Source organism: the organism of the source record quoted next, unplaced genomic scaffold, assembly GCF_019419815.1.
Source record: "Pyrus x bretschneideri cultivar Hongxiangsu unplaced genomic scaffold, Pyrus_bretschneideri_v1 Contig63, whole genome shotgun sequence".
Lineage (NCBI taxonomy): Eukaryota > Viridiplantae > Streptophyta > Magnoliopsida > Rosales > Rosaceae > Pyrus > Pyrus x bretschneideri.
Window position 1 is genome coordinate 799,966 of NW_025999802.1, and position 142,819 is coordinate 942,784.

Here is a 142,819-nt window from a genome sequence, read left to right on the forward strand (position 1 = left end):
TGAAACATATGCAACAGCATCAGCATGACAGTGGAATCCCCATAGGGACTCTGTGTGTGTGTGTGTGTGTGTGTGTGTATTACATATATAGCTCATTTCACATTCCTACTAAGGAACATTCTCACGCTCACTGACAGAAAGTGGCTCTTGATTCACATACACAGATCAATATTATTTATTTTCTATATATATATATATACACACATTTTTTTAATATATATCGCCGATCTTAGATAGAACTTGTCTGTAGAACGTGGATCCTACCCCTTCTGAGTCTCTGACCAAAAGTCAAATCAATCTCTCACCACATTCTCCTCAATCTCTCTCTCTACAGTTGATGCATTCTCCTCAATCTCTCTCTCTCTCTACAGTCGATGGTACCCAAGAACCGTATAAGTATAAACCCACCACCAACCTCAATCCAACTCCCTTCTTTTCTTATTCCTTTCCACTTTCCATTCTTTCCATTTTATTAAACACAGAATAAAGCAACTCCTTTTCCTAAAGCTCCCTCCTTTCCTTTCCCACCAACATTTTCCCATCATACTCACTCACTCACACCCCTCTCTCACTCTACACATTGCACTCTTTCTCACTCCTCTCTCTCTCTCTCTCTCTCTCTCTCTTCCAAATTGTCTTCCGGAGAAATGAAACTTGTTTCATCAATGGAGAACTTCAATCCAGTTCAGTTTCTTCTTCATCTTTCTGCAGTACTTGTATTGGTAGGACTTCACCTTGTTTCTGTTTCCACAGCTGACCAACAGGTCACTGCATCGATCAAAACCGACGCAGTTTCTCTTCTCAACTTCAAAAAGATGATTGACAAGGACCCGAATGGTGTGTTGTCCGGTTGGAAGCTCGGCACCAGTCCATGCAGCTGGTATGGAGTTACATGCTCCATGAACCGGGCAACTCAGCTCGATCTTACCAGTTGTTCTCTTGTTGGTACAATCTCTTTTGAACCCTTGGCCTCTCTAGACATGCTTTCTGTCTTAAATCTGCCTTCCAATAAATTCAGTGTAAACGCTACCTCTTTGCTTCAACTCCCATCTGCCTTGAAACAACTCGATTTATCGTTCAACGCACTTTTCGGTGTTCTTCCTGAGGGTGTTTCCTCAAAATGTCCAAATCTTGTCTCTGTGAATCTTGCTTTTAACAACTTAACCGGCCCTCCACCCAATGATCTCTTACTGCATTCCGACAAACTTCAAACTCTCGACATCTCTTACAACAATCTAACCGGGTCAATTTCTGGTCTGATAATTGAGAAATATTCTTGTCCTTCTTTGTTGCAGCTTGATTTGTCAGGAAACCGTATAACGGGTTCCATTCCCATGTCCTTGGCAAACTGCACCAGTCTCAAAACTATGAGTTTATCGACCAACAATGTGACAGGCGAAATCCCAAGATCGTTCGGGCAACTCCGCAGTCTACAGAGATTGGATCTTTCTCACAATCAGATAACCGGTTGGATACCTCCTGAATTAGGAAATGCATGCGGTTCGCTTGTCGAACTTAAGCTTTCCTTTAACAACATTACCGGCCCAATTCCAGCCTCTTTCTCCTCGTGTTCTTTGCTGGAGGCTCTCGATCTCTCCAACAACAACTTAACAGGCCCCCTGCCAGATTCTATCTTTCAGAACCTCACCTCCTTACAGAGCTTGGTGTTGAGGAATAACATCATCACTGGATCGCTTCCGGGCTCCATATCAGCTTGCAAGAGCCTACAGGTTATAGACTTGAGCTCTAATAAAATATCTGGCGTCATCCCACCAGATATATGTCCCGGGGCCTCCTCACTTGAGGAGCTGAGAATGCCGGACAACCTCATTGTAGGCGAAATTCCTGCTCAACTATCACAATGTTCTCAGCTGAAGACGATCGATTTTAGTTTGAACTATCTCAACGGCTCAATTCCAGCTGAGCTCGGGAAGCTGGAGAATTTGCAGCAGCTAATAGCATGGTACAATGGCTTAGAGGGGAAAATCCCACCAGACTTGGGAAAGTGCAAGAATCTCAAGGATATTATTCTCAACAATAACCATCTGAGTGGTGAAATCCCAGTTGAATTGTTCAGCTGCAGCAATCTTGAATGGATATCACTCACAAGCAATAAACTCAGTGGTGAAGTCCCAAAGGAATTTGGCCTTTTGACACGACTGGCGGTTCTACAACTTGGGAACAATAGCTTGAGTGGCAAGATACCAGGAGAGCTTGGAAATTGCAGCAGCTTGGTTTGGTTGGATTTGAACAGCAACAAACTCACCGGAGAAATCCCGCCTCGACTTGGGAGGCAGATCGGGGCCAAGGCACTGAGTGGAATTCTCTCCGGCAATACTTTGGTGTTTGTACGGAATGTGGGGAACTCTTGTAAAGGAGTGGGAGGCTTATTAGAGTTTGCGGGAATCCGACCTGAAAGGCTTCAACAGGACCCAACATTGAGGACTTGTGATTTCGCCAGATTGTACTCTGGCCCTGTCCTGAGTCTCTTTACAAAATACCAAACACTGGAGTATCTTGATCTATCTTACAATCAGCTTCGCGGGAAAATCCCGGAAGAAATGGGGGACATGATTGCATTGCAAGTTCTTGAGTTATCCCACAACCAGTTATCAGGTGAGATTCCTGCATCACTTGGCCAGCTCAAAGATTTAGGGGTGTTTGATGCATCACACAACAGACTGCAGGGTCACATCCCTGATTCATTGGAGAACCTATCTTTCTTGGTGCAAATTGATTTGTCCAACAATGAATTAACTGGCGAAATTCCCTCGAGGGGTCAGCTGAGTACGCTTCCTGCTACCCAGTATGCTAACAACCCTGGACTCTGTGGAGTCCCATTGCCTGATTGCCAGAGCAGCAGTGACCAACCAGACACCACTCCAAGCGATCAGGATGAAGGCAAACGAAGCCGAAGGCCATCGGTTGCATCATGGGCTAACAGCATTGTTGTGGGGGTTCTGATTTCTCTTGCTTCTGTCTGTGTTCTGGTTGTGTGGGCAATTGCAATGCGGACAAGGCGAAAGGAAGCGAAGGAGGTGAAGATGCTTAATCGCTTGCAAGCATCCCATGCGGCATGGAAGATTGACAAAGAGAAAGAACCCTTGAGCATTAATGTTGCCACTTTCCAAAGACAGTTGAGGAAGCTCAAGTTCTCCCAACTCATTGAGGCAACCAATGGCTTCTCGGCAGATAGTCTTATAGGGTGTGGAGGTTTTGGGGAAGTGTTCAAGGCAACGCTGAAAGATGGATCAAGTGTTGCAATCAAGAAACTTATACGGCTGAGCTGCCAAGGTGACCGTGAATTCATGGCCGAGATGGAAACTCTGGGGAAGATCAAGCATAGGAATCTCGTGCCTTTATTGGGTTATTGTAAAATTGGTGAAGAGAGGCTGCTAGTATATGAATTCATGGAGCACGGAAGCCTCGAAGAAATGCTCCATGGAAGAACAAAGACACGTGACAGGCGGATGCTAACATGGGAGGAAAGAAAAAAGATTGCAAGAGGTGCGGCGAAAGGACTGTGTTTCCTCCACCACAATTGCATCCCTCACATCATACACAGAGACATGAAGTCAAGCAATGTATTGTTGGACAGTGAATTGGAAGCAAGGGTTTCTGATTTCGGAATGGCAAGGCTCATAAGTGCTCTTGACACACACTTGAGTGTAAGCACTCTTGCAGGCACTCCTGGTTATGTTCCGCCTGAATACTACCAGAGTTTCCGCTGCACTGCCAAGGGTGACGTCTACTCATTTGGGGTTGTCCTCTTGGAGCTTGTGACTGGAAAACGCCCAACAGACAAGGATGATTTCGGGGACACTAACTTGGTCGGATGGGCGAAGATGAAGGTGAGAGAAGGGAAACAGATGGAAGTGATAGACCAAGAGTTACTCTCGGTAACTAAAGGAACTGATGAAGCAGAAGCAGAAGAAGTGAAAGAGATGGTGAGGTATTTAGAGGTGACACTTCAATGTGTTGACGACTTCCCATCAAAGAGGCCTAACATGTTGCAGGTGGTGGCCATGCTGAGAGAGCTGATATCTGGATCAGCAAGTGGAAGTAGTAATAGCGCTTGAAATTTTGAAACATGCCCGTGTTTCTTGTATGTTTATCGATCAATATCATCATCGTTAAATCGTTGTAAGAATATTATAACGTTTGTAAGAATTTGCTGATCAAAATCGATATCAAAAAAATTTCTTGTACGTAGTTTGCAAATATTTATCTTCTTTTAAAGCATTAGAAATTGCAAAAGTTTGGAAAGGAATAAATTTGCACTATGAAGAAAGAGGGTTCTTACTTGCAGGTTCAGTTCGTAAACAGCTTGAGTTGTGCGTGGCGTTTGGCAAACATTGGACACTGTCGGACAATCGGACTTGCTTGTTTGGTAGGCAAACGTTGGATTTGAGTTTTTGACCCAGAGATTCGGTCTGGTTGGATTTTTTTGGGCTATTCATTTGATTGGTCAACAAATTAAGTCGGGTCAGATGTTCGTCCATTCCATGGGGACCAATTAGCCTTTTACCAAACTCAAATATTGTGTTTGGGGCCAGTCGTTCGTTCCAAATCTTGGGCTTTGGTTAGGCTTTATTTGACATATTAGAAACTTGGGTTGGGTCTAAATTGATATGGAATCCGGCCCACTTGCAACTTGGGTTTGTAAAATAAACAACAAAAAATGTAGGTGTCTGGCTTCAATACTACGACTCAGTACCCCGGATACTTAAGCCATTAGATTTTATGTTTATAATAATTTACATCTTTTACTTTTAATCTCAGTCATTCATTTTCCGTATTATTCAACGAATGAATTGATCATTATTGTCACGCAACTTTATAAAGCAGGCGTATTGCTTTTCCATCTTATTACCCAACTCGATATCGCATTCCATGTTGGAAATTATTTCCTATATCTATACTACCTATTATTAAAATACTCATTATCAACCAAAAGCTAAAGAAAATGTTATTACACCATTCAATGCATAATTGGAAAAATACTACCTATTAACAGAAAACTTTTACCAACCAAAAGTCAATGAAAAGATCATTACACTTTTCTATACATAATCGAAAGAAAATATCAAAAATAAAATCATGGACATTAAAGTAATTTCATAAAAAAATTGATGTTTTCTTTTTCTTTTCTCACCCACATGACATCAAAACACGTATCTAAGTTAAAAAGAATTAAAAGACAAAAAAACAAAAAAAACCCTCCCACTCCAACGTTCTTTTTTTCCCTCTCACATTTCTCTCCAACTTCTCTCTCTTTCCTCCATATTTTTTAAAAATTTGTATTTACACACGAAGTGTGTAAGCTTCGTCTATGCAAATATATGCTAGAGAATATACATTTATGACTTATTCGTTCTACATTACATTATATGTTTTGGGTGGGCAAACGAACAGTGACTTTATCTCCCTCTCTACCTCTTCTTTTCCTTTGGCAATGACCTTTTCTTCTTTTCTTTTTTAATGTCTGACTTGCTGTGAGGTGAAACGGAAAGTTCCTTGCGGTTGATGTTGGAAAAAGCTTTTGTCTCCATTTATATTTTGTTTGTCATTGTATTTAGAGTAATGTTAGGTAAACTAAATTTAGAAACTAAATGAGTAAATGATGTGTTACTAATAAAAAAAAAGCACGTTAATCAACATTTAAGTAATTTTTTAATCATCAAATTCCATATCATTTAATTTACAAAATTTAATCTATATATTTAGTCTCTCCATCATTACTTTTATATTTAATTAAACAGCTTAAAATGAAGTCTGTAGATCATCTTAAATAATTAAATATATGTCTACACTGAATATTTATAAATAGAGAAAAGAAACTGTTGGTACTAGGGTTCCAATATCTCGACTGAATATAGATATCCACGTTTTCACTCTGTGCAACGCGAAAAGGAGTGAACCGGGAAAGGAAAAAGTAACTTTAAAGTAAAAAGAGTGTTCGTAACACGCAAGGGGTATTTTGAAAAGAAACCCTACTGAGGGATGCACGTGAGAATACGAGGACAAAGTTCTTTATCGGTTAAGGATGAAATTATACAAAAGTTTATAAAAGGTTGAATTATTTTTAATATTAGTTATTTATTTTATGGTAGAATTTCAATTTTTTTATGGTATTAAAGCAAGTTAGCATACGTGCAAAGCAGAATAGCTACACGTACGTGCTTCACATCATGTGTTGTCAACGTGATATACTTAAAAATTTATCATACATAAGAAGATGCGTGAGAATGTAAGGACGAAGTCATTACATTACCGGTTAATTTCATGATATAACCTCAACTTGTTCAATCTGCCACGCTACATAGCCAATCCACTAGACAAAAAGGGAAGCCAACCATTAAAAGGTGGGAAAGGGGTGAACGTGGTCCTCACTCTCTCTCTCTCTCTCTCTGCAAAGATAGAGAGAGAAGGAAAGAAAAAAAGAAAGAAAGACAAAGAAAAGCTCAAAAGCAAAGAAAGTTAGAAATGGTGATGAAATGGGAACCTCTTTTGAATTTTTCTTCAGCATTAAATTGTGTTTCATTTGTTTCAGAAATTAATGAAAAGGCACTGAGTGATCTGCTGCAGGACGACCCCTCCTTGTTTGAATCGCTGATAAAGTAGTATGTATGTGGGAGTCCAGGTGAGTGAGTGACCGAGCGAGCGAGTGAGGTCGTGTGTGTTCTGTATTGTTTAAGTTGACAGGGACGAGTAACTGAGCCTAACCATTCCAGCAGTGGCACTGAAAAACATGGTGGTCTTTTTCTTACAATTTCTTATAGCATTTAAAAGGATTACAAATGCAGTGAAAACGACCACCCATCTTTCTCTCCTCTCTCTTTTCTCTCTCATTAAATTCAATTTGGTTTCAAGTGTATGTACGTAGGTCAGCTTCTCTGAAAGGTGCTTTCCTTCATTTACTAAAATGGTCCCAAAACATAATTCCTCTCTCTCTTTTTTTAAGTAAAAGGCTCCAGAATAGTTCGCTTTGGGTTCAGTGCATGGCTTCGTTCCTCTCTCTCTTTTAAGTGATGGTGTATTCTACATGCGCTAATCTACTAAGAATAAGCAGTATTATCCTAACTTGTGAGTAATAGATAAAAGATTTGAATTAATTTGGGTGCAAAGGAGTGGGCGTATTACTTTGACATTAGCCAAATTTAAAACTACCAAAAAAAGGTGATTTTATTTACATATTTGCTGCCACATTTTCTAATAATAGTGAAAATAAAATGAATCACTTGTATAAAAGCGTGTGATCTAAATAATCTTATTGATAAGAAATATAGTTCACCAAGAATGATTTTTCACACACCTTTTTTTGGCTAACCATATATTTGAGTTTGATCTGTTTCGGAATGTTGAATGAATTGAGTATGTAAAGTCTTTTTTCTTCTTGAAACTAAAGTATACATGTACGTATGTATTAATTCACCATTGATTTGAAAGTAAAGCAAATCCACAAGTCATCAGTTTACTCTCTTTTTTTTCTTTTTTTCTTTTTTTTCTTATATATATATCCTTTTTGTAACAAATGAAGGTATAATATAATTATTGAAATATAAATACAAGGACCCAATGACAACACTTCCAACCAATATCCCAAACAATGGTTAGAAATAAAGTGAAGGTCTGTGAGAGGCCTTCAAATAAGCGTTGCATGTGAACGAAAACAAGAAAAACAAAGCAAATACAAAATATTAGGTCATTAATGATAATTATTATGTGGTGTGATCATGATCTCCTTCTCCTTCGGTTGTGGCGGAGGACATGTAACTCATAGCTAGGGATGTCTCATCAGAGGGTCCCACTCCTCCCAGTACTCCTCCTGCGGCGGCGGAAGCAGCAGAGGCAATGTGAAAATGTTGCTTGCAAGCTTGACAAGTGATTTGCAAAATGGCGGAGCTGATTCTCTTAGTTGCCTGCTCTTTGAGCAACTGAGCCTTCTCCACCTCAGCCTGTGCTTGCTGCCTGATCCTCTTGGCGTTCGCGAACTCGATCTCCGCCATCTCTATCTGCCGTTTGGCTTCTCGCCGGGCGTCTTCCGCGTAAGACTTTTCAGCCACGGCCAACTTCAGCTCCTCACTTGCAAACTCTTTCAACCTGGCCACATCCGATGCGGGCCCAACTCCTCCAAGAGCCGATTCATTCTCATCACCTGGAGAGCTTCTTCTTCTTATTATGTGTGATGAATTATACTTGCTTGATTCATTCTTTTCGTTGTCAAGCTGATCACTGGACGGGGACCCAATCGAGAGCTTCAGATTAGTTGCGTAACCTTTGTCTAAATTTGGCGGGGAAGAAGTATGCGCGTTTGACGACGGAAGGAGCTGAAGTTCCAATATATTTTTATGCACTTGTTGTTGCTGCTGCTGCTGGCGGTTGCAAGAAATATAAGTATTCATACCGTCACGCTGATCGTGATGGTCAGTTGGGTTTGGTCGCACCGGGAGTCCAGCCAATACTACTGGAGCTGCCACATTGTTACTAATGCTGAAATTGGTGTCACTGGAGGGGCTTGTACTCGATGCGGTTCGCGACGAGCAGGCCGCCGGCTGTAATGCTGCCTGTAACTCTGGCAGGACCACGTGTCGGACTGTGCAAGTGTCTTGGTGCTCTATGAAACTTTCCACTCTGAAATCGATCACGACATAGAATTTAGAATGATTCAAACTAAAACTATATTGCTATCATGATTAAAAACATGGTTTTTTCTCGGCGTCTTTAACAATTAACAACAACAACAACAAAAATTAGCCATAAGCGGATAAGCCGTTCGTATATGACATATGTAGGGTTACCAATAAACAATTAATCAATTAGAATATATCATCAGTTAATATATATATATATAGCTAGGTAAGCAAAACAAATAAAATGGGGTAGCCCTATATATTTATTTAATTAATTAATTAAAATATAATGATGACGAGTTTAGTGTGTCCAAAAATAGGTAAATTATATATAATTAATTATTTTTTTGAAAACTTATAAACCGGAAACTGCAGTTTTTGGAAACTGGGGAGCTTCAGCGGCCATGAAAGATAGGATGAGGTCATTTGCCACTGCAGGAATCTGATACCGTCCACCATTTGAATTTCAAAGAGAAGAGAACAATAAAATTCATTAATGTTTGAAGAGAGAAAAAGGTAGAGGTTGCTTATAGGATTTCAAGTTTGTTCTTATCTGTAACAGCTGCTTTTTTTGGCAGTGCTTTTAGGGTTTGGATGAACCTATGAAAGAGAGGAGACGATAGCAGCTTATAGCTATGTCCGTTGCAATAAATGATTTGGGATTAGAAAATCCTGTTTTCAGATTTCAGATAATAATTTTGGCCTAGTAGCTAGCCAATTTTATCAACAAATATATCCTTTTTTTCAGAAATAATTAAAATAGAAGATTTGGCGATATTAGTTCTCAGTAGATAACAAATTTCTAATATTTTAATTTAATTTAATTTACCTTGAAAAGACCCGGCCGCAGTCACAGGAATGTCCTCTGGTGCCGCAGGTTTTGAGATGTGCTTTGTAATCGGACTGAACGGCGTAGCCTTTGGAGCACTTGTCGCAGACCCACTGCTTGTGGTTGCTGTGCTTTCTTCTGAAGTGTTTTTTGATTCCGACGAGATCGCCGAGGGCGTGGGAGGGGTCGTGGTGGAGGCAGCTGGGCTCCGGGCACACGAACACCCGCTTCTTGATCACCTGATCTTCCGCTAGCTCTCGCTTCAGCAGCTTCCACGGCACCTTGTGTCGCCTCCTGTGCATCTGCAGATTCTGGTCTCTCTGAAATCCCTGGTTGCAGATCTCGCACACGTACCGGTCCGATTCAAGTAGGGTCTTGGGGGACAGAGACACCACTTCTGCATCCGGATCTATAATATAACCAAAATTAATTAAACCATCAATAATTAAGAATTTTAAAGAAAAGGGCTTTGATTAATTAACTGAATTATATTATTTTTACCTGGTGTGCCTGCGGGTCTTCTTTTTCGTTTGTGGGTGGCTCCTCCATTTTCATGGGAGGAAGAAGACGGAGGAGCGGAAGAAAAGGCGGCGGTGTTGTTGTTGTTGGTGTTATCGAACATGGGTGGATTTTTGTGAGGATGTTATGGAGGAGTTTAAGTAAGAGAAGAAGATGACTAAGAATCAATCAATCCCTACATACACACATGTCTGCAGGTGAAGTTGGACTCAGTGGGTTTCAGCTTTACTTTCTTTCATCTCTCTCACCGTCACATATGAGAGAGAGAAAGAGAGAGGAAGAGGAAAAGCTCTTCAATCCACTTTTTCCAAAAGCTTTAAGCAGCTTTTAAACGCTTTTTAGCTAGGCTAGCTTTTCTTCCATAGACCCTCCACCTTGAGCAGGTAAGGTTGTGGCAAGTCTGTCCTGTTTATAAAAGCTCGCCCCTTTCTTTCTTTCTTTTTTCTGTACAAGAAGGAAAGAGATCTAGAGAGTAAAATTAAGAGAGAGAGAGAGAGAGAGAGAGAGAGAGAGAGAGGAGGTTGGGGCTGGCTGGCTGGGTCTGGGTGAGGGTGACCCAATCACACGATTCAGTGCAGCTTAAAACTGAGAGCCCCCACACACATCTCGGAATTAGACAGAAACAAAAAAACATCCTTCCCGTAAGAAAACGAACAGTCATTATTCGTCACGCTGTAATTTTTTTTTTTTTTTTTGAATCGTCACACTGTAATTGCATGAGGTAATGCATACCCTCGCAGATTACCCTCTTCCACGTGAGCTCTCATCCTCCCCTCGCGTGACCCTCTCTCTCTCTCTCTCCCACTACAGAAACAAAAAACAAAAAACAAAAAAAAACAAGAGGTAAAGTCTGGGATAAAAAAGAAAAAGAAATAAGAAGTTACTAATTAACTGTTCATATGCTCTGGTTAAAAAAAAAAAAAAGAAAAAAGAAAAAATTAGAATACTCTACATCTTTTCTATAGTTGTTAGATTAAACATTCATTCTTTTTAAGGATTTGATTAATGTGTTTTGATCAATTGTCACCTCCACAATTTTCTATTTATTTAATTTCCATGTCATTAATTTAAATGCATTTATATAGAGGCATAAGGTAGCTTAACAGCTAATTGCCTACAATATAGGAATTTAATTTCGTCAATCCCCATTAAATGACTTCTTTTTTTTAATAAAATAAAATAAAAAATTAATTAACTAATTCCTTATTACCTTATTATCATTATTAAAAAAAAATTCTCTTTCTATTAAAACTGTCTCAATAAAAAGTCTTCAATACATATTTTTTCACGTATAGATATATAAAAAAATATACTTAAAATTTATGATACATTTGAAAACAAAAATATCAGCTTTTGGTACGTTTAGATTTCAAATGTACCGAGAAACCAAATGTACTAAAAATTCAAATGTACCATAAAACCAAATGTACCCATTGTTATGTAACCCTTTTGGTACGTTTAGATTTCAAATGTACAGAGAAACCAAATGTACCAAAATTTCAAATGTACCATAAAACCAAAGTGCCCATTGTCAGGTAACCCTTTTGGTACGTTTAGATTCAAATGTACCAAATGACCAAATGGACAAAAAATCACAAATGTACCACACAACCAAATGTCTCTATCTGATAACCCTTTTGGTACATTTACATTCCAAATGTACTGAGAAATACAAAAAATCAAATCCACTATAAAACTAAATGTGTCCATATTATAGGTAACTAGACATAGCTATATAATCAAACAAATCTTTATTATGTGTTGGGTATTCTAAATAATAACATTTGACAATTTTTTTATAAATATTCTACTATATTCACAAAAATAAAAAAGTAAAATTATAACAAACAATAAAAAAATGCATAGAGATGGATAATAAATATAGGGATAAGAGGACAAAAAAAAAACAAAATGTCTAGGAAAAGTCGTGAAAAACTAAAATTTTAAACAAAATTAAACTTATGTAAAACTGAAATTAATAATCAAAATTTTAGGAAAATGTTTGATTAAATTTTCAGAAGAATGTATGTTTAGTCTAAAATATTAAAAAGCGAGGCCTCCTATATCAAAATGCCCCTTTAAAAAATCATGATGCCTAAGCTAATCCGGATTAACATGTTTCTTGAAGCAGCTTTTGGAAAGGTAAAAAGTAGTAGCACGATTAGGGATTAGTCATTTTCAAGAGGGCTGCCAACTGCCATAATCATTTCTCTAAGTTGTATTTAATTTCGAATTTTCCATCTTATGTAAATAATTATATATGTAAATTGTAATGGATTAGCATAATTAACAATATTTCTTTCATGTATTCATTATTCACTTTTTGAAAAATGCTCAGAAAACACATGTCAAATTAAAGTTTTCACCAGAGAAAGATGGGGGTTTTGATGAGTGAATAATATATGATGAAGGTGCAGTGCCGGGGTTTTAAGAACGAATAATTAGCAAAAGGAGAAGATGCTTTATTTACTTGTTGGGTTGGAAAGGATGGGGAGAAGGATTCTCATTACATGCTGGCATGCATTGCTGCGTCAAAAAAAAAAAAAAAGCAATCATCCCTCCCAAGTGTTTGTGATTCCAAATCTAATCAACTTTTCTTAAACTAATCCGTTTCCCACGCTGCAAAACAAAGCTTTAAAACTTTCTGTTGACTTAGCCCTAAAGTCCGATTAACTAATTAATTAATTATCATAAACTTAATTCTTAAGATTTAATTCATTTTAATTTGATTAACATATGGAGATCGACCACCACTCCCATATCTCCTTGTAATAGATTTGAAATTTCTTGTTTATTGTGTCACCATGAATTGAACTATTTCAATTGAATTGAACTTATGCTCTATTTACTATTTGGTGAACGTATAAATATTGGGACTAAATTATTGTATTGGACAACACTCCAGCATATTTTGTCATGTCCAATCCTTATCCCGTCACATCGACTAAACATTTTCCTAGTTCTTCGTTGGGAAGTGCTCGAAAACTCCGAATTGAAAAGCAATGCACGATCAAATCCAACAAATATCTGAGATTATATTAGCAATAGTACGGAGATGTGTTGGTTTTGTTCAATAATTTCATGATGGGTAGGGGCAAATAATCGTATGCTAAATTGTACTCAGCACGGCATACCACGAGGCCGAGGGCCTGAGGGATTTTGTCTGGTTTACTTTTGTTTGTATTCGAAGAACTGAACCAAAGTTGGCATCGATTCCATTCTTTACTGCTGCACTGAAAACAGAAACGGAGAAAACAACAAATTAAAAATAGTATTCATTTTAAAAGGGACAGGTTCGAGGGTGCATTTTTGTTCACCACCTTCAAGTGGTGCTAAAGTTTTCTACTTTATTTATTATTATATGAGTTCAAACTTGAAGATTTGTGTCTATTTACTATACTAATATTAAAATTTAAACTTATTTAATAGTAATTAAAAAAAAAAAAAAAAAAAATAGAACATTACAGTTTATGAGTTCGAAGTTCGAAACCACAGTCACAGTGCTAAACTATCATTGACATGCCCATCTACATATACATCATTTCTTTCCATTCAAGCCACAAAAACCGCATTGAATTGAAATGACATATTTGTTTGTTTTCTTTTTTCCACCTTCCAAGAACCTTCATCTTTTATTTCTTGCATTAATCTGCGTGTTTTGTTTTACAAGGCTACAGAGAGTATATAATACACCTTCATATCCCTCTGCTAATTTTCTGTAACTGTTTTTTTTCTTCTTTTCTTAACGTTGATGAATTATACGATGATGTTAGAGAAATACTATAATGCTTATATAACTGTTTTCAAAAATGTAAATTATCATGGTACAACTATCAGCTAATCCATCTTCAAAACAAAAAAGCTAAAAAAATTGGTGGTGTAGAGCTCTCCTATACTTTTATCTAAATTTTTGCTAAATGATATAAGTCAATGAAAAGTTGTTGCCGTTTCAAAGAAAATGATCCTTGTAAACGAAGGGAATGTTTCCCTTTTTAGGCGAGTATGCAACACGCCAATTACAACCAACCACAAACATAAATTTGGTCCGAGATCATTTTCAACAAGTTTCTACTTTATAATATATATATATATATATTTTAATTAAAACCGTTGCTTCTGCTTTATAATAAGCTCCTAATTTAGCGCTAAAGTCTAACTTAGCGATTTCGATATATAAACCAAACTCAATAATTAAGGCTTAATTAGTTGAACAATCACACATTTTTACTACTCTATTCTACATTAGCGGAAAAAAAAAGAGTTTGAACTCGTAACACAATAAAATGAATAAAAGATCTTGTTCACCAAAGCAATCCACCGTCTGATTCGAACAATCACATTTGAGTTTACTAATTCAGGAATAATTCAGTAAGAATAGAGCCCATAAGTTTGTCATCAAGATCGAACTCTCTTGTTTGGCTAGGGCCCAAGGCCCAAAACAAAAGAAAAAATCTTAACTAATTAGTAAGAATTCAGTACGGGCATTAACTCGTCCGTCTTCACACCTAAACAGGTCAAACCGCCCGATAAAATTACATCACCACAAATTGAAGAAGATGATACTACGGAGAAGGCAAAAGTATGATTTCTCGTTCACATCGGTTGCACAGAAATATATGAGGAACTTGTTCGCTGTTCAAAGCGTATGCTGCCGAACTTCACAGATGTCACACGACACCATTCTTTCCCCGTCGTCTTCCTTTGCTCCACAGGGACAGTGCACGAGATAGTTGATTGCTCCACATTCAAACATCTCACTAACTCCACACATCTCTTTGCTACACCTACCCTCAAGCACAATATTTTGACCCACCTCAACCATGCCAAATGCCAAATCTGTCCCCTTCGCATTGTTCAGGTGTGCAACTGAATCCACCACGAATCCCCTCAGCCCCCAGTAGATCTCCTTGAAATTCCTCTCCACTTCTTGCTTCAAATCATCAATTGTAGCACTGTTTTTCAAGGTCACGCACTCGTACGGTTGCAATATTATTGCATTGTTGTTTATAACATTCTTATGGTTATCGTCTTCTTCTTCGGAATTGTTTCTTAGCATTACTGTGCAGTAGATGTTTGATTTTCCCTCCATGCCTTTCAAAGGCACCACCTCGGTGCAGTAATCCTTCACAAGGTACTTGGAATCGAGAATGATCCGTACAGCCATTGGAATCGCTGAAAAGATACCTGCATTACTCATCTTTTGGTCCTTGAGGACGTACTTGTACAAGTAGAAAATGTCCTTCATTAACTGAAACTTCGAAATCTTGTTCCACGCAGCCTTTGCCTTCGGATTGTTCATGAGCAAACCGTCCTGATGGTTAGGGGAAGCATGATTTGAGATATCTTCTAAGCAGTACTCGAGAACTTTAGTCGCCAGATTCAACATGCGACAAACCAAGTAATTTCCTACAATGTGGTTTCCTAGTAACTTCAACACAAAATCTAGCAACCCTATGTCGCCTATATAGGCACGGGCGGCATCCCTAACTTCTTGTCTAGATACCCACCTAAACTGAGCCCTCAACAATCACTCGAGTCGCCATCCCAACTCTTTTTGGAGACCATCTACAATTAGTTTCCGCCAACACTCCCGTATTATAGATTGAATCAATACATGGATTTTGATGATTTGTGGGTGGCAACCGCGACTTGAGCTTTAGCATGAAGTGGAAAAGGTCACCGATTGTGACCAAAGAATTGTCGGACAATGTGCTATACCTTGAGAAGATGAGAGGGATTTCATGGTTGGACGTGACGAGATGGTTAATGAGCAAGCATAAGGGCATGCCTTGTAGAGCTTCAATGGCTTTTTGGTACATTTGTTGAGTGACACAAGAAGTCCCGCGATCAAATTTGTAACCCCAACGACCAAACCATGGCTCGCTGTATGTTACTCCGTGGATTAGCCTCAACTCCATCCCTCTTTTATGTGAATTGTCGTTCAAGCTCACTTTCCTACCAAATATGCAACAAACTGCTTCATGCAGGATATTTAACTACAACTTTTTTGTAATGTGAAAATACATTAATCACAAATTTCCTTAGTAAATTATGAGCACATAGTGGATTATTTGATATTACCTTGCATGCAATCCAGTGCATAAGCGGTCCCAAAAGTCGAGGATCAGGCGGCCAGCCAAGTCGAAACCGGTTTCCATCCCATTGACGCACAGCAAATGCCCGAACCGTTAGAGTGAAAGACACCATGCATCATATGACCCTCTAAATTATTCGACGACTTACGCTCGTTAGGATTATTTGTTGTCGTCGGGTTCGGCAGTAGCAGGCCACCATCGGAGGCGTTGCCACCTTTGCCATTCCAGCAAGCTGCCACCATTGTGTCCGAGGAGGCAACACAAAATGGTACTTCTTATTGCATACCATATGCTGCCCCCAGCCTGAGCTATATACATATAATTTTAGTCATCATTTTGCATGGCCTTTATTAGCACACAAAAGCCGCCTCATGTTTCAGTAAGTGCGGTTCAAATAGCAGTATGCATTTTCAAATTAGAAATGTAAATAAATTAGATGGAGGGACGTAATTGAAACTTTACCGACGTCTTGACATTCCTTGCAATGTCGATTCAGTGATGCCTCGATAGGTTCTTCGACGACAAGGAGCACGACATGGGCAGGAGCATGGCTATGAACTTGTAGCTGAAACGACCAGCAGTGCATGCCATGGCCAGCTAGGTTACCCTCAACCTGCCCATATTCAAGGAGAGCCTTCACATTTTCCCTAAACGACGATCCAACTAACCCTACCGGATACTCGTTTTCGCCGAAACTCCTAAACCTAAACACCATCTCTTCCTCTTCTTGCACCCACTTAAGTCCAAATGGGACGCCATTGATGTGCTAATCAGGATTAGGCAACAAACGAAGTTTATATAGGCATATGTATATATGAAAACGAAGAAGAAGCATTACAGAGCAATCTCATTAACATATTATTATAGGAGGTCCTTGATCGTTTAAGGAAGTAATTAAACTAGTTTAGATGTACTGCAACTAGATCATGCACGAGATTTGTGCCTGGAAATAAAATTGGGGAATGGAGCAACCCAAAAGAGCCCTTTCATCAGCTCATCTGCATGATATATTTTCGAAATTAGGGTTGCCAATTCCGTCGCGGCGACATTTGCAATAAATTAAAGGAAGCATGCTTTCGACAACGCAAAGCGTTTCACCATTGGTGTATGACTTCCGCCAATTTCTATGCTCACCTGGGATTTATGCATGTGATTGTTATATATTAACTAGGGATCGGGACGAACGCAAAAGTTCTTTCCTAACTACCCTAACAATTATAATTCATAAATTAATTTGTTGGCTTGGTAATTTTTTTGTGTACTTAAAACTCAATCGAGTGATATTGTTTCAGTCAAATTATCACCTACAATTATTATAACAAATAATGATACATTACGTGACTTATGTTCTCAGTACCTGAAACAATTAATAGCAAGAGAGATGCCTAGGTGGGCAACATTTGACAAGGCATGCCCGTTAGTACTACAGTAACAAATATGCTATCAAGGTGTGAGTTGCTGTCATTTTTTAAGAGCTTTCGCTACACTGGGCCCCTCCCTCGTCGTCTTCAGCTTAATGGTCTTCACTCTTCCGGGCTGCTAAGGCCCAATTATGTTCTGAGTTTGGTCTTGTGTGGTTTTGGGCTTCATTTTTGCCTATTTTTAAGCCCAATATTATCTATATTGTTTATGGCAATGTTGTTATATATAAAATATTACATGCGTATTCGGTTCAAAATCTAATTAAATTTTTTCATACAATATATGAAAAGAAATGACTTGATTAGTTAACACATTTGAGTTCCTTTACTTACTAATAATGAGTATGTTGTGAATTGGTATCAGTTTTTTTTTTTTCGATGTCATTGCTAAGTTGCTAACACATCGAAAAAAAAGTATCTCTCACATTAATCAATAATCTTATTCCTTTTTCTTCAAACAATATTATACTTGGTAGCTCGATATTAGACAAACCAAGTATTTTTCTAATTCATGACTTCTTTTATTTTAAATAAATCTATCACTAGAGTAGGTAATTAGTTTCCACCAAACTTTTTCCATATGTATGTCAACATTCCAAAGCTGTGGATATACCAAAAGAAAAGTTTGATTTTTTAAAAAAATATATCTTTGAAAACTTTCAAAATTTTTTGCTAAATTCAACATATTAGTTAACTTCCTGTATCAAATAGGTCTGTAAATTTATAGCACAACTCAAACTTTTTATACAATTAATTGCTTTAATTTCCCCGCTTAGTTACAAGTCCACCTCCTAAACTCGATAAAATATTTGTTTAAACAAAGCGAAAATAAGTAGAGAGAGGATAAGATTTGGGGCTGTTCAATTCAACATAAGATATAATATACATCATATTTATTATTTTTGACCGAACATAAAAAAGCATAAGTTATATCAAATTTAATTAATTTATTTATTCATGAGGCCTTTATATATTTCCTTATTTTAAAGTGACAGCTATAAGTTTGATGGATACCCCATTTCTAGGTTTTCTTTCTGTCTCTCTCTCCCCTCTCTCCTCTCTCCTCTCCTCTTTCCTCTTTCCTCTCTCTATCTCATAAGTTTCTCTCTCTCTCTCTCTCTCTCTCTCAGGTTTCTCTCTCCTCTCTCCTCTCTCTCTCTCTCTCTCTCTCTCTCTCTCTCCAGAAGGGCAAAACCCTAAAGAGCCGTTTACACCCACCTAAGTAAGTTTTCTCTCTCCTCTCTCCTCTCTCCTCTCTCACTGTCTCTCTTTCTCTATCTAAAATTTGAATATATGGGTCCTTGTACTATTATCCTGCCATTTACATTCTTGTGCATGTTTGTATATTTAAAAGCTTCAAACTTTATTATGAATTTGTTATTTTTCTCCTTGTAATACCCAAATCTCAGATCCCAACTTCTCAGATTACGAAACCCTAATTTGTTGTATTTGATTTTGGATGGAAATTCAGATCTGGGTGTTGGTCTGTTTACTTGGGTTCTGTTTGGTTGCTGAGAAACTGTAGGAAATGCACAGAATTTTTTATCCTGGGATTCGCATGTTTATTGATTCGGATTGGAAGGATGTTTCAAATCTTTAGAACTAACCCATTGGATGAGAATATGTGCATACTAGTTACCAATTGCATGTTTGCATCTTAAATTTTTGATCTTTTAGATCTGAGAGTATGGGGATTAGGAAGGATCGATAAGATTTGTGAATTTGTAATTTCCTTCTTGTTCTCAGCTGTCAAACAATTGCTTGATCTTTGATTTAATGTGAAGATCCAATATTTTGCAGATGATATTGTTTACAATTTTGCCTCATAGGCCCTCATTTGTGATTATCTTGAGCTATGCTTTGTTTCTCCCTTTGTATCTGTTTTGTTTTTATTGCTATCCTTTTGTTTTCGATTTCTATGGCCTCGGAGGGCTATCCGATGGTAAGATTTATTGCTGTTCATGGAGTTTCATTAGAAGGCCTAAACGATGTTTGTTTGTCTGCTGATTCTGTAGCTCTCATGGATGATGATGCATTGAACATGCGCAACTGGGGCTACTATGAGCCATCTTTTAAGGGTCATCTTAGCTTGCAGCTCATGTCAAGCATGGCAGAGCGCGACACTAAACCATTTGTCCCTGGGCGTGACCCTACAGTCATGGTTAGCGCCAATGGAGCCTATCACCCTCGGGATTGTGTTGTATCAGATGCTCAGCTTCCAATGAGCTATATGAGGGAGAGTTGGGTAAACCAGAGAGATAAGTTTCTCAATATGATGCCTGCCAATCCTAACTATGCTGCTGTTCTTCCAGAAACTTCAGGAGCCCATTCCTTGCAGATCTTACAGCCGCCGGAACCATCAAGGGATGAAAGGGTGGGTAGGATTGAAGAGCCAGTTGTCCCTAAGGAAGTTGGCACATCCAAAAAAAGACAGGGTGGGGGTGCACCAAAAGCCCCAAAAGTGAAAAAGCCCAGGAAGGCAAAGGATAATACCAATCCTTCAGTTCCTCGTGTGAAGCCAGCAAAGAAGAGTTTGGATGTTGTGATTAACGGGATTAATATGGATATCTCTGGTATTCCAATTCCCATCTGCTCATGCACTGGAGCTCCACAACAGTGTTATAGGTGGGGGTGTGGTGGTTGGCAATCTGCTTGTTGCACCACAAATGTATCTATGTATCCTCTGCCAATGAGTACTAAGCGACGCGGGGCAAGAATAGCTGGAAGAAAAATGAGTCAGGGTGCTTTCAAGAAGGTGTTGGAGAAGCTTGCAGCTGAAGGTTATAATTTTACTAACCCAATTGATCTAAGGTCTCATTGGGCAAAACATGGTACCAACAAGTTCGTCACTCTCAGGTAGAGTTACTGTGTTGGTGTGACTTCCATTGCATTTGGTCTATTTCAGCTGTATATATTTATGTGGCCTCTTGTAGAGATCTTTCAGATAATTTGTAGTCATTCAATTTTCAGTCAGGACGGATGATACTTGTTTTTAAAATCTGGACTTGTTCTTTTTGTTAATTTTTTTTCCTTTCGGCTTCTGTTTAAGGGCCGACTTTTCTGGCCACCAGGATTATGTGGATGAGTTGTTATTTATTGAATTGTTGTTGGATAGCATTCAATCTCCGTTTAATCTAATGCTCGCAATATTTTGCACTGAATGCTTGTTTTTTGTATTCCTCTGTTGTATTCAAAAGTAGTATGTTCAATGTGCATTGCTTCTCTGGCTTATAACGACCGAGTTCTATATCGTGTAGCATGCTACTTACTAGTTATGGATATATAGAAAGATCGTGGCACCTTTTGATGCATATATGTATCTATGCTGTGAAAGTCATGCTTGTTCCGTTTTTTTGTTTATAATCTTGGGTTTGCCTTGTTTGAGAAGCTGCAGTACTTGTGTTTTCAAGTGTTGTACTCGTAGATTTGGTATGTTTTCGCTCCGAGAGGAACATGCTTGATACAGGTTTTGTATGAAAGAAATAGTCATTAGAGAAATGACTAGATTTAGCATGGGGATTTAAGAATCTACATAGTTGCAGCATTTGTGTTTTCAAGTGTTGTACTCGTACATCCTGTATGTTTTCGCTTCGAGAGGAAAATGTTTGATATAGTTTTGTACGAGAGAAATAGTCATTAGAGAAGTGACGGTTGCTTAGGAAACGGATTTAGAGTCTAATACGGGAGGAATAATCATTAGAGAATTGACAGAAGCTAGGTGTCGAAAATCTTCGGAATGTTCTAAATTAATTTGTGTCGAAAATGTCTGGAGTGTCTTAAAATCAATCTTAGGAAACATGTGATGGGACGAGGATGACTCGAATTTTGGCTTGTAATGAATCTTGTATAAATTCTCTTCAATTGGAAAATGTGGGCTATAACTTATAATTTATGTGCAAAAGTTGAAAATTTTAGTTTCAGCAATATTTGCGGAGTTAAGGAAAATGTAGCAAGACCTTTGAATGTGATCATACCATGTATTAGTCCCTAAATTATTTTAATTAATTTCCAAATCTGAAAAAATAGAAAAAAAATAATGTAAACTAATAGTGGGCCTCCAAAGAGATTTGTAGGTATCGAAAATCTTTAGAATGTCTTAAATTAAATTAGAAAACATGTGGTGCGATTAAAATAAATCGAATTTTGGCTTATTATGAATCTTGTTAAAATTCTCAAAATTGATTGCAAAACATGGGTTATAACTCATAAATTTTGTGAAAAATTTGAAACTTTCAGTTTTAGGAAATATTTTGTGAGGTGTAAAGGAAAATGTTTCACAACCTTTGGACGTGATCTTACAATTTATTAGGTCCCAAAATTATTTTTTATTGATTTTTAAAGTTGAAAAAATAATTAAAAAATAAACTAATAGGGGTCTCCCAAATATAATTTTATGTGTCCAAAATCTTCGGAATGCTAAATTAATTTTAAGAAACATGTGTTGTGATGAGAATGACTCAAAGTTTGGCTTAAAATAAATCTTGTATAAATTCTCAAAATCAATTGGAAACGTTGGTTATAATTCATAGTTTTTGTGAAACAAATTGAAACTTTTAGTTTTAAAAAATATTTTGGCAGTGAAAAGTTTTAGGTTTGAATCTCGTGGATGACGAATTCGATACCTAATTAGGTTGTCTATTATGTGGCTTAGCCGAACTTCCCCCTCCCCTTAGTGTAAAATATATCATTGTACTAAAAAAAAGTAAAATGTTACAAGACCTTTAGATGTGATCATACCATTTATTAGGTGGGGAACTATTTTTTGTTGATTTTTAACATTGACAAATAGATAAAAATAATATGAACTAATAGCGGGGCGCCCAAAGAGATTTGTAGGTGTCGAAAATCTTCAGAATATCCTAAATTAATTTTGGAAAACATGTGGTGCGATTAGAATTGTAACATCCCACATCGCTTAGAGGAGTGAATCTTCTATGCCTTATATGTATATTCCCTTCTCTACCTAGCACGAGGCCTTTCGAGAGCTCACTGGCTTGGGGTTCCGTCGGAACTCCGAAGTTAAGCGAGTAGCGCGCGAGAGCAATCTCATGATGGGTGACCCATTGGGAAGTTCTCATGTGAGTTCCCAGAAAACAAAACCGTGAGGGCATGGTCGGGGCCCAAAGCGGACAATATCGTGCTATGGTGGAGTCGAGTCCAGGATGTGGTGGGGGCTCGGGCCGGGATGTGACAATTTGGTATCAGAGCCAATCCATGGTCGGATGTGTGCCGACGAGGACGTCGGGCCCCTAAGGGGGGTGAATTGTAACATCCCACATCGCCCAGGGGAGTAGATCCTCTATGCCTTATATGTATATTCCCTTCTCTACCTAGCAAGAGGCCTTTTGGGAGCTCACTGCGGGTTCCATCAAAACTCCAAAGTTAAGCGAGTAGCGCGCGAGAGCAATCCCATGATGGGTGACCCACTGGGAAGTTCTCGTGTGAGTTCTCAGAAACAAAACCGTGAAGGCGTGGTCGGGGCCCAAAACGGACAATATCATGCTATGATGGAGTCGAGTTCGGGATGTGGTGAGGGCTCGGGCCAGGATGTGACAAGAATGACTCAAATTTTGGCTTATCATAAATCTTGTTAAAATTCTCACAATCGATTGGAAACGTAGGTTATATATATATAACTCACAGTTTTTGTGTAAAAATTACAAATTTTTAGTTTTAGGAAATATTTGCGTGGGCATGAAGGAAAACTTTGCAAGACATGTGGATGTGATCCTAACATTAATTAGGTCTCGAAATTATTTTTTATTGAATTTTAAAGTTGATTTTTTTTAAAATAATATAAACTAATAGGGGGTCTCCCAAGTATAATCTTATGACACGAAAAATATTCGGAATGGTCTAAATTAATTTTAGGAAACATGTGATGCGACGATCGAATGACTCAAATTTTGCTTATAATGAATCTTGTATAAATTCTCAAAATCGAATGGAAAACCGTGATCCACAGTTTTTGTGAAAAAAAATTGAAATTTTTAGTTTTAGGAAATATTTTGTGTGGAAGTTAAGAAAAATGTTACAAGAGCTTTGGATGTGATCCTACCATTTATTATATCCTAATTATTTTTTAAAACATGTGGTGCGATTAGAATGACTCAAAATTTTGCTTATGATAAATCTTGTAAAAATTCTCAAAATAGATGGGAAACGTATAACTCACAGTTTTTGTGAAAAAATTCAAATTTTTAGTTTTAGGAAATATTTTGTGTGGGTGTGAAGGAAAACGTTGCAAGATGTGTGGATGTGATCCTACCATTAATTAGGTCCCGAAATTATCTTTTATTGATTTTTAAATTTGAAAAAAAAAAATATAAACTAATAAGGGGTCTCCCAAATATATTTTATATGTTGAAAAATTTTAGAATGTCCTGAATTAATTTTAGGAAACATGTGTTACGATTAGAATGACTCAAATTTTGACTTCTAATGAATCTTGCAAAAATTCTTAAAATCAATTAGAAATTTTAAGTGTAGCAAATATGTCGCATCTTGGCCCAGGCCCCCACCACATTCCGTGCTCGACTCCACCGTAACACGATATTGTCTGCTTTGGGTCCCAACCACACCCTCACGATTTTGTTTCTAGGAACTCACACTAGAACTTCCCAATGGGTCACCCATTCTGGGATTGCTCTCATATGAACTCGCTTAACTTCAGAATTCTTACGGAACCCGAAGCCAGTGAGCTCCCAAAATGCCTCGTGCTATATGGAGGTGGGCATGTACATATAAGGCACATCACCCCCTCTCCGTTGGTCGATGTGGGATGTTACAATCCACCCTCCTTAGGGGCCCGACGTCCTCGTCGACACACTCGCACTACACGGCAAAGTGGCTCTGATACCAAATTGTCACATCTCGGCCTGAACCCCCACCACATCTCGAGCTCGACTCTACCGTAGCACGATATTATTCGCTTTGGGCCCCGAACACACCCTTACAATTTTGTTTCTAGGAACTTACATGAGAACTTCCCAATGGATCACCCATCCAAGGATTGTTTTCGTGCAAACTTGCTTAACTTCGGAGTTCCTACGGAACCCGAAGCCAGTGAGCTCCCAAAAGACCTCGTGCTATATGGAGGTGGGCATGTACATATAAGGCACATCACCCCCTCTCCGTTGGTCGATATGGGATGTTACAAAATATTTTGCATGGAAGTTAAAGAAAATATTGCAAGACATTTGGATGTGATCTTACCATTTATTAGGTCTCGAAATTGTTTTTTTATTGATTTTTAACATTGAAAAATAGAAGAAATAATGTGAACTAATAGAGGACACTCATAATATAATTTTTGTGTTGAAAATATTCGGAATGTCATAAAATTAATCTTAGGGTGTGACAAGAATGACTCGAATTTCTGATTAAAATGAATCTTCCATAAATTTCGAAACTGATTGAAAATGTGGGTTAAAATCACATTTGTTGTGAAAAGAATTAAAACTTTTAGTTTTACAAAATATTTTGCGTGGAAGTTAAGGAAAATGTTGCAAGACCTTTGGGTGTGATCTTACAATTTATTAGGTCCCAAAATTAAACTATTTTGCTCGCAATACTCCTCCGGGTGATCATCTCCTATACGGGAAATTATTACACTAATCACTAAACTAATAATAATTAGTGCACCAAAACTTAGTTTCCCCGAGTTTGCACAAGAATTGGATTTTTGTCAGAAAATTTTAAAATAACACAACTGAGTCATTTCTCAACCATTTTACGCACAAGAGGTATCAACACGAAGCTTGGGACGAGGAGAGCATTTTTATACCTCTTGGGGAACAAAACTAAAGTTAAAATATAAATATAAATAAATATATATATATATATAAACTAATAAAGGGGGTCAATTACAACCTCATACAAATTTTTTATAACATTTCAATATCATACATTTATTTCTATTTTTTTTTCAATTTCATACCTTTGTTAAAGTACAGCACTAAGTTTTCTAAAGTTCGGAAAGTGAATTTCAATGACCCAAATTTGGTCAACAAAACCAAATCGAGATCAAATATTGCCAATTTCTTCAGGTTCTTTTTTTTTTTTTTTTTCCCTGTTGCAGATTGTTTTTTGAAAGGGTAAAACCATTGCACTCAAAAATCTCTCGCCCGGTCCTTCACACATTTTTTTTTTTTTATCAATAATAGAAGCACAACAAAATAAAAGAAAGAAACACAAGAAAAAATTGAAATTTGTATTTTCATAAATTCCGGCAAATGTCTGAATATAATAAAAACAACTCAGGAAGAAATTAGTGTAATATAGGATATATTCCAGCTAACAATTCACAGTTGGCATACTTGCACATACGTACTAGTAATTGATCAAATTAATATGATGATTAACAAGTAAAACAAAAAAGAATGACGAAGAAATCAGGCTCAAAAAATTAATCTAAAATGAATATCAGTAAGGCCCAAGGGGGAAGAATATAAGATCCACAAAAATTGGGAGAATATGATGATGAATTAAGCTGCGCTGGGGAGCAAGGGAATTAATCAAACGCTGTCCGACATTTTTTTATTCCAACAAAAACATCAAAAACAATAGTTATCGTCAGAAACTAATCAAATCTGGAAGAACTTGGTGGTTATATGCAGTAGGTACAGGATGATGATACGGTATTATATTTTTTGACGACGGCGCAAAAGGGTTTCTATATTGTCCTTGTCCCCCGACACCGATAGCACTACTGCTCGTAGTATTGTAGCTGTATCCGCTCACATCGGAGAATCCAGATGTATCTGCGCTCACCCAGCTGATCAAATCCTCTTCAAACACCTCCCATTTGTCCGTAATTATCGTCTTGGATTTCTTCGTCGGTTTCTGCATGGCACGATCGCTTTGTCCTCCTCCATCTGCGCCGCCGCCATCCGGTCGCATTCCACGAAGCTTTCCTTCCTTTTCGACGCTTGGTTGATTATCCGTTCGAGGTCTCTGATATCCTCTTCCGGGATCTGTTCGACTTTAGGACAATCCGCCGCGCTGAGGATCCCCATATCCATGCAGTATTCGAGGTACAATGAGAGCTCCTCCCCTTGAACCCCCGCCTTCTGAACCACCCCGAGCGCCATCTGCGCCTCCTGCTTGCCTGGGGCCGTGTAAATCCTCAGCAGCGCGCCGGCAATCGCTTTGCAGACTCTGCTGTACACGTCAAAGATCTCCGTCAGCAAACATATCATTGCTTCGGAAATAAGATAAACCTTGTTGTTATTGTATGTGTGATTATTAGTGCGATGCGGACTAATCGCTTCCGGCTTGATCTCGAGAAGCATGTCGAGCAACGACTGCCACTTTTGCAGTCGCCCGAGCTCCTCCAGCAGCGGCGGCTCCTCCTGGTCGGACTTGCTGTTGTTCTTCTTCACCAACGTGCTTAAAAATGCGGATCTCTGATCCAAGTACGTAAAATAAGCGCGGACAAACGCGTCGTACGCCCACGTCTTGCTGGGCTTAGAATGTTTGTCGCAGAAGTTGGAAAGGTCGAACGGCAGCCGGCCGATCTTTTGGACGGAGAGGATTTTGCAGCAGAAAATGCCGTGCATGAGCATTAGGCCTTTGAGAGCGACGACCCAAGAGTGAGTTTTCTCCATGCGCCTGGAGAGCGCGTAAAGGAGGGGCTTGAGGTAGAGCGGAGACGTGCGGACCCATTGGTACACCCTGTGGAAATTCTTGTAATCGACGGTGGCCTCGTCGTGGCTGGTGGCTTTGATGATGATGGCCTCCAAATCGGGGTTGCGGAACGACGTCCGCCGTGAGATGGTGGCCACCCAGATGCTGTTCCGGTCTTTGATTAGCCCGGCAGCCTTTTTCCACAGTTTCATTTCCCTCCTCTCTCTCTCTCTCTCTCTAATTCTAACTTGTCACCAGCACTTTCTCATGCAAACCCTCCTTTCCCTTATTTTAGCTCTCTAATTACATTGTTTTTGTTTGTTTTTCCAATTGGACAGACAGCCTGTGGCTATATTTGGGAGGTGAATAAATTGGGAATAAAATATTTTTTGAGTGATTTTCCAAATAAAACGAGTGATGGAATCTCAACGAACAGAAGAGCAGCATTGGCTGGCTGTTATTTTTTTCAACATGAATAAGAAAGATAAATACATCTAGATGTATTTGCTTTTGTTGGACTTGTTCCAAAGGTTTGTTATGCTTGTCACAAGTTAATTAACGCGTTTCTATTTTTAGGAGATATACTATATACACCAATATGCCAGAAAGGATCCATTAAGAGAGTTGTGTTCATATACTCAAACACCGAAAATTTTTAGAATGGCCAGCTCAATAACGGGAGTCAAGTATTCAATAATTAAAGATTTAACGGTCACATATGTTGGTCTATATTGCGTCCATGCTAAACAAACTCACTTATAAACGATAATGTTGCTTATACATACCAAATTGACCACATCTCTCATATAGGTTAAGACAATGATTGTAGTTAGAGAGAGGAGGTTTCTAATATAATCAGTTTTGTTTGTCTACATGTTTTTTATAAGCTGCTTCATCATAAAAATTCAATAATACTTGTTGAAATCGACAAATTGTAAGATCTAAAAAAATTGAAAAATTAAATTTCTTTCAAGAACTGTAAGCAATATGACTTACAATTTTAGTTTGGCACGCATGTTGAAACAAGTCGTCAAAGCAATAATAACAACTTTTAAGCATATTTTGACAAACTATATATGATATATGATTAAGACTACTAGATGAGACAACAAAATCTTCTAATGATCAGGTTGTAGATACGCTGTGTCTTGTGGAGAACAAATAGTAATTTTTTGGTAACTTTAGAAAACTACGGAGCATAATGCTGATTGCTTTTGTGTAGGGTACTGCATAAAGTATTATGTATTGCAATTTGCGTTGAATGAACAAATTAAGCACCTACAAAAATAAAGTGTCTTAAAATTTGGGTCAGTGTGAACGTGTTTGGGTGAGTATGAGCCTGCATTCTTAGCTTTCATTCCTCCTACTATTCTATAGCCACATCTCTCTCTCTCTCTCTCTCCTCTCTCTCTCACTCTCTCTCTCATGCATTTGCTGGCTAGCTGCTTAAGTTCTGCAAACCAATGAAAAGCAGAAAGTAAGGTCATATTTTTAATCAAGCAAGCTGCATAGAGTTACTACAGTAGAAAATGTCCCTAAAAGCAACAAAGTGAAAGGAAGAAAAAAAGAGAAAGATAGCTGCAATTAAGGGCAGGTCCCAAACCCAATAAAGAAAAGAAAAAAGGGTTCAACTAAAGTAGCTCAGTAAATCCAAAAAGACGAAAATGGTGGGAATCTTCATTCCACTGTGCAAAATCATCCCATACCGCCACCTCTCTCTCTTTTACTCCTCCTTTTCATGCGCCTCAGCTTTCTCTTTCCTATATTTTCCTCTCTCTCTCTCTCTCTCTCTCTCTCTCTAAAATTTTCTCAGCTTCTGGCATGCAACAACACTACTATGAACTACATCTCTATGGGATTTTCATGTGAGGATGATTTTGTAAGTCCTCTCTTTCTCTCGCCACACATACACTTTTCCATGGGTAATGGTTTCGATCCGCACTCATTTTCTCCTCCTGCCCAGACTTGTTTAGTGTGCAGAAATCACTTCCCTTTTCTATCTTTTCCTTGAGTAGTACTCATTAACATGAATGTTTAATTAGGACGGAAAGGAAGGCGAAGCTCCACTTTTATATGAAACGAGGGAGAATCAACACAGAAGCAGCAGGTGCATGAATGTTCATAATCCTGACCATCATATGCAGGTTGAAGTCGACGTCGAGTTTTGGCCGGTGGAACATCCTCTTGAGCCACCTGATGAGGATCGCCCTGTCAAATGCCCGATGCCCGACTCTTCTGTCATTAATGTGAGCAAGTAATCTGATAGATGTTTCATTCCTTCTTACAAGACATTTTCACCTTATATATGCCTTTTCTGCTTTTGTCTGTAAAATTTCGCAATGAACACGTCCTCATCTCAGTCAGTAGCATTACAATCTGGTAACATTTCTCCTCACTTGTAAGTGAGAGACGGTCCAAGCTAAAACGTTTCTTCCTCCAGTCATTGCCTTTTCATATATATATATATATATATATGTGTGTGTGTGTGTGTAGATCTTGATGTTATTTTGTTGCTCGAATACATGGACTGAATGGAATTTCAATACAATTAGTAGTAAAAACTTGAGGCGTATATTTAACCTCTGGCAGTGTTATATATGCAGATTGATTTTGTCTCACGTAAAATGCATTTACAGGGAGGAGGGAGGAAGGAAAAAAGGCTTTCAGAGAGCAATAGCATGCGTAAGAGGACAGAAGCATCATCTGCGCCTGGAGCAGCTTATAGCAATCAAGGATTAATGAATCAGACGGTAGCGGCAGTGGCAACGCCACCTCCTGTTCGAGCAGTGCGTAAAAGGCACCACCACACACTCACCCGCGGCGACCATATGATATCACCTCTGAGAAGGATGCCACCTCTTCCTTCTCTCCCAACGCAGAGCATCACCGTCTTTCAAATGCTCCAGCAGTTCGACAAGTTCGACTCTTGAACGAAATTAAACCCAGCTTTCGTTTTTATTCAGTGATGAGAAGATCCTCTTGATATCACATATGTTGTAGCTTCTAGTTAGCCCAAGCTTGGACTATTTATGATTTCATTGACACGTTCATAGAATCGTCTAGTTTTTCTCACTTATTTTAGGAAAAGTGATTTTCGCACACTTGCTCACCTCTCTGAGAGACTCTTTTAACTTTCTCCATTGATTTTCTTTGGTTTTATTCAATCCGAGGACCAAACAAAACAGAAGGTGTGCAGGAGGAGAAAAGGGATTGCAGAAATCAGTTTCCTATTTTAAAGGAAGGGGCATAGCATATGATAACTTCTTCTCTTTCATTGCAAAAATCACGTCCTATATATAGTATCTGAAAGGAAAAGGACATGAAGAAACTGTAATCTCCTAAACAGGGGAGTAAAAAAGAGCAAGTTCACCGTCTTCCTTGGAGAGTTGTCCGCTATGGTATCACCCTTGAGAGTTTCCAGAATAATACCGCGGCAAGGTTAACCACCTTCATCTTCTCTGTCTTCCCGTCCCTTATCCACATTCACCGCACAATTATCAGCTGTAAAACCCTGATGCCTGTGCAGTACATTTGGATAGTCGTGCTCCGGTTTCTAAACAAAGTTTCATTCAAAAAGTGATATACATAGGGCAACTCCCATGCCAAGTATCAATGCAGTTAACTGTAAAGCCGTGCTTTTCAATGATGAGCCGCCATTGTTGTTCGCTTCAGCAAGCACTCCAGCAACAGCAATGTATATAAATCCACCAGCTGTAAAACCCTGAAAATAGATTCAACAAAGTATAAAGATAACTACTTGGATCACGAAAGCCAAATATGAACCGAATATTTAACCAGAACATTCCCAGGCTACATTATTGTCACCTCAATCAAAGATGACTGTCCTGCATTCTGTCCCAAAATAAGAGCCTGCATCAATAGCAATGGATTACTCTCATTTCAATTATCGAAGATACTAACTAAAATGGAATAACCCTACAACAAAGACAATACTTTACCACTGCGGTTCCAAGTAGTGCCACAAGTGCTGAGAGAAAGTTGAAGAACAGAGCTTTAGATACGCTGAAACCAGACCTTACAAGAATACCAAAATCACCGACCTGAAACAAAGGTAAAACAAGCTATAAAGTTATATACCTCCAAGAACTAAGACAACAAGACTCAGATTGGATGTGACTGTTTAGCCAGCCCGCCTATCTAGACTACCTCATTACATATTAACGAACAACAGAGAGGACTCAAACCTCTTGAGGAATCTCATGTGCGAGCAAGAACAGAGTTCTAGACCACCCACCAACAGATCCATGAAGCAGGAATGCACTTCCTAAAGCCATCCCATCCGTAAAATTGTGCTGCAGTGGCAATACAAATATTTCTGTAAATAATATCTATCATGAACCACATTTTGGTTAAAGATATACAAGCTTGAAAGCAAGCAATAAGTCACATACAACACCATCCGAGAAGAGATTGAGATAGCCGAACACAAGATTTGAGGGTGATTGAGTAGTTTTCCCTTTTGTGGACTTGGCCTCAGAAGTGGAATCATTTGTGGCATGTATATGTTGTTTATCATCGCTCCCACCAGTCCTAGTGTTTCTCTGCATGATGGAAATATGACCATACTTAAATTGCAGTCCAGTATTAAAAGTTGATTAACAAAATTAGATTGGCCACAAAAATCAGATAATAGTAAGATTCATGCAAGATTAATATAACCATATAAGCCAGCAGATGTCAAGCCTGTGCCGACATTAAACAAAGATGAACACAAACTCTCTGAAAAACCAACAAGCCAACTAAACTGCTTGCCTTATGAATATGAGAGTCCTGTTGAGTACTTTCAATCAAAGAATCATTTAAATCATCAGCTAGTAACTTCTCCGTCAGATGACTTCTTCAGTTTCCTTCCATCGTTTCCATTAGAAGATTCTGACTGCAAGTCATCATGAGAATCATTATCATCCTTCAATTTCTTGCTGTTCTTATGATGATGATGATGATGACCATGACTCCATGCATTAGTTCCTCCAGAGTTTTCCTCAACATACCTCACTGTCTTTTCTACCAGAAGAAATAATACAATTCCCGCTGCAACAACCAATACAGTACTATTAAAATTCAACTAAAACCAATCAGGAAGAACCTTACAATAATCGGGTACAATAACAAGCTCAAGGAAACCAAAAACACTAGGAAACAAAAGAAGGGGTTACAGCCTATGGAGTCGTATGGAAGAAGTGATGTGCACATAGAACATTCATGCACACAGAAACATACATCACATGCACCTGCTCTCGGACAACCACACAAACACAAATTCATGCAGACACGAAGCATGGTTAAGACAGCATGCAGAACACAGATTAGAACTAACCCAGGACAGATAATCCTACTGAAAGATCTCCAAAGAATGCGAATGTGAATGCTCATGCAAATGGGAATGGGAATGGCCTTCATGGTGGTCATGCGAGTCGGAGTGCCCTCCTCCTGCAATTAATATAAGATTCTGGGTGAACTGCTGATAAATGTAAAAGACAAGCATCTTACACATTATCATTTATTAAGAAATTATACATTTTTAATTAAGGAAATTGAAGAGTTCACTTACACATTGTCATAATTTAAAACTACTTTTTTAAAGATGGATCGTTATATGCTCTTCGCAAATTAAGATATAAGAACTTAAGAAATAATTAAATACTTGAAACATCAGATTATATCAGGTGTAGAAGATTATATGGTATAGATTTGTACAGTGTAAGGATGAACTGAAAGATGCAAATCAACGCAGGCTTCATAAACTAGTTCCAGATTATTGTCATACCAAAAGCATGTGGTAATTGATGAAGAAAAGCATCCCCCAACATTGCTCCAGCCTGCAAATGAAGTACAAATTAGATTGTCAAATTCCCATTCCCATCCACATGCTCCAACAATCTACTCCAATGGTCAAAGTTCTGTAAACTTATAGAGGCATAATTCCTAAAGCCTAAATTGGGTATTTGAATTGATGATGATCTTAACACGGATACAAGAAAACTGAAGAGTATACATATCAAATTGGTACTAAAGAGATGCAAACCATATACAATTGGATTAGATTTTAAAACTAGATAAACAGGTCTGCAGAATCTGACCCCAAATAAAGCCAATGAATCAACAACTGCCTTGGATGGCTTCCCCTGCACTGCAATAAAGCAGTAAATTCAGTCCTGGTTATCGGCATAGGCTTCTTGAAGCAAAAGTCATCGGCAGCGTCAATAAAAAGACAATGTAAGTAACAATTGAATCACTTACCAAATATCACTGGCAAGATAATCAGGCAAATGAGGGAGGCCATGCTCACCAAAAGCGAGCACCCCAAGGAATGAATCCAGAGACCTATAAAAGATAAATAAGAATGCGGTTACAGACTCACACATTCGAGATCAGCTTATTTTGTATGACACAAACTTTAGGTGCAGCGAAGAAGAAACACACAATCGGATTTGGAGCAAAATAAAACAAAGGATTTTTAAAAGGACTGAATCTTGTGTTATGGCTAATTCAGCAACACAGATTTCGCACTTTCGACGGTCAAATCAGATTACAAACCAAATAAGCATTGTGCTTTTCGCCAATTCTATCAATACCAAAACGAAAATTTCCCAGCTTTTGTTCTCTCCAATTGGCCTCTTCAAAAATTTCAATTCGTTCAGTCCACATTCGAAGCAATCAAGCAGTATAACGAAAATTAAACCAATAAAGTGCCTCACACATTATACACAATTTCGAAGAAATACCAAGAACCGAGAGCTGCGGAGCACCAAAATGCTCGTGATCGTGACGTGATCGTGCTGATGAAATTCAAATCCGTACAACTTCATGTCCTCCTCCTCCGCCAATTCCTCGGGAAGCTTCGATGTCGCTAACAATCTGTCCTCTTGGTGGCCGTGGCTGTGGCTGTGGCTGTGGCCGCTGCTGTGACCGTGACCGTGGTCGTGGTGGTGCGCATTGCTGCAGCCGTGGTGGTGAGTGTGACGCTCGTGAGCGGCAGATGCAGAGAACCCAGAAGCAAAACTCAGATCCGAACAGCGCCCAACAACCAAAGCAACAGCAACCAAGACGAAACCTTTCTTACAAAGCGCCATTTTCTGAGAAACCCCAGTTGTGTGTTAAGGTCGGGTTTTATTGTAATTATCGAATTTAAGGTCGGTGTTGGTGGAGGAGTTGAAGTCTGTTTTGTCGGGAGGGAGGGCTTAAGAAGGACGGCGCTTGCAAGTGCCTTCGATGGTCATGACAACAACAGCAACAAAAAAGAGGACGATTATGCCGATTATAATGCCGAATGTCACCACATCCATCCCCGCCTCTCTCTCTCTCCCTCTCCTTTTTCGGGCTTTTTTTTTTTATCCTCTTATTTTGTTCTCGGAATGCCCGAAAAGAAACTCTGACAGCCCGGTCGCTTTTCTCTCACTCCACACTCTTTGCTTCTCCCGCAAGTCCACAGTCGAGAGACTCGCCTTTCTGGATTGGATTGGCCGCTCAACAAATCCACTACTTTCTGTCATATCATCCAACAAGTCCAAAACTTTGCGTCGTATCATATTTGAGTTTTTTTGTCTGTTGGCATTCGAATCCAGAATCTTGTTGGATTCTCTTTGGGAAGATTTCCGAAGATTTGTAAATCGTGTTCGTTCATTATACATCGTGTGATCAGAGATTATTATAAATATTTTTATTTAAAATTAAACACAAACAGTACTTGACAAAAACTAATCGCACGATGCATGATAAACGACATGATTCACGAATCTCCAGGATCATCTCCGTCACTAAAAGGATCCGAAGAGGATCATGTTGGCATTGCACGTGACTTTTTTGTCAATAAAAAAAAAATATTTGAACAAAAATGCTCACATATTTTTATTTTATTGGCACCAATATCATCATAATGGAATACTCATATTATATAAATCAGTCGGAAATTGTTTGAGACTACTTACTAGAAGTGTTCCCATCCCTTAAATACTCCTATTGGTAATTTGGTATTGGATTCCAACACAAGAAATCTTCAAGTTTGTCAACCAGATGTAAATTGAAAGATTTACCAGCACAAGAATTGCATCCAAAGTGGTTTTGCATCTTGTTTGCACAAAGAAACGAAGAAAGCTTTCAATGAAATCGTACTTAACGTACCACACCATATTAGCTGCTCTGTTCAGAAGTCCTATCTAGCGAGAAGCGTCGAAAACGTGCTTAAGAATGCCTGTGACAGTATCAAGAATAAACTCTTCATCGCATCCTGTTACAAACTTAACTGCAATTAAGAGGAATAAACTGAATTAGTACCAGTGCTTTCTTTCAATTAACTGAGATGCTGCAATAGCGGTGTAACAACGCGAAATGGTGAATAAACAAAACCTCCACAAAGCACATCACGAAAGAAAAGAGCGTAAGGAAACTAGAAATCTTACCCCAAGGAAGAACAGGAAATTCCAACATCTGTTTAGGTACCTGTGATGATATATGAAGCAACCTGCAAAACAACATAGAAACAGAATTAGAGAACAACAAACCAAAGTTAGCAACATTTACTAGTTCTAAGATTCTGTTTTGTAAACATGCCAAGACTGATGCAGCGAGAGAGCGAGGATTGGTGTAGAGCATCGATGTCTCCTCCTTTTCGTAAAGAAGATCCATGATGTCCATGCCTGCTTCAAAGTTCACAAGTTCCCCAACTTTTGCCACCCCCCTGAACTCAAAACCCCACAAAAGATGTATCGAAATGAGGCTAGTAATCCTCGAAAACAAGCAGATCATGAAAGGAAGAAGCTAACACTAATAGTACAATGAAAGTAACGAAAACTTACTTAAATTGGAGCAGAAGCTCTTCGAAGTGTACAAAAGCAATATTGTTGATGCCAATCTCAAAATTCACTTCCTTTGATAAAGAACATAGACAACTCTCAGCCGACTAGCACAATACGAAGCAAACAAAAGAAAGAACAGAAGAGAAATTTCAGAGCTTTAGAGTTTACCTGCATTAAAACCACCTCCTGTGACATGATAAGCCAAAATGTAACGCACCCGATAAGAAAAAAAAGATCAAATTTTTATGTGGAATATAGCACTACATATTTATGGCTTACCGCTTCCAAGTAATCTCGAACGGTGTAGTGTTGCTCCTTGATGATGCTGTCCCCCAAAGACTTGAATATCTTCACAGACAAATGCAGAGAAGTGTGTATCTAGCGATAAAGCATCAAATGGACATAGATTAGGATGAAAAGTCCAAGAAAATTTGCAGAGAAAAAAGATCGAAAACCTACTTTCGTTGAAATCCACAGCGAAACAAGCGCAAACAGCTGCAAATTGCTTTCTCTCAAGGGATACAAAAGCCAGTTTGCCACATCATTTGCCCGTTCCTCCAACCTTCAAATGTACATCCAAGTCAAGTGAAGCCCTAATTTTACTTGAAGAAAAAACAGAAATTGAAAAGATTATATCGTATTACTTACCGGGATAAACATCGAGGGTAGAATCGATGAGCGAAGAGGGACAGTGCGGTGTATTTCACTATCGGAGCGAGTTGGAGTTGCTAAATTTTACATTCCGGTGTGAGAATTTAAGGAAATTGAGAATAAAATCGATTAAATTCACAGCGATAAAGAATTCGAAACCGGCGTACTTGAGCAGATTCGATGAGAAAGTGAAGGAGGCGCGCTCGCAGAGGCAGCGCCGCCGCAGCGAACTCCCTCTGCATCTCTCTATGCCGCCTTGGAGTATCCAGTTTTAGGGCGCGCGTTTTTGAAACTGGACAGTTTTGCTTACTTCCGGAAGCTAACGACGGCGTTTTCGACATACGATTATTTGGGCCTCGTACACTAATTCCGCCCCGTTTCAGTTGGGTCTCAAGGCCCACGTTTTCTTGCTCTCTTGCTGGGCTTCGGCCCTCCATGTTCTCCCCCTTTTTTTTTTTTTTTGAGTCAAGTTATCCCAATTAGTTTTGCTAATAATTGTGATCTTACGTCGGAATGGGAGGTGATGAGGAGAATGCTGCAGCGAATGGTTGACAAATATGAGCGTGCGTCTTGGTTTGTGTATAGGGGTGCAGGTTGGAATAATTCCGATTCTGAAAGTAAGGGTTTATCGTTAACATTTTGCAAAACAGTTTTTAATATTCTGAAAATTCCGAATTCGCTTCTGAAATTTTAGAATGAAAATTAAAAACGTTGTTTCTGCTCTGATCTATTCAAAAAGCACCCGTATTTAGATCTAAAAACTCTATCTGGTGTGGTAGATATACTTTGACCCTTTCAGGTACTAAAGAAAACCATTGTTATATCATTGTTTAATTTGTTTTCTTTAATTTGATATTGTGAGTATGCCCTAACGCTGATGGTGAGAGTAGCTAATCTCCTACTAAACTTTTTTTTTAATCTAAAAGAAAAACGAATGAATTATGGTCGTGATTGGGGAACCATGATCCATGACAATTAAATACAACTTGCTAGTCCATGTATGGCTTTTCTTTTCAAATTTATCTCCTTCAAATGAATTGCATTATTTGTTTCAATTGAGACGTTGGATGCAGTCCCTAACTATAAATATTCTTTGATTGAAATCTTGTTGGTTTTCAATTTTTTATCGAAGTCCTTGAAATTAATGTGATAATTTATTTCTATGTATGTTACTATATTTTTTAAATTAAAAATTGAAATTTATAGTTGTTTGTATTAATGAGATTTTAAATAAAAAACCATAATTTGTGGGATTAAAAATATTAAATTATAAATATACTATTGTGTGTGTATAAACATGGGTACATTCATCAAAATTAACCAAACAATTATTGTACCAAAACATGGGTACATTCTTCAAAATCACAAAAAAAAAAAAAAAAAAAAAAAAAAAAAAAAAAAGATATTAGGCTTAATAACATTAGTAAATTTCTTTGATTAAACTTGATAGAGATACATTATCAAATCAAAGAAAAAAGAATGTACCCATATAAGTTTAAAAGTGGATTAGAAAAAAAACTGAATAGATTTTATGTCACATCCCGGCCCAGGCCCCCACCACATCCCTGGTTCGACTCCACCATAGCATGATATTGTCCGCTTTGGACCCCAACCATGCCCTCACAGTTTTGTTTCTGGGATCTCACACGGGAACTTCCCAGTGGGTCACCCATTATAGGATTGCTCTCATGCGAACTTGCTTAACTTCGGAGTTCCGATGGAACCCGAAGCCAGTGAGCTCCCAAAAGGTCTCGTGCTAGGTAGAGATGAGAATATACATATACGGCTTACATGATCCACTTTTCTGGGCGATGTGGGATGTTACATTTTATATATAAAAAAAGGTACATTTTAAGATTAAAAATTTGAAAAGATTATATGAATGGGTACATATAAGATTAAAAATTTGAAAACATTTTTTAAAAAAGCTAATGGATACAAACTTATTCTAATTTATTTATTTATTTTGGAAATGTTTTGAATTGAAAATTAGTTAATAGTTTAATAAAGGTGTGAATATTAAAAGGGGCTTTTAAATCCAAGTAAAAAACATAGATGGTTTTCAGGAGTGAGTCCAATTACCTAATTATATGTATTTATTTTTTTAATGCTCATTTTATATGTTCTAAAATATTAAAAATCAATTAAAATCTTCTAATATTATGAATTTTCAACCCCAAAAAATATAATTAATATCTTATAACAAAAAAAATAATATATTGACATAAATCTATCTGCAAATCATTCTACCCTAACTCAAGTAACAAATATATGAATGTATATCATACCTATAAGTAAGATATGAAACTTAACTAAAAGGTAGAAAAAACATAATATATCTACAAGCAAGACAAATGAATCGTACTTGATTATAAAAAAGAATATGTCATATAGGTAGATAAATATAATTAACCTATGATATAGGTTGATTATAAAAATAAAAACTAAAATCTATAAATGGGGTTTAAAACAGGATAAAGAACAAGAAAGAACAAAATAAATAAATAATCAAATAGATAATTAGGAAGAAATTTTATTTTTATAATAAATCTGATCATTTAAGAGATAATTATTGATAATAAAATAATAAGATTTAAGAAATTGGACTTATTTTAATAAATTGGACTATTCCTACTATTGACTCAAAAAATTAGACCTATATCAAGTTTCCCCATATTAAAATTCTAAATCAATTATTAATTTTTATTTAAAAAAATTATATAACTAACATGTAAATTCATTATTATATTAATGCTAGGGACTTGGATCAAAATCTGAAAACTAATAAAATTTCAGTCAATGAACATTAGTAACTAGGAACCGAATACTAATTTTTCCTTGTTTCAAATTTATCTCCTTCAAATGAACTGCATTATTTGTGTTCCAAATTGATTCTCACGTGAGGAGTGGGTGTAGGCCACAAGGACAAGCAACCTGTAATAGTATTTTCTTTGAACAAGTTGTAGTTTTTCTTATCGATCATATCTTTGGTATCTGGTATATATTCTTGTTTATTAAAAATGAAGATCAGATATGGATGATGGATCTTCCACTTAGCCATGCTCAAAGATATGCTGTTTTCACTACAAGGCATATTTCCAAACTTCCCAATCATATATATCATCATGTGTTCCATTTCCATCACTCCTTTCATTTTATCTTTTTCAATAATAAAATTGAATTTCCCGACAAATGATCATCTTTCAGTGCATTCATTTTAGAGAAACGTTAAGTGATTATCTCAAAGTGAGATTCTCTGCCACCTTACAATTTAATGACAATTTTCGTGCTAACATTATAAAATATTGTGCAAAATGTAACATCCCACATCGCCCAGGGGAGTGGATATTGTAAGTCTTATATGTATATTCCCATCTCTACCTGGCACGAAACCTTTTGGGAGCTCACTGGCTTCGGAGTTCATCGGAACTCCAAAGTTAAGCGACTAGCGCGCGAGAGCAATTCCATGATGGGTGACCCATTGGGAAGTTCTCGCGTGAGTTCCTAGAAACAAAATCATGAGGGCGTGGTCGGTGCCCAAAGCGGACAATATTGTGCTATGGTGGAGTTGAGCCCGGGATGTGGTGGGGGCCCGGGCCGAGATGTGACACAAAAAATATGAGGTCACGAATAGTGAAGGAGTCGGGATTTTAGCTTAAGAGGGGCTCAAAAGTCTCAATCCAAAACACTTTCTTAATCTCACAAAAATTACTTTGATGTATGGTGAGCAACCAACTATCCTCATTTGGGTCTGGTATGATATCATTCTCATCATATATCCTCTTCCTTAAACCTAAACCTGAAGCCTCTCTGACTTTCTTCCTCTCTCCCTCCACTAATCTCCAGACCAAAGTTCACCTCAAGGCTCAACAATAGATTGTCTGAACTCCATAGGAGCTACCAACCTCAAATTAAACCCGATAAAAAAATTAAAATAAAAACATCTGATTAGGGCTCCGAACCTACGGAAAAACCTTGAAAATTATAAACATAACACTAAACATTTATGCATGAGAAAAATGTCATGATGGGCTTGGGACCATCGATCTTAATCCCTTCATGGCTCCGCCTTTGGTAGCATAAAGTTCATGGAGAGTCCCACTTTTAAGAGTCTCCTTAGCATTTATCTTCATTTAATTTGTAAGAGACATTTTTATAGATATCTGAAACACAATTCATGCGATGTATTATTCACGTGTTATAATGAGAATGGACAATAACTTTATACGTCTCGATTTTAGAACAACGTTACATGACTATATTTCAAATACAACGAAAAAAATTGCTCAATTCTTAAGCTACACTGATCATTAGTAAGTTCGATTAAAATATCTGCCACGAGATGTATATGGGTGCATGATGGTTAGCACACAAGACCCTGGTCCCCGGTTGGGAGCATAACACACACACACACACACACACACACACACACACACACACGTATGTATATGTATATATGTAATTAAATTTGTATTATATATAATGATTGGACCAAAACAAAAACCTTCAATTTTATAATATTCGACCTAAATAGAAAGCGTGCTTCTTCACACCAACTTTTACTGTACATTCATCAGCCGAGTTATGTAAGCACAACTATATATTTATTATAATTATTACAAGCTTCTTAAGTAAACTAACATTTTTATGCTCAAAGTTTCAAGCTTGTTGATCTCCCTTTCCATACAAAATTATGGGTGGAGGATACTTGAAACTTGCTTGATACTCTGTCTAACTTGTCTGATAGAAAAAAACTATGATATCCTCTCAATGTTCTTAAAACCCCAACTTCGGCTGTAAATATTGCATTCACAGGTCTGTGATCAGACAATTTTGATTCACCTCTACTGTATACATGTTGCTTCAACCCTTCTCCGTGCCAAATTATCCGATCACACCTAAAAAAACCAATAATTAAAGACAATTAATTTTATATCACTTGTTATGATAACATCACGTGTCGATATACATGTTGCATATTACATGTAATAGTTAAGCGAAACTTACCAGGCAGGAGCACGCCTCTTTTCACCTTTCTTTCCCGGAGGACATCCATAATATACATCAGAATTTGGACAATATTTGTAAGTGGGAGCAAATTCAACAGCTCCTTCATTCCAACCTTCGAGTACTTGTCCCTCTTTGAGCTGCATCATCAGCTAATCCCAATGAAATTTGATGTCAAATTTTGAGTGAAAGAAATTAAATTCAAGTTTTTTAAATAAATATTTATATAAAGGGTACAGTACTAACGATTAAGTGGTCTACCTGATCATGTTTTAGTAAGATATTCCATGCTCTTATATCCACTAACGAACGCGTTGTTGCTTCCGGAAGGGAAATTCTATAATTCAAGTCTCCGAGGAAAATTACTCGACTGCAATATTTTTGAACCAAGCAATTAGTCGCCGCTGTTGAGGTATTTAATTTACAGTAGTACTTCAAAACATATTATGTATATCTGTAATTAATTAGCTAGCCTTTATATGATATTAACTTTTGACTATATATATATATATATGACAAATGCTAATTAGGAGACTCTCAAAAGTGAGTTTCTTTATGGACTTTCTGCCACCTCATGTTTTTTTGGCACAATATTTTACAATGTTGACACGGTAATTAACGTTAAAATGTGAGGTGACAGAAAATTCATGAAGAATCTCACTTTTAAAAGAATCTCCTTAACTCTCATATATACATATATGAAGTCAATGTTTTAAAAACCCCATAGTTTGAATGACATGATCATATGACTAATAGACCATTTACTGTTTACTGGTATAGAGAAGTCAAGCTTTTCATGTGGTTTACATAATTAGTCCAACATGGCCATATAAAATTTGGTTAACAGCTACTTAATTGTAAATAATATTATATAGAACAAGACAAGTAGTAATAAAGATCAACAACACTACAGGTTTGTCGGCTCTATTAATTAGTTATTTGTCACGACAATTAAAAGAAGAAAAATAAACAATAATGGTGCTTAAGCCTTAATTAAATATATATTAATTGTAGTTGTAGAATTGTGTTATTTTCATGCTACGTACATATATAGTGAAAAATAGATTGATTGATTAATGAGATTAATTATATATTATGTATAATAAACTAATGCAATAACGAATTGGTTTGGGCGGTTTCAAAGTTTAGTTAACATACTCATGATCTAAAATCCTTTGTGGCAAATCAAGCAAAGGGCCTCTGGGAAAACTTGTTCTGGAAAATATATCGGATATGTTAGAATTCCTCAGTTTCTTATCTCCTTCTCTACCCCCTGAAGCTAGATGAGTGCACACGAAGCAAAAGCTTGTTTCATGTAATCGAAATCTAACAGAAACCGAACCCTGCATGCATACCATGATTTTAATTAAGATAAAAAAGTAATGTTCCTTTGATCATTATTATTATTTAGATCATGTATAATCTCAGGCTCTGGAATATCGATCATGAGGCTACAATATTACAAAATATCAATATTCTGCCACTTAAGAGTCTTTAAATTCAATTCAGCAGTTGTCTCTGTGTATTGTAAATTTTTTCAAAGCATAAAGTATGTAATAATATTAAGTCCACGTACCTTATTTCCTAGGCATCCCATGATCCCACAGCCAACACAGGAGACACTTGGATTCCGAATAAATGGACGAAGATTACTTCGAATCCAAACTGATATTAGTATCCCCACCATTTGCTTACTTACAATACAGTGGAAGTCTGGTGGATTATTAATATTGTTGTGTCTTTTCTTGTTTAAAGCTTCTCTGATCAAGGAATTCCATTTCATGCAGATCTTACTATTCTCAGATCCTAGAACATTGGAGGCTTTCAGAGGAACGATTTCTTGAAACCTGAACAACGTGAAAATTAACGTATGCATCGTGAGTAATTACAACTTTTATTTTTTTATTTATTTTTTTCTAATTTAGTATGGAATTATGTACGTACCCAAGAACATAGATGTCAGAGGATGTGTCAATCCAATCCTCCATATTCATATCTTCTTGTGGTTCCACCCCACCAACATTCCATGTACTAACAAAAACCCTATATGAAGAGAAAACAAAACCATACGTATGAGATGTATAAAAATAGATTTTATTAAAAAAAGATACGTACTAATTGGAGTACTGATCATGGTGGACCAGGGAAAACAATATCGGGATCGAGTTGGTATATAAATACATACTTGTACTTGTGTGTGTTAGTGTCCTTGTGATGATTGAAGACGGTAGAGGTAAGGTTTGAAGACGGTTGATCAACACTTGGTGTTTCCAGTATTAATTCCTCCGAGACCTCGTTGCTTGGAAAATCTGCTACAAAGTTGTTGCTTCCCAATTGCTTTCTCAGAATCTTGTTTGCCACTAATCTAGGCCACATCACCTGATTAAGAGAAACATAATATATTAATATTGTTATAAGCATTTTTATGCATGTATATATGCATATATATGTGTGTGTGTGTGTGTGTGTGTGTGTACATATACATACATACTATATATATATATATATGGAGGAGGAAAAATATTAACGGGATGCCTAAAAGGTAGAGAAGAAGGTGCTCACTTCTCCTTGCTTACTAGCCATGGACAGAGAGAAAGAGGCGAAGAGTTGAAGTATTTGATGCTAGAGAGGGAAGGAGAAAGGTCGGATACAGGATGCCAAAACAGATAAAAATTAAAGAAATGCAGAGAGATAATCATGCATGCCGCGAGACCACTGCAAGTTGGGGTGGTTTGGAGGAGTTGCTCTTAACTAAAGCGACGTGGATGGTTTCAAGGATAGAAAATGCAGCAACCGTTAAAAAGAAGTGGCTGCATTGCTTGTGTGTATATATATATATATATATATATTCTTTGAGAGAGAGGGAGAGAGAGAGTAAAGAGAAAACACGGGTCTCTGCAGGCATGAATTTTTTCTGTTGCCTTAAGGCATAACTTGAAGGATATGATATGCTTTCACAGAATTGTTTAAGCAAGGGGTGCATGCAAGTGGGCGTGCTCCATCATCAACCACTATGGAAAACAGATGAGCACGGTTAAAAAAAAAAAAACCTAATTTTTTTTCTAACGTGTCAACCGCTTACTGGTGATCAAAATGTCCTTACGTCGTGGATGCCACCTCCTACTCCAACTCTGAAATTACCTTGTAGTCATCACTCTCTAGGCTCTAGATTGGTTTCTCATCCCGATCATCTGGTTAAAACGACCAATTGCAGTCCCTCGCAGCCCCCTCCTTCAGCCTCGATCTGCTCCGGCTCTCTCTCCTTCAGCCCGTCTGTTCAATTCCCAATTACAAACCCGCAACGCACCAAAGGTATAGCGGTCTAGTTATTTTCTTTTTATTTAATATATTTTTAATAAACTAGATGCCATTTTGTGTGATATTGGTTTGATATTTGGGTGATATTGGTTTTTTTTTTTTTTTTTTTTTGTCAAATATTGTTTTAATTTTTCATTTTTCTATGTTTTCATTTTTCTAGAGATATAAGGAGTATATGTCTCTTTTTCTATTTTCTATTAGGGTTAGATTGCTTTCTTATTAGTTTCAGAATGAAGTCTTTATAGACACACCTTGTAACTTAATATTAAAGTTAAATCGTTATACGATGTAGTCCTTTTGTTATGTAGTCGTCTTTACCATATTGTGGTCTTAGTTCTTTATTGTAGTCAATAAAATTGGAATCAGAGTTTGTAATTAGTTTTTCTTCTTTTCTAGTCCTTTGTTTTGTTAACAGTTTGGCTGCTATCTAGTAGCCTTGGGGAGCAAGGCAGCTTTTGTTTTGTTTGCTGCGGGTAAAAACTAATTGGTTTGAATTATAATTTTTGAAAATATATATAAGGAGAAATTAGGTTCTCATCCTTTTTTTTTTTTTGCTATTCCATTGATTAAAATCCTATTCCTTTTCAATTTTTGATTAAGGTCCTTGGGTATTAATAACATCATTAATTATTTCACTAATAAATTTTTTTTTATTTCTAAATATATTCATTTAATGTTAAAAATGTTACAATTAGTATATTTATATTTATGACTAAATTTTTTATCATATATTTTTAGTTTTAGTTTTAGTTTGTACCCATTTTTAATTTGTAATTCTTTTTTAATTTGTACGAATTTTCTTTTTAGTTTTAATTTGTACCCATATATTAATTACTTTTTGTGCCCATATTTTTTAAAGTTTATTTGTATTTGTACCCAAATATATATATTTTTTATTTGTACTTTTTATTTTTGCTAAATGTAGCCATGCTAATTATATGTACCTATTCATGTAAAACTTTTTATTTTGTTATATGTAGAATGTACCTTTATATATATATATAATCTATTCAATTTTTTTTAATCCATTTTTAAACTTATATGGGTACATTATTTTTTCTTTGATTTTAAAATGTATCCATGTCAAGTTTAATCGAAGAAATTTCCTAATGTTATTAAGCCTAATATTTTTTTTTTTTTTTTTTTGTGATTTTGAAGGATGTACCCATGTTTTGATACAATAATATTTTTGGTTAATTTTGATGAATGTACTCATGTTTATATATATATATATATATATATATATATAAACACACACAATAGTATATTTATATTTTAATATTTTTAATCCCACAAATTATGGTTTTTTATTTAAAATCTCATTTATATAAACAACTAAAATTTCTAATTTTTAATTTAAAAAATATAGTAACGTACATAGAAATAAATTATCACATTGACTTCAGGAACCTCGATCAAAAATTAAAAACCAACAAGGTTTCAATCAAAGATTATTCATAACTAAAGACCACATCCAAAGTCTCCCTATATATAATTTAATTTGCAAGAAGTCAGATACATACTTTTTATTGTATCCAACTAGAAAAAAAAAAAAAATATATATATATATATATGTATGTATATATTTCACATATAGACACTGAGAAGACACATCCAAAAAAAGGGGCACTCAGTACTGTTGACTCTACATTGATAGCACAAACATGTTTCCAAAAAGCTGATTTAACTAAAGGTATGGTCTGATGTATTCGGCTGGCTGGAATATCATATCAGGGATGGCCTCAGAGCATGCAATATGCAAGTCGTTTGTAGAATTGTAGTTCGAGTTTTTCCAGAGCCGCCGGCAGAAATTCACAAGTTGGTGTATAAAGAAATTAAATGGATTTAAAATTAATGGTACGTGACCATCGACCAGTATCTTAACCTAACATTGAAAGCCTTCCAAATTTTCAAGTATTTTTTTTCGAAGTGTATACTACACCTTCCAATCACACTGCAACTTGTTCACAAGATTCCAATTTTAAATTATCCGGCAAAAACAGCAATTTTAACAACTCCAATCAAATAAAAAATTTGTATACTATCGTAATCAACCAATATTAATGAGTTTATAATTTACACACCATACGTATTTTTGGGATTTGATAGGCACTAATGACAGCCACAAGAAGAAAACCACCAATCCAATTTTCTTATTTGGATGGATGGCGATCGAGCCCAATGTTTCCAATAAAAATGTCATCTTTTTGTCATATTGAAAAAAACACAATATTTTACGCTGTGTTTTATCTAAATGTTTGTGTTTGTGTTCTTGTACCTCCGCGATTTTGTATTAATTAATATGATCTCCTAATGATACATATTAATTATTAGCATATGTGCTCATAGTTGTTATTTAGGACATATATATTTGGTGCGATATTTGGGCAAATTGGGGCACAACAAGCTAGTCACGTCCGATCGGCCCCGATCCTAGTTAACATTAAGTGATGCAGGCTTAGCTTCATCTCATCAGCTTGAAATCAGCAAATTACATGCACGTAACAATTACATATCATTGCAATGACGCGTTTCTTTACACAAAATCCCACATATTTTTTTTGTCTGAATAAAACCTATTTACTAGGTTACATATAAGCAAATTCATTATTCTGTTTGTGTCACATCCCAGCCCGGGTGGAATCACTTCCCGGCCCCAACTCCACCGTAGCATGATATTGTCCAATTTGGGCCCCCAGCACACCCTCACGGTTTTGTTTCTGGGAACTCACACGAGAACTCGCGCTACTCGCTTAACTTCAGAGTTCCCATGGAACCCGAAGCCAGTGAGCTCCCAAAAAGCATCGTGCTAGGTAGAGATGGGAATATACATATAAGGATCACTCCCCTGGGCGATGTGGGATGTCACAATCCACCCCCCTTAGGGGCCCGACATCCTCGTCGGCACACACGCGACCAGGGTTAGGCTATGATACCAAATTGTCACATCCCGGCCCGGGCGAGACCAGTTCCCAGGCTCGACTCCACCGTAGCACGATATTGTCAACTTTGGGCCCCCAGCACACCCTCACGGTTTTGTTTCTGGGAACTTACACGAGAATTTCTCGATGGGTCACCCATCCTAGGAATGCTCTTGTGCGCTACCCGCTTAACTTCGGAGTTCCCATGGAACCCGAAGCCAGTGAGCTCCTAAAAAGCCTCGTGCTAGGTAAAGATAGGAATATACATATAAGGATCACTCCCTTGGGTGATGTGGGATGTCACAGTTTGACTTTCCACATTTTTCATTTTTAGATGTCTAAAATACCCCTAATTACTTATTTGGTATCTACAATTCATTATATGGATATTATGTGTATTAATATCATGAATTATTTTTCAAACTATGCAAAATTTAAAAGGCGAATTAATGATTTTGGGGAAAAAAAAAGGTATTAATACTATTCATCAGCGCATAAAAAGGAAGACTGCATTTTTTTTAGGGAGACTTTCTAACTATGAATATTCTTTGATTGAAACCTTGTTGGTTTTCAATTTTTGATCTAAGTCCCTGAAATTAATGTGAAAATTTATTTCTATGTACGTTACTATATTTTTTAAATTAAAAATTAAAAATTATAGTTGTTTATGTAAATGATATTTTAAATAAAAAACCATAATTTGTGGGATTAAAATATTAAAATATAAATATACTGTTGTGTGTGTGTGTGTGTAAACATGGGTATATTCATCAAAATTAACCAAAAAATTATTGTATCAAAACATGGGTACATTTTTCAAAATCACAAAAAAAAAAAAAAAAAAAAGAAGAAGATATATTAGGCTTAATAACATTAGTAAATTTTTTCGATTAAACTTGACATGGATACATTTTAAAATCAAAGAAAAAAGAATGTACCCATATAAGTTTAAAAATGGATTAGAAAAAGATTGAACAGATTTTATATTAAAAAAGGGTACATTTTACATATAACAAATTGGTATATTTAAGAATGAGTACGTTTTAAGATTAAAAATTTGAAAAAATTACATGAATGGATACATATAATTAGCATGGGTACATTTGGCAAAATAAAAAATGGGTACAAATAAATTAAAAAATATATATGGGTACAAATACAAATAAAACTTTAAAAAATATGGGCACAAAAAGAAATTAATATATGGTTACAAATTAAACTGAAAAGAAAATTGGTACAAATTAAAAAGGGTTGCAAATTAAAAATAGGTACAAACTAAAACTAAAAATATATGATAAAAAATTTAGTCATAAATATAAATATACTAATTGTAACATTTTTAACATTAAATGAATATATTTAGAAATAAAAAATATTTTATTATTGAAATAATTAATGATGTTATTAATTAATACCCAAGGACCTTGATCAAAAATTGAAACGGAATAGGATTTTAATCAATGAAGTAGCAAAAGGAAGGATGAAAACCTAATTTCTCCTTTTTTTTATCTGTTACTCTTGGTCTTCAACCTCTATTTATCTATTATAAACTTTTTTATTTATTATTTTCTTTGATAAATATAGGTAAATATGTAATATTTTATATTACTTTGTATTTCATTCATATTTTTCCATGAAATATATTGTAATAACGTTGTATGGAAAAGGTATCTAAGTTAGAGAAATCAAAATATAGGTAAATTAATTTGTATTTTAGTTTACCTATTTGAATATTGGAAAACCAATATCCCCACTTACATACATAATAAGGAGTAGGTAAATATTTTCATTCCACGTCAGGCCAATTTGTAGATACACAAAAACCAATTACACTTGGGGTTTTTTTGTACATTAATGTACCGACTATTATGTTGTGAGAATCCGTCCTTAATTTTACGATTTTATTATATTCTAAACATTTATGGCTTCGTCACCTTCCTGGTGTTGGCCAAACACACCATTCGTAATAACTGCACTTTATGGCTTTGTCACCTTCCTGATGTCGGCCAGCACAGCTCGATTCAGAGTCCAAGTGGACATTACAGGTCAGAGTGTGTCATATGTTATAGATAAATTACCAAAAGTATGAGACTATAACAGGTAAATTACTCAAAAATATGAAAATATTACATATAGTACCGTTATTTGTATAGGTAAATTAGTAGGCAAGTTTAACTATTATACATATGTAGAATAATTTAACATGAAAAAATGATGTATTTTTATTTTGATAAAAAAAATGATTCCATCGAACAGTAGTAAACGATGCAGCTATTATATTTTATATACGGTAATGCATTAGATTGTCTGAGAAATAAAACGTTAATTGGCTAACCTAGGCCCTAATAGACCTAAGGGATTTTTTGAAATATAAAGTAGCCTAAAACATGTTATCTTATGAACCTTATAGAGGAATCGAATATGCACATATCAAACAGTTTGTTGGCTCTGAATTTGCCGTCTATCCAATACTTTGCGCATTTGAATGAATCACATAATTGAGATAGTTAATGGGATGAATAATATATTAATAATTATTGGGTAGAGAATAGATGTACGGCATATATATATTATATCAAGATTAATCAAGACTAAGATGCAATAATTTAACAAACATGAGCCTGCAACTTGCCCCGGGGGGAGGAAACCTTGCAAATAAAAAAAAAGTTAAAAAAAATTGCCGCAAACTAAAGATTATTGGTCGATGCTAAGTACTTATTTAGATTTGAGGCCGACTTGATTTTTATCTCTTTAGTTTCGACTTTACTTGATTGACTATGTTTACTTGATTTTAACCAATAATTAATTGTGGTAAATTTATTCATAGCTAACAAAAAAAGACGTCCACGAAATTGGATATCAAGTTTTTCATGCATACACGTTTTCTTTTTATTTTAGCTGTATTCTAATCTTTTTACTGTATAAAGATACGTTGTTTATTTCAATGATACTCAACGCTGATTGCTTCATGTTTGTATTACTTTCCTTCTCACACGGTACGTCAACCTAAAGGAAGGAATATAAATATTTGTGCCCAGAAAATTAAATTGTTCGTGGATCATAACAGGGACTACAGTGATTTGTGATTCTTTGTGGAATATATGAGATATCATGACATATGTGACACTTGTACTGTTGACACAAACCCAACTAGAACTCCAAATTATTAACACAAACGAAGACTTAAGGTTATCTTTTAAGTATTAATTACTGTAGATTTGACCTTATTCTCTTTTCTTTATGAATGTCTATCCATCTTTTCTCATTTTCTTTTTCAGAAGAAAAAGAAACGACAACCCTAAAATGTATACATATCAGGCCCGTTTGATTTTCTCGGTTCTTTGATATAAGGCCACAATGGGGTCAATGCGTGGGCTAATTCACACTAAAATGTATACATATCAGGCTCGTTTGATTTTTTTAAGGGAATAATGTTAAAAATATACTTCTCCTCACAAGCAATTTTAGCAGAAGTGCATCTATTGTAAGCACTTTTTAATAAAAATGAAATACTTCTTGAAAAATAACTTAAAATCTAAAAGTTATATATTGTCAGAAACTCATTGGTGATCTAAAATCACTTCAAAACTTCCCATATCAAGTCCAAATCGAAGGGAGAGGGAGACAAAAAAAATGAATATATGATCTATGGTATGTATAAAAGAAAAAAGTCAATGAGTGCATTCAGTAAGTGGACTTGAAGAGAAAGGTTTAGGGTAGTTGTATGAATTACAGATGGACAAGTTTCCCTTTTTTCTTTTTTCTTTTTTGGCTCAAAACATGGACGAGTTTCTTTTTGAGATTCGAGTTTCTTTTTGAGATTCAACTTAATAACCTACAAAAAAGGAGTTGTGAATAAATTAAGCTGAAAAACTATGAACTAAGGAGGAGGTGGTGACGGTGTGTACGTATCTTTAATGCTCTTCTTCTGCATTCGATTAGCTTAACCCTTAGTAAAAAAAATAAAAAATAAAAGCTTAACCCTTAATATATATATATATATATATGTATGTATATGTATGTATATAATGTTAGAGAGATCAAACTTTTAAACTAAATTTGTAAATCAAATGACATGACACCAATAATAAATAAGCACGTTAATGGACATTTAATTAAAAATTCAATTATAAACAACCACATCATGTGGTTTATAAATTTGATCTATCTTACATTATATATATGTATGTGTATGTGTGTGTGTTACGATCAGAAACAGAATAAAGAGAGAAAAGAAAAGGAAGAACGGCATCTGTGATTATACCACCGATGCCACCTGCGGCCCGTGATGATGCTCTCCATACCGTGCCTTCAAAGGTGTGATCACAATTCCCTTATTTTTTTCAACCCTTCTGTTTTTCCTCCCTTTTCTTTTCTATGCATGCATGCATATTTATGCGCACGTAAGTATTCTTGAAATTAATTTGTGCATAGTACTTGTTTTGATTGCTAAATTGATGATAACTAATCAATCCTTATTATTGAACCGGTTTATGTGATGGATCGATCGAGCTTCATTTTCTTTTTCGTTAAATGGGAGGGTTTCGAACTGTGGATCTAATCTACTCCTACGTCATACCCATCATTCTACGCCCAACCTCACCACTGGGCTAACCATAGTTGGATTTCGATCAAGTGTCATTTCAACATAGCCAGAAACATGATCAGTTTTTTAATTAATGTTGTTTCATTTAATTTTGTTTAAAGGATTTGGGTGCGACGCGGCAGCAGTAATCAACATTCTAGCACAAAGGAACGCATTGCAGCGCGCTGCCATCGAAAGGAAATTTTTGATAGTAACGATACAGTTGCTGGTAGTATATATTATGATGTGTTTATTGCATCGGACTATATTGGATTAGACTAGTTTCAGAGACTAAGTTGAATTAGCTTGGCTTAGACTAAACTAGATAAGAATTATGAAGCCTTTGGTGCAGCGCCGAACAATAAAAATGTTCATTTTATTTATTATTAAATTATTATTTTGTAGTTATTTCGATATCTAACACCTAATTAATTCTAAAAAATATTATTTGACCATTTATTAAGTTATTTTTTTAGTAGTCGGACTTAGCGTCATTTATGCTAGTCCCGTCTTACGCCAAACATGGGATTGCTGTCCCAGCTAAGCCTAGTCCCCACTAAGGAGGCCTAACAAACGGGGCCTTAAGGTACTGCGGTACGAAGGTCCGGAAGGGATGGTACAGAAGGATGCGGAAGCGCTGTATAAGGCCGGAGAGAAGAAATTGGGAACTTATGTTATAAAAAAAAAATATTGTCTCAAACAAATTACAATTGTCTCTTCTCATGTCCATCGCTTGTATGGGCAAAGTCATCATATGTAACGTTCCCAAATTTGAACCTAGACGATTATCAACCATTTCCTTCCTCATTACAGATTCCTACCAATCTATGAAGGAAATTACGAGATAACTAGCTCAGTTTGTAAAACAATTAATTTAGAAGTTGGCGATACTCTATACATGTACATGTCATTATTAATTTTTTGACTGCATGTGTACACGATTGATTCTCTGCATTATTTATAAGGGAATTCCAATTTTTCTTCTTCTGATATTCCACATGATTTCCAAGTTGTCCTTGATTCAATTAGATAACCAGAAAACAGCACATATATCCTCATAATATTCATTGTCATAATGTGGATTCGATGCTTGTGCACATTAATTCTTCATAATATAAAAAAAATAAAAGATAGAATGATCATTGGATCGATCGTTCATTTGGTAAGTGGATATGGTCACAGGATCTGTCGGGGACCTTTGGATATGGAACATTCATGTGGCTGTTCTCGGATTAATTTGGATAGGCATGCACATGCTTGCAGTGGAATGATATATGATGAGGATCCTCTGCACATGCAAATACTGCAGCTTCATTGATCGAGCAATTTCTATTGGTTTTGATTCCTCTATGTTTAATCAAGATTAATTAAACCTGTAACACGTATTCAGAAACCGTATGATCACAAATGACCTAATAATAAGTTGATTCATTCATCATATATCAATAACATGGCCTTCATTTTCATCTAATAATCCAAAATTTCCCCATACATCCACAAAACTTATACAAAAATAATTAGATATGGGAACATGACATGTAGGTCCCCTCTGAGACGGTAAGAACTAGCTAGGCTGTGATGTGCCACTTTATATATTAAATGCCTTTTGGTTGATATAAATTAGGTTGCAAAGATAAGAAAAGTGAAGAGATATCGTTTGGTGGGGATTTTTCCACAAGTTGAGACCCATATCCGCATATAGCTGTTTTCAATCTCAAATTATTCACAAAATACGTAAACAGACTAGGCTTTTTAATCAATTATGAGACCTAAATTTTACGGCGTGAACCTACTTCTTCTTGTGCCAACATTATTATTATTTTTATTTAAACAATAGAATTATATATTGTTGTGATTGACATTGTACATCATTCGGTGTTAGGGATAAAAGATTTTTCGTTCTCCGGTTTGTTTTTGCTTTCAGCCGTTGCAGTGCATACACTAGAATATACATTTTGTTAATTTTGACAGATTAAAGGCGGATTTGTGGTTGTGGATGCAGTTCAGAAAATAAAAATTCATGTTCCATGTATATAGTGTGGACGTCTGCGTCATTCATTTTGCATGCATACGCCTTGTGCATCTTATAAACTTCTCTGCATGTATATGAGTATATCACGTTTCCTTGAAACTTTCTGGGTCATTTCTAATATATATAATTCCATACTAGTAACTGACCCTTAATTTAAACACCATAAGATAGCCTAGAGCTACAAAAGGAAGAGATTCCTTGATCTACAAGAAAGCTAAGTAGTCATATATAAAAGGAAATACAAACCGTATGAGGAGGACGCGTTGGTTGAACTTGGGGCAGTAACATTCCGGGGTCGATTATCCAAAGCTTTGTTAATTCTTTTATATCCTTTCTTTTATTTGTTTACGAAACACTTATTGGAGTAATTAAGTTATATTTCACTTTAATTGTAGGTGTTTTTGTCTTCTTTTTTTTTTTCTTTTTTTTTTTTTTAACGAAGCCGATGACCCTCCAAAAAGGAATCTGACTTAATAAAACATAAAAATCCAACTGAAGCTACAGTCACCCATTCTCCCACATATCGTGCAGGAATGCATTGAGGAATCCCTCCAAAAGATGGCGTTGGAACTCCCAAAAGAGAATATAACTTAAAATTTAACAATTAGCTTTAAGTAGACTAATTTGAATTTAGAACTTGGTTTAGTCTAGATTGTATTCATCATAGATAACTGAACTATGGATTATAATTGATATATGATGACCAAATTAGTAGCCTGCTTAATTTACAGTATGTTTGAAACTGCATTAGCCAGTTGCCCATAATAGTGGCAAATAATTATAAGCTTATTTTTAGTTACACTCCTTAGAACTTTGTTTTGATACTCTTTGCCCCTTGAAATTCAAAAGTCGTCACTTTATTTCTTGAAACTCAAAAGTCGCCACTTTACTCTCCAAAACTCAATATTCGCTCCACTTTAGCTTAATTGTGTGTATTTCGTTAAATAACCGTTAAGTGTAGGCTTATTTGTAGCTAAGCTACCTGAAACTCGATTTTGATCATACTTAATTTGCCCCCTTGAAACTCAAAATCATCACTTTACTCCTTGAAACCCAAAATTCGCTCCACATTGCCTTGTTTATGTTATTTCCAACTATGATGATGCCACACCCCCATCTCTTCATGATCTTCCGTCTCTCCTCATCTCCCTCTTCCTAAACGAAATCCAAATACCTCATCATGGCCCGTTTGAGACCTCTACTCTATGTCCAGGAATTGTTCTAAAAAAATACCCAGGGATTATTTATGTTATTTTTCCGATTAAGAATATAAGAAATCAAGAAATTAATGGAACTAGATGGAACTAATGATAAGGTAGATGGAGATGGATAAAGAAGGGATGAATGTACCGACAATGATTAAAGAGAGAGAGAGGGGTCGGAGAGTTACTCAACGGAATACACAGAAACAAACCAAAGTGGAGCGACTATTGTGTTTTAGGAAGTAAAATGATGACTTTTGGTTTTAAGGAGGAAGTGTGATCGAAATCGAGTTTCATGAAACGTAGCTATAAAAAAAACTTATTCTAGAAATGTACTTTTTAATCCACATCGACATATTTGTCTGCTTTTTTAATAGAAATAACATAAAGAAGATAATGTGAAACGAATTTTAAACTTCAAGAAGTAAAATAACAACTTTTAATTTTAGAAAGCAAAATAGAATTAAAATCAAATTTAGCGAAGCGTAGAGCTAAAAATAAACCATAATTATGTGATGTGGGTGAGTGTCACGCCTTTACTAGTGGATCCCTTAGTGCGATGTACATAAGTGGAGGTTTCTTGTCCATTTGTGTATAATAAATCGTACAAGTCATGTGTGGCCTCGCGGACCTCATGCTGTCCATTACTCTTTTTGGTTCTATATTCCCTTTTTATCTATTATTCATTTTAAGCCACCCTATTGTGCAGTACTGCTTAAACCACACACATCGTCATCGATAACTTTCTGTGTAATAAATCTATTTATATGTTAATTAATTAGTATGCAACGTTAACCCAACTCGTCAACCATATAAATAGATAGCTTGCCTTGCTTTGCTTTGCTCACCATTCCTCTACTCTTACTTTTGTTCCCACCTAGATGCTAGATATGGAAAACATGACCATGATGAGGTCAAGTATTCTGTTCTCTGGTCTAATAATTCTATGCACCTTGTCATCTTTTACATCTTCTGCAGCGGAGCTACAACGATTCCCGCACGCATCGAAAGCCAATGGGTCTATCAGCTTTTTGGTTCTGGGGGATTGGGGAAGAAGATGAGCCTACAACCAATCTCAAGTTGCTAATCAGGTACATTACTTCCTTATAATACTTGATTTCTACGTCGATGTACATACAGTTTGATTATTGTGTTTTCTTAATCTTAATATTTGACCTGTTTCTAGTATCTATCATGTAAACAATAATTAGTGTAAGGAAAGTATATACAGGTGTCAGAAGTTCAATGAGTGTCGTAGACTCGTAGCTTAAATAGTTGCTTGTTTCCAACAAAATTTCTCAATCTCAATATATATCCGATATCGGAAAATTTAAGCTTTTCCAAATTATTACGTAATGTTAAAGCCTCTTCACCAATTGTCATGAATGAAGTGAATAAAGGTGAGTTAGATAAGTTAGGTGCGCTCTAATTCTAGTGAGATGTATCATAATAACATGGTAATGTTCTTAAACTCATACTCTTACAATATATATATATATATAGGGAATTGTTATTAGCACTCCAAAAATCTCATTCTATACTCTTCATAAGTGTATTTTTTCTTTCTAATTATAGAAAGTTTGAAGTGTAAAATAAGATTTTTGGAGTGCTAATAACGATTCTCTATATATATATATATATATATATATCGTCCCATAGAATCCTTTTGGTGTCTAAGTGATTTTGGGCATCTTTACAGATAACAATTAATTGGTTTTGGTGTCTACGTGATTTTGGGCATCTTTACAGATAACAATTAATTGGTTTTGAGATGGATGCTCTAATTCTTTCTTCTTACAACTAGTGGCAAGCTATCTACTCCTTTCTAGCATAATCTGTAACGTTGTACATTTTTAAATGAGAAATGAAATACCTTGTCTTAGTAAATTAAATTATTTAGACTCTTCAATTATATCCAAATTTTGAATTGATGTTCAATTAATTAATTATATAGAAAAGTTGATTTTAGCCCAATTCTTATAACGTGTTACAATTCAAAATTGTATATTTTCAAATTTAACCATTTGACTAGCTTTCCAATCAAACTTTTTCTTTTTAAAGTGATGAGTCAGATTAGGGTTTAGAAAAACTCTGAGCGAATTTTTCATACCTATTTGAACTATGAACTTGAGTACTATATATTTGATAGGGTAATGCTAGGTATGTAGATCAGATTTTATAAATCATATGATGTGATTGTTGACGATTTGGTTTAAATAGTTGATCTCCTTAGCATTACTTTATCAAACATATAGTCTTGTGTTGATAGTTCTACAATGTGTTGATAGTTCTACAAAGGTAGGGCAGTAGCATGCTAAAAACACAACTGAAGAGAGATCAAAACGTGAGAAAGCAATGATTCAAACAAAAATATTAAAACGGCAGCTGAATCCTTGGGATGTTGTCTACCGAACTTCATTTTCTTTCAATGGCAGTTTTTGTAATTTGTAAACGAAAACTAAGGCTATATTTCACTTACATGGATTATCTTTCTAACTTATACGAATTATATTTAAAGCTATAAATATATATTGGTTTGATCTGGAGGAGAATATTATCACTACTTCAGTGGCAATGAGAAGGATATCCAATATTCTGAGACCGAACACCATGATTTGTCTACTTCAAAGTATGAAAGATATTGGATTGGATTGAACACAACAATATATTGGGTGCTTCCAATTTAAGCATATACTTAAATGTATTTATATTATTGTAGCATACAACCCCATTCCACTTTTGCTAGCATGGACAGCTCATTGCGGATATATTGGCCATAACTCTTTTGGTCCTGTATTATTCTCATCCCAATGTTTTGCTTGCACTACATGCACAAAAGGAGAATGGCCCCCTTTTGGTCCTGTATTATACTCATTTAATTATATACGTCTCTACTGATTAGTTAATAAAACACTCATTCTCAACCAAAATTCTATGAAGTTACTAGTTTAACCTTCTAATTAAAGTAGAACATGAAAAAGAAATATGGGGTAGAAATGTAATTTCACACAACCAAATTTTGCTTTTTTTTTTCAAAGTCTCACATACATGTAATCCTAACATATCTCTAATTAAAAAAATAAAAAATAAAAAAATTCCCACTCTCACATTCTCTATCACTCTCTTCCTCTGTCCTTTTATTTCAAAAACAAAAATAAAAAATTTTCTCACACTTTGTGTGTGTGCCCATATGCTAATATATATAGGGAATTGTTATTCAAAAAATCTTATTCTACATTTCTCACAAGTGTATTTTTCTTTCTAAATATTGAAAGTTTGGAGTGCAAAATAAGAATTTTGGAGTGCCAATAGCAATTCCCTATATATATATAGTCCTACTTATTGCCAATAAATAATGCGTTCATGAGTTTCTTTAATTTCTTTACTTTTCTATATATTTTTGTTTATTTTTGTCTATTAATTTATTTTTTATTTGATTTAGAAGATGGATATATAAAATGGAGTTTTAACGAAAAGCTCACAGTACTGTTCACTTTAACGAAAAACCACATTTTTACACTAAAAAGTCAATCCTGGTACTATTCACTTAATCCTTTATTTTGTTCTTATAATTAATACTCAAAATTTTCAAACTCTTTTCATTAATTTTTCTTATACAAAAAGAAGTGTATGTCAGGAATGATTTAACTTTACTAACCTACTTTCATGCACTTAATTTCTAGATGGGAATAATTGGAGAGAAGTTGGATATTGACTTTGTAATATCCACCGGCGATAATTTTTACGAAAATGGATTGACGGGCATCGATGATCCACAATTTGAAGACTCATTTAGCAAAATCTACACAGCACCAAGCTTGCAAAAGCAGTGGTACAGTGGTATGTATTCCCAAACCCTAATTATATATTCACTTATAAAACAATAAGGAATTTTCTTTAAATTAAAAAAATTAATTCATGTTTTTTTTTAATTATTGTATTGCAGTTCTGGGTAACCATGATTATAGAGGTGATGTTGAGGCACAGTTGAGTCCTGTCCTTAGGAAATCGGATAGCAAATGGCTTTGCTTGAGATCCTTCATAGTTGATGCCGGTAATGCTAAGGCCATACTACATAATTATTATCAATATTAATTATAATCTAAACAGGAGATTTAGTTTTTTAATAAGGATTTTTTTTTTTTTTTTTTGGTTATTTATCTCAATGTATTTGTCTATTTTGGCAGAAATTGTGGAAATCTTCTTTGTGGATACAACTCCCTTTGTTGATAAATACTTCACTAATCCGAAGGGCTCTGTCTATGACTGGAGTGGCATATTACCCCGAAATTATTACCTATCAAATATTCTCAAGGTAATTTGTTTTCTCATCAAACATACTTAAGACTTACGACTAAATAAATTAACTTTAAAATATCTCCAAACAATTTTTAGAAACCCAAAAAATTAGCTCTATGCCTGCGGTTGTCTGTATAAATTAGAGATCATATCTGTAATTAAGAAGTTTAATTTTTCTTTGTGAAAGGATGTGGATTCAGCATTAAAAGATTCTACTGCAAAGTGGAAGATTGTGGTTGGTCACCACACGATTAGAACCGCTGGATATCATGGTGAAACTAAGGAGCTTGTAACACAGCTTCTCCCAATTCTTCTGGTAGAGACTCATGCTAAAACTAGGAAGGAAAAACAAAACGCTCGCCTTTTTCCCTTGTTTTTCTTTTTTGTTCTCTTTTTGCTCAAATGTCTATAAATTTTCAGGAAAACAATGTCGATCTTTACGTCAATGGCCACGACCATTGCTTAGAACACATAAGCAGTCCCAACAGGTACTAGCATTTTGTAACTCTTTAATATGCATGAATTTAACAAATGAATCGATTTTATGTGTCTAAATAAAATTATTGTTCTATTAGTATATAACTACTTTTATGCATGGGATCTAATTTGAAGCATTTCTGTGCAGCCCACTACAATTTCTAACAAGTGGTGGTGGTTCAAAGGCATGGAGGGGTGTAGTTAGCCCGTACAGTCCAAGCGAAATGAAGTTGTACTACGATGGGCAGGGTTTCATGTCAGTGCAAATCACTCAAACCGAATTGGATATTGCATTCTATGATGTTTTTGGCAATGTCTTGCACAAATGGGGGACATCAAAGCAGCACTACTCTCTCATGTAGAGAGGTGGACATGCAGAAGTATATGCAATCTGTTTAAGGTTCTTAGTCTACTATATATATATATATATATATATTGTAATGCAAGTAACAAGAGGCAATATTTTATAAGTGCCTATGTGATTAATGGAAATTATTTTGCTTAATCTTCCCAGCTGATCTGCTTAAACATAATTAAACTATTAATAGCTAGGAAGAAAACTGATCGCTTGTTCCTTTTCGGAAAGTAGCCCATCATTTTGCAGGACGAAGTAAATTCCGGCCTAGTCCATGAAAACCTAGCAGATGTTTGAATTATGGGATATGGGAATGCTAATTCAAACTTGGGGAAAAGTTCACTCTCCTTTAATTTGTAATTTATGTTCCTTTCTTTTTCATATATTTTTTTATCTTTTTTTGTTTTGTATTATGAGAGGTTAAATCTATGTCTTCTTGGACTAGATATACTATTTTTTTTCGATGTCAATAAAATTCTCTTCTTACCGTTGAATTTTCTAACAATAAAAAATAAAAACAATTCGAACATAAATGAAAATATGAGTAATTGAAGCGAATGGTTGAAAACTAATAAAAGGAAGATTTGATGTTAATGGTGATGTACCAAAGTGTATACGTACGTTAAGTATATAAGCCGTTCATTTATAGGGTTTTTGATAAACTTTTTTCTTTGTGGAAGATTAGGTGAGTTAGAATGACGTGGAGAGAGATTGAGACAAGGGGGTTCGAAAAGAGAGTTATGAGTATTGCATTTATCATTTTATGGAAATGATAAATGCACATATTTTTTTGTATAGGCATTTTTTTAACAGCTATCTCTCTACCAAATTACGAGCTTTGAGATTATAAAAAACAAAGAAAAATGTTATGAATATTGCATTTCATAATACATTGACATATCATCTAATGTGACAAGTGATGCACACATATTACGTCAATTAATTAGTTGATCTCATTGTATGTTGGTTTTACACATTATTGGTACATTAGTATAAATATTTGGTTTCATGAGTATCACTCAAAAAGAAATTATAAGATAAATTCTACAAGATCTGATGCGATTTTTCTATAAAAATTAAATAAAAAGGAATAAATGAGGGTTCTTTTAGAAAAGCTGGTACTATTGGGAACTTCATGTAGTATATATATAGCTCTTCCTCAAAGCCACTTGACTCAATTCTCTCACAATTTTCGACGGAAAACTCAATCTCTCGTGGCTTCTCTGTCTAATACTTCTAATAATCATAAAGCCATGATTTCCTCCTTCACTCCAGGGGATGCCTCCTGTCACTTTGTTTGGTTGCTTGCGCAGCTGAGCTTCAACGTTTTAAGCAGGCACCAAAACCAGATGGCTCTCTCAGCTTCCTGGTTGTCGGAGACTGGGGAAGACGGGGACAATACAACCAATCTCAAGTTGCTCTCCAGGTACGTTCTACATATGTATCATTTCATTTGAATTTTTCATTGTTATCATCTCTCTGTATTTTACATTTAAATGTTTGCATGCTTTTGCATGCATATGATGTCGTTAATTTCATTGATTTAAGCTGATACACTTACCTCATTTACATGCCTAATTATATTACTACGCTTCTTTCAAAAAATTTCACCATCTTTTGACAAAATTAAGCAATACTGAAATTTCATGAAACTGAAAATTTACGCAAATAAAGGAAGAATATAAACGGTATTTGGGCCTTACAGACACTTAATTTTTAGGCGGGCAACTAAAATATGGATAATGTTAAAGAGATTAAGTTTTATAAATTAAATGACATACAAATTGATACTTATATTATTACTTAAATTTTAATTCATGTGTTCATTTCTTATTAGTAACATATCTTTTAGTTTGCGTATTTAATCTACATTGCATTACTTTTAATATATAAATTGTGGATATGAATAAATGAAAAGGTACCACAAATTAATGTGCGGCCAAGTTCTTTGAATTTGAAGGTACAATTCCAAGCATATCCCATATCAGTATCAATCACAGCAGATAAGTTTTACAAGCATTATTTAGGAATATGATTCTCTCCCTTTTTTTTTCCCTCCTCTTTCCTCCCCTCCGGTTAAGTTACGTTAACATCTTATATTAATTTTTTATAGAAAGAAAAAGACAAAATAGAGAATGTGAGAGGAGAGGATGGAAGGGGATAGAAATAGGAGGGAAGAGAATCATAATCCCATTATTTATCTAGTTGGGTATCAATCTACTTTTCTGAAGAAAAAAAATATTGAATTATCCTCTTCAATTTGCTCTTAGTTAATTATTCATGTTGAATAATTGACATTGAAGTTAGTTAAGTGAACTTCTTTCCTCAATCGATTTTAAAAGTCTAGGATGGTGATCGGTATTATTGTTTGGAGTAAACTGTAGTAATAGCCTTTTAACTTTAACTCAATTGAACAATGGTCTCTCAACTAAAAATTCATTAATATTGGTCCCTTAACTCATCAAAACGTGTAGCTATGGTCTCTCAACTAAAAATTCATTATCATTGGTCTCTCAACTTTAACTCAATTGTAGCAATAGTCATTTCAGTATAACTCATTTTGACAAAATTCTAACAAAGTTGACGAAAATGACCATAACTACACATTTTGATGAGTTGAGAGACCAATGGTAATGGATTTTTAGTTGATGGACCATTGCTTCAATTTGAATAAAATTGAGGAACCATTGCTATAATTTACTCTTATTGTTTGAGTGGGGTTTAGTCCTTTGCTAGGGTTTTACTCACATACAAAATCATGAATTAATCTCAGTGAACAAGAGCACATATTTCAGTTTTATGTGTCAAAATAACATCACTCTTTACATAAGCCGTATTTGGGAGGGTATATTTCCAAGCATATCCTCTAGTACAAGCTAAGGCCAGAATTTGATACTCCATGCATATTCCAAATGGGTCGTTTTCTGTCTCTTTAGTCTAGCAGTTTTCTTTCAATTTGGCGATACCATTCCAATCACTCACAGTATCCTTACTTATTTGGTGCGTACCTGTGACTTTCAGCTCAAGAAAGATCAAGACTGGTTGTTTTGACTATTAGAGATGTTCATTCGGCAATGCATGTGGTTTAACTTAAGCAGATTTTATTAACTTTAATCCCTAATGAATTATTACTGACTTTACGTTGAAATTACTTGCGGATCAGTATCCTTACTTATTTGGTACGTACCTGTGACTTTCAGCTCAAGAAAGATCAAGACTGGTTGTTTTTGACTATTAGAGATGTTCATTCGGCAATGCATGTGGTTTAACTTAAGCAGATTTTATTAACTTTAACCCCTATTAATTATTACTGACTTTATGTTGAAATTACTTGCGGATTGTAGATGGGGTTAATTGGAGAGAAATCAGACATAGACTTTGTCATCTCTACTGGTGATAATTTCTACGAAGATGGTTTGACAGGCGTCGATGATCCAGCATTTAACGAATCGTTTTCCAATATTTATACTGCTCCCAGCTTAAAGAAGCAATGGTACAATGGTAAATTACTTACTTAATCAGTTAATTATACCACACGTAATAGTATCCTTAATGGTACAATTAAGTGGTTAATTTGTTTCATGCAGTGTTGGGCAACCATGACTATCGGGGTGATGTCGAAGCACAATTGAGTCCCGTTCTCAGAGCAATTGACAGTAGATGGCTTTGCTTAAGATCATTCATTTTAGATGCAGGTAGTATTTATTCGCACTCATTAATTAGTCACAAATAAGCCTTTTACCGATTTTATTATGTGCAACTAATATGTTTTGCTATTTTGTCGATACTCCAGAAATCGTAGAATTTTTCTTTGTGGACACAACCCCATTTGTGGATGATTACTTTACAAATCCAAAGGAGCATACTTATGATTGGAGAGGTGTGACTCCTCGGGCGGAATACCTTTCAAATCTCTTGAAGGATGAGGATTCGGCACTGAAAATTTCCACAGCAAAATGGAAAATTGTGGTCGGTCACCATACTATTTTAAGTGCAGGACATCATGGTGTCACCGAAGAACTTGTAACCCATCTTCTCCCAATCCTTAAGGTAACCTAGATGTTCCTAAACAATGCATTGACCCTTATCTCTCGATGTCTTACGTTTGACTTCTTCTTTTTAATATCGCTTGTTTGTTTCTAATTTTTTATTTTCACTCCCACTTTTCTCTAGTCAAATAATATCGATTTTTACGTGAACGGACATGACCATTGCTTGGAGCACATCAGTGATTCTGATAGGTAAATTTGTACACACAAAAACTTGATATTAACTTGGTATTACATACGTAAACACAAATTAATTTGGTTTAACTGGTTGTTAATTATGCAGTCAAATTCAGTTCTTTACAAGTGGAGGTGGGTCCAAGGCATGGAGAGGTGATATAAAGTCGTGGAGTCCATGAGGAGTTGAAGTTGTATTACGACGGACAAGGTTTTATGTCGTTTCACATGACCAAGGCCAGTGCTGATGTTGCATACTATGATGTTTCTGGCAATGTCTTACACAAATGGAGCATTTCCAAAGAGATCGACTCAGCCACTCACAGAACATTCACCTACTCTTAAAATAGTAACTCTGCTAGTTTAGTTATTGGAAAATAAAACTTACTCGTGTATACGGCGTCGTGAACATCTGTTACACAAAAATTTCAGTAATTGCAATATCAATTCTCTAGTAATCTAGTTTAATCTAGTCTAAACTACGGTGTGGAGAATTCAAATGTTGGGGCAAAGAGAGAGGTACACTGCCTTGGCCATCTTAGCTACGCCTTATACCAACAGAAAATGACAGTCAGCATTGGTATGAATACCCGAAGTGCATGCAGTATGTTGATGAAACTCGTGGTCAAACAACTCATCTCCCCTTGCTAATCGCAGTGGCTCCATCGTTAACTCGGCAATGTTGTAACAGTGGCTCTTGTATTGATGGACAAGTAGATCATATCCAAGAACATACAGTCTTGCCTGGCATATACCAAAACCCAACTGGTGATCAGAAGAAGTTTGGTCAGGTGAAAACCAGTACATATTACTAGATGCTGGCAAAGGTAGACGTAATTTATGAACATTATCATGCAGCAGACTCTGAGAGAGAAAGATACAAGTTAATTATCCTCGTCATAAGTAGCATCACGACTGAACCATAATGCCAGCGTGTCTTTCGCCATCAGTTGTCTGCCAAATGATATCAGACAGCAAATCAGACCCACCAAGGAAAAAAGGATGTTGTGGCTGTCAGCTGTGTATATCACAACATCCTGACAAATATGTTCTGATTAATTTTGGTGACGACGAGGTGCGCGACAGTGGTCGAGAAAACATTGGGTCCGTAGCCAGCCGAAATGGGTGAGCCAGCTCCTTGCATTCTTGGAGGGAAAGGAATTCGTGGAGGATGAGGCGGCGGCGACTGCCTTCTTCCACTGCTTCTGGCTCACTCATTTTCGGCTCTCCGCTGCTGGGTGTAAAACAGACGACGCAACAAATTGACTCAGACGAATAAGTGACTGGGAAATAGTTTTTAACTGCCACCTAAATTTTACCCTTGTTACAATTTACCAATCGAATCCTACTGAACCAGTTTAGGTTTTCCCTACGATTAAAAATAATAATTAAGAAAAAAAATTAACTGAACCAGTTTAGATGTATTACAGGTGCGTCATCTTCTACGAAAATTAACTGAATAATTAAACGTAGAGTTTCGGGGTTCCCGAAACGCATGGGTTAAAAGAGGAAGCCAGTTGCAACCGGAGTCAGAAGTTCATGTGGCTACAATGTTTGTAGCAGTAATTTCTGTAAACAAACTGGCTCTAATGCCAAACTGACACACCCGACCCGATTAGCCTTCCAGCTAAGAGTTGAAATGTGTTGACCAATGACACTAAATCGACAATAAAACACCACCGTAAGGTGCCCAAATACTATCAACTTGATGACAAAGGCACAAGTAAGGAAATTGTGACGTGAATTATTTCAAACTGCTGCATTGCATGACATGACCGGATATGTCGAGCAATGACATCAGATGGAGAGAGAAGCATCAAAATTTGAGGAAAGATACGAAGGAAGAAGAGCAAAAGATGGATTCATAATGTGCTTTGCTTTGCACATACTAATGTAAGAGTTGATGGAATAAGATTAACCAAAAAACAAAAAGAGGACAAGGGATCTCAATCCATCCTCCCAAAGAGAATTGATAACTTCTTCCGCCTGTTCCTCTTGCTACTATGATTTTAGATCTTCACTCTCGCCGCTCTTTACATTTGCTTCCAACTCTCATTGCAGTTTGCAGCCTCTACTCTGTCTCTCCTTAAGAACCTCTCTCTCTTGCCCACCCCCTCCTAAACTGCTCCGGCCTGATCGCTTGTTGTCATGCTGTCGGAGCGCTGATCTTCTTCTTCCTTAACGGCTGCTCTTCCACTGCCAGTTCCATCCAGACTTCCATTGTACTCATGGCTCTGAGCTTTCCCATCTGATTTTCCTTTTGAAGGAGTTGTGCTATGGTTGGATTTTGCAGACCCGTTCTCTCTCTCAGTCTGGGGAGGAATCTCAACAGAAGGGCTCATTTGAGTTGCAGTATTAGGCAGCATGTTGAGGAGCTGATGAGTTACCCGAACCTGGGGGAGGGAGGAAAACTCCAGTGCCAGGAGGAGGGATGCGAGGTGGAGGATGCCTGGGAGCTGCTGCCCATCCAGCTGAAACAGGTGGGATGGAAACTGCTCCGGCAAAAGGTATTGCTGGTGGTCCTACCGGAGGTGGCACAAACAATGGCTGCATGCCATTTGGAGGTGGAAGTTGGGACCGAATTGGTGGGGCTGGCAACACACCAGTTGTCGGAACTGCTGCATAGTGCTTGGGACCAGCAGGATGCCGAATGTGGCTTGGAGACCTACCTGATGGTTGACCCCAGTAGGATGACTGAGCTGAAGTAGGTGCAAGAAAACGTTGACCATCGCTCATCGTAGTTTTCTTTGGTTGAGACTTTGTGAAAGTAACAAGTATGCGTTGCTTCCGTATAGAAGGTATTGCATGTTTAGCAAAGTCTGTGGATTTCCCTTGCAGCAAAAGGAGGGATCTGCAGTGTTATGATCAAAGACCTTATGTCAGGAATCTCAAACGAAAGTAAGCAGGCTTTAAGTGAAACGATGACATGATTTCAAATGCAGGTAAAGAGAAAGGATAAGACAATTTCATATGAATGTGAGAATACTATGTCATGATCCTGAATTATGCAACTCATATTCTTCCGGCATGCAAAAGCAACAAGAAAAATTGTGTTCTATTAGTATAAATAATGTAATGATCTCTAATGGATGTGATACAGCCAACTTCTGGAAAAGCTACAAGTGTTACTAGGCCCTCAAAATTCAATATTTCACTACTAAGTAACCTTAACTTGATTCCAATACGTTTAAAACAATACCTACTCGGCCTACCATACTTTATTTAGAAATATGACAATAGAGTACATGACAGAGAAGCGGCAGCAAACCAAATAAAAGTCACACTGAAGAAGATAAATATTATCAAATGAGAGCAGTCAGAAAGGCTACCCAGGTGTAAGAGAGAGCTTGAGTGAGCCTCTATAATCCCCAGGATGGTCTGATACTAGTACTCTCCCAAAAGTCATGTCACATTCTGTCAGGAACAGGACGCAAATAGGCCTTCCAAACCAAGGTGGCCACATGTGAGGGTGTGAATGATCTCCCTACAAATAATCGCCACAAAATTTCATAAAATTATGATTCTTAGAAAATTGTACAATTATAGAAACCTAGAACAAGAAAAACAAAAACAGTAAACCAATATCAACCTCATTATAGAAATCAATGATACAAGAGTCAGGCTTCACAGTCGTAACTTGCATCCCAGCTATGCGATCAATAACATCCTGCAGCAAGGAAGGGATAGCTTCTATTCTCCGATCTACAGATAAAGGAAATCAACAAATGGCATTTGAATAAAATGTGAGTAGCCATTTCCTTATATTGGCAAAAAAAAAAAAATAATAAAACAAAATTTCAAAATTTCTATCAAAAGACCATTGTGAATTGCAACATGCCTTTGGAGGTTCCTAAAGAAATTTCATCTTCAGATGGAGCATCAATAACAGGTAGGCCCAATTGAATCATTTCTCTTCCATGTCCCCTCATGGGCCTCTTTGAGACCACATATGTCTGACCTGCTTTGCATAAACAAAGAGATTATATATTATTGTCTGATAGAACATCACACTTTACCGCAAAACACTTCGAACTCAATGCTTCAGAGAAAAACCCAACTTACTTCGTAACACCAAAGGAATTTCACAACTACAATCAGTTAGAGCATGACAAGTGGATAGATGAGGGCGTATTCTCCAATTGTGCTCTTGAAGTGTTTTTCTTTAAAACTTAAAGTTGTCTGGGTGTTCTTTCTAGTTTACTTAAAATAATACTCTACTACGAGTTAATGAAACACAAACTTACCAAAATTTGATTAGTAATTAACACAAAAGTATTACCCTGGCATGGTGTCCACACAGATAACATAGACCATAGCGTACAAACAGTAATACCAAACACAAGTGATAATGGCATCGCTAACACTTACTTGTACTAGCATTGTGAAAACTTTCCTCAACAGGTTTCAGGGGTAAAACAATCAATAATCTTGCAGGTTAGGATAGCAAGGATCTAAGGAAAATATAAGAACAATGATCATAATAAAGGAATAAGTATTAAACTATGTGAGCTACTTCAATGAAAAATATAGACATTAATCCCCATATCCACCAGATAAAACTTGGATAACAAAACAACAATCAAAATGGTAAAACTAAGCCACCCAAACCCTCCCTCATAAATAGAAAAGGGAACAAAAAATGTTTACAAGGGAAAGAGAAATACTCAACAAAGGATTAAAAAACAATTTAAGTTCAGGCAATTATTTATTTGATCGCTTATTGAACCCTTTGCTTTGAGCTAAACAGTGACACAATATTTTTTTTTAAAGATCACTTCTTAAAGCAAAGTGTTCAAAAACAAATTATTCAAGCAGCCCAAAGAAGTAACAGGTGGAGTAGGTTTTAGGTAGTTTGAAAATATAATACAAAAACCACTAGATACACCTATAACCTCAGACTAGTTTAATTGGAAGGTACATGACAAAGATGTTGACCAAAACTAACATGGGACAAATAGATTAAATATTTTGAATTTATATTAACAGCATAATAAAAGGGCAAGAACATATGTGGCAGATTAAATACGCTTAGCACATGGGTAAGGATGGTGGTGATGATTTGATCAGCTCAAACGGTGTTTAAATATCAAATTTCATGACAACCACATGGTGGATTTATGTTTAGTACTGGAATCAACCACAAGTTTTTCATATCTTCTGCTTATTTCTAAACACAAAGGATTATTAAACTCGCCTTGAAATTGTCCTCTTTTCCCTGCAACCCTTAAATCATTAGCCAAAGCAACAAGTTTGGAGACTTCTGTGTCACCAAGCAATCCTTCATACAATTTCAGTCCATCGACCACGTTAACCTGAAAAATAAACGTTAGAAAATCCATAACATACTTCAAGTTAAAAAGACAGTATCAAATGAGGTAACTACCGTCTTTCCATCTAATAACTCGTTGCCAACAAAAGTTTTAGGAACAACGGAAAGGTTCTGCTTCGCATTCTGAATTTGGATAGAATGTGATTCATTCTCTGGAAAAGATCAAAGAATCCCAAGCTTAAACACAATAGTAGAAGAAATAGAATCAAATAAAACCAAATTTTGAATACATGTTATGATAGACAGAGTTGATGTACGTAACACACACCCCCACACACACGCAAAGACTAAAACTCCCAAAGTAATGAAAGAAAGATAAACTACAAATTGTGTTACCTTTGGAGCTTGAGGTACATCCATCTCCTACCGCAACTTCAGGTTCTGAATTGCCATATATGGTCAGTTGTGAATTCTCTGAACTCCTTAATCTACTATCTTCTTGAGGTTCTGTAAGAGCATTTGTAACATCAATCATAACTAAGTATTACAATAGGTATTACTTCCAAGCATCTTTCTTAGTTTGAACAACTGAACATTATCCGAATCTGTATAGTGCAGATAGTACACAGGCATATTAAAATGAATTTTGCATGTGTATGCAATGCATATAGTTCAGAGACGAGCTACTACTTTTTTACAACTTTTCATACAGCACATTTACGCTTTAGTGATTTCCTAGTTTTCAGGTCACCTGGTGAAACACATTCCTTTTCAGGTCACAACCTATGAATTTCAAAATTACTACAAGAAAATTTCTTAACCTTTTGTGAACACCAACTTAAAAAAAATCCCTAACATATTCAAGACATGCTTGATTTTCTTCAAAAGATTGGACCTTTTCGTTCAGCTTTAAAGTTTGGATTTGATTACCATCATTCCAGTATTTATTATATTTGTTCAAATGAGCATGAAATCACCAATCTTAATCCCAAGAGTTACCTGTTTTCTCTCCAGCAGCTGCTAAACCGTTACCATCCAACTTCCCAACCTCTCCACCGGGCTTGAGTTCCTCAGCTACCTCGCTTCCCCGCTCAACTTTCTCCGAAGCAACAAGCCCCGAAGAATTCCCATCATAACTATGAACCTCTGTACTAAATTTATGTCCTTCCTTGAAATGCTCAGCCCTATGTTGGCCCTTGTTAAACCCCGAACCGGATCTCTTATACTCCTTGGCCCCCACTTTTACAGGATCATATTGCCTCTGCTGCCTCCTCCAGGCAACATGTTGCAGTGCATATATCACCTCCGCAACCGAAAAGTACTGCTGCATATGAAGCACAGGAGTCCAATTGCACCTCCTCTGCTGAATACAGCTGATAACGACGTCGTACTCGCCTGGCTCACCAACTGCACGTAAATGGTGGCAAAGGGAGTCTATAATCGCATTAGCTGCCGCGAATTCTCCGCGCAACCACGAGATGAACCCATCACGCTCATCCGGGAACCACTGACGGGGGAGCCTGGGGGATCTCACCGCCTCCAACGGCCGCAGTACCACCACCACTAGGAAACTGCATTTTGTCCGATAAAACCACATTCCCCGACGGCATTGTCATCAGAACCCACTTCACCAAACTCACTACTATGATACTATCACTCTCAAAGCATGCCTCAGTACCTTCCAGATCCAATAAATCAAACCTATGGCTCTATCCCAAATCCCACAAAATTCAAGCAGATCCCACCAAATTAAACCCTTAATCTAGCAGGAATCAGCTTAAGGACCACAACTTTCTTAAATTTTACCACATTTAGAATACTAAACCCTGAAAATTTCTCAATAACAATGCAAAACCTGAGATGGGTTCCCCTTAAATAGTTCAAACAACGCACCGATCCAACGAAACAGCTGGGTTCAAGCGAATTGAGGTGAAAAAACGGAGCTTGGTGATGCACTAGTCAGATCTGGGAAATGGGTTTTGTGGGAATTGAAAGCAGAATCAAAGGGGGTGTGGTCGTCTATGCGTGTATATTCATTTGGGGGCTGACGAGTGAGTCTCTCAGTGGCGTACAGATTGGGGAAGTGGGGTTGGAACTTGGAAAAGAAGAAGAAGAAGATCTAGGGTTTGGCGAAAAATGCTAGTCTGTGGGCGTGTGAAGTGAGGGCCTGAGGGGGAAGGCGACGACAGGCTTATTGAGCACGCATTTGGTCCTAAATGGTGGCTGAGGAAAACCCTCCCTCCCTCTCGTCAGTGTGGAAGGGACCAAGAGAAGAGGAGAGAGCATATTCTTGAATGTAAGGGTAGTTTGGTCATTGTATTAGGGTTTTATGAAACTGAGGAGTGGGGATTATGGTTAATTAATCTTGTGGCTTGATTAATCACCTGCTTACAAACCCACAGAGTCCAAATTTTCTCTCTTTTTTTAGGTCAATTCAGTCCCCACAGATTTCAGTTTCGTCACTTTTGCAGCAACTATTTGTTCTTAAACTAATTTTTGAAGTTGCTATTTTTGGTACCTGCAATTCTGGTATTCTGCGTTGCTTATCAAATCACTCGTTTAATTTTTAATTTTTTTTATACAAACTACTTTGAACTATAAAGCCTCTCTTTGCCTTTGGCCTTGAGGGCAGCGGCAATCTCTCGGTCTCTTTCTTTATCTTCTTATGTGTTTTTTTTTTTTCTGGTTGTAGTTGCTTTTTCGTTGTGGCAATAAGAGTTTTTATGATTACGGTTTCTCTCTTGCTTTGTCGAGGTGAGTTTTTGTGATGGTTATAACTTACGGAGCAAATTGAGATCTTTAAGCAAAGGCTATTACTCAAAATTAATGTTGGTTCTTTGTTTTTCGTTTGGTTGTTGTTATACATAACAAAGAACTATGAGAAGTAAACTTAACATTTGTTAGAGGTGACCATAACAGTGCTTCTTTGTTAACAATTGCAAAATCATTAGGTGGTGCAGTATTTTCCTTGTCAAGTTTGTTACGTTGGTTCTACGCCTCATAGGGTTGTTATCTTTCTACATACTTTTTTTAATGACCATGCCAAATTACCAGTGTTACAATTTTGAAAGTAGCAAAATCGACAATACATGTGACTTATCGATCGTTGTCAAGTTGTTATCATCCACAATCTTGTAATACATAGCTTTAACTTTTTGGTTGTTGGTACGATCGGCGAGTGTTGTCTTTCGTTTGCATCATGATCAACAATGTCGTTTTCATTTTATTGTACACTACATGCATGATATACGCAACAAAGATGTCATACATGGAATATATTTCGTAAGGTGATACTATTCACACATCAATTTTATTTGTTACACTCTTTCAATTTACGATCATATGATAAAATGAATTGAAGAAAATTAATAGACAAAAATTAACAAGAGTGTGTGAGAGATAAAAAAAATATGATTAATATCACTCTATTTTACATTATATATGTACGTGAAATCGTTTAAATTTGTCACTCTTATCAGTTAATTATGCTATTTTAATATGTATATTGGTGTGGGTTGTCTTATGGGGTACAAGGTCTTTTCTTATTTTTGCTTCATCTTGCTTAAAGGGTTTAAAGGGAGATGGTAAGTCCAGTTGTTCTCAATGACTAACTTGCTCATCTTTTTAAAGGATTATTCATGTTTTATTTGATCAACACTCCATTCTAACTCCTTTAAGTTTTGATAACTCATCTTTATATCAACAGAAGTTGAATCGAATAAAATTGCAATTATGATCATTATTATGATCATTGTCGAAAGAAAAATAACTACATTCAAAATTGTAGTATGGTCATATGAATATTGGACTCGAATCTTGTTATAGAAAACTAAGAAATTAAAAAACGCAACATTATGGGTATCATCATAGAAGGCAAAAATAAAAAATCAGAACGGAAAATTATCAATTAGTACTACGGTCTAATGATATTCCTCTTCACTTGTAAGTGAGAGGTTTAGGTTCGATTTTCACCAAAGACGAATTTAAACCACATTATTGCTAGCTCATTATAGCCTACTCATCTTCCTTAAGGTAGATAATATTGTTTAATAAATAAAAAAAAAACAACAATGAAAATTTTATGTCACTTAGTACTACGATCTAGTGGTATTCCTCTTCACGAGAGATCTTAGGTTCAATTATCGTCAAAGACAAATTTGAACCACATATTACTAACCCATATGAGGCTAAGCTTACTCCTATTATTTCACGTAAATAATATCGTTTAAAAAACCAAAAAAAAAACAATGACAAATTTATAAAAGTAAAGGAAAAATAAAATCAAAGAAAGCAATATCATAATTATCATTAATCAAGAAATCCCATTTTCCTAATCATACGCTCAAAGTATGGTAAAAATATTTTGGACATCAGACAGGCAGATCCCTATTAGTTTTTTCTAAATATAAAAAGGCTAAAAAAATTACCGGCGAGGCATCTCTCTCTCTCTCTCTCTCTCTCTCTCTCTCTCTCTCTCTATCAATGGCGGCCATAGTGACCTCTCAGTCCTCAATCATACAGTCAAAACCCGCTTTCTCTTCAAAAACCCTGCAAAACCCTCGTCCTGCCTCCATTGCCGTGCCCTCCACCTCCCTTTCACGTACCTCTCTCAAACACACACCCGCTTTCTCTCTCACTCTCATGTCAGCTATCTGAAATTGACACAAAGATGTGATTTTTGGGTGCAGGACTGCGATTTGGTGTGAAATTGGGAAATGGGTTCGCCGCGAAAGCTTCAATGGCCGTCGCTGAAACGAATTCGAAGCCCCCTGTTGCCGAAAAGAGGACCAACAATCCCATCATTGTCATTGACAATTATGATAGCTTTACCTACAATCTCTGCCAGGTTACCAATTTGATTAATTTTGTCTTCGAAGTTTCTTCTTTTCATGAACAACAATGAATTTAAATTTCCCCCTTTTTTTCTTCCACTTTGCTAGTTAGTTTGCACAGATTTTTGTTTTCTCTTCTGTATTCATGGAGACTGCCCTTTTCGAACAGAGGAGGTTTGAGCTTCTAGAGCCAAAACTTCAATATAACTGTTACAAAAACCATGCATTGTTACTCTTTTAGCTTTGTGACTACTGCGCTAGAGAGAAGATATGAAAATGAGACACCTTGATTTTCTTTTTTTAGTAGAGTGCAATGCAACGAGATTTTGTATGACTATTCATGGAATGCTCCCCGAAACATGCGTTTGATTTGAATTCATGTGCTTTAAGTACTCTGAATTTTTTAGAAGCCCTCTTCCAGAGTCAGGTGGGAGTTCCTGAAACAGTTTGACGCGATTAGTCTATCTGTCCTTTTATTTATTGATGGTTCTTGCAAATCAAGAAGACATTGTACTAACACCTTTCTTTTGATGCGAAGTATATGGGAGAGTTAGGATGTCTCTTTGAAGTCTATCGGAACGATGAACTAAGTGTTGATGAACTGAAAAGGTAAGTAGCTGTACTTAACCTATTTAATCATTGTTTTCTGATCCGCAAGTGCAATGTATTGGGTGGCAAAGCAATTATGATATAAACATATATTTTCTGCAAGGAATCTGACTTAACTAACTGGTTCTTCTTTCCATTCTTACAGGAAAAATCCCAGAGGAGTGTTAATCTCTCCGGGGCCAGGTTAGTTCTGGACCTTTTGGTGATGTTTTATCTATAGGTAGATGTTTGGGAAAGGAAGCAAGTGCCAATTTTTAGATCTTGACACATAGTATTTCCTTTTTGTAGGCGCTCCCCAAGATTCTGGAATATCATTGCAAACTGTGTTGGAGCTAGGGCCCATTGTACCCTTATTTGGCGTATGTATGGGTTTGCAGTGCATCGGGGAGGCATTTGGTGGTAAGTCTTCTTACATATGATAAAGTCTTTTTAAATCTTTGTATTTGGTTTATGCAATTGACTATTATATGGTATCTTTTCATTGCACCCTTATTTATTGTGGTGTTTTATCATAATCCACATGGTCTTGCAGGGAAAATTGTTCGTTCTCCTTTTGGCGTCATGCATGGGAAGAGCTCTCCTGTATATTATGATGAGAAGGAGGAAGATAGCTTGTTTTCGGGATTGTCAAAGTATGAATTTCTCTGTCCTTTTGTGATCCCTATTTCTGTTTTTGTCTTCCTAGTTTAAATTTTACCCTGGCCGTCAGCAAATATTAAAAATCCTATTTATTATTTAACCGTTTCCAAACATTATTCACATTTTACACTTGTTTTCTTTTTTAACGTTATGAATGATTGCACGTACCTTGTTGTAAACTGCTATTTGTACCTTTCTTGATTGTTTGTTAACTATAGTTCCTTGTGGCTTTTGTCTAAGCAGGCTTTAATGTTGACTCAATTGCATTTTACTATTAGTCCTTTCTAGAACGGCAATGTTGTGTAAGCTTAGTAGCAAATGCCAGTTGTATTTGAAATTTCTTGATTGTATATGTAAACCATACCATAAATCCTACTACTTTGGCCAGGATATTATTGGAAAGTAACATTTTGGGGCTGGCGTGTGGTTGACAGTAGCATATTAGGGGTTGGATTAGTTGCTAAAGGAAATGTTTCATTTAGTGTTTGAGGTTTCTCCTGTTGTTTGCAACGTAATGAAATAATAAACTAGTATGAGAAAACCTTTCTTAGGTTACCTTTTAAACTTTCAACCATCCTGTGCATTAATGGGATCTCAAATAACAACTAAACTTTCTTTTTGTCTTTTCAGCCCTTTCACTGCTGGCAGATATCACAGTCTTGTAATCGATAAGGACAGCTTTCCTGGTGAAGAACTTGAGATTACAGCATGGACAGAGGATGGACTGATAATGGCTGCTCGTCACAAGAAATACAGGCATCTTCAAGTAAGAAACGGTTTCCTTGGACTTTTCTTTTTTTCAAAACTATTATGCAGTGGGAGAATGTTGTGCTGTTTAGGTAATATAAATCATAAGTTGCTTTGGATACAGAAAATGCACTTTCCTGGACAGGTTGTGTACCATATAAAGAAGAGTCATAAGATTTTGACAGGCAGTTTCCGTGCGATTCATTTCTGATCCTAGGATTCCTTTATTAGGTTACAGAGAGATTTAATGACAATGCTTTGCGTTGAAAATTCGTAGCTTTAAAAGTAATTTTTGGCACTTATTGAACTTGAGGCATGGAGTAGATAGGTAGTAGGTACTGTTGGAGAGAGCCCTGTGGAGATTATGGTTGCTTTTTTTTTTTGTGGGCAATAGATGATTTGGCCAATTAGTAGATCAGTCATGGGGTTAAATATAATATATGAAATAGGGTCGAGGAATGTTTGAAGTAGCATAGACACAGAAGTTATCGCACGCTAAAAATACCATGCTGGAAGAAGTATTCTTTGTTCGGTTGTTGCATGATATAAAATTGTTAATCATGTAGCATAAAAGTTGATGAAGTTGCGTCGATTCAGTTAGCTGATGTTCTTCATTTCCTTGACATGCATTGCCATGCGATACATCCACGAAACAGAAAATCTGCCACGATGTAGCGTTGGATTGCAGTTGTTTCGCCTCAAACAAACTAATTTTAATCTCATTAGATCTTAAATTGTTGAATCTGACTTCTATGCCTTCTTTCTAACCAAATGTATTTGAAATTTGCAGGGGGTTCAGTTCCATCCTGAAAGTATCATAACTTCCGAAGGGAAGACAATTGTGCGTAACTTTATAAAGTCGATAGAGAGAAAAGAGTCTGAATCTGAGAACTAGAGGCTTGACTGATCTGCAGATTCTGCACAATGTTATGTGACATGGTGATAAATATAAATATCCTTATCGTCAAACTCATCCCGTGTACTCGCTTTCAAATAATAGACAACAAAAATTGAAAGCCACATGTATTATTGGTCAAGTGTATTATTATAATTCTCAGTTTCTTGAACATGGATCTTGCTCATATAGCTTCGTCTCCCGATTGTTAGTGAGCTGCTTGTTTCTCCAGTCATACTTGGGACCAAAAAATTATTCAAATGAGTCTTTTTCACTAGTAGTTTCGTGTAGTATCATTAGACCTGACAAGCAGGTTGTGTTTGTCATGTTCGTGTCATATTCGTTATCGTGTTATGTCAAATCCATTATCTTACCCGATAATGAAACGATTCGTTAACGAGTCGTGTTGTGTCAGATTAATGGGTCATGCAAAAAATTGTCTCTAATGTCTAGACTTTGCAAACGGGTGTGTTTGTGTCATTTGTGTGTCATACCCGTTATCTTAACGGGTTTTTAATAGTTGACTTCATAACGATCTAATTTGTTAACGCGTATTTAGCGAAGACCTGATAATAACCTGATTCGTTAACGGGTTGATCCGAAACTTGTTATTTTTATACCATGTTGTTTCGTGTCAAGTTAACATGTTGTGCAAGAAGTTATTAGGCCTAATTATCATTTTTACAATAGCGTTTAGTTTAATTTGCGAACCAAACGGGTCCTAGGATCTCTTGAAGCCAAAGATTTATCCATTTTTGTTATAATATGCGAAACCAAACAGGCCGTAAGATTATGTAAAGGCAAAGGCAACAACCCACTATGCAAACTGCATAGGCAAAAGCAAGCAGAATGGTTTATGCCAAATACATCCAATAAAGTCCACAAAGCTATAAAAACAGCAGATCTGCTTCTTGTAAATGTTGAAAGTAACTTTAAAATTTAAAAACTTAGAGCCAGCCTAATCCCATTTATTAGAAAACCAACCAGCACCATCACAACCTAATTTTTTTGTTTTTTTATTCGAGTGATTTTCTAATTTAATTTAAACTACTAAGCGGGAGACTTGAATGAACTTGGGTGTAGAAACGAGGCACACTACGTTAGCTATTTGGCTGCACCCAGGTTTGTCACAACAACCTAATTATTATACATAGTTTGTTAGTAATTATGTTATATTTTCTTATATGTTGTTATGTTATTTCTTGTTTTCATGTCCGGCTAGCTTTCTATCAACGGACTGGTCTAATTTGGTCATGATGTGTTTTGCTTGGACTTCTTTGTCTTTTCGACCTAATTGCAGCTTATTTTTATGTTTATCTCGTTTAACATTTGTAACATTTTCTTTTATCAATGAAGTTCATGTTTGACCAAAAATATAAAATCAAGGGCTAGCTTTGCAAATGGAGGGTAGACAACTATAGTTGCTCTACGTGGTGTGCAGTTACACTCGCCTAATCTTTTTATTACCTCTCCTACTATGGTTAAAAAATCTGCATTAAGACATTTTGACCTACCACATCTAAGAAAAGCTAGCAACCACCAATATAAAACTGTAAATTTACTGCTTTTGGTTGAAGATATAACCATATATATATATATATATATAATTAAACCAATATTATAAAATAAAGTTTGGTATAAGATTCTTTAATTTTATGGTTATTGTATTAGGGTTAGTGAATAATGCTGCGGACAAGATTAGCTGTGTCAGATGGATTTTATCGTTCAGCAGATGTCAAAGCGATTCGCGACAATAAGGTTCTAACCTCGTATTTGTTTTCTAATTACGACCTTAATATTTATTTAGTTTGGCAAAAACATGCACCAAACTCACCCAAAGTGGTCGGTTCTGAATGTTTTTGTTTTTGTTACACAAGAATCTTGACCATTTTATTTATCTAACTTATATTTTTCTGCAGATGTTAAAGTAGTAACTTGTTGTGAAGAAATTAATAAACAATTAAAGGACATAAAAGAGGATTACAGGTCGGAATTTACCATCGCAAAAAGGAAACTGAATTTGCATGAAGCTTATACTTACTGTAATTTATTTTCTCTGTGATAAGTCTGTTCAATTGAACTATTTAAATAAATAAAAAAATAAAAAATCAGCTAGTGGCTTTGCAAAGACAATTCATCATCTTAGGGCTGAGAAAACTCGTAGAGACATTTCAGCCTCTTCCTTTGGCCACCATATGATTCACCAATGCCAATAATCAACAAAATACATATACTGTGTAGATATGTTTTGTTTGTGACACTGATCAACAATATCGATGACACATCAGTACTTGCTCATTTGTAAAAAACAAAACGGACGTCTGTTTTATAGTTGAACTATTTAGTTATATATTTGTAACCGTTTGCTTGGCAATTGTACTCGTTCACCCTGTTTAAGCATGCCATCATGTTTTTTACCCTTTTCATCTTCCCTTCCGTTAAAGACCAACAGAAATCAAGTGGACAAGAGGACCGCAAAGCTGCAAAACCTCATTTTTTTATGTCAGCAAGGGTGGGTTACCTTACCACTTACCCAATGAGCCTCATGCCAAACCAATTTTCTACCGCTCATTTCTCATCTCTAGTGGTCCAAAGGATTTCCAGGAAAACAAATTCCATTAGAAATTCAAATTATTTTTCACCTCAAGAAAAAAAAAAAAATTAAAAAGGAAAGAACAAAAGTGGTTCATGAATGACGGAAAACTTTCAATAGAGTTGTCTGACTAAGGTAGTTTTAGCATTGAATGTGACAACCCGTCCTTAATTTTACTCTTTTATTAATTTTAAAAGAGTAAATTGATGAAAATGCCCCTTGAGGCGAGATTGCTGATTTCTGTTGACCGTAATATTGATAACTTATTTGTTGGATTTGTTAAGCAAGTGGACAATTAGGCCGTTTACGTTAGTTTATTTATTTATTGTTTGTGCTTGACCCAAAGTTACTACACACATATCTTCGGAGTACGTGACCCAACGAGTGCGTAGGCGGTTATCTCCGAGGATATAATTCTCATCTTACTTTACTTATACTTTACTTATGTTTTGACATCACGTGTGAAATATGTTCATTCCCGCTCACAAGCGCACTCTTATATTTAGGCACTTTTAGGTTTTAATTTATTCACATTTTCCACATCATTACACTTATGGCTCTGTCACCCTCCTGATATTGGTCAGCATAACTCGATTCGAAATCCAGATAGACATTCCAGGTCGGGGTGTGTCACTGAATAAGTAAAACGTGAAGTCAAATAAGATCAAAACATAAGAGATTCTGCATTTTCTTGTGAAATTAACTTACAAATGACGAGGTCAGACACTCGTACTAATTTTCTCTATAAAGTCAGTTTTTTTGGGTCAATTTCTGCCAGGGCCACCATGTGTAGGCTAGCAGGTTTTGTTTCCTCATGTTTACTTGGTTTTACTTTTACCTCTCCCCCTTCCAAGTCACGGACCCAGCTTTGAAGCCTTGAAGAATCCAACCTGCAGCATTCACATTTCACCATGAAGGTAAAGAACAACATACTGAACCCATTTTACATCTCTTGTCACATCCTACTGACCTTGGATTCCAATTCACCATTGACAAACTACCATCCAACCATTTATTGGGCAGCTATGACTTTTGAAGATAAAACGACATTGGCCCAAATTTTTTGACATTAATAAAAAGTTAAAAATTAAATTAATTTAAAAAAATGAAAATCCTACAAGCAATGCACCGGTGCAGTGGACGGCTGAATTGTAACGGCCACAATCTAGCCATTCAAACTCTGGCGCATCCCATACACTGGTTTACCGTAGAAATGTACACAACAAATAGAAAATCCATGCCTACTACATATTACAGAAACTTCCATATGCTCAAATATTTATTGAACCCATGAGGGTGAGTCATAAGTACAGAGAAAATCTCAATTCGTAAAGCCAAAAGAAAAGCATGAATGGAAACCTGGGAAGGAGACATTCTAAAAGTTGTACAAACTATACACAAACCAGCCCCCCCAAAACACCCTGTAAAACTCTATCCACCTTCAATAAATCTATGCTTCTCCGCTCTCTCTATACACCGAAGAACTGACCCAGCGCAGATATATATCGACCAAATACCAATGGAGTGACTGTAGTGCTCATTCATACCAGAATCCATACATTGCTTGCAGCCCTCATCAAACAGAAGTTGCCACTTCTGCCTGGCTTCCTCTGCTCCGGTGGTGATGCTTTCCATGGCGGCGCCTCCCTTTCCCGAATGTGACGGGGTCAAACACACGCAGTCTTTCAGCTTCTTGGGGACTGATCACACACTCTGAGGGAGGAGACTTGTATCGGATTCTATCGTAGCAGTAGGAGTACGTCATGTGCTTCATCCTTAAACTCTCCATCTTCATTCTTTGGAGGCGGGTGACACCAGTAGGGACTGATTCTGAATTTTGGGTCTTTTCGCACTTCTTTGATAATTGTTCGATTGGATCAACTGCACAGCCGTGTAGAACAAGGTCGGAGAACTCAGCCAAATAGGGAGCATACTTGTAATTCACTCGGTATTTGCCCCCATTGGTAGCCCAATCAGATCCATCCCATATTGTGGCATACAATGACATTGGCTTAGCAGGGAAGTCACCACCCATTGATTCTGTTTTCTTGAACTCTCTAATGGGAACATTGTCAACATAAAAGCTGCAAGTAATTGACATTGGAAACAAGTACGCCGATCAAAATCTGAATTACAGAACTCATAAAAAATGAGGTGAACAATAAAAGGCGAGAAATCGCTACGAACAAAATTTTCGCTTGAATTACAAAAATTCTATTTTCATCCAGTTTCCCTAATATGAAAACGTGCACCAAAATTCCTATCCTTTTCTTTTCTACTTTTCTCACAAACCAACCACAGCTGGTTTTGACAAAACAAGAGGCGGTATTAAAACAACGAAAAGAACAAGTTATGTGCTGTATTTTCCTAAAAGGAGAAACCCCGCCTCTGCATTTTCCCTACACAGAGGCATCACATCAAACCTCCCACCCCAAAACAGTAAACTCCAGACTTCAGAGAACATGACATTATTGGTGACAATATGGAAAAATATGCCTCACGAAAAGTTGATATGCTAACAGATAGATTTAGCATTCTAATCCGAATTTAGAGTGGAGAGTTTTGATTGATGCTCACATGATCTGAGAGTCAGTCCAGAGAATGCTGTACTGATGGTAATCGTCGGACGGATCAAACCAGAGATTGTATCTCTCTTCCCTGCCGGTGTTGGTGCTTCCGTTGCCGTAAATATTGGTCTGAACCCTCCATTCTTTGCCCCGTATATTCCCCAAAAACTCGAAATCAATTTCATCATGGTACTTCGGAAACATGTCACCGTTCGACATCTGTTAACATTAAACAGATTAGAACCTGTATTCCTATTCATTTAACAGCTTAATGAGAAAATAAAAAGGAAAACACCAGCAAACATCAGTGTGGAGTATTTAGTCATCCGATTGATAACGAAAATTGTTCGTTTAACAGGACCGAAATCTTGAACACAATAAATGAAAGTAAAAACTCATCTGGGTGTGAATTTCAGGTGACAAAATGGACATTTAAAATGTAAAAAGTTAAAAGCAGCCTATCTGGGTTATCTCAGAAGGTTGAGAAAACAAGTTTTTAATTGGATATTGGTAGAATTAGATCCACAACATTTTCTGGGCTCCACACCACCAAATTTAAAGGAAAAACTGTTCAGATTAATCAGCTAACCATAAAGATTGAATCTTTACTGAACTGTTAAATTGAGAAGTAAAAATCTGGGTCATATTATTTTGTACAACGTAAGATACAATCAAACAACAAACAAAGAGGGAAACAAAATAAATTAAAACCCTTAATCAGATAGAAAAACAGGATTAACTCACATAAAACGCAACAACAACTCCAGCAGTGTAATCAGCAGGCAGCTTAATGGAAGCACTGAAAAACCCATGCTGGTAGAGGTCCTGAGAAACAAATCCAGACCCTGCAAACAGACATAGCCACCAAAAACCAAACAAAGACAACAACTTCAAGGTAAAAAAAAAAAAAGAAACTCATGAAACGTCGCCACCTCAAAAACCCAGAAACCAAAAATATCAAAACCCTTTCACATGATTCTCGAGACAGAAACCCAAAAGGGAAACAGATTACAGACCTGTCCGTTCGTCTAGTGAGAGATGGACGGATTTCCCATCTCTAAGGATCATCAAATTGTCATCCCCAAAAAGCTTGGTGTACCCTTCATCGAAGGGTATGATTGGTAAATTTCCAGAGGGTGCAGAAGCAACAACTCCAAGAACAAGCACTTGGCAGGCACACAGAAACAATCCCAGATGAAAAAACCCCATCTTTTCACCTAAAAAATAAATGGTTTTTCTTTCTTGCTTTCTTTTGAGCTTTTTTATTTGTTTTGAGAATTCAGAGTGTATATATAAGAAGGTGAAGAACTAGAAGAGAGCAAGAGCAGAGAGAGAGGGGCAGAGAGAGAAAGAGAGACGCTTGTAAGAATACCCCTATCTCTCAACAGCGATGGAGAGAGAGAGAGAGAGAGAGAGCCGAAAAGGCTAATGGGGGGAATGAAGGAAGACAAGGCCAAGGGCAAGTCATTTTATTGCCGAGTGTCAGTGGAAGCTGTTGAGCTGTTTTCCGTTCATATGCACATCGCTCCACGCCTTTCTTTTCGTTTCTTTCTTTTTTATTTCACCAATTATTTTATTACTTTTATATTTATATTTATATTTATAGGGTAAATTTCTTTTTAAAAAATTCTAAAAAAATTCTGAAATGTCATGAATTTATACATTTTTTAAAATTTATAATATAAAATAAAATTTTGAACGATTTGTCATATTAATTTTTCAAAATTTGTTGTAATGCAATCTCTTTAATTAAGGGACAATATAATTATCCTTAATAAGACTAACTCCAATGGTGGGCTAAAAGTCAAATTACCCCCCAAAATTTTCCCCCAAACCCACTCCAACCCAAGGAGAAATTTTGGGCTAAATGCTAAATGCTAAACCAATGCCAAATTCCCCCCAAAATTTAGCCCATAAATGGGAGTGAACTCCACCCAATATTTATCGGAATTTAAATTTTTTTAGATTAAAATGTTCATAAAATTAATTTACGATAGTCTACATATTTATTTATTTTTTTAATTTAATTTAACAAAAAAAAATAGCCTAAATTCATTCTTTAATAATTTCGGGCTAAAATTTTAGGCTAGAACGGTTGGAACAGAAAAACTGTTTCTGGGCTAAAAACTAAATTTTTCGGGCTAAAAAATTTGACTTTTAACCCAACCATTAGAGATGGTCTAAGGGGATTTTTTTTTCGAAATTGTTCAATTCAAATTAAGTAATCAAATTTGCATTGCGCACAATACAAATTAAGAGTTATTTTATTTTTTTATAAATGAATGGATAGTTGCGTATTTTTTGTCATTCAATATATGCAATCACAAAATTATAGGTTACGATTAGGTATGCAACTCAGATAAATACTGTGTTTGTCATCTACTTTTAGTCAAACTTGAATCATTCTCTAATCAAGTAAAACCAAATATCGTTATACAAACGACTAACTGGTAATACAACGAGTGAAATGGATGATCCGTCTTGTTACCAATCAAACACCACATAAGCGACATACGTATGAATGAACTACTTAATAAACCGTAGCAATATTATAATGATTTTTCAAATTATATGGAATATATCATAAGAATTTATAACATAGTATGGATGTTGTATGTTGCAGGGGTTGGTGAATGTTTTAAATGAAATTATAATTACGCGTTTACAAGTTTGGTAAAGAAAAGATCTAATGCTCATAAATACCTTCCAAACAGTATTACGTAGAACTCCTATATTAGAGAGTTTGTCAACAATATGATCAATATATGTTTGGACTGAACACATGACTTATCATCATACTTTGCAATAAGACATGCAAAGCATGCGGTTTACTATTGCATTGAGAAGAATTATGAACTCATATGGGACACATTTTATTGTTCTATTCAACGAGAAGTGCCTCCCACTTTTTCATTAAGAATATCTAAGAACTTGGTGGACCGTTGAAAATGAGTTATTTGTTCTTTCTCATCTTCACTTTCTTTCTGTTGTCTATACTACTATGGCATTGATATACATAATTATACCTTTCGGTTATATAACATCTTAACGTGCTTTGAATTTTAAACTGCCATCGCAATTTAGATATATGCTTAAGTCGTCGGTAACACGCATTAACTAATTCTTAATTCCATTATTCCTTATACAGTGATTTCGAACACTTTATCCCACCTTCAAGACTTTGAAATAGAGTACTCATAGCTTGAATGTTAATCTTTGAAGAAGTCTACATTCTTCAAAGAGGTATAAAGTGCTCAAATAATAATTCCATTAAAAGTAAAAATATAAAATAAAAATAGACAGAATTGAGAAAGCATGAATCATTACGGGTAAAAAAATTATTATTAAGACTTTTGGGGCAAAAAAAAGTTCACCTTTAAACTCTTTTTATCCTTTTTAAAAACTTAATTAAAAAAAGGAAAAGCAGCTCAATCAGGCAACCGCCCAAGGCGCCGTCCCTTTTCAAGTTTATTTGTGCAGCTTGCTTTCCTAAACTACCCCCATATTACGGCATATATTTACGGATTTGCCACAATCAGCATTTAATATTGAACCATATTTGACTACTTAAAGATGATTAGAAATTCCTACTTAAAACTCTTAATATTTTAATCACAAAACTTTGTGTTTATGATCAAAACCATTCAAACTATGAATCACACTGTAAATATCATCTCTACAAAAAATAAATTAAAACTAAGATCGTTTAGTCAATCTATTATAGCAAATACATAAACAGTTCGTAATGTTTTTATCAATTTCGTTCATTTGTTTTTAAACAGTTTGATGACTAAACAACATTAATTTTAATTGATTTTTTGCAATCATTATATGGTGATTTATAATATGAACGGTTCTGATTATAAACATAAAATTCTATAAATTGACAACGAACAATTTTGAGAAATTTTAACTAGGAGTTCCTACTCATCTTTGAGTAGCCAATTATTGTCATTTAAAATTTCTTTTATGGTCAATATTTTCATAAAAATATTCAAAAAATTAGAGAACAATAGGGAAATAGGAGGTGAAGTTTAAACTTTACCTTATATCGGAGAAACTATCAAGTCTAGGCTAAATTCGATAGATATTGTCGAATATCGATATTTCTAACACATTTGTTAAATATCAAAAAAAACTTTTATATTTCATTCATACCAATGTTTAATATTCCTAAAATTTCATTTTAAATTTCATAATTAGATTGTAAGCAACCTATATTTATATACAATGTATCTGTGGATGAAAATATCGATATGGATATTTTAAACATTAAACAAAACAAGCGGGCTGTGATACCAATCTGGTAATTTAAGTCGAGCATCTAGGCAATTTAATCCAATCTGGGGGAAGCGTCTAATTTCGGCGCGTGGAGGAATTGACACGTGGTCCAAATCACCGGACACCGGCTGAGCGGGCGAATATGCAAATTACTCACAATTTATCAAGAATATTGGTTTTTTTTCCAACTTTAGTAAATTCCACTTGGCAAACGGTGCTGCACTGCTGACGTGACACCTTGTCTCCCTTACACCTCAAATCCCAAGTAGCCGTTGAGGGGACCCACCCAGAATCCACAAAAAAGAAGCCGAGTTCCGAAGAAATGGATTTGGACCGTAATTCATGGGCCTCTTAAGGAACCCGCTCCTAACGCCGTTAATCACGGGGTCAATCCCGTCAAAGGAAATTAAAGCACAGTCCCCTGGGCCATGAGTCCGTGACCCCCCTAATCATAAGCTTGCTTAACGTCCGTGTCAGTTGAAAACGGCGTCACCTCCCCTGATTAGGAGAGCATTTTTTTCTCACCACCATTTAATATGATGTATATTTTCCATTTTATTTATCATCGTTAAATGAGTTTAAATTTCAAGATTCATATAGTGGATAAACACAAATCTCAAAATTCGAACTTATCTTACGATAATAAATAGAGTGATGATCATACACCACACTAAATGGTGATGAGCAAAAATGCATTCCTGATTAGGCCCCACATTTCACGCAGAACAGATAACAACATTATGTTAGTTGCTAATTTTGGTTAATTAACAGAATTAATAGAGTAGTATTTACTAATCAATCCAATAATTTCGTGAATTCGATTTGAAGTGAATTTGCATATAACAGAAGTTGGGTAAAATTCTTATGATAACTACCACAACAGTAGCCATTCAGTACCACGATCTGATGATATATTTTTTTATTTGTAAATGAAAGGTCTTAGGTTCGAATCTTTTGAATGATGAATTTGATACCAACTTAAGTTGTCTATTGTGTAGTTTAGCCAAACTCTCCCCTCCTTTTAATGTAAAATATATTGTTGTACTAAAATAAAAAATCAAAAAAAATCAAAAACCCTACGACAACGGTATAATTGGCATCGCTACAGATTTCGCCGTAAATGATAGACTTCAAGAATTAAGTAGCCCAAACTAGACTGTGCTAATATACGCCGTTTGCATGGCATTATACCACGTGGCACCGTGGCATTTGCCCCGCATGGGAAATAACATATGGGGATCTAACATATTATATATATGAGAGTTGAGATCATCCCGATGTTGCATGGAGGATGATGCTGCCTATGGCAATGATGGTTGCCATGCAGGCACATGTTTGCAAGATCTATAGCCGTCCACTACCCAAGATCATCAGATCGACGGTTGATGTTTGTCTCGGAGTTGTTAAATATGTTTTTGCCAATCACTATGCAACATGTGAATTTTTGTGGATTTCTTGGCAGTCGATGACTATCAACGGTTAGGATTTCTTATTGGAGAACATGGGACATAGAGCACAACACGTTTTAAGGCTATTTCCAGGAAAAAAGAAAAGAACGTAAAAGTAATATTTGATGCCAAAAGTGGAGATAGGATCCTCGTCGAATTCTTTTTGGGAGAATTTCAAAAATCTCTTAATCATGTATGTTCATCGTATATTATGCGATCAGTTTTCGTTAGGTACTATTTGTGTTTAATTTTAAATAATATAATTTTAAATGATTTATAACTGCATGATGTACGATTAAAGTACATGATTAACGGATCTCTGAAATTCTCACAAAGAGAATCCGACGAGAATCCTATCTCCCAAAATTGAGTATTGGAATGGTGCAAGTCACCATATTATCAACGCTTACGTTTAATTTTATTTTATGCATTAGAAAGAGATTTGAGTCACATAAATACTTTGCAAAGTTATATTGATTCCCAGCTCTTTTAGTGTACTAAGTTTAACACAAGAATGCTGAAAATTATTATAGCAGGCATCAGATTACTTACACGATTTTTTTCTTCGATGGTATTGAAAGTGGTTGCAATCTAGATTTCTCTTTTTAAATGAATTTATTTTTAAAAAAATCAATACAAATACGACACCTAAAAATAATGGATAAATAATACCGACCAAAACAAATACACCTAAAAATAATTGTTTCTCGAGTTCCTGGGGGGATGTTCGCCTGCGGTCTAAAAATCGAGCTTTTTCTTTCGTTTCTTGTCTCGCACTCTTTTATATTTAAGATTTTTAATGGTGGGGTGGGGTCCGATCAATAGTTCTCAACCACGTGTACGCGGTCAGGAAAATAGCGACTTTTATTCGCCTAGATATTTCCACGTCAGCCATCGAGGAGGAGGAGGACCTGACCTTCTCTGCTTTTGGCTTCTGGTGGGCGTTGGGCGGTGGATGGTGGGTGGTGGGTGGTGGTTCTTTTGTTCCTTCCTCCCGCGCCGATTTTTGGTTGTCCTTTTCCTTATGTGGCAAACCCTACCATGTACTATCTATTCTCTATCACATTTCAAAACACGCCCACAAGAGAATGGCTTATCCATATATCAATATATTTGTCTTACAATATTATGTGACTAATTTTTTTTTATAGATCTTATCATCTTAATTCAGATCATAAGATACAATCTTTAACAAAAAATAATAGCCCAACCATATTCAGATTATTTACAACTATGATCCGTGATGAGATATGTATTCAATTAAAGGTATTACTTTTGACATGTTCTAGATGATGAAAACTTCTGTACGTATAATATTTCGTAATATATAACATGTTACATACACTTATTCTTCACGTAAATTTTCTATATAGTACCAAAAATAATATAAAAAATTCAAAATTTTCTCAAAATTATACCAGACAGAGATATATAAATTCTGACATAACAAATAGAAAAGATACAATAGAAAAAACAATTGATGGGTTTTCACATCCCGCCCCGAGGTGGATCACTTCCCGGGCCCGCTCCACCACCGTAGCACGATATTGTCCGTTTTGGGCTTACCATTCCTTCACGGTTTTGTTTTTGGGAACTCACGAGCAACTTCCCAATAGGTCACCCATCATGGGATTGCTCTAGCCCCCTTCTCGCTTAACTTCGAAGTTCATACGGAACCCGAAACCAGTGAGCTCTCCAAAAGGCCTCGTGCTAGGTAGGGATGGGAATATACATATAAGGTCCACTCCCCTGGGCGATGTGGGATGTCACAATCCACCCCCCTTAGGGGCCTGACGTCCTCGTCGGCACATCGCGGCCAGGGTTAGGCTCTGATACCAATTTGTCACATCCCGACCCGGGGGGGGGACCACTTCCCGGGTCCGCTCCACCACCGTAGCACGATATTGTCCGCTTTGGGCCCCGACCACGCCCTCACGGTTTTGTTTCTGGGAACTCACACGAGAACTTCCCGATGGGTCACCCATCCTGGGAATGCTCTCGCGCACTACTCGCTTAACTTCGGAGTTCCAACGGAACCCGAAGTCAGTGAGCTCCCAAAAGGCCTCGTGCTAGGTAAGGATGAGAATATACATATAAGGACCACTCTCCTGGACGATGTGGGATGTCATAATGAGTCTGTTTTTATAGCCGTTGGCTGTCCAGAATAAGCTTTAAAATTGAAAGCTTCCACTGTGAAACCATGGTGCATGGAAGAAATAAAACAGATAATTTAGGAAAAATAATCATTACATAAATGGCCGTGTATGTATACAAAATCATTTAGATTCCACCGAACGCAGCATGAAGCCAAAAATAATAATTATGAACACTCTGGTGGGCACCTCCTCCTCCAACAACTACTGCATCGCATCCTATAAATTTGTATATACAGAAGTATTTGTGGTCAAATATATATATATATATATATATATATATCTGTATGCCCGTTTCACGTCATTTATTCCCGACATGTTAAACCCAACGAATCGTTTTTTTTTTTTTTTTTAATAAATGATGTTATCTACATTAAGAGAAATTAACTTATTTAGCTTTATAATAGAATAATAATAATATGATTTAAATTCTTCTTTGACAAGAATTGAATCTAAGACCTCTCACTTACAAATGAAGAAGAATATTACGAAACTGTAGTATAAAGTGGCTCCACAAATCGAATTCTAGATGCAATCAACCAAGCTCCGATCCCTTACTTTGCCCATCTCTTTCTCTCTCTATTACGAGTTTCGACACGTCAGGACTCAAGAGGCTAATTTCCAATGTGTCATTGCTTACATTACAAGAAAAAGATGTAAATCATGACTATTATTTGTCGTGATGAATAAATATATCATCAACCGCTCAAATGGTGTTGTTTGATTTGACAATTTTTTCTTTCCGTTTGATGTTCAAAGTTTTGTCAAATTATTGATGTTTGAATTTATAAATCAATTTATACTCACAGTTTTCCTTTAAGCTTTTAGTTTTTTAAACCTCAAAATTTGTTTAGTTAAATTTAATTTTCGTTTAAAAAATAAAAATTAACAACTGAAAACTAAAATAATTACTAAAAGGATCCTTAATTTGTTGTAACAAACGAAAGTGGTGGACACACGCAAATTAAAGCACGAGTGCCGTTGAGTTGAAAAATATGGTTTGGAGACAGAGGGGAGCGTTGGAAAGCTAGCCCCATCAAATGAGGAAATTTTGTAGTGTGCTAAAGACACAGTCTGATACACAAAGTGTCATAATATAAATATTTGTAATTTTTTTTAAATAGTCAATCATTTAAATCATGACACTTTATATATTGAAACGTGTTAATAAGCACATCTTAAAATCTCCCCATTTGACACATTTGCCACTCCCCTTGTTACTTCTGAATCATTTCATATTTGCATGTATATCTTTTCATTCATGTGTAACTGACACCTATCCTATGATTGAACATCTGAACTAAGTTTTTCAAAATTGGAGTCACCACCACTAATTTATTTTATTTATGTTTGTTTGTTGGTAGTTAACATAATAAATAAAGGCGTTTTGATTGAGGACGCAATGTACAGTTGCTTTCGTCTTTCAAGCTCATTTCTCATCGATGGAACCCTAATACGTATCTCTTAGTAAGATTAATCAAATATCCCAGCCACTTTGTTTCGTTGCTTAATCATGTCCATCCATCTTTATATAAATAGCCAGCTAGCTACATGGTCACGGCCTAAACCCTAGCATAAGGTAGTTGATTTTAACCTTTTTCTAGACTAGGTCAAGATGAATCGATAACGATATCAGTGTCTTCAATAAAAATGATGGAAATTTGCTTAAAGACATGAAAATTAAATTGAAACTTTAGGGAATGTTAATACGTCAGAAGTATCGACGAAATTTGTCAATTTTAGTTGGAACTTAAGAGTTTCTCCAGTATAGAGTGAAGTCTAACCCATTTTCATATCTTCTCTAATTTTTCCATATTTCCACTAAAATGTAAAAAAAAATGAACATATATATATACACACACACACATCACAACAGTGGCGAAGGTACATGAGGGTGAGGAGTGGCGGCCGCCCCTCCCCTTGCTGGAAAACATGCCTAGGAGCGCTAGTTCAACCCCTTCGTTGTTTTGGTGGAATTTGCAGAGGAAGGGCGATAATTTGGTTGGATTTGTAGAGGAATGATGAAGACGGAGGAGAGAGGTTGGGGCGGCGGTGGCGGCCGAGGGGTGGGGGGGAGGAGAAGATGGAGGAAAGAAGATGGGCTGAAGAAGAAACCATAGCCATGGCATGGAGATTAGCAGACATCGGAGAATAAGAGTTCTGTTTGGTATTGTAAGATCCCACATCGCCCAAGGATGAAGATCCTATAAGCCTTATATGTATATTTCCATCTCCAATTAACACGAGGCCTTTTAGAAGCTCATTGACTTCAGGTTCCATTGGAACTCCGAAGTTAAGCAAGTTTGCACGAGAGCATTCCCAGGATGGGTGACCCACTAGGAAATTCTCGTGTGAGTTCTCAGAAACAAAACCGGGGCCCAAAGCGGACAATATCGTGCTACGGTGGAGTTGAGCCCGGGATATGGTGGGGGCCCGGGCCGGGATGTGACATGTATTGGGTTTAAAGGGGTTGGTTTGCATTTGGTTACGAAGATAGCAAAAGTTGAGATTGTTTTAAATTTGGTATTGGGTTTAAATGGGTTGGCTTGCGTCTGGCCCCATCTTTTTTTTTTTTTTTTTTTTTTTGTGGTTTATTAACCCATTTTTTCATTTATTATTATTATTATTATTATTATTATTATTATTATTCTTGTATGTATTTTTATTTTCTCTTTTAAGATTCCCACCGTATTTATCTTAAACTTTCACATTATTTATAAATATTGTATTACTTTTTAAAAACAATGTAAATATTGTTTAATGCTTATTTTACGATAATTTAAATCCATCTAAGCTCTTGCCTAGATCTCGCCTAGGCACCTAGCTACTAGGTTCCAATCCATTGTTTGACTACCGCCTAATATTTTAAGAGGATCTAATCCTAGCCAATTTAAGCTTCCATTGGCTTTGATATTATTGCTTACAACCGTTTTGATGGAAATACTATTTTTTGTTATGAATATTGACTCAAAACTTTACACTCTCCAATGTGAAAGCAACCGCTTCGATTAAACTTTGCATTCTTTTGAATTTCGCCCCTCCCCTGGGCAAATCTTGGCTTCGCCACTGCATCGCAACTAGAAAATTTAGTTGATATATCATATATAGGAATTTGTCTAAACTATGAGTTCTAATTTAATATATCTTCATTAGGAAGTCTTTTTCTTGGACAACTGTAAGAATGAATATTTAGAAACGAAATCAATATCATCCACCACTCAACTTTGACATGGCTTTTAATTAGTGCACATCTGATGGATATATACGGGCCAAATATGTGCCTGCCAACTAGTCGATGTATGCATATTAACGAAAGACATTCACAGGAAATACACGCCACTCATGTTAACTCGATCCAAATCCCTTCGTGTTATTGTCATGCATCTAAATTTTTCGCATGATCCCAAAATGTCTACATATATGTTGTAGTTTATATGGCAAAATAAATCTGAAATCAACTTAAAAGACATAAATTCGACAATACTTGGAAAACTTTGAATTTGGTCTGATTTGAGCCCGCGACTCATTGTTTCGAAGAGAACGTTATCATGAATCCAACATAATGCTTTGCTGTGACATGAGCTTTTTCAACCGAATTCTATCAATTAAAATGTGTAATAGGATTCTAAGTTTTTAGGATATTTTCGAGATTTTGTTATTTGTTTAATTCATTTCTTATTTGAACTCTTATAAAGTTGAGGACTAAAAGACACCATACAAACCTCCTTTAGGGTACTAGGGTTTGTTATCTACCATATTATCAATCAATAAACTTTGACCCTCTTTCTCTAATGATTTCCGATTTCCTCATCCTTAAAGTTTTAATTTGATACTTTTTTTGTCGTTGAGTCTCCTTTGCTCTTGCTGCATGAAAGTAATAATAATATCATAGCCCATCGAGACAATTGAGAAATTGGATACAGCTTGATCCTTTTACTTGCTACATCCACATGCTTCACACAAAACTAAATTATTTGAAAATAGCGTAATTACTAGTTAAGAATCGATATTATATGGTATCAAACATTTACGTGCAACACAAGTTTGTCCATCAGCTCCCTATACTTTCCTGGATTCGATAGTATAATTAATAAACTAATATATTGGTTAAAAAACTAAATTTTCCAGTAAGCAAGCATAATCCAAGAAGATTAAAATAATGCGGATAAAATTTTAAAGAATAAAAGTTCAAATGAAGAAAGTGTTGAAAGGGTGATGGAACTGGAAGGAAGCGAGAGATTTTCAATGTGCTTGGAACACAGGACGGTACATTACATATCTTTATACAATTAGAATGACACTTCAAGAAAAAAAAAAACTTTCCTCCACTTATAAAAAGACATATATAGTATCGTTTCGTGTTCCAATTACATTAAAAAATCTAAGCATCAGTCTCCATCAAGTAGTTATGCTGAGAAACCTAACTCGGAAATTAAAGAAGCTTATCTGACAACCACTAGGACTCCGTGATGATTATTTATCTGTATATTATGAATGCTAATCCCACAAATAGATAATTAAAAATGATGGCCTTGAGTATGCAGTCATGATTAGGAACAATCAAAAACATTTAAATGGTAGGAAATGCTTGCATCAATGATAGCAAATCCATTGTCATTTTCCCATTCCTCAAATTCATCATCCTTCCTCCATAACCCTAGCTGTACAACTAGTGTTTGGTTCATCATAGTTATGAGGGTAGGAATAACTTTTAAAAGTAGAGTCTACATGTATTGGATTGGTATTGCTGTGGCCGTAAATTCTAAAATGGACTGGCATCATGCTATGATTCAAGATTCTTAGTTGTTGTGTCGTTGATTAAAAATTCTGAATCATGGTATGAACCGGTCCATTTATAAAATCCCTACTATGGCTAGCAAGTATGTAGCAACTTGGGATTGAAAAAGTAATCACTTTGAAGCGTGGTCCTAAACATGAAATTCCAAGTGCATGCAAGCTCATGAACATAATCACTACCAGCAGTACTCTTTGTTGCCTTTTGTAGCAGGGTCCAAGGGAGGAATTTGTGGGAAATGTCTCTAGACTTTTTATTGTGCGGCCAATTCTTAAGAAAGGGATTGGTCTTTTGCATATAACTAGTCAACGTCATATATCCAATTCAAGTTTATAAGTTTGTGTTTGTTAAGAGTATACAATTATTTGAAAGTAACATATGAGAGTTTTGGCATTCCTGATTCCTCCAATCCAAGAGTACACAATTATTTCTGAAAGTAACATATGAGAGTTTAGGGTTTTCATTTTTGCTACGTGTCCCCATAGCCTATTGCAGGCCGGTCCTGTATTCTATCTGATGGACAGTAATGACTTCAAGGTTGGTCTGTAAGTCCTAATCCAGTTCAGAAATATGGGTCAGGCTAACCCAATTGTAAAAACCAAACCTTTGAGGTCTGACTTTTTCTTCCGTAGATCGATCAAACCTCAGGGGGTTCTTGTGCCACCAACATCGTTACTAAGATGGAGCTCTCAAGCAATGATGGAGCTAATATGGGGTTATTGGCTGCTCATTAAATTGTCATATTCTTTGTACACTGAAAAATTGTTTGTGAGTAACATAACAAAGGTTGGCATAACCTCTCATGGATTTATTTGTTTGAAAAAGGCTAACCTTTACCTTTTCAATCTATTCTGCAACCACATTTTTCTCTTTGGAAAAATAGAATTCCTCAAGGGGTGATGCTCAAACAGCTAGATAGCTAGGACGCCTCTACAAAGTGTAACATTAAGAGAGCGGATATATACTTGGATCATTCATATATGTGAACTTGTGATGCTTTGGTTTTCCTTTTTCTTATAATAATTGGGCAGAATAAATACCTTAGTAGAAAAATGAGAGTCTGATGCTTAGCTAAAGTTCAAAGTTTCCCCAGGAGAGATTCCCAAAACCAACACAGCAAGCAATCCCAAGAACAATGCATGCATTTTTAATCACAACCTCTTTAGCTTAACACTCGCACATCAAAATTAAAGGAACGAAGTAGAAGATATTAATCCATCAACACTCATCCTTAATTCCCAATATTAATTAACTTCACCGTCATCTGTCCTTTGATCACTTAATTGCAATGCAAACTACTATAAACTATAGGTACGAACGATCAGCCTCTAGGTTGACAGTAGGTGCACACTTGTTTGGCATCTTAGCACTCATACTCTTGCTTGTTTGGCTCCTGCATTACCGTGGTGGCATCGACTATGATTCTGATAATTCAGATCGAGTTTTCAATGTAAGTGATCATTAAACCATCACATACCCAGCCAGTACCATTTGCTTGCTTAATAGTGGCTCAAGTTAAAGTTAGAGTCGTTTCCTCAATTTGGCAGGTTCATCCGTTTCTTATGTTCTTCGGATTTATTTTCTTTGCTGGTGAAGGTACGTACATATTAGGGTACTACGGTTTAATTTCTTATGCTTAACTACTAGTATCTGAACGAAATATTATTGCATGTATTTGATACACCAGCGATGATGGCATACAAGACCGTAATGTCGAGACACAATGTGCAGAAGTACGTTCACGCCCTCTTACATCTGGTAGCTCCATGTTCCGGGATATTTGGGATCTGCGCTACTTTCAGATACCATGACATGAGGGACATAGATAAATGACATGTATTCCCTGCATTCATGGATTGGCTTGACCACCTTTATCTTGTACGGTTTGCAGGTACGTACGTATAAGTGATAACGATAACTTCATTAATTAGTTAATTAAAGTAAATATATTGTTCCTTAATTACTTAATTAAGCATGTATGCATGGTTTGATTTGGCATGCAGTGGCTGTTTGGAGCTGCTACGTTCTTGTTTTCAAGAGGTATGTCAGAGTCGTCGAGGCTCAGAAGAGTTCCATGGCATATGAGTATAGGTAGGGCACTGCTGTACTAGTCGATCTGTGCTGCCCTAGCTGGTCTGATGGAGAAATTCACATTCCTTAGAATTTCGAATGTGCTGGGTCGCAGGGAATCACACTTGATCAATTTCACTGGACTATCAATCCTCCTGTTTGGCATCTTCGTCGATCTCTCTGTCGCTCTTGCCCGTTATGTGTGATATATAGTTTCTTAATTTAATTTCAATCCTTTTTTTTTTCAGCTGGATTATTCAGTTGAAGACATTGGTTTGGTGTTATATATAATGTTAATTATTTCATATGTATAATCCTTTTTTCTTTTGGTGTGATTAATTTGAGCGAATTTATGTATTCGAGGGTTCATGTGTAAGACCAATATATTCATTATGATATGAATTCAATTATTTTTCTATTAATGATCAGGTAATGTGTTGATTCCTTAATCGGTTAAGTTTGTAAATTGTATCAGTCCCTAATAACTGGAATCTTTTCTAACACAATTTACTTAGAGCATCACCCCCTAATAGTCTGTATCTTCAATGATGATGTGATATGATTTTATCGTACAAACATCATGATTAGAATCATTTATTTTCTTAATCATATTCTAAAGATAATTTTTATAAAAGTTTATTCAACTTAGAGACCGTATACCTAGAAAATGTACCTGCTTGATTGGGGTGCTTTGTAAATGTGATTGACGACGACTTAATTTAGCCGTACGTGACACACAGAAACAGAATGCAAAACAGACATAGTCGAAGCTTTTGGCCTGGCCACCTAAAAAGATCAGCCGGCTAGACGGTTTTCCATATTCCAAATGCTTGGCGGCATCGATCCTTCCATATTCCAAACATTGTTTAGTTTGGGCAAATAAAATTCTAAATCTTTACTTTGATTTCATCCAAACTTCCATGCTTTTCTCGTCGACACCGTTTCTCTTGTGATTTAAATACAGTCATAGTAAAGCTTGTAGCTCTTGAGAGGATTACGCTCACACGTTACAACAATGGCAGCTAAGAGTCGTAGCTACCAAATATCAGCAATCCCAGCTACAATATTTGGGCATTTGCTAGCTATAGCCATAACAATCCTGGTTCTTGTTTGGATCCTAAAGTTCCGCGGTGGCTTCGCTCTCGAAACCCTCATCAAAGAGAAAATTATAAATGTACGTTTCGTAAATTTTTAAATCTTGCATACGTATACTATATGTTCATATCATAAGTGAAGTTTATATGATCATATCCTTCATCTCATCATATTCTTCCTCTCATCTTTCACAGGTTCATACGTTTCTAATGGTGGTTGGGTTTATATTGATCGGTGGAGAAGGTAATCATATTGGAGCTCACTAGGTCAAAAAAATGTGTCTATAACCTTGCTAGCACAAATGTGCCCTCTTCGCAGTTCATATTAGTTTAAACTAGACTATCGTTTATATAAAAAAACATTGCTAAACATCCCTAGAATATTAAGGACTGATCTGATGGGGTAGCAATTGATTGGTGCAGCAATCATGGCATACAAGACAGTCCAAGGGGAAAGGAACACGCAAAAAGGGGCGCACCTGATATTGCATCTTCTAGCTCTGGTGGCTATAATTTTTGGGCTTTACTGTGCCATCAAGTTTGATCACGAATCCGGAGTTCAACATTTTCTTACTTTACATTCCTGGCTCGGCATAATCACCATCTCATTATTTGGTCTTCAGGTAATACCGACACCTTATGATACTTAAAATATGTCAACACCTTATGGTGTCATGCCACTTTTGAGGGAGAAGTGCCTCTTAACTAAATGATCATACACTTATATTGTTGCTTGTTTTCCAGTATTTGTTTGGCTTCGTTCTGTATGTGTTTCCGGGTGGCGACAAGTCGTCGAGGGGAAATTTTATGCCATGGCACACATTTTTCGGGATGGTGATATTTCTTCTAGCAGTGTGCACGGCTGAGACGGGGTTGCTGGAGAGGTTCTTTTTCTTGGGCGTAATAAAAATGAATGAACAAGTACTTATAGTCAACTTCATTGGCCTTTTGCTCTTTCTCTTTGCAGCCACCGTCAGCCTCACCGTCCTCCTCCCTGGGTCTTACTAATTGATCATACCAATTCTTCATCTTTACCTGAGTATTTTCTCTTGTCAATATGTTGTTTTGAGACGAATTAGTTTTGTTGTGTTATTTTTATACAACGTTATATTTACGCTAAGAAGTGGAAAATAACAGTGAATAGTAGTCTTAGGGCTCGTTGGAAATGCTTTTAAAATAACTTCTAAACGAGCTCTTAAAAGTACTTCTAAACGAGCTCTTAAATATTAGTTCATAAGGCTAAAATAACTTCTAAACGAGCTCTTAAAAGTACTTCTAAATGAGCTCTTAAATATTAGTTCATTTCCACATTCATAAAAATTTGTTAAGCCAGATGGATAGCCTATTTGTATACTTAAATTAATAAAGCAATGAACATTCAAGAAAGATTATTCTCATCTTACTTTACATCGTAAAAGTATAGACGATTTATTAAAAAAAATTGAAAGTAGATCAGTACCATTTTACTTTTAGCATAAGTTTCTCATTCTTTTCAACATGTGTATATGTTATATTTTGCAAATCTACAATCGCAAAGTAAGATGCTTGTAATTTAAGTGATCACCAATATTTGCTTTTATATTCGAGATCTGTGTTTGAATCTGCTTCCAATATAAAAACAAAACCTGAAATCACTAAGTAATGATGGTGTTTCTGAACCCACAACATTATTAGTTTTAACAATGGTGGAAGTGGTGGCACCAATGCAGTTTTTCTTGGCGCAAGCGGAGTTTGCATACAGACTTTTTTCTCACCGTGTGATTTGATCAAGCGGCTGAAACTGAGTGATTTGGTGACCGGTTTTGATACAAAGTGGGAAGTTTTTGTGTAAAAAAATAGGCGGTTGTGATGCAAAATAGGATATTTTGTGTAAAAAATAGCGGTGATTCAGGTGTTTTTGAATAAGATGGAGCAAATCTTTGCATTAGAAAACAAAGGCTCTATACAATGCCTTGCACTAGAAGATATGTCCTTGCATTGTTTATATAAGGTTGTGCACACATAGGTGCTATGTAATGTGCCACCGTTGAGCGCTATAATATATATATATATATATATATTTTTTTTTTTTTTGTCGTTATGGAGAAATTCTTGTGTTCACCAGTGGACAACCTCGTTCGTACGGCCACACGTGAAATTTTGTAATGGACTACAATGCAGAAGGTCTCACTTAATTGTGTGTATGAGCATACGAAAGACAATCTTCCTCCAGACGGACACAAGAATCTCTCGTTGCTATGGCAAAGAGGTAGAGGGAGGCCGTGTGCAGCGTTGCTCTGCTCAACCACTGTTATCCAGTTGAAATTTTTTAGTGTGCTGGAAACGCGGCCCGTACACTACATGTCATAAACTAACTTGTAATATGACACTTGATATACCAAACTGTGTTCCTAGCACACTGGAAAATCTCTCGTTATCCAGGTAGAGCATATGCAGATGGAATGATGCCAGCACTAGCTATATAATCAATTGAAGAATAAAGTTTGAATTCCACAACTGCGAGACAATCTTTCACTTTGATTAAAATAACAAGCAGAATCCAAAACTGAATAACACTCATCAATATACTTAACACAGTCAGCACCATTGTTAAAAAAGAATTAAATACAGAAACTAGGCCCGTTGCTGCTTTGTTGCTTCCATTCTCTCCAACAAGCCAGCAATCTCAGCTTGCATTCTAGTTTTCATGTTGTAGTAATCGCAATGTGAACTTTCCAAAATTTTCAGCTCCTCCAGTTTCTTCCTTCGCTTTTCCTCCGTCTCTTTCAGACAGAATTTGGAAAACTTTCCGGCGTACTCTTCCTCCAGCTTCTCTGTCTTCGTCTGTATCATCTGATGGTACCCTTCTGCCTCTCTCCGAGCTTCATCAGCCTTGCTCTGGAACATTCTAGCTTCCGCTTCCTTTATCCTCACTATGCTTTCCAAGCTCTCAAACCCGTCTATTTTTGGAAATGTTCCAAACTGGAACTCATCCTCATTGCTTATATGGGACGATTTGAGGGGGTTCTGACGGGTATCATTAGACAGTGAATCACATTGCATACTAGAACTTGTGTTGTAAACAGCATATTTCGGAGGTACAGAAACAGATTGTGAAAAAGGGGTCGAATCTTTTCTCAGGCCGGCTTGAGAAGCAGCCAACTCTTTTGTGGATAAGGTAGAAGCAGGATATTCTGACACTCCATCTGTATCTATTTAAAAGGAAAAGCAAATCCAGATTTAGGCATGAACAGATACTGAATAACACATATATCTAAGTCGAGGAAGAAACATTTAGAATGAGTATATAAGCAAACATTTCAACTCAAGCTGCATCGAGGACATTCAAATCAAAAGTGAAATGAAAAGGAAAGAAGAAAATAGGCCAACACAACAAAAAAGTAAGCTGTAGAGATTAAAATGGTTTTTAACAGCCACAGGCATATGATCCTCACTGTAGCTATGCAGACAGCCAGTCACAAGCCTCAAGTAATCAACTCAGAGTATTCTATTTGACATAGTTCATATTACGCTAGCCTCCAATACGTGCATAGAATTCTACCCAATCAAGTTCCTTCAGTAATTGTTTTCTAATTTGATAAAGTAACATTTGCTACAGTAGAATACGGCGAGCTGAAGATTATATAGAATTATCATCTCTATGGTTTTATATTCAACATGTGAAGAAATAAAAGGTTGTGTGGTGTTTCTAATACAAAGATTGCTAGTTACGTTTTCTCCAAGACACTCTTTATCATCTACCTTAACATTCCACTTTGGTACATCAATACATTGCCCTTGTTTTACATTAATGCCCAACATTTGTCCCATAAATAGTAGCTGACCAAATGGCAATTCGTAGAATTTTTCGTTTACATCTATTTAGTATGTTTTTTGTCACAATAGTTATAAGATCATTCTTAACATGCAAGGAATAAGCCACACTGATGCATAAGCAGTTCATACTCCGCAACGGGACTAGCAGAAGACAAACAAATTGAACGTAACAGAATAACATACAAGTTGAAATAGAAAACCGAAGAGGGTGACTTACAGTTAAAGAACTGAATAATGAAACTGCAGGCGTCTGATGGAGACATCAATTGGCTTCCAAGCTTGGAGATGATCTCCTCAGCCTTAATATGCAGTTCCCGGCCTATAAAATCATCACTTCTCCTAAAAATCTTCTTAACACAGTCAAGCTCCTTGATAAGGGTCTCTAGTCCCCAGTCTTTTGCACAGCACAGAAACACATCCTTAACAAAACCAAACATTTCTGAAGCATGGCCGCATCCTATGCAATGAAATTGCATCTCAGTTGTCCCAGAGGGACCTTTCAAGCTAGGACCTGGTTTGATGAGGTTCCTCTGAATACCACAAGCAGCATGACACCAATGCGAACAAACATCACAGCCAACCCAACCACAAGTATTATTGGCACAGTCGAAATTCAAACACACAGGACACATACAGGAACTACAAAACCCCTTATTGGCAGAGCAAATTTTGCAGTCACAATCATCAACAGGCAATAAGCTCTTGCAATTCACATTCTTACACCTCATAAACGAGAAAATCTCCACCAGCTCAGTTGCTGGAAGGCGGTTTTTCCCAGATACAAAGTTCCCGAGTCCCATTTTCACAGCAACCAACATCTCCAATTGATCCTTCTGACATTTAGAAAGATTCTCCTTTGTAAGATCAGACCTTCTCTGAAGCCGGTTTTGAAGGCTCACCAATTCTTCCTTCTTCTCCGGCGTGGATATCAGATTCTTCAAGTATTCCTTAGTTGATAAGAGCATTTCCTCAGGAAGTTCTTGAATTGTCTGAGCCATGACAGTAGCAGATTCCGAAACAATTTCGCGAAGAATTCTCTCCGGTCTAGAAAGTTTCCTGGCTCTCCCACCATCCATACCCTCCAATCCTCTCAAACTTTCAGAACCTCTCCCTCTAGAATCCCCAGAAAGGGTATCGATTGTCGGCTTAGCAGGCAATTCAGATGGAAAAAAGGAAAGGTTATCAGAGCTAGTTGTCCTATAAACACTGTTATTATTACAAGAATCCTTACGATTACCCAGCATCATTGACAAAATCCCGCCCCCGTGATTCGACAAACCAACTCCATCTCCAATCGGCTTAAACCTGCTATGAACAGACCCATTAGTGCCCTCCCCACAGTTCCAAATTTGATCATCTTTCCCAACAGAAGACTCGAAATCCGTCGAATTTCGGGTAAGCGAGCAACTGGGGTTGTGGGAAAATGGGTGGGAGTAAGAGTACGACAATGAAGCTGCTGTGAAATCATTGGAGCAAGTTGTCTGTGTGTTGTTAGCAGACGGCGCCAACGACTGTATGCTTCTGCTCGGCCGCGGCATCGCCGGAGGATCGCCATTCTGCAAGGCGTTTGAGGCGGTGAGAGAGAAAGATACCTCCGGCAAGGCTAGAGAGAGATTCAAAGTCTCGAGCTTTGGCTTCTTGTCGTCCCTGCTTTCTCTCTCCGCTTCCTCAGCAAGCTCTCTCTTCGAGCAATTCAACCTGGTTTCGTTCAAATTAAGGAAATCTCTCTCTACCCATTTGTTAGAATTCTCCGAAACCATGGCTTCTTTGCCTTTGAAACTCTCTTTCTCCAACGAAGTCAGCAAATTTGCGCCGGCGAACTCCTTCTCGAGAAAACCCAGTTTGGAACTGTCGCAGAGGTAGCTGAGAGTCAGCTCCTGGGAACTTAAATTTCCAGTCTTTGAGGGTTTTGATTGGAACCCATCAGAACCCATGTCTGAGTCTCTGAGAAACCCGAACCCCTTTTCGGAGAATCCCATTTTATCTTCTGGGTTGTGTTTGTTTTGCTTGGAGATATGGCGAGTGACCTTGCTCTGAGACGCCTCGTCGGTGGCAAGATTCCCATTCGCTCGATCCATGTCACCAAATACGGCCTTATTCACAAAGAGAAGGAGAGAGGGAGAGAGGGAGAGAGTGAGAGGACTTACCAGGTAAGAGAGAGAGATATAGAAAGTGTGTCTGTGAAGACGAAGTGAAAGAGAAACAGAGAGGAAAAGGTCTACAGGGGCTGTTTGGAAATTAGTAAAGAATCTGGGGGTGTGTTTGTCAACTGATTCCTTCAGCACACCATTACTGAAATCTCAGTATCCGTAAATCTGCAACGGGAGGCGCCCTAGCGGCTGGATTTTTCAAGCGTTTTCACCGCAAAACGGCGATACGTTTTTCTGGCCTTGATCTGAAATTACCGAACTGGCCATCTGAATTTGGTGGAATTACTCTATGCAATGCTTTGAGTCATCTTTTTCTTGGTAAATACCTTGACTGGAGTCCGGGGGTGGTGCTGCAGGAAGGGGACGACTTTTTGTATTTTTGGAGAAAAATATGAATTAACATTTAATTAGAGCATAATTAACGTTCAACATCCTTAAAAAGGTGCTTAATTGCTTTCAATTATGAGTCAAATTTTAGCTAGTATTTTCTAGCGGCGGATATTCAAACGGTACTTCATATGTCATAATATAAGTATAGATAATTTAGATTTTTGTATTCTTATTCTTATATTATGATACATGGAGTACCCCTTGAATATTATACACTTTGAAGGTTTTCTCCTTTCCTTCCTGGTAAAGGGTCACAAGTTCAAGAAATATTCATGTAAATGTTATAATGAATTAAGGACACTGTTAATAAATTAACTTTTAAAATAGTATCACGGTCTAATAATATTTTTCTTTATTTATAAAATTATGGCTCTCGGAAACGATGAGTTATATACCCTCCATTATATAAATGTTGTTACAAAGTACACTGACAATATCAACTTACCTCAATTGCCATTTTTCATCGAAAGGGAAGTGTGCAATAAGGAAAATGTCATGGACTTTCTGAAAATTTGGGGACATTAATAATGTAGCTTAATTGCTACCTGAATTCGGAGCTAAGATGTTATTGGTCAAATGAAATCAAGTTTAGCTGTCATGGACTATTTTATGGCAATATTCTGAGACAAATTAAATGCATCAAATCAAAATATATCCCCCGTTTTGGGGTGATTAATCACATTAATGATTGAGATTAACAAAAATTAGGTGCTTCATCGTGTGTTAATTAATCTCAAAGTCAGTTGGAGAACTATATATTCTAGTCACTAATCAAGAATATGGCTTCTGTCAAATCGGAAAACAACTTTGCTCAAAAAGATTGCAAGAATTATTCTTTTGACTTGGAGATGGAATTATAAAATGTGTCACACAATCGCATGAAATTTTATAAGCCTATCCAGAAGGTAGTCAACAACATGATTTTGGTATATTGGTGAACTTCTCGAATTCAAAGAATATTAACCAAAGCACATAATCCTTTTTGTTTTATATGAAGGAACAAACTATTATCCTTAAAGACTTCCATTTTATATGACCTTTGATTATAAACTAAGTGACATACGTTGAAGTTTTATGTTTAAAGTGTTATCTGAACTATCTATTAACATAATCGTCTTTGTGTATGATAACCAATTAGCCTTTTATTTAGTGGCATATTTTTGGCACAGTTGCATCGCTTTCATGGGCATTGAATATAGACACATACGTTTAGCATCCGTGCATAAGAAATGGTGTATATTGTGATTTTTAAAATTTTTTTTAGTGGCGTCGACACATGTTGGCAACCAAAGACAATATTGTTGTAATGAATGTAATATATAATTAATCGGGACAACTTTCGTAAATATCATATCGTCCTAAAAAAGAATAACCAGTATACACGCTAGTTTATCGTAGTTTAATGCCAAAAATATGAGTTGAATTTGCAGAAACTTCACCGATAAAAAGTTTTCAATTTGTTTAGCAGTAGCTACTAGCAAGCTGGCATGAGAAACCCAAACAGTCTAATACTCTAGTGTTGAAGGAGTTGAGATTCTCTCCGGATCATTGTTCTGAATCCAATGATCAAGAAATTTAGACCTTTCAAATTAAATCTAACGGTTGTCATTAACCAATTTCATTAGTCCACCTCACATAAAATAAGGGCCCGAATCCCCCTCTCTTGAACGGTCTGAATTTCTTGATCTTAAGCTCCGGACCGTGAGATCCGGAGTGTATCCCAACTCGTGCAATCTAATACTGAAGTGCTCATTATCCATATTTTTTTTTCAGGTTTAGAGTTATGAAAATGATAAAAAGTTTTAGTTTATTTGAATTGAATATGTGCAAGAAAAGTTGACATTTTGTTTCTTTTAAACGTTGCTGTTATCCAGTTAACAGTTTATTGCAGCTGACCAACAACATCATATGCATGCCGTGTCCAAGAGGCAACAAAGTTAGACTTGGTCGATCTGTTGACTCAGTCGACCATTCTCCTCTCTTGCTAATCCAACATATGTAATGGATTTGGTCATCCACTGTTCTTTTACTTTTGACACCAACAAATACTGTTTTTGTAGGATTATATTCGAACTGTGTTATTCACCACCGCCGGTGAATTCTTACACATTGTTCAGTGATAAAAAATGATTAATCAGATGTTTTTTCTTATTTTTTGCATGAGTTTGTTGATGTAAGTTACTAGGAAGAGGGTGGGAGGGATTCAAAAATTCAAGTGTGCGCTTTAACAATTACTTGATGATTACGATTGCCACGCAGATAAGTGATTAATAAATATTAAGGACGGGCAAGACATGATTAATTAACTGTTAATTGTAGGACATGAATACATCATCTTAGTACTGATTCATTGTTCGCAAAGAAAGTCATGATATCTTAATTAATTAATCACATGGGCCATGGGAATCTTACAGCAATTAGTGGTTTGGTTAATTTGGTAATTAGCGGTGTAAACCATGTAACGTGGGTTGCTTTTGGTCTAGACACGAAAACGACGTCGAACAGGTAAAACGCGTCCGGCAATCCCATTACCTCATGTCTAGCCATTAACTTTGAATGAAATGATTATAACTTTGTTTTTTTAAAGAGAAGAAATATTAAACTTGAGGAATGACTTGTAGCTTAAGTAGCTAACTATTTTTATCTTGACATGTATTTGAGGCATTGTTTCGTTTTTGCCATTCTTAATATCCTCTCTCTCTCTCTCTCTCTCTCTCTCTCTCTCTCTATATATATATATAATATTCAAACATTAATTCACGTAATTAATTAACGGTAGAATTTTCATATTTTGTTGTCCTAAAAATAACAGAATTTTGTATGCTACTTTGAAAAATGAGATACTCTAAGTGTTTTAACTGTTAAATTTTTATATAAAAATACAAAAACGAATGATCAAAATACATATAATATCTTATACTCCGAATCATCCTAAATTTTTTTTGAAAAGCAAATATCCATATTGTGCAATCTGAAAGAAAGTGAATGGTTTGAGCCTAGATAAAAGTGAGTGAAGGAGTACTGGAAGGAAGGATACGTTATATTGATTGTTTGGCCAAGTTGCATGCATGAGGGAGGGAGGGGGAGAGGGACAAAGTCAACACGGTATTGACTTGCGCGGCTGCGGCTTTCTAGACCCTTTCGTTTTCTGTTTTTATTTTGTCCAAAAACAAAAATTAATCATTTGACATTAATATTCACTTCACACCTTATATCCAAGATTGAATATTGAGATCGGTCACTTAGTATTATGTTGTAGTGATATTTTTTTTTATTTGTAAGTAAAAAATCTTATGTTAGATTTTCGTTAAAGATAAATTTGAACATATTATTGATAGCTTATTATGAGGCTTAACTCACTCCCACACCTTATAGTATAGATAATATCATTTGTTAAAAAAAATAAAAAATATTGCAAAGATTGAACGTTGAGATTAAGATTAAAAAGCGTAGCTCTTGGGGTCATTTGAACCCGATGACCCCACCTTATCTCTACCATTGGGAACAATTCAACAAAAACTTAATTTCTTGTCAAATTATATTGAGCGTTGCATGATACTTATAGCTCAAATTGTCAAGAGCATTTACCTATGCATCTGAGGGGGTTGTTGACCCTTCTTGTAATAATTTAAGTGAAGAAAAAGAATAAAAACATCCTTAATTATGAAGTTAAGAAACAAATACAGCCTTAAAACAATTTATAAATCTCTGCCGCCGTTACAAATGGCATATCTCACTGTACAAAACTAATATTAATACTATTCGATTAATGGCAGCATGCATGCTTAATTAATAGGAAACATACCTCTAATTAAACAGAAGTAACAAAAATCTCAAAGCTTTAGAGATAGATCGGGTGAAGACGAACTTGTACTATTTCTTGGTTCCATGCTTGTTCCTGTATTCATATTTGGATTTTGGGCTAATTGATGACCTCCAGCTTCCTCACCCACCTGTCGGAAACTCCCGGGCCAAAACATGCCCACATCATCCTCGTCCATGAACATCGGCACTCCAATATAGCCCTGATGAAACCTTGCTACGCCTCTTGTGTCGGGGACAGGGAACCTCTGATGATCTGATGTTATCATTGTGTTTTGGTGCACTGCAGAATGAGCTTGGATACCAAGAGACCGGAACGCTGAAGCGGCAGAACCATGTAAGGGGAGAGATGCCAAGCTAGTATACCTATCTGGAAACATTCCCATACGCATAGCACGCTTGGCCATTGTCCTCTCCCTCTTATGAGCATTCTGATGGCCACCGAGTGCCTGTGAGCTATAGAACTTACGCTTACAGTAGTTGCATGAGAATACCCTTGGGATTGTTCCTTCTGAAGTAGGGGGTGCAACTGCTTCACTGCTAGTCTCCCCCGTGCCCTTCAATTCAGTGTCGCCTGAGCTAAACTGGAGTGTCAAGTCAAGGGAAACAGGTCCGGGATCTTGTTGTTGATGGTTCTGATTTGTGAGGCACGAAGAAGTGGTTGTGCTGTCCTTAGAGGGGTCAGGAGATTCTTCTTGCAGAGGTATGCTCGAAGTTACTTGGCCCGTGACTTCTGAATCATTTTCAAATTCCAAGTTCAAGTTTTGTGTTAACATGTTTCAGCAGGACAATGAAGTCAAGGACTTCGTTTCTTCTATATGAGCGTAGTCACACGAAGAGTTCAATAAACTTTTCTTAGAGTGTCGTTGTTAGCTTGCCCTTCACCTGCAATCCTGAATGCCAAAATGAGTCATTTTCCATGACAAAGTGGGATTCTTTCTTCTCCTCTATTTCATAGCGACAGAATTTGAAATGGAGGATCAATGATGTTAGAAATTGAGGACTCGAGCTCCTTCCTTTCGAGCCGGTTACACGTGTGCCCTAAATGAGAGAAACCAAATGGAAATTATGGAACCACCAAATAATTGAAACCCCTTCGATCTCCACCGTCGATTCCCCACCTCCACAATCGTGACCGTTCCGAGAACATGATGCAGGCAAAATCATGTCTCTTTTCACAGCCACTTGCCACGTAGCGTGAGTGATTGTCAATGGAGCTGCGCTGGTATCTCATTTAGGGCACACGTGTAACCGGCTCAAAAGGAAGGAGCAGGATGCATGTCAAACACAAAAGAAAACATTTCATGTCGTCTAATAAAGACCAATTAATCGATCATCAACTTAATTATCACAGTCTTGAGAACATTTTAACATACAAAACACATTCCATTGTATCTGCAACTAGGAAATTCGATAGTTGAACATTTTCACATAAAAAATATGATCGACAATGTTCCATCTGCATACTACATAACTGAAACTCATAAAACAATTTTATCAAACACAGTACACAGCTTCCTAGTTCCTATAGAATATGGGGTTTTGCAAGCTCTGAACGTATGAACATTCTCTAAAAGTAATATATTATGACTTGGAAACAGATACGTGGTTTTGGAAACTGAACGGAGCTTGGAAGGCATTGGGATTCAAACGCACAAGGTGTCCAAGAACATATTTGTCACACTGAAGTTATACAAAGAATAATTGTGCTCTGGGGTGCCTTTGTGTCTCTTTGGTCAAAGAGGATATCCGTCCTCTAAAAGGCGGGGGAATCATCAGTTATCTCCAAGTAGTCTGAAGCTATAGTGAGGAATCAGTAAACCAACGGCTATTAGTTATCTCTAAGTGGCATTTAAATGGAAAGACGGAACAACAATCCACCAAGTATTGAAGACGAGAGGTTCAAATAATTGGAGAACATGATGAAAATCTAAACCTCCAGGAGCATCACTAAGAATGGAAGAGGAAAGTCAACAAATTAGGAAATCGATATGTTGATATATGCTTCAACAAGTTACCTTAAAACGCAAAGCAAGAACAAATTAACAACGCAATCGCTGTTGTTCAGTGTGATTGTAAGTGATAATCACATCATTGGAGTATAACATGTGTGGCCATACATTACAAAAGCCCCGATCGAGGAGACATCCATACTTTCAAGTTGTCAATAATACATAATTCTTCAACATGACAATACTAGTTAGCATATATGAATTTTGTTATCATTGCTTGTCACCTTTCACTTTTGGTAATCTACCACAAACAGTTTAGTTTCCTGTAATAATATGCATCCAAACCAAAAGGTCCAACTTCAGAAAAAAGCATAATCCTTTCTTTATTTTGGGGAAGAGAGAAAAGCCACCAGGAAAATCACAATACAAAGAAAACCAGAAAGCATGGACTGGATGGATATATACAAAAAAATAAATGAGAAGCACAAAATCAACCAGAACTCACCAGGTATGTACAATTGAATACCAACATGAAATTGGAGACGCGGGGTTAGGCCAGTATGCTTCCCCTTGCACCAAGTTCGAATCGTCCTCTTCGTAGATTAGAGTAGTTTAAAATCTTGTGAGGAAAAATACTAACAAAACTAGAAATTTAGAAAAGATAGCATGTAGTATGTTGAATTGCAGTGATTAAACAGTCAAAAGCCAATAAAAAGAAATCGGATTAAATTATGAGCAGCAACCAACCTTGGACTAAACTGACAGAATTCAAAAGCACACAAAAGCTGCTATAAAAATCAAATCTAGAGAGAGAGAGAGAGAGAAAGAGAGAGTTGATACCTGTATAGTATTGAAGGTGCAGGCAGGCAGGCTAGCCATCAGCTATGGGTTAGGGACATGGGTACTGCCTGTGCGTTCATGTCACTTGGGAAAGTGCAAGTGAAGTACCACCAGCACCACCACAAAGAAAGGACTAAAAACAGGCATCTGGGTTTTTTATTGTGTATTTTGATTTTTACCAGAATAGTAGTGGGTAAAAGAAATTAAAAGAGAAATAAATGAGGATAAGATGAGGGAAGGAAGAGAAAGACAGATACAGAGAAAAGTTGTACAGTTAAGGAAATAGAGTGCCGGATATTTTTGCGAAGGTTTTGAGAATTTGTAAATTGTGTTCATTTATTTTATATGTTAGAAATTATTTTAAATATTTTTATTTAAAAATAATATAAATAATATTTAAAAAAACAGATTGCACAATGTACGATAAATAAACACGATTTACGAATTTTTAAAATTCTCAACAGTTGTGGTTACTGTTGGGAAAAGAAGGGCTGTGGTTACTGTGGTAGGAGAGAGAGATGGGGACGATGATGGTGTCAAGTCAGACAATTTTACAGAGAGAGAGAGAGAGAGTGATAATTCAGATAATATATTATTAATCACTCTATTTTTGTTGAATTTTGAGCTGCTCTTCCTTCCAGTCCCCAACAGCTGACCTATTAATCAATCAATGAGATGAGATGAGAGAGAAAGACCGAGAGGAGAGAGAGAGAGAGGAGCAACCAAAGAGACAGAAACAGCAAAGGGGTACTTGGGGTACTTCAAGTCCCACATAAAAGATATTTGCAGAGACCAGTGTCTCTTTGCTGTTTCTTCTCTTTCTTCTCTTTCAGTTTTAAAACAAGGAAAATACTAAGAAGGTGAAATTTTTTATGAACTTTCTATAAATTATTTGATGCTTCATGTTTTTACACAATTTTTGTATTAACGTTATAAAATTTTATGTAAAAAATATGAAATGACTAAAAATTCATTAGGAATTTTGTTTTTAAAAAGTCTGATTATTATTTCTCTTCAAACAAAAGAGGCAGATAGTTATAAGTTCATATCATCGACCCGGATATTTCTTATTTTTATCCCATTTGCCTGTTGTTTTATTTAATTTGTTTTTATCATTTTATAAATACATGTGCTTACCTTGAATGTGGGTCCACAAATTTCTTGCAAGATCTCATCTTGATTTGTGAAATGACCGAACTAGATCACAAAAATGATTAAAAAAAAAGGCGATGTTTTTCTTGAAATTCGATAACGACATTGTCGGAAGATAGATTTTTCAATGCGATCGGAACACGTATATTATGTATTCTGATACATATGATGAGATATATGTGCTAAAAGGTTAATCGTTTAAAAAATAAAACTTCTCATCACTTATATAAAAACACATGATGTATCACTCATGAACCGATCATAATAAAAAATTTCTCCCGTTAGGATAGTAAGTTTTAAATGAATCAAATTTTCATCACTGCTCGTTATTTCTTAATTATCTACGACACGTGGTGTATTACTTTGTGTTTCGATTATATTGAAAAATATCTCCAACTTAACTGCTCACCCCTTTCACTAACTCCAAAACCTTTAAAAAATACCAAATAATAAAGAAATGGCCGACCACTTGAACGTGGCGCTGACACGTGTAATCCACGACAAGAAAAGTTGTAATAGTCTCCACTTGCTTTAAAGAAATTTTTTAATATACCAAAATACATTCTTATACAATAAGTGTGTAATACAATTGGTTGAAGTTTTTTTATTTAATTACTTGTATCATTTTGACGACGACAAAAAAAAAAAAAAAATTTATATCATAACACTTAATATAGCAACCGTGTTCACACAAAATATCTCCTCCCTTAGGTTGGCGGTAGAAACTAGAAAGAGCACTGAGCACCATAATTTAAATATAATAATTGTGAGATTAAAGCACGTTACTGTTTGTTTAGTGTGTGATTTCGATTTGTATTATTTTTTTAATATGCTTCGAGTTCTTAACCATTATTCTAATATCTGCTTCCTGTTTGATTTATACTTTTATGTTCTATGATTAACAATTTAACACATGGGTTTTTGGCAAAACAAAACGTTACTCAAAACTCTGGCCTAGGAAGAAAAAAGCACTTTGGGCTTTTACAAAAAGTACTTTATCACTGGGCTCATAATTGAGGTGACAGAAACTAAGGCTAAGTATCATGTACATTATGCGTTTGCAAAAAAATAAATAAATAATTGTTTGGTTGGATGAGATTATCGTCAAGATTACAAAGTTGGGCTAGCGGCTCAATACTGTACTAATTTAACCACTTACATAGTTCGAGAAATGTAGATTTTATCATAATAGTTTTATGTGCAATTAACAGTAGAACCATTCAAATATAAGTAATTTTATTCTATCAAGTTTTTATGTGCGATTGCATGCTTCAACAAACATGAAGACTAACATGCCATTGACGAGCTACATATAATGGTCAACAAACTTCTTCGGGGTATCCTACTAATGTGGCACTTATGTTAGAAATATCAACGTGAGCTAAGTGAGATTAAAATACAAAAAATTATTATATTTATACTAAAAATGCTCTACAGGTGGTGTAGCAGATATTTTCGACCTGATAACTCTTTAGACCAGCATGAAACGACTGAGAGCACGATACACTCAAACTTTTGTCTATGAGGGTCGTGTACGGTGTCTCTATCCCAAGTTTTATGTGTTCCTACCCTAAGTTTTAAGAAATTTTAACGAAAAGTTTATGGTATTGTGTATTTTAACAAAAAATCATATTTTTACATTAAAAATCAATTCTGATACTATTTATTTTACCATTTATTTTATTTTTATCGTTAAAACTTAAAATTTTCAAGTATTTATCATTAATTTTTCTCAGTTTTACTCAAACGGTGAGTGGAATATTTAGTCATGACTTTTATCATCAAACTTTTGGGTACTAGTGAGTAGTGATGGAGCCAAGTACACAACAGAACACTGCAATTCTGAAATCTCCAGATGCACTAATTGCAAATCGCCTGGTCAAGGTCAAGCCACCCGTCACCTGCCATCCCCACATCCACTTGCGTGTGAAGCAGAGCAGGAAAATGGCAGAGATGACAAACTTAAAAGCCACGGCTGACGCATTCACATCTGTCCATTTCGGTGTAAGAGATGTGCTATCTACACAATTTTATTTATTTTTCATATGTTTTTTTATTAATTTTTATTATCTGATTTTTTTTTTATTTATTCGATTTGACAGTTAAAAATTAAAAAGATATGTTAAAAGTAAAAAATGATGTAGATATCATACCCCTTCGTGTAAATGAAACCCCGAAGAGTTACAGTAATGATCCAGAAAGAATGTGTTGAGAAATATTATAAAAATTGAATTAAAAACATAATATAACAAAAAATATACAAATAATCATATTTCGTAAGAGTCTAATTAGCATTTCTGCCATGGATTCAGAAATGTGGTGAACCTCCTTCGTGCAGATTCTTATCTTGTGGCCAGGACTTGCGCTGCAGTCTACAGTAGTGTGTCTGGTCAAATACTGCACGCAACCCACTGACTTACTGGCCGAAAATTGCAACTCGTGACTCTAAAATATGCAAGTTCAACTAAGTCATCTAATTAATCACTAATTTAACAAGCCAACATTAATTTAATAATTTCAAGCCCAACCAATATGACAATAAATTTTTAATTATAATATAAATACGAGTGATATATTATGTGTTTTTATGTAAATAAGAATAAATTTTATCTTTTAAGTTATTAATTTTTTAACACACATATCTTATCATTTATATAATAACACGTGATGTATCATCTCGTGTGCCGGTCACACTAAAAAAATCTCTCCAACATGACAAAGATGTGAAAAAGAACGTAAATTTAAAGCTTTATTTACATATTCCGGTGCAAATAAATTTACATCCCATAATTAAAAAAAATTAAAAAAATAAATATAAGTACTCATTTCAAGGCATTTTGCTTGCCCTTAGACAGGCCGACAAGCTTCTATTTAGCCCTACCACTAATTATCACTTGATCTTAATTACGAAAGTCACAAATGGAAAATGCAAGTACTCAACTCAAGCGATATGCTATTTTCAACTCTCATCCTGATAGATTTTTTAGTGTACTTGGAACATAATGTTGTACACTACGTGTTATAAATATTGAGAAACATATCTTAAAATATGACATAATCAACTTTATCGTTCACTTATAATATAACACGTGTTGTATAGTTATACCATCATGTATTTCAGATACACAAATATTTCTCATCATGTATCTCAGCTAGTTTCTTGGACATATTCTTACAATCTCACAAGAATGCCAATTAATTAATTTGGTTACTTAAAGACTTTGATATTCTTGCTTTGACTAGCTATATGCTTTTGCCCCACTAATTAATGGGGTATCTTCTTGTCGCAATACTAATCATTTTTATCTTGCTTTGGCAGTTGACTATGAGATTTGCTACGTTAATATTCCAAATCTTTTCATCTAGAATCTCTTATCTCGTTATTATTCTAAGATCATAAACAAGAAGATGAAATTAATTAACAGCCACCCTTAACTATATACCACAATTAATTATTATTTTTAGCCGGAATAGTTATTTAATACTTTAGCATTTGAGGTAAACATTTTCGTTTAAATTTAATAAAATTTCTTATCTTTTGACACATTTTTTAAATAGAACACCTTATTGTACTAGGTATAAAACGTCAATAATGGTGGGTTAAGTTGATAAGGATTGTTCTATTTGATAGATCAAGACCTTAGGTTCAAATTCCATTGCTGATAATCTCTCTTGATGAGTGATTTGTAAACACAAAAAAGAGAGACCAAGACTTGGGGTATGCTCTTGTCTAAAAATTGAGTGGCCTCCCTTCCCCTAAGCTTTTTGTAATAATAAAGAAAAAAGATGATAACGTCCGAGATCGATAAAGTGATTGAATTGCATATGGGGAATATCTATATATCACTAGCTACAAAACTGTTAAGAAATGTGGGAACAATTTGGATTTCAATTATATAACAAGCTAACAACTGTGACATCTTCTACAAAAATAAAAAATAAAAAAGCTAATTTACTTGGACAAAACTGAGTTTATCAAGAGTTAGATGCATGCATAATAAACACACAGTTGCAGTAGTAGTAGTATCATTGCACATGCAAATCCAGGGTTTTACGATTTAAATATATTGGTGTGCAGGAGTCCCAAATGCAATGAACCTTTGAAGCACTAAATCTTTGCCAGATTTTGTGTTGTTTGATCATGTGCAGCGCCCATCAGTATTAACATTTAGAAATCATTTCTATTTAGATTGAAAAATTAGCTTGGGAAATCAAGCGAATGTTGTTATACCAAATAAATATCAAAGTCACTATAAATATGTATCATCGTCGCACAATCAGCGAAATCATTCAGACTCTCAAGGCTACCTACAATTCACAAAATTAAATTTGATTAGCAAAAAATGATTTAGAAGTAAGTTTAACTAGTTTACTTGCATATATAATACCTTTTTCTTAACTTTCTCGGTCATCCAAGAAAATCATGGGCAATATGAAACATGGATTTTCACCTGGTTAAAATATACAAAAATCAACATCTAATGGTTAAAACATCAAATTTCATACTCTTTAACTTTTTGTACGAAACATAATGCATCTGGCTAGCTAGCTGGGGACCTGAAATGAAAGCATCAAATGGCTCAGTGAAACCAAATTTAGGGCACCACGTACAACAACACATGCAGAAGGCAGAAGTAGTACTCCAGTAATGCGTACGGTACCAGTACTTGGTAGTGCTAGCTGCAGCATGCAGGGCATGGCATGGGACTCGACTCGACTCCCATTGGGATGCAAATGCAAATGGAAATGGAAATGAAATGCTTTTATTAGGTCGATTATCTACCTAGATCGGGAATCAGGCGAGGTGGATAGATAGAGCCTAGAGAGAGGAAAGCCAAGAAAAAAGAGCACTCAGAGTCCACCATAAAGAAGAAGAAGCACCTGACAGGACTGGACTGGCCTGGCCTTGGGAGGGTGAGGGACGGGGATGGCATGGCATGCATGGCATTGGCGGGACTCAGGAGTGGGGAGGGAGGGACACGATATGATCATTTAATTGAACAAAGAAAGAAAATTAGACTGTTTTGTTTGGGATAGAAAGTGATGGGTGTGGGCTTCACCTTCACTACCAGACCACATGACATGGCCGACATACACACACACACTTTGAGTGGCAGAAAAAGATAGATGATGGCCTCAAAGGACAAGCACGTTTTATGTTAATAATTTATAAATTTTGTTCTAATTATTATTATATTACAAGTACGAAACATCACAATGACAATATATTCATGTTAGGAATATTGCTTTCAACTGTAAAACCTTGGTTAACTTATTTAACTATATTTTTCACACGTTATTAATATTATTTATAAATTCGAAATCTCAAATTTAACGGAGTTTCATACCTAATAGTAATAGCCATTGACGATTGCTAGAGGACAAACCAAGGCCCCGACCTCTCGTCTTAAAATATTTCAAACATAGAATATAAGTGTAAATGGAAAGGGTCCCCATGCAAAAACCAGCATCGACTACTATTTAAGTATCATTTCAAATCAGAAACGTGTGTGAGGACTTTTGTTTCATTCCAAAAACAATTCTCATATCAATTAACAACTGAATCTAATAACAAAACATTCATCTCCAAAACTTACAATTTTTTTTTTACTTCCAAAACTTACAATTATGATCTTGAAGAAAAAACTATGACTTGAGAAATAAAAATATCATTTAAAAATATAATTTAGGAAATTATTTATAAAACTCCAAAAAATCATTGTGCGCTTTTATTTACATGAAAATTTTATTGTATATTTTTTGTTTGAATAGAAAATATAAAACACGTTGAATTTAGAGACGGTTAGAGCATCTCCAACAAACAAGGGAAATGAGGTTGGTTGGCTACTTTAACAAAAAATGTAGAAAAATCAAACTTCAACACTCTAGCTAAATGACTAGCTATCTTAACTTTGTGAACAATAACTAGATAAATTTAGTTAGGAGGATAGAGAAATTTAAATTTTTGCTACACATTAAAAATTATAAAATTTCATTGTTTGTAAGCTTCAAAAGAAGAAAAAGGCCTTGGGTTGTTAAGTTTAGAAAAACAAAATTAATACTAAAGTAGCTAGGGGCTCCTTGTGGAGGTTGCCAATTTGCCATCCTCCGTGAGTGGGGACCGTAACAAATTAACCTTAAAACTGGTGGATAGCCAAATTAACAATTAAATTATTTAGCTAAACTAACATTTGGATCATTTAACGAGTATTGTTGGAGATGCTCAAACGTGATGGATACTCATATTCCAGTACCCGCCGGTCAAATTTTCTTATCCAAACCAAATCTGCCTCAAACGGGTGGGGTATTTTCGGAATTCAGTTTAGAAGTTCGGGGCTTTATGTAATTTAAAGGGAATGAGATCCGGGGCTTGTCGTAATGTCATTTTCCCAAAGATTTGTGATTGCGATTTTTGGACTTCCATCTGCCCAATTGGTTGGATTAATCCCATAACACATCGCACACGTCTGGAAAGAATAACAAAACTGACCAATTTGAAGAAACAATAATACGGCCAAGTATTATTTCCGTCATCTGATTTTTTTTTAATTTATTCAATTTAAATATTAAAAATAAACAATAATACGGCCAAGTAAATAAAAAAAAAACAGACCGCATAAATCACTCTTCGAGAATCACAATTTAGTTGTAGTTAAGGTGTCCAAATATTTATAGGATGATTTAACACTCACACAAGAAATTAAAAGAAAACTAGAAAAGGCAGACATCATATCAGACTGTTTCTGATGTTTAAATGGGCAATTATGCTTCCTTTGAGAGTCTGTAGGGTTGGTTTGATATTGTTGTACTTTGAAAAAAAATTACTTTTGCTGTGCTGTAAGAATATATTCATTTTTGCTGCTTCATGTTTTTAGCTTTTTCTTTCAACGAAAACTTTGAAAATAAACTATTTTTAAGTGTTTGCTAAACATCTTTTTAAGCTCATCTTTGTTTGATACACACTTTTTATAAAAGTATTTCAGTACCAAATCAGTACTTAATCCATCCCTTTTTCACTGGTTGAAACTTACAAGCACCAAAAAAAGGTAAAACCCATTTGGGGTGTTTCCTTCCTAAAGGGTCAGGATCATCCAACCGGGACTCAGTTGTTGGGTTGATACTGATGTACTTTTATAAAAAATGGGTATAAAAAAAGTTGAGTTAAAAAATATGTTTAGTAAACATTTAAAAAGAGCTTTTTATAATTTTGAATGAAAAAAAGTTGAAAACATGAAACAGTAAAAATAAATTTATTTTCATAACACAACAAAAACCATATTTTTTTATATCACAACAATAACAAATCAGCGATAACTTAAAAGCACCAAAAAAAAGGTAAAACCCATGTCGGGTGTTTCCTTCCTAAAGGGTCAGGATCATCAGACCCCTGATAATTTCTCAGTTGAATTCAAATGGTTGAACCATATTTTTTCATTTAAAAAAATTAGCAAAGCAAACAACAGAAAGAGAACGTAGGGAAGAGAGAGAGAGAGAGAGAGAGAGAGAGTAGTGCAAAATGCAATATTATGAGAAAGTAGACAGAGGAGAGAGAGAGAGAGGGAGAGAGAGAGGGAGAAATTAGTTTATAAAGTGGGATCGTAGAGAAAGGGAGACGAGCGTATCTCTGAAAATCCAAAAAAATCGATTCAGTTTGCTTGCTTAAAAAAACAGAGTATAAAAAGCCATAAAAATTACTATTTCACACTGAAAAGAAAAAAATAATAATAAAAATAATTTAAAAACTTTTTAGTTTTACAAAAAAACTTTTCGTTAAAGTTTAAAAAAAAAACACTATCATAAATAATGAAAAAAAATCCTCAGATGAGGACGACCCAAAACTCCTTTTCTACTATACATTCATTGTACTGCATCAATCCACCATCTTTGTATAATTGTAGAGGTAAAGATCGTTTCTTTCAGCAACCCCATTTCTTTATTTCTTTTGTTTCTCTCTCTACAACTCTCCATCTTTCTCTCTCTCTGAAACTCTCGTTGGTGTGCATTTCTGTGTTGTGTGCTGAGCTTAGCTGTGTGTTTTTGATTATTATATGGAGGCAAAACAGTGAACGTGCTTCTACTTTGTCTGGATGCCTCTAACTAAGCTTCACGCTTTGAGATGGCATGATTGGAGCTCTCTGTGTTTTTTTATTCCTTGAAAAAATTTGTTTAGCATTCACAGCCTGAGACAGACCATTTTCTAGGGAGAGAGAGAGTGAGTGAGAGAAATAGACTACTTTGGAATTTGAGTTTTTTTTTCATTTCCCCATCTTTTGAGAACCATGCTGTGTCTGAATTGAGAAATAATTCTTCTTTTCGAGCTCTGGGTCTCTCTCTCTCTCTCTCTCTCTACTTTTTGCAATAGTACAATGGGGTTTCAGTGAGAGAGGGGAGAAGAAAGTCCACACTCCACGGAGGAGATATTTATTTGCTCATATTTTGCTTATGCTTTCGGGAAAAAAGTGTGAAAAATAAGCACTTTTAAGAAAGTGGGTTCCTTTGTTTCAGATAAGATATGTGATGGGTAAAGAGGAAACAAGAAGGAAAATCAAAGAAATTGGTTTAATGCTGATGGCTGGGAAGATGAAGAGCCACCACTCGGTGGCTGTGAGGTTGAATGAGCAACTGGGGGCCAAAAAAGGCTACACCTTCGTGCAGGCTCACAGGGCTTGGTTCCCAAAACTTTTCCTTCTTTGGGTTGGCGTGATGCTTCTCTTGGGCTGGTTAACCTACAGATACATGGATGCTGATAACAAAGTGAGAAGGGTAGAACTTCTTGGTAGCATGTGTGATCAGAGGGCAAGAATGCTGCAGGATCAGTTCAGTGTTAGTGTTAATCATGTGCATGCCCTTGCAATCCTTGTTTCCACCTTCCATTACTACAAGAACCCTTCAGCAATTGATCAGGTATGTTTTATTCTTTAATTTTGATCAAAACCGTTTTCTTGCTATAATATCTTTTACTAATTGTACAATTTGGTTGATATAAGACAAGTAGTTTCTCTATTTTTATGATGGTTGAATGTGGTAATGCTGGTTTGTCATTTGGGTTTTGTTTTTTTGGGGAAAATGCAGGAAACATTTGCTGAATACACTGCCAGAACCGCCTTCGAGAGGCCTCTTTTAAGTGGGGTGGCTTATGCACAAAGAGTGCTTGATTCGGATAGGGAGAAGTTTGAAAACCAACATGGTTGGACAATAAAGACAATGGAGAGGGAACCATCGCCCATCCGAGATGAGTATGCGCCTGTAATTTTTTCGCAGGAAACCGTCTCTTACATCGAGTCACTTGATATGATGTCTGGGGAGGTAATGAAAGGATTATTTACTTTCACTTTGCATATCTTGTTGAACTCCATGGCATTAATTGGAGCATTCGTTAGGCGTTTCATTTAACCTTTAATTTTTCCACTACATGATGCAGGAGGACAGAGAAAACATTTTGAGGGCCAGAGCTACTGGAAAAGCTGTTCTAACAAGTCCATTTAGGCTGCTGGGTTCTCATCATCTTGGTGTTGTATTGACTTTCCCCGTTTACAAATCGAAGCTCCCTCCAAACCCAACTGTGGAGCAGCGCATCCAGGCGGCCGTTGGGTAAGTCGGCATACAACTATAGAACTATGAAAACGCTCTTCAGATGCTTTTTGCATGCTGTTGTTATTACCTGCATATACTTTCACCGGTTCCATGTGCATCTGCCACAGAAGTTAGCAACCTATGGGGTGGTGCATTTGATTCTGTATAAAATGCAGGTACCTTGGTGGTGCCTTTGATGTTGAGTCCCTAGTGGAGAATTTGCTTGGACAACTTGCTGGGAGTCAAGTCATTCAGGTTTATGTGTATGATGTTACAAACACTTCTGATCCCCTAATCATGTATGGTCACCAATATCAAGATGGTGACACATCTCTTCTGCATGAAAGCAAGCTGGATTTTGGAGATCCATTCCGAAGGCATCAGATGATATGTAGGTAAGGGCAACCATTCAATAACTAATGATACAAGGAATAATTGAGTGGTTATGTCGTGCTAAAACACATACTTGGTTTCTTGAGCAGATATCATCAGACGGCACCTACGTCATGGACAGCGGTTAACACTGCATTCTTGTTCTTTGTGATTGGTTTATTGGTTGGCTATATCTTATATGGAGCAGCAATGCACATTGTTAAAGTTGAGGATGATTTCCGTGAAATGGAGGAACTAAAAGTTCGAGCAGAAGCTGCTGATGTTGCCAAGTCCCAGGTACTGTTTTCAACATTCCCCAAACATTGCTCATTCCTCAATGGCATGTTTTTTGATATGTTGCCTTCTTTTTTTGTGCAAGTTTCTTGCTACTGTTTCTCATGAAATAAGAACGCCCATGAACGGAATCCTAGGTATGCTAACAGATCTCCCTATTTTTAAGATTTTATTTTCAGAATTACATTATATATCAGTCCGAAAATGCACTCTTGTAGGAGGTACAATCTTTATTTTTCTATGATTGCAGGAATGCTTGCCTTGCTTTTAGATACAGCTTTGAGTTCGACCCAGATGGATTATGCTCGAACTGCTCAAGCTTGTGGAAAGGCGTTGATAACATTAATTAACGAGGTGCTTGACCGTGCAAAGATTGACGCTGGCAAGTTAGAGCTGGAAGAAGTTCCATTTGGTATTCGGTCCATACTAGATGATGTCCTGTCTTTATTTTCTGAAAAAACTAGAAATAAGGGTATAGAGGTAAGCCTCAATGACTTCAGCTCAGAGTTACTGCAATGTTTTTGTAGTTCTTAATGTGTGGTGGTGATGGTGATACTTCTTAAATTGTGAAATTTGAACTGTCATAACTAATAGTATCATGTTACATCTGCAAATCTCCTAATTCCGATTTAAATTTGGGATGTGAAGCTGGCAGTATTTGTTTCCGATAAAGTCCCAGAAATTTTTATGGGAGATCCAGGGAGATTCAGACAGATAATTACAAATCTAGTGGGTAACTCTATTAAAGTAAGTGGAAGTTTTCATTCTTTATTAGCAACAGGCAGTAATAGGATTCAATAAAATCTTCGGTTTGTCCTGCTCAGGTTAGTGATCATAGAAAACTTACGTTTGTGCTATACATTTGGCAGTTCACTGAACGAGGACATATATTTGTCAAAGTCCATCTAGCTGAGCCCTCAAAGGTGATGATAAATGGGAAGTCAGAGACTTACTTGAATGGAGGACCAGATGAAGGTGTGCTGACATCCGATGGCCATCAGTTTAAAACTTTAAGTGGGTGCGAAGCAGCTAATGACTGGAATAGTTGGGATATGTTTAAGCATCTGGTATCTGATGAAGAATACAGAGCTGATGTTGATGAAGCTTCTGAGAAGGTCACGTTGATGGTTTCTGTGGAGGATACGGGGATTGGTATACCATTAGGTGCGCAGGAACGTGTTTTTTTGCCCTTCATGCAGGCAGACAGTTCAACTTCTAGACATTATGGAGGAACTGGTATTGGCTTGAGCATCAGTAAGTGTCTGGTTGAACTGATGGGTGGTCAGATAAAATTCGTAAGTCGACCACATGTTGGGAGTACATTTTCTTTCACTGCTAATTTTAGGAGGTGCAAGAAAAACGCATTTAGTGACATGAAAAAACCTAATCCTGAGGATCTACCTTCTAGTTTGAGAGGATTGCGAGCAATAGTAGTTGATAGAAAACTTGTGAGAGCTGCTGTAACCAAATACCACTTGAAGAGACTTGGAATCCTTGTGGAAGTTGCGAGCAGCATCAAGATGGCCGTTGCTTCATGTGGAAGAAATGGTTCTGTGGCATCCGGGTACGTTTACTCTTGCTATGTCTTTAAAGTTTTTAAGGGGTTCAATATTTACTGCACTAAAACTAAAACAATATGACGATTCGATGTTATCTTTATTAACTGCCAATGAAAAGGTAGACTGGAAAACCAAAAAAAGGGTAGACTTAGAAATAAGTAGGATGTGATTAGCTGAATTGAACTACTTCGTTATATATGACAGGAATAGTATCCAGCCAGATATAGTTCTAGTTGAGAAGGATTCATGGATTTCTGGTGAAGAACATGATCTTAATGCGCAGAAATTGGACTGGAAACAGAACGGTCATGCGTTTAAGCTGCCAAAAATGATTCTTCTTGCAACCAAAAATCTTAGTCAAGCTGAATCTGATAATGTAAGGGCAGCAGGTTTTGCGGATACTGTAATCATGAAACCTTTGAGGGCTAGTATGGTGGCTGCGTGTCTTCAAGAGGTCCTGGGCATAGGAAAGAAGGGGCAACCAGGGAGAGTGGTGCTGCATGGATCTAACGTTCTCCAAAGTCTGCTCTGTGGGAAGAAAATTTTGGTGGTTGATGACAATTTGGTAAACAGGAGAGTTGCTGCAGGTGCACTAAAGAAGTTTGGAGCTAATGTAGAGTGTGTTGATAGTGGCAAAGCTGCATTGGCATTGCTTCAATTACCGCACAATTTTGATGCTTGCTTCATGGATATTCAAATGCCTGAAATGGATGGGTATGTTTTGGTGTTTCAGTTATTACATTCTAGATTCGAAATGCCCTTATTTTGATGCTTTCCCGTTCGTTATGTTTTTTTTAGCAAAAGTCTCTAGCCATTGTGCTTGACCAAATTGGAATTGTTATTTATAAATGCGACTTTTGATTGCAGGTTTGAGGCAACTCGCAGAATCCGGCAGATGGAGAGCAAGGCAAATGTTGAGATGATTGGAGGATTTGAAGGACTAACAAGTAAGGGTGACTGGCATTTGCCTGTATTAGCTATGACGGCGGATGTTATTCATGCCACCTATGATGAGTGCCTGAAGTGTGGGATGGATGGGTACGTCTCAAAGCCCTTCGAGGAAGAGAATCTCTATCAAGCAGTGGCCAAGTTCTTCAAAACTTAAACAAGCAGTGACTCATAACAAGAATCTTCAAACCCAAAACCTGCAGACATCTTCGTTGGTAGGATTTACAAGCAATTTTTTGATATTCCCGGAGAGAACGCTGAGAGTTGGTCCTAGAACTTTGATGATTCTTAATGGCTTGAATGCAGGTTCGAGGAATCATTTCTAACCAAATTTTTAACTCTGATTCGGTATCCACGTACATGTATACTGATGCAAACCTCCATATCCCACTTTGTATGTATAGTAGGGTGATCCTTAGAAAAGGGAGAGGAGCAAAATGTGTAAATGTTATAATTTTGTATGCCTTGTTTGAATCTTTCTTACGAGGAAAGAGGTTTCAAAAACGCCTTTGCATTTACTTAATATATTCACCGTCTAGCGCTCAGATATGTAATCAGAAAGAGAGAATATCATGTTCGATCATATTAGATTGTTAGATGGTAAATGAGTTAAGTAAATGCATGTACGCTGGCCGCGTCCTTGTTTTTTTCCTTCTGTTTTGGTGTTTTTGAAGGCACTGCATTTCTGCAGGATTTCTCATTGGGCATATAGACTTTTCATTATTTTGGACTTGAGGGCTTGTAAGAATTTCAATTTACACCCTCTCAAAGATTCTCTTGAATGATTTAATTAGAGAAAATATCTGAAATAATTAAATTTTAAAATCTCAAATTGTTAAATTGTCAATGTTTAGTATGTCATCGACATCTGATCTCTATGTTGTAAATATTTAACCTATAAGGAAGAGCATGATACACACTACTCAAGCCGATTGAACTAGGTTCACGTCAACCAGAATAGACACGCATGAGCAATAATTTGGGTTAAATGGGGTTTAGTGATTTTCTAAGTTTGGCAATTCAATATATAGTGTTTTCAATTGGAAAAACCAACGCATATATTTTATGTGGCGTACACACACATTATATGTAAGATGCAGTCGTTTTCTTGCTCGGTTGTCACTTGTCGAAGGGATAAAATACACGTTTGCCAAGTTGAAGTTTTCAACTTGAAAACAGACTTCAAGTATTAGCGTTATATTATAATAAATAAATATATAATATTGGCTTTTACCAGAATATCAATTTCTGTATGGTGCCAAGTGGCGAAAGGGAACAAATGTAGGACCCATGCTATGTGTTTCACTAATGTCCCACCTTTGGATGGTCCACACAACAGAAGCATTCGACGTTGTCTTGTTGAACGCCATCTACTTCACCAAAATACAAATACATCTCTATCACAAAGTCGTTTATGCACCCGACCCGACACAACCCGAATGTTGTCGCGATATTCCAATGGTTAGATAGGGTCTTCGCACTCGAGCGACGATGCTAGCGGTCTAGCATCTCAATGATGATTTTATGTAGTCTTTCTTTTGTATGGCCTCTTTATTCGGCGATAGATTAGTTATAGTTGTAGATACGAATTTATTGCGTCAATCATTCATGTGACAAATTTATTTTCGTTGCGTTTGTGATAGTCGTGTAGAGGTTTACTTGAGTTGTTTATTTGAGTATGTTCACTTTAGATAATTTATTGATCATTGGAGCAACGTACCCAATTAGCTTTGTTGTTTTTTTTTTTTTGTAATGTTGAAAATATCAGGCATCAAGGCATATATAGTAGAGGCCCTGTGGCTCTATTTGTAATGTTGAAAATCTGTCGTAAATTGTAACACCTTAAAAGTATTTGAAATTCTACCTTGAAATCAATTGACAATAAGAAGAGTAATCTAACTCCTTACAAATTATTGAAATTTTTTTTAACTTTTCATTTTTCAACATGAAAAATCTACAAATTATAGCATTAGCTATAATGTTACATGATTTACCAAAATTGCTGGATTATGAACCAGATATGGACGAATAATATTGAACAAATGAATTTGCTGCAAATTGCTATATTATTTTTCTTCTAGCGCTTGAAATTTGGAAGGTTGAATCTTTGTGCAAAAAATAGTAAAAAAAAATTGAAGGGGGAAATTAAAAAAAAAAATCCGCCTTCTGTCAGTAGTGTCCAATGGAGGCCATGCAAAAGATCGTTTGGAGATTTGGGCCCAATGGACCTTCTTATTTTAATCTTTGGGTCGTCAAAGAGTTGACCCTCCATGAATTAAAAATAATTATTAAGAAACTTGTTCACCATTAAGGAAATTAATTAAGGTAATTAGAAATTTCAGTGCCCGATTAATGCCGATTTCTCATAAAAGGGTTGATCCGTACTCGGTACACAAATACAAAGATTACAGATAGAAAAGGCCAAAAAAATCACACAATTATTTACTCCAAAATCCAAATCATCCTTATTTTACTTTGATATCATTCACACCACATATTTGTCAATTAACAAATCCACTAGGATTTAATTCCAAATAACATTACTCTTGCAGATCACAAATCATGATCGTATTTCTGAATAACACGATATTCTAAATTATTTAAATTCACGAGAAGCAAAAATGAACATTGACAAAAAATGAAATTGACACTACTCAACCAACTCACCATACCTATACAAAATAATAGTTTACTAACACAAATACACCGTCACTTGATTTGTGTCAATCATACAACATCACAAACTTAAAAACTAACACATAACATTGTATATTAGCACAAAATAAAACGATAACGATGTACTCGTGTCATATAAATTATTGTGCGTATCAGAAAATTGAGATGGAATAATACCAAACAAATAGTGAGATGGAAGACAGCAAAGCTCATATCGATTGTCCACTATATGAGAACTCCAAACAGGCAATACGTGCAGTATAAAATCAAAGAGTAATGTTATTTATAACATATTTTTATACCATCTTAGGTGACATTTGATGTGGATAGTCATATCATTTGAAAAATTTGCAAAACCCAAGGAAAGAAAGGAGAAAGACTCATTGTATACCATAATCATCATTTAATTAACTAGTTTTGCTTAATTATTAGTTTATTAAATAATAAATTAAATTTAAAAATCTGATTAATTCAAACTGTCTACATCAAATACTACCTAAGATAATATGAAAATGTAATATAAAAATATGACACGAATAACATTACTCGAAACGAAAACAAGAAATTTGTAATAAAAGCCAACCAATACTTATCTTTCCTTTTCCATTTATTCCCTTGAATTTTTTAAATCGAAAACAGAAAGAGAGAGAGAGAGAGAAATAAATTCCCACGTAAATCAAATTATCATTCAAAACGTTCACCTTTTTCTTCTTCCTATTTTCCGCCCGATTCTCAGATTCTCCGCCCATTAGTCCTGCATTATTCTGCGTTTCTTTCTCTGTTAAAGTCTCTGCCTTTTTCATTTTCTCTACACTTTTGGGCTGATTTTCCCAGGAAAGATGAAGGACCCCCATCTGGGTTTCTGGGGTTGTTTCCCTGGTGTGCTGCTTTTGTTCTTTTCGCTCTACCCACCATCAGCACACTCCCAGTCCGCCGGCGGCGACGACGGAGCGGCCATGGAAGCACTCAGCAAAAGCATCGGCCCCAACAGTCTCGGGTGGTCAGGCACCGATTACTGCAACTGGGGACAAGTCAGTTGCACCAAGGACGGCAAGGTTTTCAAAATCCAATTGGGTAATCAGAAACTCACCGGCACGCTTCCGCCGGAAATTCAAAAACTTTCAAATTTGCAGCAACTCGAGGTTCAGAACAACCAACTCACGGGACCTTTTCCGAGCCTCTCCGGGCTGCAACCGCTTCAGGTACTCCTCGCCCACGACAACAACTTCTCGTTCTTCCCTTCCGATTTCTTCACCGGACTCACCTTTCTTGACAGCATCAACATCGACCACAACCCCTTCGCGGCGTGGCAGATTCCGGACACTCTCAAAGACGCCACAGCGCTGAGGGAATTCTCCGCAACCGAGACCAACATCAGCGGAAGAATCCCCGATATCTTCACCGGTTCCAATTTCCCAGGTTTGACTGAATTGCATTTGGCTTTCAATTACCTTGAAGGCGAATTGCCTGCTAGTTTTTCGAGTTCGAGTATTCAGTCCCTCTGGTTGAACGGCCAACAGGGCACCAATAGGCTTAATGGTACTATTGATGTGTTACAGAACATGACTTCTCTGCGTGAAGTTTGGTTACATGGTAATTTTTTCACCGGTCCAATACCGGACTTGTTGAAATTAGGTAGCTTGACCACTCTGAGTTTGAGGGATAACAAGCTCACCGGCGTTGTTCCGGCGTCTTTGTTAAATCTTAAATCCCTTACTTCTGTTAATTTGACCAACAATATGCTTCAAGGGCCAATGCCCAAGTTTGGCGATGGGATTCAGGTGGATATGACATCGCAAAATAGTTTTTGCAGTGATAAGCCGGGTGTTGATTGCGACGCTCGTGTCAATATTTTGCTTTTGGTCGTCAAAGACATGGGTTATCCTACTGTTTTTGCAGAGAGTTGGAAAGGGAATGATCCTTGTAATAACTGGAAGGGAATTGTGTGTCATGGAGGAAACATTACCGTTGTCATCTTTCGGAGCCTGGGTCTGAGGGGTACGATCTCTACAAATTATTCTCTGATTACCTTCTTGCAAACATTGAGACTTGACAATAATAATCTCACGGGTACTATACCACAGGAACTTACGCAACTGCCCAACCTTCAAGAGATAGATGTTAGTAACAATCAACTTGATGGTCAAGTACCCAAGTTTAATGATACTGTGCAAGTGAAAACAGGTGGGAACCCTCGTATTGTTAAGGATGGTCCCCCTTCGCCTGCGACACCTCCTAATTCACTGCCTGGCTCGCACTCAGGTGGAGGTAAAAAATCTAGGACTGGGGTGGTTGTTGGGGCTGTCATCGGCAGTGTTGGTGGATTGGTTGTAGTTGGGTTTGTTGCTTTTTGTCTACTTAAGAGAAAGCATTCTGGCAGAGTGCAAAGTCCAAACGCACTGGTTATTCGTCCTCGTCATTCTGGAGATCAAAATGCAGTCAAGATCTCGGTTGCTAGCTCTGGTGTTAATCGCGGTGGAAATGAGTCCTATAAGAGTCCGGCAAGTAGTGGACCTAATGACAATCATGTGGTTGAGGCGGGAAGTATGGTCATTTCAATCCAAGTTTTGAGAAATGTGACCAATAATTTCAGTGAAAATAATGTATTAGGAAAAGGTGGTTTCGGAACTGTGTACAAAGGGGAGTTGCATGATGGGACAAAGATTGCAGTGAAGAGGATGGAATCTGGAGTGGTGGCGGAGAAGGGTCTAAAAGAGTTCAAGTCTGAGATTGCAGTTCTTACTAAGGTCCGACACCGCCACTTGGTTGGACTTCTTGGCTATTGTTTGGAAGGAAACGAGAGGCTTCTTGTTTATGAATACATGCCTCAAGGGACTCTTAGTAGATACTTGTTCAACTGGATAGAGGAAGGTCTGAAGCCACTTGAATGGACTAGAAGGCTGACCATTGCCTTGGATGTTGCAAGAGGGGTTGAGTATCTCCACGGTTTAGCCAACCAGACTTTCATTCACAGGGATCTTAAACCTTCGAACATTTTACTCGGAGATGATAAGCGGGCTAAAGTTTCAGACTTTGGACTGGTTCGTCTTGCTCCAGAAGGGAAAGCCTCAATTGAGACGAGACTAGCCGGAACTTTTGGCTATTTGGCTCCAGAGTATGCAGGTAAAATATTTCTATACGCACTTTTCTTTTCAAATTCCATTTTAGAAGTGCGAAAGGTGTTTGCTTTATAATGTATGATTAGATATTCCAGTAAATGCCATTGTTCAATGAACTACAATAACTATTAGATTATCTCTCACTGATTGTTCTTTGTGCAAACCACTGGAATAATCAGTGACGGGGACAGAACTGTGAAAATGATATTCTTTATCGTGAAAATATGATGGCATCAAGTTATATTGCATTGACAGTATGAGACTTTCATATGCTAGTCAACACATGTAGGACTGAATTAGATCAACCGCATCATTTGCGCACTAAAATTCTATGTTCCAATTCTTTGATTTTCCATGGACATTCTGGCATGCATAATTTTCAAAATCAAGGAATGTGAAGAAAATAGAAAAGAGTGAAATGGCTCGTGTCTGTGCCTTGCATTTGTTGTCTCTAACATGTTGACTGAATTCATATGGTTTGCCGTACTTATTTATGCTTACAGTCTTTCGATTAATAAAAATTCAAGGCACTAAAACCACAAGTTTGTAATGTATCAGCAACTGGGCGTATGACACTCAAGGTTGACGTGTATAGCTTCGGAGTGATCTTGATGGAGTTGATCACGGGTAGAAAAGCAATTGATGAAAGCCAACCAGAGGAGAGGTTGCACCTTGTTACATGGTTCCGTAGAATGCTCATTAACAAGGATGCACTCCGGAATGTCATTGATCCAACCATTGATCTCAATGAGGAAACTCTTTCTAGTATTAGCACTGTCGCTGAGCTTGCTGGGCATTGCAGTGCAAGGGAGCCCTACCAGAGGCCTGACATGGGTCATGCAGTCAATGTGCTTTCGTCGCTCGTTGAGCAATGGAAACCATCTGAACTCAAAGATTCTGATGATATGCATGGAATTGACCTCGAAATGACCTTACCACAAGCACTGAAGAAGTGGCGGGCTTTTGAGGGCAATAGCAACCTTGACGATTCTTCGTCGTCTTCATCATTGTTTCCCAGCGGGGATAACACCCAAACCAGCATACCTACTCGGCCACCTGGATTTGCAGAATCGTTTACATCATCGGATGGGCGGTAAAGGTGGAGAAAGCAGTTCGGAGCTACATTGAATGTTCAAATGGCTTGTAGTTACTGTGCTTATTATCCTGATGTGAACAGGGGATGCATTTGTCGTTTACTTCGTTATGTTAAGATAGTTTAATTAGTCTCAGAGGTTAATGAAGATGGCTGATTAAGCCTTTGATGTGATCCAAGATTTTGTCCCTCTCTGTGAACCTAGTTTAAAACTTTGCCCAAAGTTGTTTTGGGTTTGGTCAATGTCATACAGGATTGGGCGAGACAAATTACACATAACGATTGTGGACCATGCAACCAACTCCTTCCCTCTACTTGGTGCGATTATCGTCCACCCGTCCCTTTATGAACTCGAACCAAGAAAACCTGTGAACTAGTCTAATTTACGTAGAGAGCTATTCAAACTCGAATGTAATGGGGGCGCGTATGCTTTCCCATTTCCCTTGTACTAGCATGCATGAATGAACCAACAGCTCAGCCTCGCTTGGATTTTGCCCACGAATGGCATCGAATAAATGGTTGATGGAAAACGAGGGCAATGAGCGACACGTGTCCGACATGGACTAAAGTAGATACTGTTTGACAACGAGTAGAATTCCCTTTCTTTTTAATCTCTCTCATTTTCTCACCTTTTTAAAGGTTGTGACTAAATCACACTAATATCTTATATTAATTTTTTAGGTAAATTACACTTTCATATCTTAAGTTTGGGCTCGATTTCAATTCCTTACAACATCTTCAAAATATTTCAAAATATTTTCACTTTCTTACTCAAAATAGTACCTCCATTACATTTTCTATCCATTGATATGTTAAATGCTGACGTGATTGTCACATATATGTCACGTGGCTGCCAAATGTCTGCCATGTAATAAAAATAATAATTTTTATACATTTAAAATATAATAATATTTACCCTATTTAAATTATTTTAAAAAAGCAAAAACAAAAAAACAAACAAACAAACAAACCCAAACAAACCCAGAAAACGCAGAACCCATCTTCTCCCTCCCCTCCCGACCCCCTCACCTTCATCGAGCCCAAATCCCTCCACCTCCAATGCTCTTCACCGCCACCGTGTCCAACCCTCCCTCCCCTCCCTCCTCCTCAACTGCCACCTCGACGCCATCCCCGCCGAGCCCGACAATTGCTTTTTCTGGGTTCGTGTTCTGTAACCTCACCCATCCTCGTTAGAAATCAAACAACTAAACTCACTTTTCTCCCAACTAACCTAAACCCTCACCTTCGCCCTGCCAGCTACCACAAATTAGTGAAATCACAACTACCATACGTTGATTGAAAAATTCCATGGCTTTCTGAAGCAAATAAAACTTGGGTTGCAGGGAGAAAACCCTAAAAAAATCCCAATTCAACGAAATGGTTGTCCTGGAGACGAAATCTCAAATCCCCAATTTTCTTAGTTCAAAGCTTCAGCTTTCTCTTTAGAATTAGAAATGAATAAAAGTAAGAGATTAATTTGTGGGAAATTAAGAGGCTTGGGTTGTGGGTTTGCAATGATGCACAACTATTGGCTGAAGAATGGATTATTAGTTGTTACAGTGTTGGTGGTTAGAGAAAAAAAATAGAGGAATGGTGGGGTGGAGTGGGGTTACCTCTCTGTCTTTGACACCCACATGGGGGTCATGGTAGGGAAGAAATTTAATGTTGGCGAGGTAGCAAGGAGGAAGAACCGCAACAAAGTCGTTGATTTCGGGGCTTCGTGAGGCTTTAATGTGTTGTTGAACTCGAGGATTGCTGAAGCTCGAGGCTTCGTAGTGGCTGCAGTGTGTTGTCGAAAGTGAAGGCAGAGAAGATCTGGGGGCTGATGGATAGGGTTGGTGACGGGAGAAGGGGTGGGTGATGATAGGGGATGGGAGAAGGGGGGTGCTAGGGTGGAGAAGACGAAGTGGGTCGGGGAGGTGAACAGGGAAGAGTGGATCAGAGAAGATATGGGATTTAGGCTTTGGGTTGGGGGTTGCGGGGAAGGGGAAAGAGAATGGGTTTCAGGTTTTTATTTATTTTTATTTTCAATTCAGGTTTTTTTTTTTAATATTTTTTTTTCATGTGGTAGATATTTGGCAGCCACGTGTTATATATGTGTCAGTCAGGTCAGCACTTAGCGGATCAATGGATGGAAAATGTAACGGGGGTATTATTTTGAAATAAAATAGTACTTAAGGTATGAAAGTGAAATGTTTTGAAGATGTTATAAGGAAGTGAAATGTTTTGAAGATGTTGTAAGGAATTAAAATAGACCCCAAACCTGAAGTAAGAAAATATAATTCACCCTAATTTTTTTTGTAGAGAGAAAAACACAAAAAAAAAAAAATATATATATATATATATATATATATATATATATATATATATAAGAGAAGAGGAAAGAAGCAGGAGGGATTCGGAAGAGTGAGAATCTTACGCGGTTTGCTAGCTACAATGTTGTTTTGTTTTTCTAGTTATAGAATATTCTCCAACTCCAACAGTGACTTAAGGGGGGGGCCACATCCCACATGTCTCGATTTTGTCCCCAAATCACTCGCCGTTCTCCTGATTCCAATTCTTTATGTGGCGTATTTGTCAGGTCTGCAACGTTGACTAGTCCATTTTTTTTAATTTTAGTTGAAAAACATATTTTATGCTTGATAATAATTTACATGGTAGCGTGAGGATTCTCGCTGAATTTTCTTTGTGAAGATTCCGGAGATCCTTACATCATATTCATTCATCGTATATCGTACGGTCAGAAATTTTTGTAAATTTTTTTATTTAAGGTTGAATAGAAACAATACCTGACGAAAATTGACCGCACGATGTACAATAAACGAATGTGATTGGAGGATCTTCGGGATCCTCACAAAGAGGATATGGCGATGATCCTCTCTCTTGGTATTAGGTCTGATAAACGGGTTGTATTTGTTGTACTCGTGTCGTTTTATATTATGATTGTTATCTTAACGGGTCGTATCATATAAACTCGCTTTCTTAACAAGTTTTTAACATGTGACCTAATAATGACCCGATTGAGTGGGGTCGTTTAGTGTCAACTTAACAGGTTATGGAAAAAATTGCAATGGCTAATGTCTATATCTAATAAACATCATCTTATCGGGTTTTTAACGAGTCATCCAATAACGATTCAACTCGTTAATGAGCGACGGGTAAAGACCCGAATCGTTAACTTGTTGATGTCGAAATCTTTCATGTCGTTTCGTGTTTAGTTAACGGGTCTTACAAGAAATTGTCAAACCCAATTAGTATGTTTCTATCGTGATATCATGTGTGAATGATTCATCTTGTAAATAAAAATTTGTATTATTAAATAGAAATGTTACAGTAACAGTGCATTTGTCATAAATATTATGCGTGACAAAATAAAATAAAAAATGAAACTCACGAGTTAGAGTGTTGGTTTTGTGTCGAAAGTCACGAGGCTTTTATTTTCCATCTTAATAATATAAGAGATCGTTTATATGTGCTTTTAAAATGAATGAAATGTTTTTGGTGAAAATATTTTTAGAATCAATTTTTAGTAAAGATGCAAGTAAATCCTAGAAAAACACTTAAAGTGTTTCCTAGAAGAAGCACAGCAGAAAGCACTTTAAGTGCTTTTAGAACCTAAAATTATTTTTTTTAAAAACGCTTTCAATTATTTTAAAAGCATATTCGAACGAACCCTAACACAAAAGCCGGCAAGTAGTGCTATATAGGCTATGGCCAGCTTAAATCATATCATAAACCTTTGTTTATTCCATGTAAGTTATTATCTTTCTAAGCTTAAACATCCATTTTTGTCACCTCCAGAATATATAACGGTAAAGTGTTGTACTTAATATATAGAATGCCAATACCAATGGAGCCCAAAATATGGTTAGTTTAGTAGGAGAAAATTTTGTGTTCAAACGTCTTTGTACAACCACTAGGCGTAAAGAGTTGGACTAGAAAATGAATGGTACCAAAATACATGAAAGGGATATTTAGTAGGGAACTTTAACGAAAAACTCCTGGTACTGTTCACTTTAACAAAAAATCACATTTTCACCCTAAAAAGTTAATCCTAATACTATTCACTTACAACGCATTTTTATCATTTTTTTTTAAAACTCAAAGTTTTCAAATTATATCATTAGTTTTCCTTATTTAGTATAAACAGATGACCATGTGTTATCGGAAGTACAACCCAATGTTTTTTTAAAATGAAACTGTTATATTCAACAATTGCGTCCGCATCTTTTCTCGTGTGACATTTCACACGACTATAAACAATCGGTGCCTTGTAAATTGGCTCAAATCACCAAGTGAATTGGCCTTGAAATCTCACAATCACAGGAAATCTCACAATCACAGTAAAACGAAGCTTCTCTCTCTCTCTCTCTCTCTCTCTCTCTCTCTCTCTCTCTCTCTCTCTCTCTCTCTCAAACAAGTAGTTTATTACTTTCCTTTTTTCTAGGGTTTTGTTGACACTCATGGCAGATAGCCATAGTCTCGATCAGTATGCTACATTGAATCCTACATTGGTCATACAAAAAGAAAACTAATAGTTTAAATATCCTAACCTCACTTTAATTAATACCGAGATTTTTTGTGATAAAACCCTATACTTGACGGATTGTGCAGGTAATAATTACCAAGTTAGGGACAATATCGGTGTTGTTGGAAGTGGGCTGTATGGCCTGTCTCTCTGATAATTCTACATGGTATCAGAGCCAGGGAGCGGGCCTATACTGTACTGCCACGTGATGGGTGGGTCCCCTCGATGATGGTGGGTCCCTTGGCCCTGCATGTAGGGTGAGTCCCCTTGACTCCACGTGGTTGCCGACCAAGACCTTTTGTGATAAAACCCCACATCTGACGGATTGTGCAGGTGGTAATTACTAAGTTCAGGATAATATCGGTGTTGTTTTGTGATAAAACCCCACATCTGACGGATTGTGCAGGTGGTAATTACCAAGTTGGGGATAATATCGGTGTTGTTGGAAGTGGGCCGTATTGCCCATCTCTCTGATAATTCTACATGCTGTATGTCTAACATTCACCTTAAAGCATAAATATGATTGCGAGTTACGGAAGAATGAAATCGGTGGGGATCGAACATGCATTAGAATGCATAACCATCAATACTTTTTGCCACTCCGATAAGAATCACCAGCTTGAGTCCGGGTTCTTGTTTGATGCGCGTATATATTAGCCCAATGGCGAAACTAATCAAACACATTAAGAAAAGACCAATCTCATCAGTTAGTGAACCCATTCATCTCACATGCTGATCTGGTCCAAGGTTTAACAAATGCGATATAATCCGAGTCGGTCAATCCACCGACCAGTTGACCGGCCTGGCGTCAAACCTTTGATTTTTTCCAAACAGTACGTACAGATTGCCCGACACCTCCTCCTTTGACGGTGCACCACTTCCTGTTCGTCTCTTACCATTTCAAACGTTCAACGGTCAAATATTCAAAACCCATTAGTTATCACTATTTTATAAACGTTTCCTAAGTTTCCAACTTGAACCGCGTCCATATTTTAAACATACAAAAAACATCAACCACTATATATATATATATATATATATATCCATCCTTACAAATTTCCAACCCAACAACAATACATATATATCATAGTACTAGTCGATCCACCTATTATACCATTCCAACGTTGATATCTCAGATAGACACAGTTCATTAATTCAGTTGTCATGACCTTATCATGGAGAAGGCTGAGAGCCGGCCGCGGTGCTGCCAAGGAGGGTGAGGCCGGCGACATGGAGCTGACCATACCAAACCATTTCCGGTGCCCAATTTCACTTGAGTTGATGAAGGATCCGGTCACGCTGTCCACCGGGATCACGTACGACCGTCAGAGCATAGAGACGTGGATTGAAGCCGGCAACTTCACGTGCCCTATAACAAACCAAGTCCTCACAAGCTTCGATCCAATTCCCAATCACACCATCCGCAAGATGATACAGGGTTGGTGCGTCGAGAAAAAGTCTTTTGGAATCGAGCGCATTCCCACCCCTCGCATTCCGATCAGTTCGGTTCAGGTGACCGAGATTTTATCAAAGATTACGACATCGAGTCATCATGAGAACAAGGATGATTGCCGAGTTTTGGTGGCGAAGATCAAGGCGTTGGCGAAAGAAAGCGAGCGTAACAAGCGTTGCATTGTGGCTAGTGGCACGGGGAGCGTTCTAGCGGGTGCGTTTAATGCATTTTCAACTTCTCAACACCATCAAAACGTTGCCGTTTTGGAGGAGATTTTGTCTGCTTTGACTTTGGTTTTCCCGCTTGACAAGGAGGCTAACTTGTACCTCGGATCGCCTGCTTCGTTGTGTTGCATGGTGTGGTTTTTGGAGAGTGGAGATTTCTCACAAAGACGAAACGCATCGTTGGTGCTCAAAGAGACCGCTGTCTCATCTGATCATGATCATCAGAAGATCGATGCTTTGGCAGAGATCGAAGGAGCTCTGGAGGTGCTAGTGAAGCTGATCAAAGAACCAGTTTGCCCTACTTCTACAAAAGCGTCCTTGGTCATCATGTATCAAATGGTCAACTCATCATCCTCCTCTCTTTCCAAAGAGAAAATCAAAGAGAGATTTGTAGAGCTGGGATTGGTGTCGCTGCTTTCGGACATTCTTGTAGATGCCGAAAGAAGCATTTGCGAGAAGGCGTTGGGAGTGCTAGACGGACTTTGCGGAAGCAAGCAAGGCAGGGAAAAGGCCTACCTTCATGCCTTGACCATGCCGGTTGTGGTGAAGAAGATACTTAGGGTTTCGGATTTGGCCACGGAGTTTTCCGTGTCTATTCTTTGGAAGCTTTGCAAGAACGAGACTAGGGAAGACGGAGGTGTGCTCGTGGAGGCCCTTCAAGTGGGTGCGTTTCAAAAGCTCTTGCTACTTTTGCAAGTTGGTTGTGCGGAGAGGACCAAAGACAAGGTCACGGACTTGTTAAAGGCGTTGAACATTCATAGGGAGAGGTTGGAGTGTATTGATTCTATGGATTTTAAGCAGCTCAAGAGGCCTTTTTGATTATTCATCAATGTTCAGAAATATTGTAGTTGTTAATTAGGATGAGAGAAAGCCAGGGTTATTGATTGACCCTTTTCAATATTTTCACAGTTCATCAATGTTGTACAAAATACAAATACAAATACTATACATACTAAATGCTTTACAGAAATTAAGTGGTAATCACTATATTGGCCTCTTGAGTATGTAGTTATGGTAAGGAAACTCTCTCAAAAATGGGATTTTTCATGGACTCGCTGCCCTCTAGTGTTTTTTGCTCTATGTTTTCAAAAATGTTATCCTTATCATCTACTTGTACCATCTCTCTAATAGATATGAGACCCACATGCGATGATGAACCTTACATTTATTAGAGAGATGATACAAATAGATTGTACGTGTAGCATTACGTCTGTTTTATAATGTTGGCACGAGAATTGAAGTTAAATTGTGAGGTGACAGAGAGCCAATGGAGAGTCCCACTTTTGAGAGAGTTCCCTTAATATTTCTCTTCAATTGGTACTTGTTTTTTATGTGTGTACGTTTTATTGAGTTGATTAATTTGAGTGTTTAATGAAGAATAATGTTATTTGTACATATTTACTAACCACGTCTCTAATAAAGATGAATATCATATGATCGGTAAAGTAGGAAAAGTAATTTATACAACCATTAGATATACACATATATAAGTTAGTTTGATTAATGAGCCAATCTCTCGATGAATGAATTCAGAGAATTATCTTGAAGGAAAACTTAAATTTGACTTTTAAGGTGGATGGTAACTCGAATGTTACAAATACCAGTAAGGGGATCATGGCTTTACCACTCGGTTTCCGATAGTCGGCAGGGAATTTGGCCTAGCAACTCACCTTCGTTTGCGCTTCGCGTTCCCGGCTTTTACATATACATGGAGTATAAAAGGTAGATTCAATAATCGTGATTGTCATTTGTGACTGGAAATATAGAAAACGATTGCACACACACATGTTAGCTGCAGATCAACTCGGAGTTGATGGGTCCGCAAGTTCCCAGGAGCCCGATTTGACTGATCTTTAGAAACTAAACAAAAGAAATTGGAAAATACAAAAACAAGCAAAACACAACCCCTATCTCTTCTTTTAACCAAACTAGGTCTCACATGCGCACATTTTTAATGTGGCTGCCTAATCTTAAAGGTTGCGTAAAATTGGTTTAGAACGCACTAAAGTTGCTCTCCAAAAGCAATTATGTATGTATAATATTCAGTTGGTTAATTGTTCACATCAAGCTGCTTCCAATTTTGTACTCATAATTTTGCTGTTTATAAAAGCGATAAGTTTACATTAAATTAATCTACATTAAATTAATCTAAATTATAAGATGAACTTAGGCAAAAGAGGGTGCACAATACTCTAGCAACTTGGATGTTTAAGTATGCAACTGTATGTAGTTCAATATTCTTGTGGATAATGTGTTGGATATCTATCCATGTGTTCCCCTCATCTAAATTATTGTAATAGTTTTAAACTTTCTCATCCCCTAATAATATTAGTAATTTTTTTTTTTTTTAAAGTCTAAGTATGCAACTTTCAATTTTTTTGGGGGTTACCTTTAAATATTTGAGAAGGGTGACTATCTAGGTTAATTTCCTTATATATCATTTTGCAGGCTTGAAAAATTTTCTTTTCATTGAAAATTAGAGAAGGGTGACTATCTGGGTTTTCTTATAAACTTTTTTCTGCAATCTTGAATACGGATTAAAGTTTAGATTCTCATCAAACCATGCCATTCAACAATAGCTACAAAATAGAAGACTTTCTAGAGCAAAACAACCGTCTTAAACTTTTATTTTTATTTTTTATTTTATTTAAGAGACGGATTAGGCTATATCTCCTTAATTTCTCTTCTAGACACTTAAATGGCCCACTATCCTATATAGAAAGCCAATGGAAAAGGTCACAGTGCATCACAGTTTTTTTTATGGCTAGATGACCAATTTACACTTACATAATTTGAAATATGCTCTTGGGCAGGTTTTTTTTTGGTTAAGGGGCATTTTGGTCCACTTCTTTTTGTCGAAGCGGGCGACACCAAAATTTTTGTCTCATGTGTGACCCCAAATTCCACTGTTCATCACACTGTTCTCCACTGTTCATCAGAGAAAAGAATAAAAAAATGAAAGGGAAGAGAGAAAATAATAAACAAATGACAAAATTGATGGTGCCACGTGATATAAAAAAGGTCTTTCACACGCGGATAATAATGTGATTAAATAAGTTGTCAAATGATTATTTTTTTTATGTAACAAACGATATTATCTACACTAAGGGGAGAGGGTGGGCTTAGCCTCACAATGTGCTAGAAATAATGTGATTCGATCAGTTGTTTATTAAATATTATTTTCTCTATTTTTAAACACGTTCAAAACATCGTAAGAAGCATATAATGCCAGTTATAAAAAAGGTCTTTCACACGCAGATAATAATGTGATTAAATTAATTGTCAAATGATTTTTTTTTAACACATAATATTATCTACACTAAGGGGGAGAGGGTTAGCTTGGCCTCACAATGGTTAAAAATAATGTAATTCAATTAATTGTTTATTAAATATTATTTTTTTATTCTTAATGTAAATTCTATAAAGACTGATTTTATTATGTGAATTTATCTACTTTAATTAGTTTATGAGAGGTTACTTCTAACATGATCTAAAATTATTTATTTACTTCAAATATTTGACATTTCTTTTGTCAACAAAGTGATAAATAGTGTTTTAATATTTTACTATTTAATGTACAGTGTTAAACAATTGTTTAATATTTAACTTTTTCATGTACAGTTTTTATTTTTTTAATTTTTTTTAATTTTTTATTAATAATAATTAATACCTCACAATGAGTTAGCAATAATATGATTTAATCAGTTGTTTATTAAATATTATTTTCTTTATTTTTAAATACGTTCAAAATATCTTAAGAGGTGTGTAGTACCGGTTATAAAAAAAGGTCTTTCTCACGCGCATAACGCATAATTAATTCTTTTTGTATATTTTTTTAATATAAAAACATTTAAAA

General features: G+C 36.4%; 15 protein-coding genes and 6 pseudogenes across 23 annotated transcripts; 11 read left to right on the plus strand and 10 right to left on the minus strand.

The window, feature by feature from the left end:
• Positions 1-309: 309 nt before the first annotated feature.
• Positions 310-4,212, plus strand: LOC103943125 (serine/threonine-protein kinase BRI1-like 2). The gene has a single exon (XM_048572813.1). It carries the CDS (start codon positions 648-650, stop codon positions 4,077-4,079), a length of 3,432 nt encoding a protein of 1,143 aa, XP_048428770.1. The 5' UTR covers positions 310-647; the 3' UTR covers positions 4,080-4,212.
• Positions 4,213-7,596: 3,384 nt separating this feature from the next.
• On the minus strand, positions 7,597-10,596 carry LOC125472071 (zinc finger protein SHOOT GRAVITROPISM 5-like). Its single transcript, XM_048573130.1, has 3 exons — positions 9,964-10,596; positions 9,463-9,871; positions 7,597-8,634 (listed from the first exon to the last, which is right to left on the minus strand). The coding sequence occupies exons 1-3, from the start codon at positions 10,082-10,084 to the stop codon at positions 7,722-7,724; spliced, it is 1,443 nt and encodes a 480-aa protein (XP_048429087.1). The 5' UTR covers positions 10,085-10,596; the 3' UTR covers positions 7,597-7,721.
• A 3,947-nt stretch (positions 10,597-14,543) lies between these two features.
• LOC125471935 lies at positions 14,544-16,791 on the minus strand (annotated as a pseudogene).
• Positions 16,792-18,575: 1,784 nt separating this feature from the next.
• On the plus strand, positions 18,576-20,614 carry LOC103943122 (protein BASIC PENTACYSTEINE2). 2 transcript variants are annotated; one of them, XM_009353329.3, is made up of 2 exons: positions 18,576-18,719; positions 19,513-20,614. In XM_009353329.3, exon 2 carries the CDS (start codon positions 19,518-19,520, stop codon positions 20,355-20,357), a length of 840 nt encoding a protein of 279 aa, XP_009351604.2. In that variant the 5' UTR covers positions 18,576-18,719; positions 19,513-19,517; the 3' UTR covers positions 20,358-20,614. The 2 variants fall into 2 exon arrangements, with proteins under 2 accessions (XP_009351604.2, XP_018501957.2); XM_018646441.2 differs by lacking the exon at positions 18,576-18,719 and having other exon boundaries at positions 18,754-20,614.
• Positions 20,615-25,904: 5,290 nt separating this feature from the next.
• On the minus strand, positions 25,905-27,579 carry LOC103942442 (putative clathrin assembly protein At1g25240). Its single transcript, XM_009352631.3, is given in 2 exon segments — positions 25,905-26,352; positions 26,355-27,579. Coding segments are annotated over 2 exon segments (1,263 nt in total). The 5' UTR covers positions 27,337-27,579; the 3' UTR covers positions 25,905-26,071.
• Positions 27,580-28,844: 1,265 nt separating this feature from the next.
• On the plus strand, positions 28,845-30,225 carry LOC125472028. 2 transcript variants are annotated; one of them, XM_048573064.1, is made up of 3 exons: positions 28,845-29,003; positions 29,167-29,370; positions 29,728-30,225. In XM_048573064.1, exons 1-3 carry the CDS (start codon positions 28,863-28,865, stop codon positions 30,052-30,054), a joined length of 672 nt encoding a protein of 223 aa, XP_048429021.1. In that variant the 5' UTR covers positions 28,845-28,862; the 3' UTR covers positions 30,055-30,225. The 2 variants fall into 2 exon arrangements, with proteins under 2 accessions (XP_048429021.1, XP_048429022.1); XM_048573065.1 differs by having other exon boundaries at positions 29,761-30,225.
• Positions 30,226-30,376: 151 nt separating this feature from the next.
• LOC103942439 lies at positions 30,377-34,507 on the minus strand (annotated as a pseudogene).
• Positions 34,508-34,529: 22 nt separating this feature from the next.
• On the minus strand, positions 34,530-36,888 carry LOC125472026 (cyclin-J18-like). Its single transcript, XM_048573063.1, is given in 11 exon segments — positions 34,530-34,631; positions 35,267-35,387; positions 35,545-35,584; positions 35,586-35,606; positions 35,696-35,822; positions 35,941-36,011; positions 36,109-36,126; positions 36,220-36,318; positions 36,400-36,502; positions 36,589-36,668; positions 36,759-36,888. Coding segments are annotated over 10 exon segments (720 nt in total). The 5' UTR covers positions 36,834-36,888; the 3' UTR covers positions 34,530-34,631; positions 35,267-35,301.
• Positions 36,889-41,242: 4,354 nt separating this feature from the next.
• On the minus strand, positions 41,243-44,181 carry LOC103943116 (type IV inositol polyphosphate 5-phosphatase 9). The gene is made up of 8 exons (XM_009353320.2): positions 44,161-44,181; positions 43,784-43,977; positions 43,543-43,641; positions 43,175-43,445; positions 42,757-42,941; positions 41,860-41,968; positions 41,599-41,750; positions 41,243-41,489 (listed from the first exon to the last, which is right to left on the minus strand). Exons 1-8 carry the CDS (start codon positions 44,179-44,181, stop codon positions 41,243-41,245), a joined length of 1,278 nt encoding a protein of 425 aa, XP_009351595.2.
• Positions 44,182-56,459: 12,278 nt separating this feature from the next.
• Positions 56,460-60,937, plus strand: LOC125472043 (annotated as a pseudogene).
• A 929-nt stretch (positions 60,938-61,866) lies between these two features.
• LOC125472076 lies at positions 61,867-65,468 on the plus strand (annotated as a pseudogene).
• A 1,383-nt stretch (positions 65,469-66,851) lies between these two features.
• Positions 66,852-72,080, minus strand: LOC125472075 (annotated as a pseudogene).
• A 2,636-nt stretch (positions 72,081-74,716) lies between these two features.
• On the plus strand, positions 74,717-78,173 carry LOC125471911 (anthranilate synthase beta subunit 1, chloroplastic-like). Its single transcript, XM_048572867.1, has 8 exons — positions 74,717-74,879; positions 74,968-75,125; positions 75,650-75,720; positions 75,866-75,903; positions 76,009-76,119; positions 76,253-76,352; positions 76,990-77,125; positions 77,897-78,173. The coding sequence occupies exons 1-8, from the start codon at positions 74,762-74,764 to the stop codon at positions 77,999-78,001; spliced, it is 837 nt and encodes a 278-aa protein (XP_048428824.1). The 5' UTR covers positions 74,717-74,761; the 3' UTR covers positions 78,002-78,173.
• Positions 78,174-81,845: 3,672 nt separating this feature from the next.
• On the minus strand, positions 81,846-84,604 carry LOC125472011 (probable xyloglucan endotransglucosylase/hydrolase protein 28). Its single transcript, XM_048573037.1, has 4 exons — positions 84,178-84,604; positions 83,906-84,006; positions 83,172-83,380; positions 81,846-82,678 (listed from the first exon to the last, which is right to left on the minus strand). Exons 1-4 carry the CDS (start codon positions 84,368-84,370, stop codon positions 82,171-82,173), a joined length of 1,011 nt encoding a protein of 336 aa, XP_048428994.1. The 5' UTR covers positions 84,371-84,604; the 3' UTR covers positions 81,846-82,170.
• A 12,229-nt stretch (positions 84,605-96,833) lies between these two features.
• LOC103958141 lies at positions 96,834-98,279 on the plus strand (annotated as a pseudogene).
• A 543-nt stretch (positions 98,280-98,822) lies between these two features.
• Positions 98,823-100,124, plus strand: LOC103958242 (probable ascorbate-specific transmembrane electron transporter 2). The gene is made up of 4 exons (XM_009370491.2): positions 98,823-99,082; positions 99,198-99,246; positions 99,426-99,625; positions 99,747-100,124. Exons 1-4 carry the CDS (start codon positions 98,924-98,926, stop codon positions 100,008-100,010), a joined length of 672 nt encoding a protein of 223 aa, XP_009368766.1. The 5' UTR covers positions 98,823-98,923; the 3' UTR covers positions 100,011-100,124.
• Positions 100,125-101,439: 1,315 nt separating this feature from the next.
• LOC103958140 (protein OBERON 3) lies at positions 101,440-105,345 on the minus strand. Its single transcript, XM_009370372.3, has 2 exons — positions 103,036-105,345; positions 101,440-102,193 (listed from the first exon to the last, which is right to left on the minus strand). The coding sequence occupies exons 1-2, from the start codon at positions 104,894-104,896 to the stop codon at positions 101,616-101,618; spliced, it is 2,439 nt and encodes an 812-aa protein (XP_009368647.2). The 5' UTR covers positions 104,897-105,345; the 3' UTR covers positions 101,440-101,615.
• Positions 105,346-108,991: 3,646 nt separating this feature from the next.
• Positions 108,992-112,113, minus strand: LOC103958139 (zinc finger protein 4). 7 transcript variants are annotated; one of them, XM_018650102.2, is made up of 3 exons: positions 111,973-112,113; positions 111,638-111,725; positions 108,992-110,065 (listed from the first exon to the last, which is right to left on the minus strand). In XM_018650102.2, exon 3 carries the CDS (start codon positions 109,954-109,956, stop codon positions 109,192-109,194), a length of 765 nt encoding a protein of 254 aa, XP_018505618.2. In that variant the 5' UTR covers positions 109,957-110,065; positions 111,638-111,725; positions 111,973-112,113; the 3' UTR covers positions 108,992-109,191. The 7 variants fall into 7 exon arrangements, with proteins under 7 accessions (XP_018505618.2, XP_048428829.1, XP_018505614.2 ...); XM_048572872.1 differs by having other exon boundaries at positions 108,992-110,073; XM_018650098.2 differs by having other exon boundaries at positions 111,638-111,767.
• Positions 112,114-121,030: 8,917 nt separating this feature from the next.
• Positions 121,031-126,413, plus strand: LOC103958138 (histidine kinase 4). Its single transcript, XM_009370366.3, has 11 exons — positions 121,031-122,028; positions 122,197-122,430; positions 122,546-122,715; positions 122,874-123,092; positions 123,180-123,366; positions 123,449-123,500; positions 123,614-123,843; positions 124,012-124,110; positions 124,233-124,927; positions 125,127-125,636; positions 125,790-126,413. The coding sequence occupies exons 1-11, from the start codon at positions 121,642-121,644 to the stop codon at positions 126,025-126,027; spliced, it is 3,021 nt and encodes a 1,006-aa protein (XP_009368641.2). The 5' UTR covers positions 121,031-121,641; the 3' UTR covers positions 126,028-126,413.
• Positions 126,414-128,738: 2,325 nt separating this feature from the next.
• LOC103958241 (receptor protein kinase TMK1-like) lies at positions 128,739-132,937 on the plus strand. Its single transcript, XM_048572909.1, is given in 4 exon segments — positions 128,739-128,799; positions 129,283-129,312; positions 129,315-131,669; positions 132,224-132,937. Coding segments are annotated over 4 exon segments (2,985 nt in total). The 3' UTR covers positions 132,763-132,937.
• A 5,393-nt stretch (positions 132,938-138,330) lies between these two features.
• LOC125471916 (U-box domain-containing protein 21-like) lies at positions 138,331-139,933 on the plus strand. The gene has a single exon (XM_048572882.1). The coding sequence runs from the start codon at positions 138,451-138,453 to the stop codon at positions 139,780-139,782; it is 1,332 nt and encodes a 443-aa protein (XP_048428839.1). The 5' UTR covers positions 138,331-138,450; the 3' UTR covers positions 139,783-139,933.
• Positions 139,934-142,819: the final 2,886 nt, after the last annotated feature.

What these genes read in the sequence shown, in the direction of transcription:
- LOC125471911 (XM_048572867.1), top strand. Translation starts at nt 74,762, where the DNA reads ATGGCGGCCATAGTGACCTCTCAGTCCTCAATCATACAGTCAAAACCC. An exon ending in GCCCTCCACCTCCCTTTCAC is followed by an intron (nt 74,880 to 74,967) that starts GTACCTCTCTCA and finishes TTTTGGGTGCAG; the next exon opens with GACTGCGATTTGGTGTGAAA. An exon ending in AGAAATACAGGCATCTTCAA is followed by an intron (nt 77,126 to 77,896) that starts GTAAGAAACGGT and finishes TGAAATTTGCAG; the next exon opens with GGGGTTCAGTTCCATCCTGA.
- LOC125471916 (XM_048572882.1), top strand. Translation starts at nt 138,451, where the DNA reads ATGACCTTATCATGGAGAAGGCTGAGAGCCGGCCGCGGTGCTGCCAAG.
- LOC103958242 (XM_009370491.2), top strand. Translation starts at nt 98,924, where the DNA reads ATGGCAGCTAAGAGTCGTAGCTACCAAATATCAGCAATCCCAGCTACA. An exon ending in TATATTGATCGGTGGAGAAG is followed by an intron (nt 99,247 to 99,425) that starts GTAATCATATTG and finishes TGATTGGTGCAG; the next exon opens with CAATCATGGCATACAAGACA. An exon ending in TCTCATTATTTGGTCTTCAG is followed by an intron (nt 99,626 to 99,746) that starts GTAATACCGACA and finishes CTTGTTTTCCAG; the next exon opens with TATTTGTTTGGCTTCGTTCT.
- LOC103958139 (XM_018650102.2), bottom strand. Translation starts at nt 109,956, where the DNA reads ATGTTAACACAAAACTTGAACTTGGAATTTGAAAATGATTCAGAAGTC.
- LOC103958138 (XM_009370366.3), top strand. Translation starts at nt 121,642, where the DNA reads ATGGGTAAAGAGGAAACAAGAAGGAAAATCAAAGAAATTGGTTTAATG. An exon ending in TTGATATGATGTCTGGGGAG is followed by an intron (nt 122,431 to 122,545) that starts GTAATGAAAGGA and finishes TACATGATGCAG; the next exon opens with GAGGACAGAGAAAACATTTT. An exon ending in TAGTGGGTAACTCTATTAAA is followed by an intron (nt 124,111 to 124,232) that starts GTAAGTGGAAGT and finishes TACATTTGGCAG; the next exon opens with TTCACTGAACGAGGACATAT.
- LOC125472071 (XM_048573130.1), bottom strand. Translation starts at nt 10,084, where the DNA reads ATGTTCGATAACACCAACAACAACAACACCGCCGCCTTTTCTTCCGCT. An exon ending in AAGACCCGCAGGCACACCAG is followed by an intron (nt 9,872 to 9,963) that starts GTAAAAATAATA and finishes GTTATATTATAG; the next exon opens with ATCCGGATGCAGAAGTGGTG. An exon ending in TGCGGCCGGGTCTTTTCAAG is followed by an intron (nt 8,635 to 9,462) that starts GTAAATTAAATT and finishes GATCGATTTCAG; the next exon opens with AGTGGAAAGTTTCATAGAGC.
- LOC103958140 (XM_009370372.3), bottom strand. Translation starts at nt 104,896, where the DNA reads ATGGATCGAGCGAATGGGAATCTTGCCACCGACGAGGCGTCTCAGAGC. An exon ending in CATTATTCAGTTCTTTAACT is followed by an intron (nt 102,194 to 103,035) that starts GTAAGTCACCCT and finishes CCTTTTAAATAG; the next exon opens with ATACAGATGGAGTGTCAGAA.
- LOC103943122 (XM_018646441.2), top strand. Translation starts at nt 19,353, where the DNA reads ATGCTTTGTTTCTCCCTTTGTATCTGTTTTGTTTTTATTGCTATCCTT.
- LOC103943125 (XM_048572813.1), top strand. Translation starts at nt 648, where the DNA reads ATGAAACTTGTTTCATCAATGGAGAACTTCAATCCAGTTCAGTTTCTT.
- LOC125472011 (XM_048573037.1), bottom strand. Translation starts at nt 84,370, where the DNA reads ATGGGGTTTTTTCATCTGGGATTGTTTCTGTGTGCCTGCCAAGTGCTT. An exon ending in CTCACTAGACGAACGGACAG is followed by an intron (nt 84,007 to 84,177) that starts GTCTGTAATCTG and finishes GTCTGTTTGCAG; the next exon opens with GGTCTGGATTTGTTTCTCAG. An exon ending in GAGTTGTTGTTGCGTTTTAT is followed by an intron (nt 83,381 to 83,905) that starts GTGAGTTAATCC and finishes TAATGTTAACAG; the next exon opens with ATGTCGAACGGTGACATGTT.
- LOC125472028 (XM_048573064.1), top strand. Translation starts at nt 28,863, where the DNA reads ATGCGCCTCAGCTTTCTCTTTCCTATATTTTCCTCTCTCTCTCTCTCT. An exon ending in TTTCATGTGAGGATGATTTT is followed by an intron (nt 29,004 to 29,166) that starts GTAAGTCCTCTC and finishes ATGTTTAATTAG; the next exon opens with GACGGAAAGGAAGGCGAAGC. An exon ending in CCGACTCTTCTGTCATTAAT is followed by an intron (nt 29,371 to 29,727) that starts GTGAGCAAGTAA and finishes TTATATATGCAG; the next exon opens with ATTGATTTTGTCTCACGTAA.
- LOC103943116 (XM_009353320.2), bottom strand. Translation starts at nt 44,181, where the DNA reads ATGGCTAGTAAGCAAGGAGAA. An exon ending in TGGCTAGTAAGCAAGGAGAA is followed by an intron (nt 43,978 to 44,160) that starts GTGAGCACCTTC and finishes TCTCTTAATCAG; the next exon opens with GTGATGTGGCCTAGATTAGT. An exon ending in TCTGACATCTATGTTCTTGG is followed by an intron (nt 43,446 to 43,542) that starts GTACGTACATAA and finishes CACGTTGTTCAG; the next exon opens with GTTTCAAGAAATCGTTCCTC.